This window comes from Coffea arabica, chromosome 3c (genome assembly GCF_036785885.1).
Source record: "Coffea arabica cultivar ET-39 chromosome 3c, Coffea Arabica ET-39 HiFi, whole genome shotgun sequence".
Taxonomy (NCBI): Eukaryota; Viridiplantae; Streptophyta; class Magnoliopsida; order Gentianales; family Rubiaceae; genus Coffea; species Coffea arabica.
Genome location: NC_092314.1, coordinates 5,645,829 through 5,769,093, shown reverse-complemented (window position 1 = coordinate 5,769,093; position 123,265 = coordinate 5,645,829). Strand labels below are relative to the sequence as shown.

The 123,265-nt window shown below is 37.2% G+C and overlaps 12 protein-coding genes and 1 long non-coding RNA gene across 18 annotated transcripts; 4 read left to right on the top strand and 9 right to left on the bottom strand.

Annotated features, from left to right (window-relative positions):
* The first annotated feature begins 3,938 nt into the window (after nt 1-3,938).
* On the top strand, nt 3,939-5,820 carry LOC140038186 (uncharacterized). The gene is made up of 2 exons (XM_072083289.1): nt 3,939-4,078; nt 4,131-5,820. The coding sequence occupies exons 1-2, from the start codon at nt 3,939-3,941 to the stop codon at nt 5,818-5,820; spliced, it is 1,830 nt and encodes a 609-aa protein (XP_071939390.1).
* An 18,006-nt stretch (nt 5,821-23,826) lies between these two features.
* On the bottom strand, nt 23,827-25,512 carry LOC113734375 (UPF0481 protein At3g47200-like). Its single transcript, XM_027260899.2, has 2 exons — nt 25,468-25,512; nt 23,827-25,386 (listed from the first exon to the last, which is right to left on the bottom strand). The coding sequence occupies exon 2, from the start codon at nt 25,346-25,348 to the stop codon at nt 24,032-24,034; it is 1,317 nt and encodes a 438-aa protein (XP_027116700.1). The 5' UTR covers nt 25,349-25,386; nt 25,468-25,512; the 3' UTR covers nt 23,827-24,031.
* Nucleotides 25,513-30,974: 5,462 nt separating this feature from the next.
* Nucleotides 30,975-37,808, bottom strand: LOC140004330 (uncharacterized). 6 transcript variants are annotated; one of them, XM_072082060.1, is made up of 7 exons: nt 37,565-37,808; nt 37,059-37,475; nt 36,045-36,110; nt 33,898-35,109; nt 33,709-33,813; nt 33,296-33,623; nt 30,975-31,227 (listed from the first exon to the last, which is right to left on the bottom strand). In XM_072082060.1, the coding sequence occupies exons 4-6, from the start codon at nt 35,104-35,106 to the stop codon at nt 33,312-33,314; spliced, it is 1,626 nt and encodes a 541-aa protein (XP_071938161.1). In that variant the 5' UTR covers nt 35,107-35,109; nt 36,045-36,110; nt 37,059-37,475; nt 37,565-37,808; the 3' UTR covers nt 30,975-31,227; nt 33,296-33,311. The 6 variants fall into 6 exon arrangements, 5 of the variants coding, with proteins under 5 accessions (XP_071938161.1, XP_071938162.1, XP_071938159.1 ...); XM_072082061.1 differs by having other exon boundaries at nt 36,045-36,095; XM_072082058.1 differs by lacking the exon at nt 36,045-36,110 and having other exon boundaries at nt 37,059-37,490.
* A 6,954-nt stretch (nt 37,809-44,762) lies between these two features.
* Nucleotides 44,763-48,697, bottom strand: LOC113734376 (UPF0481 protein At3g47200-like). The gene is made up of 2 exons (XM_027260900.2): nt 48,479-48,697; nt 44,763-46,232 (listed from the first exon to the last, which is right to left on the bottom strand). Exon 2 carries the CDS (start codon nt 46,196-46,198, stop codon nt 44,906-44,908), a length of 1,293 nt encoding a protein of 430 aa, XP_027116701.2. The 5' UTR covers nt 46,199-46,232; nt 48,479-48,697; the 3' UTR covers nt 44,763-44,905.
* Nucleotides 48,698-57,352: 8,655 nt separating this feature from the next.
* LOC140038026 (uncharacterized) lies at nt 57,353-68,227 on the bottom strand. The gene is made up of 3 exons (XR_011841838.1): nt 68,170-68,227; nt 67,535-67,620; nt 57,353-57,820 (listed from the first exon to the last, which is right to left on the bottom strand). It is a non-coding gene; the product is annotated as an uncharacterized lncRNA (long non-coding RNA).
* On the bottom strand, nt 59,055-60,709 carry LOC140038011 (UPF0481 protein At3g47200-like). The gene is made up of 2 exons (XM_072083203.1): nt 60,636-60,709; nt 59,055-60,174 (listed from the first exon to the last, which is right to left on the bottom strand). The coding sequence occupies exons 1-2, from the start codon at nt 60,707-60,709 to the stop codon at nt 59,055-59,057; spliced, it is 1,194 nt and encodes a 397-aa protein (XP_071939304.1).
* Nucleotides 68,228-74,064: 5,837 nt separating the features above from the next.
* On the bottom strand, nt 74,065-77,394 carry LOC140038185 (uncharacterized). The gene has a single exon (XM_072083288.1). It carries the CDS (start codon nt 77,392-77,394, stop codon nt 74,065-74,067), a length of 3,330 nt encoding a protein of 1,109 aa, XP_071939389.1.
* A 7,058-nt stretch (nt 77,395-84,452) lies between these two features.
* On the bottom strand, nt 84,453-87,735 carry LOC113734373 (UPF0481 protein At3g47200-like). Its single transcript, XM_027260897.2, has 2 exons — nt 87,673-87,735; nt 84,453-86,064 (listed from the first exon to the last, which is right to left on the bottom strand). Exon 2 carries the CDS (start codon nt 86,027-86,029, stop codon nt 84,710-84,712), a length of 1,320 nt encoding a protein of 439 aa, XP_027116698.1. The 5' UTR covers nt 86,030-86,064; nt 87,673-87,735; the 3' UTR covers nt 84,453-84,709.
* Nucleotides 87,736-90,784: 3,049 nt separating this feature from the next.
* On the bottom strand, nt 90,785-92,089 carry LOC113734374 (UPF0481 protein At3g47200-like). The gene is made up of 2 exons (XM_072083287.1): nt 91,979-92,089; nt 90,785-91,849 (listed from the first exon to the last, which is right to left on the bottom strand). Exons 1-2 carry the CDS (start codon nt 92,087-92,089, stop codon nt 90,785-90,787), a joined length of 1,176 nt encoding a protein of 391 aa, XP_071939388.1.
* Nucleotides 92,090-95,112: 3,023 nt separating this feature from the next.
* Nucleotides 95,113-96,874, bottom strand: LOC113735426 (uncharacterized). Its single transcript, XM_027262437.1, has 2 exons — nt 95,876-96,874; nt 95,113-95,163 (listed from the first exon to the last, which is right to left on the bottom strand). The coding sequence occupies exons 1-2, from the start codon at nt 96,872-96,874 to the stop codon at nt 95,113-95,115; spliced, it is 1,050 nt and encodes a 349-aa protein (XP_027118238.1).
* An 8,647-nt stretch (nt 96,875-105,521) lies between these two features.
* LOC113735425 (disease resistance protein RPP13-like) lies at nt 105,522-107,207 on the top strand. Its single transcript, XM_072083286.1, has 5 exons — nt 105,522-105,568; nt 105,623-105,856; nt 105,923-106,287; nt 106,743-106,914; nt 106,970-107,207. The coding sequence occupies exons 1-5, from the start codon at nt 105,522-105,524 to the stop codon at nt 107,205-107,207; spliced, it is 1,056 nt and encodes a 351-aa protein (XP_071939387.1).
* A 5,869-nt stretch (nt 107,208-113,076) lies between these two features.
* LOC140038184 (putative disease resistance protein At1g59780) lies at nt 113,077-114,096 on the top strand. Its single transcript, XM_072083285.1, has one exon. It carries the CDS (start codon nt 113,077-113,079, stop codon nt 114,094-114,096), a length of 1,020 nt encoding a protein of 339 aa, XP_071939386.1.
* Nucleotides 114,097-119,112: 5,016 nt separating this feature from the next.
* Nucleotides 119,113-120,132, top strand: LOC113735420 (putative disease resistance protein At1g59780). The gene has a single exon (XM_027262431.1). The coding sequence runs from the start codon at nt 119,113-119,115 to the stop codon at nt 120,130-120,132; it is 1,020 nt and encodes a 339-aa protein (XP_027118232.1).
* The last annotated feature ends 3,133 nt before the right edge of the window (nt 120,133-123,265 follow it).

The window sequence follows — 123,265 nt, the reverse complement described above, 5'->3', positions numbered from 1 at the left end:
CAGTTATCAGGAAAGAGTTCAAGTAGCAGGCATCCAGGACATTTTTGGAACAAGGAGATACAAGTTCTTTTTGGTAATTCGCAGAGGGCAACATTAAAAGGAGGAACGAAGGGCTGAAGCGGGGGTCTTCTTCTTCCTCTCCGGAAGGGGAGCCGCCGCACAGGAGAGCGAAGGATTAGAACAGGCAAATTGTAATTGCAGAGAGAGGGCATTACCTTTTTCTCTTTTCGTCCTGTAGCATAGTAGTTAGACTAGTGTTTAGCTTTAGCTCCAGTTCACGTAGGTGAGGAGCTTTCTTAGAGAGCTTTGACCTTTCTTTTGTCTCTTAGGAAGCTTCAGTCCACGCGTGACAGGGACTCTTTGAAGAATTGAATCAATCATTGTTTTCCAAGCTTTTCTTTATTCAGTCGATCAAGGTGAAGTCTCGTGAACAAGAATAATGGTTGGGATCGTTTCTTCACTTTCCTACGGGTTTTGTTCATCAAACATGAACTAAATTTTCTTTCCCTAGTCAAGGGACAATGGATGCTTTGGATCGCCTAAAATTGTGAGATCGATTTAATTTTATCTTTTTCTTTTATTTATTGGTATTCGCATATTTCTTAATTGCTATGTTTATGATTATTTAATTAATTAATTATTTTGGATCCAGATAATTAGTTGATTGGATAATCTATTGTCAATTAAGGTGTTAAATCCGTAATTGTTTAATTACCTCAAAATAGTGACAACTGGCATGATTAGATTTGTGTCAGGGGAATACGCGGGCTAATCTAAAATAACCCTGGTAGTGCGTTATTTGGTTAGAATAGGGCTCCTCTAATATGTAAGGCAATTGGGGAATTAAATTCTACGGGCGTACCTAGGATTATTTCTCAATTAGAGCAGTGATTAACGGGCGTACCTTGATCACCGACACAGTAAGGAGGGGTTGACTGCCATCGCTTGTTTGGTAGTTATAACCTATTTATTGATGAATAATTGGAATTGCCTTTGCTTCAATGATCAACTAGGTGAACCATTGCTGAAGTTATTCCTTGGCTAGATCCTTAATTATCATTCATTTGATTTTAGTAATTTGTTGTTTAATTTTTAGTAGTTTCTTAGATTTTATTTGAACTTCTTTTATTGTCACCTTCTGCATAAAAACACCCCCTTGTCACTGTGAATTTGAAAAGAAATAATTACTCCCAATCCCTGTGAATTTGACCCTGCTCACCACTATCTACTGAAATTACTTTTAGTTTGAGCAGGTTTTATTATTGCACAGGCTTCGACAACCTGTCAAAAAATTTACCTGGGCAAGAGGAGAGTCTCACGTGTAGCAATCTTGATCAGAAATAGAAACAAAAAGCTGGAGAAAGCAGGTGGAAGTTGTATCACAAGCTATTAGTCCTTTGGGATGGGAAGCTCATAGGTAGTCCAATTTATACTATTATTATTTTTTTATTATTTTTTTTATTATTTTTTTACTTTTATTTTTGTAAGACCACATCATACCAGCCATGTTGCCACCTTTTGGATATATTAGTCTAGTGGCATACGTCTAACTTTATATAGGAAAAGATACTAAAAATTAAAAAAGAAAATTAAAGAGTGGTTTATTGACACATTTGCTTTTATCTTATAGTCGATGAAGAATAAATTTTTTTTTTGTTTTTGGTATACCAATTTAAATAGTTGAAAAATAACTTAATTAATAATTTAGCCCCTTTGTTCTTTTCTCCAATAGTCCAATGTATAAAAACCTATAGAAAGTTCCTTTGAACTTATTAATGTACTCAGCAGAAGATAATCTGTACTTCAAGATGTTCATTTAGATAGGATCTACAAATTCTTAAACATTTTAATTTTCTAGAATTTTGAGATATGAGTTCATAGCTGTTCTTTTCCACTAAACTTTAGATGGCTAGCAATTTTTTCTTTGTGGAGGGAAAATAGTGAGTGACTGAGCGCAATAAAGAGGAGAAGAGAAGAGAAGAGAACAGCCAATGTTTAAGCCCTCTATTTCTTTAAAAAAGTAGACATGTCTCAGCCCTTATTCCTTAGCATATGCTGTGCTTCGCGAAGTGACAAACATGAGAAAGGTCGGAACGTTGGAGACAACATTTCTTAGATAAAGCCTTCACATTTACAACCAAGAACTACTTAAAATTTACATATGTACTTAATTTTGGTACCAGCAAGCACGACAGATTTACTTATTGTACTGCTTCTTTTTTTTTCTCTTTTTTCTTTCAGTCTTTATGCCTTACTTAGCATTCTAGCCAATGTGGATGCAGTGGCTAATTAGACAAGATTTCGGGAACCATAAGTAACAAGCAATTCGTGTTTATAACTATTTTCCCAATAAATTGTTCTTCCGGGTTTTCTTTGTTTGAAAATCAACTGAGCCTTTTCTCTATTGTCTTCTTTAAATCACAGGAGTAACAATTAGATCCTGTAAAACTATATGTTTTGAGTACACTTATTTTGTTAGCATTTCAATCAACTGGTATCTAACTGCTATTATATATGATAGTATGCCAAGGATTTTTTGCCAGATGAATGCTAAAGCTTCATTTTTTTAATTCTTTCTTTGCAGTTTGCTTAAAATCTTGTGCACTTAATTTTCGTGCTTCATTGAGTTCTCATCGCCAGCCTTTGCATGCATTTAGTAGTACTCTCACTAAGATCGAACCGGTGCCATGTAACACTCAAAGTTAGCCTCGTACTGTGGTTATACTTGACACAGACATACAAATACATGTGTAGACAGATCCATGTTCATAAAAATTGTCAGGTTGACTAAAATGAATCAATGACCCCGACGGGGCATTGCTATTTTAATGTTCAGTAGTAGATCATAATACAGAAGAGATCATGTTCATTATTAGCAGAACATGCATTTAGGAGTTCATGTAATATCCAAGACAGGAAAGTTCTTTTACATCAAGAATTTTTTATCAATCGGAACACAAATAAAATGATGTTGTTGGTATTTAAGTACAATGACTAACAAATTACAAAACAAGCACAACTAGCTCACTTTAATTTCATTAAGTCAAAGTCTAGTGTAGGATGGAAAATATGGTCTGCACCAATGCGAGAAGAATCAAAACGCATGCAGCCAGACATGAAATGATTGACCACGGGTTATGAAAATAATTCCGCATGAGGTTTGCCCACCAAGTACGGCTGCGGTTGCGGGAGTACTTCCTCATGTCCTCAAAAACTTCGTGGTAACAGAAAGGAACTTCAATAGAAACATCACTGCTTAACTTGTTGAACATTTTAGAGACTGCTTTATCACTGCCTAACCCATGCCTGATGATGTCACGGTTGCGAAGCTTTTCAACGTCGGACGGTGAATCTATGAGAAGATCCATGAAGCTTATGTAATCAGTTACATACCTCCATGTCTCAAATGGCTTAGACATATACTGTTCATATGCAATTGTAGTGGGGCCCAGGAGCACGTCGGCCAGGTCCGCACACACGTCAATCTGGCCCATGAGCTCGGACTGGAGGAGCTGGGCCGGAGTGTCAGGTCGGCTCGCTGGCCCTTGTGGGCGCCGCCTCTCGGGCAAAGAGGTCTGATGGGCCGCGGAGTCCGCGTCTTCAGATCTGGGTCATGGAGCCCTAGGAACCAACTCTCTCCAATAAGGACTCCTTGTCCTACCAGGAAACTACAACCTGAGGCTCTATAAATACCACACGAAGGGGAAACACAAGGTACGCTATTCATAGTGCAAATTCCACTCGGTAACTTACGAATTCATTCTGACTTGATCGTCGGAGTTGCTACAGGGGACTTAGCCCCGCAGCTCGTTCACGTGCAGGTCGGGCGCCTCACCAGCTCGCTCTCCAGACCCAGTTCAGTTCGGATCTTTACTTCGGCAGTCGCATCAATTGGCGCCGTCTGTGGGAAACGTATTCTCTTCTCTTTCGCGAACAACATGCCGAAGACTAGATCTCAGAAAAATGTGGATGGTTCTGAGGGAAACGGGCAGGGCGACCCTCAGCACGTCCACCAGGATACCATCGTGGGAAATGAGAGGATTGAGCTCTCACGGATCTCGCCAGAACAGCTGGTGCAGTCCGTAGCGGCGAACTTGCCCACCTTCGAGGCCATTGTGAAATACCTGAAGGAGCAATCCGGAGTCCCCCCCCAGTCCGGAGCCCCGGGCGCGAAAAGCTGACGGAACAGGGAGTTCGGAATCCCGATCAGGGAGCCCTGTCCCTCGGCCGAAGAGGGCACGAAAGGAGCTCACGCGTGAGCAGGTCCAGGTTCCCGAGCCCTCTCACAGGAACTCCCGAACTAGCCATCCGGAGCCTGTCCCGAGGCCCTCGCGGGTGGAGGTTCCCCGCAGGAAGGAGGAATACCAGATCCAGGACGAACTGGACCTCATGCTGGATCCGGAGTCGGACAGGTACACAGCCTCGCCCTTCGTACCGGATATCGAAGACTATCCCCTGCCCGCAAAGTTCAAAATACCGTCCATGAAGTCTTACGACGTGACCACGGATCCGGAAGATCACCTGTTCGCGTTCCTGACTCAGATGCGCCTGCAGACAGCTGCTGACGCGGTCAGGTGCAAGACCTTTCCGATGTTCCTGGAAGGAAAGGCCCGGCAGTGGTTCCAGGGGTTGCCCCCCAGGTCGGTTAGGTCGTTCGGCCAGCTCGCGCGGTTGTTCGTGGCTCAGTTCGTCTCCTCGCGTGCTTTTTCCAAAACCACGGCTCATCTGATGACTGTTCATCAAGGGCCCGAGGAGTCATTGCGCGAGTACATGGTGCGCTTCAACAACGAATCCCTCCAGGTACGGGATCGGGATGACAAGGTTGTGATGGCTGCCTTTGTCAATGGGCTGCGCAAGCAGAAGCTGTATACGGAGTTCGTGGAAAAACCTCCCAAGTCCGTTCGGGAGATGCTAGACCGAGCTCACGAGAAGGCGAATGCCGAGGAGGCCAACCGATTGAAAGGCGCTCAGGAGAAGCTGCGTGACGACAAGCGCAGGAGGGGTGCCGACCTGGGAGAGTCGCGACCAGGTCAGGCACGGAAGAGCGTACCCGAGCGCTTACCTCGGAGCCGACCTTGGGAGAAGGAAAAGGCTTGGACTTCGCTCACCGCGCCCCGAGCTCGGGTTCTCGCCGTAATGGAACAACAGGGGATCTTGCGCCCTCCTCGGCCACTGGCTGGGGACAAAAACCAGCGCGACCAGGGTTTGTACTGTGCTTACCACAGGGACGTCGGGCACGATACTGAGGATTGCAGACACCTCAAGAAGGAGATTGAAAAGCTGATACGGAGAGGCCACCTCGGGCAGTTCATCCGTGACGGCCGAGCCGATCAAAAGCAAGGGGGGTTCAACCGAGAACGGGCGACTAGCTCGCGCGACCGACCTCGGGGTCCCCGTGATCGAACTCCGGAGCAGGGGGTTCAGAATCTAGCTGGGGTAATCAACACTATCGCAGGGGGACCTGTGGGGGGAGACAGTCATACGGCTCGGCGAAACAACCGGCCTTCCCCCAGTGGGGAAAGCTCTAACAAGCGTTTAAAGATGTACGAAGAGATCATCTATGGGCCGGAGGACGCGGTACCCCTAGCCTCCAATAACCATGAAGCGATTGTAATAGAGGTCATCACGTGTAACTACAAGGTAAAGAAGGTATACATCGACAATGGGAGTGCCATCGATGTGCTATACTACAAAACCTTCAAAGAGTTGCAGCTGGAAGATAAGCAGCTCATCCTCGTCCGAACTCCTTTAATAGGTTTTGCAGGTCCGCCGGTAAGGCCCGAGGGAATGATAACCCTCATGGTCACTGTAGGGGAGTAGCCGAAGTGCCGAACTGTCCCGGTGAATATCGCGGTGGTAAAGGAGCCATCCTCCTACAATATGATACTTGGGCGACCAACCCTAAACGTGCTCCGAGCTGTCTGTTCGACTTTGCACCTTAGCATGAAGTTCCCCACGCCCGATGGAGTGGCCGAGGTGCTGGGAGACCCGGAGGTAGCTCGGGCCTGTTACATCGCAACCCTCAAAGGTAAGGAGAAGATGGTGGCCCAGACAACCTGTTTGGAACCCTGGGAGCCTGCTGAAAAGGAGGAAAGGATGGAGACAGATGAGAGTCTGGTCGAATTGCCCATCTGCACCGAGCGACCCGATCGCGTGGTGAGGGCCGGAGCTGGCCTAAGCGAGCCGACACGGAGAGCTCTGGAGTCTCTACTGGAGGAATACGCTGAGATCTTTGCTTGGAGTGCTGACGACATGCCCGGAGTTCCTCCCGAGCTGGCAGTTCACAAGTTGCACGTCGACCCGAGCCTCCGGCCAGTGAAGCAAAAGAAGAGAAACTTCGCTCCTGAGCGCAACGAGGTCGTCAAGGAGGAGGTAGGCAAGCTGTTGGAAGCCAGAATTGTGAAAGAGATCTACTATCCGACCTGGCTGGCTAACCCTGTGTTGGTGAAAAAGGAAGACAGAGCTTGGCGGATGTGCGTGGACTTCACCGATCTGAATAAAGCTTGTCCGAAGGACTGTTACCCCCTCCCCTGCATCGACCAGCTGGTCGACTCAACTACTGGATACGAGATTTTCTGCTTTTTGGATGCCTTCAAAGGGTATCACCAGATAGCTCTGGACGAGAAGGATCAAGAGAAGACTGCCTTCATCACCGAATACGGCACGTATTGTTATACCACCATGCCATTTGGATTGAAGAACGCTGGCGCGACCTATCAGCGACTGGTCAACAAGATGTTCAGGAACCAGATCGGCCGAAACATGGAGGTATACGTAGATGACATGCTGGTAAAAAGCCGAACTCAGGAGCAGTTCATTAGCGACCTCAGGGAGATCTTCAACGTCCTGCGGAGCTCGCGGATGCGGCTGAATCCCAAGAAATGCACTTTTGGGGTCAGGTCGGGCAAGTTCCTTGGGTAGATGATATCCAAGGACGGAGTAAGAGCTAATCCCGACAAGATAAAAGCTATAATGGACATGGCTCCACCTCGAAATATAAAAGAGGTCCAACGGCTAGCTGGCAGGATGGCTGCCCTGAACAGGTTCTTGTCGAAATCTGCAGTTCGGGGTTCCCCCTTCTTCAGAGCACTGCGAAGAGGCCCCCAGTTTGAGTGGACACCCGAATGCCAACGAGCGTTTGACGAACTAAAAGCCCACATCGCTCGGTTGCCGGCCTTGACCTCTCCCGCACAAGGAGAGACCTTGTTTATTTATCTGGCCGCGGGGGATGAGGCAATCAGTGCGGTACTAGTTCGGGAAGAAGGCAAAATTCAGAGGCCCGTATACTATGTCAGCCGAGCTCTGTAGGGCGCGGAGCCAAGGTACACCTCGGTTGAGCAGTATGTTTTGGCATTAGTTCACGCGGCCCGGAAGCTCAGGTCGTATTTTCAAGCTCATCCCGTGGTCGTTATGACCGATCAGCCTCTCAAGCAAATCCTTTCAAAGCCTGATGCATCAGGAAGAATGGTAAGATGGGCTGTGGAGCTGTCCGAGTACGATCTCAGCTACCATCCTCGCACGGCCATTAAGGCCCAAGCATTGGCAGATTTCATAGCTGAAGGGGTTTCCTTTGGACAACAGGGATCGCAGGTCGAGCTGACCGGAAACGCAGCCAAGGCCGAGCAGGCCGGAGGAGTTGCCAAGGTCGCGCAGGCCGCAAAGTCCGGACCGACCCAAGACGCAGCTGAGGCTCGGCGGGCCGGAGAAGCTGTCGAGGTCATGAAAGGCACTAAGACTTCCGAGGCCGAACAGACCGTAGGTGCAGTTGAGGCCAAGCAGGCCGAAAAACCTGCCGTGGTCATACAGGCTACTGAGGAAGCCGAGGATAGGTTGAGCACAGCGGAGGCCGAACAGGTCGGAAATGCTGTGGAAGTCGGCCAAGACGCCGAAAAGGCAGATCAGTCCATCCCGACCTGGACGCTGTTCGTGGATGGATCTTCAAGCAAGGAAGGATGCGGAGCAGGGCTTCTCTTGACTAGCCCTATGGGGGATGAACTGGCCTACGCCTTGAGGTTTGATTTTAGGGCCTCTAACAACGAGTCCGAGTACGAGGCCCTGGTCGCGGGGATGGAGATAGCTCGGAAATTGGGGGCCGAGTCAATAGAAGTCTACAGCGACTCACAGATGATAGTAAACCAGGTCGGGGGGAGTTACGAGGTTAAGGAAGAGCCCCTGAGAAGGTACGTCGCCAAAGTGCATGAGCTGAGAGCTCAGTTCAAATTATTCACGCTCAACCAGGTCCCGCGAAGCCAAAATAAGAGAGCGGATGCTCTGTCCAAGCTAGCTTCCACCTCGGTCGGTACGTTGAACAAAGAAGTCTTGGTGGAAATCGTCAGAAATCGGGCGTACGACCAGGTAAACGCTTCTGTTATTCAAATAACGAGCTCATGGATGGATCTCATCGTACGGTACCTAGCAGCGAAGAGCTCCCTCCAAGCCGGGTGGAGGCGCGAAGGGTCATCCTCAGGTCGCGGGGATACGAGCTCTCGAATGGGGTACTTTACAAGAAATCCTACCTCCGCCCGTGGCTGAGATGCGTAACTCCAGAGGAAGGAGACTACATCCTGCGTGAGTTGCATGAAAGTATCTGTGGAAACCACGTCGGTCCAAGGGTTTTGGCCAAGAAATGAATGCTGTCTGGGTACTACTGGCTGACCATTTTCTTGGATTCTGCCGAACTGGTGGCTCGGTGCAAGTCCTGCCAGCTGCATGCGCCGATCCATCACGCCCCAACTCAGGAGATGATCCCTCTTCAGAGCCCTTTGCCTTTCTTCCAATGGAGAATCGACCTGCTGGGTCCGTTTCCCCGAGCTCCTGGGGGTTATCAGCATGTGGTGGTGGCCATAGATTAATTCACCAAATGGGTGGAGGCCGAGCCCCTTACCACCATTAGCAGCAGGTCGGTGCAGAAGTTCCTCTGGAAAAATATCGTTTGCCGATTTGGTATACCCCATGTACTGGTCTCAGACAACGGGCGCCAGTTCGCTGACGGCGCTCTCCAAAGCTGGTGCTCGGAGCTCGGAATCCGGCAGCACTTCACCTCGGTAGGCCACCCTCAAGCAAACGGGCAGGTCTAGAACGTCAACAGAACCATCCTGCAAGGCTTGAAGACGCGGATGGAGTTCGCCCGAACTGGGTGGCTGGACGTAGGGGTGGGCAAAAATACCCGCTGACCCGAAAACCCGAGAGATCCGATCCGATCCGATCCGAAAAATAGGATACCCGATCCGATTTCTCTCAGCGGATCAGATAGGGTCGGGTACCCGGAATATTCGGATACGGATACGGATCGTAAAAGCAAAAACCCGCGGGTACCCGACCCGGGGTATATTATGTAACTATTAAAAAATATAGGGGCAATTTTATAATTTTATAAGTTATTAACCCTAACCTAAAGAGTTCAGCCGACATTCTGATCTAGTGCAACATAATTTGCCTGTGTTCATCCTCTGTCTAGGCAATCCCTTTGCCGCTCCTGATCTGATCTTGAAGCCTTGCCTCCATCACTCCATGGTTAGACTCGCCGCTAAAGCCTTCCCTCATTTTCCCCTGCTGAAAATCCTCCATCCGCGGCTCCGCCCTTTTGTTTATGTTCTTTACTCCGGGAAAATTGCTTGATTTTATATATAATGTATTATCATTTGATTTTTTGTTGATTAGTATTGTTTTTTTTCTCAAATTTTCTGTTGCAGCCCAATGATGGAAAAAATTGTTAATAGTGAGGGGATTGACAGGGTTTAAAATTCAACGGTTGCCTTTGCACTTCACCGGAAAAATTAGCCGCCACCCACCTCTGTCCAGGCAATCCCTTTGCGCCGCTCCTGATCTGATCTTGAAGCCTTGCCTCCATGGTTAGACTCGCTGCTAAAGCCTTCCCTCATTTTCCCCTGCTGAAAATCCTCCCTCGGCGGCTCCGCCCTTTTGTTTATGTTCTTTACTCCGGGAAAATTGCTTGAGTTTATACACACACATACACACACACTGGTGCATGGCTTGGCTGGTTTTTTTGTCGGTGATCTGTAAAAGGCATCTGTTGAATTACCCGTCAAATTCCGTCTATGATTCATTGAAGCCATGAGATCTGAGGGCTTCTTATGAAATATGTTTGAAATTTTTTGCATTTTTGGGATATTTATTGCTTTAGTTTCTTATTTAGTTGTGGTGGCTTTCAAGCATTTGATTCTTTTTAGTTTTTTATATAATTGAGATTATTTATTCTTTTCATGTATATCTATTAAATAATTCTTGATTTTTGCCCCGTGACAAAAATTTTGTGGCAAAAGAGCAGTTCTTTTGGTTGCTATTTATTGTTAGCCTTTTGTGGTGCCATTGCCTGATTTCCTCAGGGGAGCAAAGCGTAATTAACCCTTTTTATTTATTCATTCATTTATCCATTCATCCATCCATTGATCCAGATGATCTTCTATCTATCTATCTATCTAGCTGTGATGATAAATCATATCAGAGTTGCCATACAGATGGTACCAAAAGTGCTTGATAAATGTCACTGCTAGTAACCTTAAACTGCCCTTAAACTGCAAATGATGGTTTTTGATTAAATATAGTCCTAAAATAGCTATCAAATCTGAGGACTTTTGATTTTATATCTTGTTGTTCAACATCTATTCAGTTGAACTTTCAGGCTTTAGCTCATAGGTTTTGTGCATAGTATTCATTTATGGGGGATTTAACTAAGTTGTTGTTTTGGAATTTTTGCCCAGTGATTTTACTCAAGCAATAACAATAGAAAGGTTGCTTTTGATTTTCACAATAAGTCTCCCCAGCATCTGGACGTACAGGCTACAGCAGGTTCATCTTATGAATGCAGAATTTGCATTCTTTAAATAGGGGCGGGTACCCGATGACCCGCCCCTATTTTTCGGGTATCCGAGGATCGGGTACCCGAGGACAATCGGAGCGGATTAGGGTCAAAAAAATAGTGACCCGACATCTTAGGGTCGGGTCAGCCTTTTGCCGTTCGGGGCGGGTACCCGACCCGTGCCCACCCCTAGCTGGACGAACTGCCAACCATACTATGGGCTTACCGAACCACTCCCCGAACTGCTACCCAGGAAACTCCTTTTGTTCTAACCTATGGAGCAGAGGCGGTGATCCCTGCGGAGATAGGCGTTCCTTCGGGCAGACTTCAGAATTTCATAGCTCGGGACAACGAGGACGAGCTACGTCTCAATTTGGATCTGCTAGAGGCAAGGAGAGAAGAGGCGGCCATACGTATGGCTAAGTATAAGGGACAGGTCGCGCGGCACTACAATGCTAGGGTGAGGCCAGTGTCCTTCAAACCGGGGGACCTGGTCTTGAGGAAGAACAGTGTGAGTCGGCTTCAGGGCACAGGCAAGCTGGATCCGAATTGGGAAGGTCCTTATGTGGTAAAAGAAGCAGATCGAGCTGGGTACTACAAGTTAACTCACCTCAGCGGGGAAGAGGTCCCGCGTACCTGGCACAATTCCAACTTGAGGATTTTTCGTTAAAACTCGCGCGTTATCAGTTCCTTCCAAGGTCAAGATTTTTCGTTATTATTGATGTACTTGGCTAATAAATTGCTTTGTCTTAGAGAATAGCTCCCTTAGGTCGGCATAGGGCCGAACTGATGTATTTTGTGACGATTTTTGCAATTGAGACTAAGTATGAAGCAAAGGAAAGGCTTTTTCATTTCATTCAATAAAACTGTACAAGAGGGAGCCAAACTCGCGCAAAAGAAATTGCACAGAGGAAGAGCAGAGCTCATACAAAACGAACTGCCTACTGACAGTTCAGATCCTATCCTAAGGCCCTGCTCTAGTTCCCGCCCTGCTCTAGTTCCCGCCCTCTTCTTCCTCTTGCTCGGTTTCAGGAGTGGTCACTGGCAGCTGAGGATCGGCGACCAGGTCGGCCAACTTCCGTCCACGCGTGTAGCCCTCCACCAGGCGGTCGAGCTGCTCCACGGCCAGGGGGTTGTAGCTGGGAAACTTGCCTAGATCAAACCCAGGCAGACCCAGCTTTTGCACCTCCTCCAGGGCTTGGGAATACCCATGTTGCAGCATTGGGGTATTCAAGATGGCCAGGTCACCCTTAAAATCCTCCGACCTGAGGAAGGCCCGCACGCCCTCTTGGCCTCCCTCAGTCCTAGCCGCCTCGACTTGAGCAGATAGTTCGGCGCTCCTCTTCTGCTCCTCATTCAGCTGAGAGGTCAGATCGGAGTTCTTCTTTAGCTCCAGTTCGAAGTTGGAGTGAGCTTGGGCGAGCTGCTTCCTCAGACCTTCAGCTTCGGCCACAGCTTCTTCGTTCTGGCTGAGCAGTTTCTCGTTGGCCGCCCTCGTCTCGCTCATCAGGGGGAGGAGGCCCTCGTAGCGCTTGTGATAGGGTGTTAATTGTTAGTAATTTTATTGTTAATTCTCCTCTTTATCCTTGCCAAATATTGCTTTAATTGTCAATATATATTTATATTTGGTATTTGGATATAATTTCAGAAATTGGAGCAGAAACCTCTTGAGAAGATTATTGTGAAGCTTTACACAATTTTGGTGCAAACCAACGTAGAAGAATGGAATTGCATTTGGGAATTCAATTTGGCTAGACAACATGTCAAAGTTGGTGGGGACCGCAAATAAGTTGTATTGTCTAAAGTGTGCTTTCTTTGCACATTTGTGATTTTGCTTTCTTGTTGGTGAAAGTGTGCACCTGGTCAAAGAAAACCGACAAACCATAGTTGGCTTTGCTTTTAATTTCGGTGGAGTTGATTAGGTAGGGAAGGAATGTTTTCTTTTGTGAGCATGGAGTGAAGTTTGGAATTGGCTTGTTTTTATTCGGGGGGAGAGCCGCACATTTGGGGAGTTAGTTTTTCTTCTTCTCTTCCGTCTGGGAAGAGGAGTTTTAGTTTTCTCTCCGAGGGATGTTCCGGGGGAGAGAATAAGGAGTTGTTTTGGCTTGTTGAGTTCTAGTGTGCAATTTTCTTATTCTCTTCCGAAAGCTTTGTTATTCACTCTCTCAATTATCGAAGAAAGATGATGTCTTTAAATTCAATTGAATTGTGTGGGAATTTTCTTATGAGGCGTGGCTAATTTTCTCCTCTAGTCAAGGATCAACGCGACGACGCAGTCCCATATATCTGTGAGATCTAATTAATTTTACGTGTTCCTTAATTTGTTAATATTTGCATGTTTTCTGTTTTAATTTCCATGGGATTATTTTGTTAATTGGATATCAAGGGCCCGATGTGCAATTTGACTTTTTAATCTCTTGTCAAATTAATCAATTAAATCCGTAATTGTTTAGTTGATTAATATTAGTGACAATTAGTATTTTCACATACTAGGGGAACATGCAATCTGATTTAAATAACCCTCGTAGCGTGTTATTAATTTGGGCTAGGCTTTTCTAGTTTTTAATGCAATTAGGAAATTAATTCCTACGGTCGTACCTAGGAGTATTTTCTGGTTAGAGGTAATCAACGGTCGTACCTTGGTTATCAATAAATTAAGAAAAAGCTGGTATTTAGAGTTTATCGGCGGCTCTAACTAGCCTATTAATTAAATTAAGTGAACCTTCTTTGCATCAATGATCGGATGAATGGACTGTGTCTGCGTAGTTGTATCCTTGGCTAGAATTTATTTATTATTTATTTAATTGTCATTTACATTTGTATTAATTATTTATTTATTTTTTGTTAAATTATTTAATTATTTTTAGTTAAATTGTTTAAGTATTTTTAGTTTATTTCTGATAAAAATCCCCCGTGTCCCGAATTTAAAAAGAATCAAATTTTTTTTCCAGTCCCTGTGGATTCGACCCTGCTTACTACTATACACAGAAAATTTATTTTTCTTAAGCAGGTATTTATTATTGCACAGGCACGACACCTGTCAGCTTGGCCAGCTCGGACCCAACCAAGTTCACTTGGGCCGCGCCTGTGTAATAGTAGTCGAGGAGGTCAGATGCCTCCATGGCCTTAATCAAGCTGTGGTCCCGTGGAAGGATGGCCCCATGAGCAAGCTCCCTGGCCACCTCAGGGAATTGAGCTCGGTCGTTTATGGAAAGCTTCCACTGGGGGCAGAAGTGCATGGGGTGTTGGTGCGTGATCAGCCGCGTCTGCGGGTCGAACAGCAGGGTGGAGCTCTGGCGCTGCCATAAATTAGGAGGAGCGCCAGCACCAGCTTGCTCCTCGGCGGTATTCACGCCGTAGTGACCGCCCTGACCAGGTTTAGGCGTCGACCTCTCTTCCTGAATTGGGGAGGAGGTCGTCTCCACTCTAGTCCTCTTTGCAGTTGTTTTCTTCTTCTTCTTTTTCCCAGCCTCGACAGCCTTGGCGGATTGGGCAGGAGCTGGCTGAGGCGTTGGACCTGGTGCCGAGCTGGCTGGAATGGCTGAGGAGGGCTGGGTAGTAGCACCTGGATTGCTGGCTCCTCCGATGGTTAGAAGGGAAGAAAACCTCTTCACTGCAAAAAACAGAAGACCAGAAGGTCAGTAGATACATAAAACAAAGAGAAGAAAGAAAAGGAAGGCCAGGTCGTTTACAAGAGGTCAGCTCGTCTGGCGAGAGCGGCCTATTCTCTGGCGAGGGATCTGAGGGGTTAGCTCGGATCAGCCCCGCCACCCAAAGCTGGGCATTGCTGAACTCTTTCACCTCCAGCTTCTCGTCTGAGCTGAGTAGGCGGCTGAGCTCGGCTACAGGGAGCGGATCTGGAAGTGGATTCGAAACCTGAGTCTCCGCCCTCCAGGTCAGAGGGGGAAAGCCCAGGTTCTTCACAAAAAAGAAGTAACGCTTCCAGTCTTTGATGGAGGAAGGTGCCCCCGTGAACAGCTCGCGGGTGGGGGTTTTTGCTCCACTTCTACGGGCAAAGTAGAACCACCCGGGCACCTTCCCGCTGACCTTCATCTGGAAGAAGGCTTGGAACAGGTCATGGGAAAAGGGAATTTCTAGTGCTCGGCAGAGGATGAAAAAGCCTATAATGGAGCGAACACCATTTGGGATGACCTGAGTTATGCGGATGCCCCAGAAGGTGAGGATGAAGAAGAAGAAGTTGGGAATAGGCAGGCGGAGGCCAGCCATCAGCTGGTCCCTGTAGATCGCCACGAAACCGGGAGGAGGTCGGCTGGCGACCTCCCCCGGTTGGGCAGCCCTAGGTTCAAACTGGGTTGGGATTTCATATTTTTCGGCCAGCCCGTCAACATCCTTCTGTCCCAGGGCTGGGGGGATAGTGTCGACCTCTCCAAAGTCGCCACTAGGTCCCCCCGAGGTCCCTGCGGCCATCTGAGCTGGAGCTGCCTGTTCCGCAGCCCCGACTAGAGGTTGGGCAGTTTGCTCGGCTGGGCTCATTATTTGGACAGGAGATTGGATGGGAGAAGACGCGGGTCCTGACCCAGATGAAGTGGAAGGAGAAGAACTTAAAGGGTCGGGAGAGGGGCTATCTAGGAGTATGGGGCTAGCTGCTCTGTGCCTAGGGGCCGAACTGGTAACGTCAGAACTATCAGAATTGTAAGAAGACATAAAAGGAAAGGGGAACTTACTGGTGGAAGTAGGAGATCGGACGAAAGGCTGATCTAGGTGATGCACGAGCTGACTCTGGGCTCCTAAGGTAGGGCGACCCGATGGGTTCTCGAAGGGAAAAGGATAAAAGCAGCGAGCTAAGGATGGAAAGAGCGAACTGATAGAGTGGGGAAGGAGGAATGAAAATGACGCCCAAGAGGCCTATTTATAGGCGATCCGCAGGGCGGGAAAATGAAGGGGCGCGCATTAATTGAACCGTTTATGGGGAACCGTTCCTAACCGTCATAACTGGTCGACGTGACGGTTGAGAGGACAGACACGAACCGACGTGATGGTTGTGTGCACCACTCCCAGGCGAGGGCCCCACACCGAGCTGACACGATGCCCAGAAAGTCGGCTAGATTCATGCGCACGTTCGATGACTCTAGACTACAAGGGGGGCTAGTGTAGTGGGGCCCAGGAGCACGTCGGCCCGGTCCGCACACACGTCAATCCGGCCCATGAGCTCGGACTGGAGGAGCTGGGCCGGAGTGTCAGGTCGGCTCGCTGGCCCTTGCGGGCGCCGCCTCTCGGGCAGAGAGGTCTGATGGGCCGCGGAGTCCGCGTCTTCAGATCTGGGTCATGGAGCCCTAGGAACCAACTCTCTCCAATAAGGACTCCTTGTCCTACCAGGAAACTACAACCTGAGGCTCTATAAATACCACGCGAAGGGGAAACACAAGGTACGCTATTCACAGTGCAAATTCCACTCGGTAACTTACGAATTCATTCTGACTTGATCGTCGGAGTTGCTACAGGGGACTTAGCCCCGTAGCTCGTTCACGTGCAGGTCGGGCGCCTCACCAGCTCGCTCTCCAGACCCAGTTCAGTTCGGATCTTTACTTCGGCAGTCGCATCAGCAATCAAGTTTCTGAAGATGCATTCTGTATGATCATCCACAAATAAAGGAGGGATTTTAACTACACCATTTTTGAAAGTGATACGGAGCAAGGGTACACTCTTCTTTGCCCTCTCGAACTTGGTTCCACTAGACAGTAGCTCAATAACTGGTTTCTGCAATAAGGTTTTAGTCGGTTCACGTTTGGAACACGTAAGTGTGTTGGAAAATGAGGCAGTCAAATTTTTGTGCATGAGGTCAAGAAGATGAACAGCCCTATGACTTGCAGCGATTGTAGAATAAGAACTTTGACCTGGATAAGAACCAGGCATGAGCGAAGACAGACAGGGAATAGCTAGGTCATTAAGCTTCTCTTCTTCGTCCTGCAACTTGGTCATATCAAACAGTTTTTGCAGGACAATAAAGGGCAACTGATTCTCAAATAATATTAGGTCTCTCTTAGTGGCTGATATTAGCCAAGACATCCGAAAAATGGGGTCATTCTTGTCGTATTCTTCAAGCTAATAAAGTTTCCTCAAGAACATGATGACAAAGCTGCCATCAAGGCATAGCATTTCAACAAAATCACCATCTGAAAGATTGATTTCGTCTGCGTAAGAACTTTTAGCTTCTTCTTGAAGTTCAGCCATAGCTTCGACGTATTTCTTAGCACTTGACTCTTTTCTTCTAAGAAGAAGCATGTTCAAGTACCTTACCTTATGCTCCTCCATCTTTTTCAGTTTAGGCTTACCGCGGTGATAAGGTCCGACGGAGACGACTTGTGGTTCATATGCCATTTCATTTTCACATCGTAGTTTACTATGGACTTTGAAGATCGATTGCGTCCTTGGTGTATCCGATAGGCCAGAACGCATTTGATCAATGCGATCAATGCGAACAGATATGTCTCCTAACATCTTTGTTGAGTACGTATAAACAAGAGGAAAAATTGCTGCAGCAGAAAACATCAAGAAGGATCAGCAAATTTAAGCATTTAGGTTGATTCCTATTGGAATGAATCTTGAGGTCCAAGCGCTACATGACTATCACAAAATTCCTTTTTTTTTTTGTGCATTTTGAGTGCCTGGTGAATCTTGTTGTTTCTTGGGTATAGTTGACCTATACCACAACATACCTTCTGATCGGATAGTAGATTAAAATTCTCTGAATGATAATAAAGAAGAGTCTCAAAATTAGTTCCTAACCAAATCGAATGCAGAAGCACTCCTAGATAAAGAAAAGGAAAATCTTATTCATACACCAAAGTTAATTTGCAAGATATATATGAAAGCTATGAAGCATAGAAGTCAGATGATCAACACTTCGACAAGATGGTACATATACATGGAATCTATTCATGCTTAGAAACTTAATTTGAGCCTGTATAGTCCGTACCTTAAAAATGTGGAAAAAAAATTGTCAAATTCCATTTACCAAGAATGTATGGTATTAGCTGGAAAACTGTTCCTGTTACTTATAAGAATCAGAATGAGGACATATATGTTGGATTTTCTATCTTGTATGCAAATTAAAGACCAAGAAGAAAAGTTTATGAAACTCGGAAATTGTCAGTGGTTAACTAATTACCGTTCTGTGTTTCCAGACTTCGTATCAAAAGATGGAGGAAACATGAATGATCTGACTCCCATGTGGGAAGCCCAAACATACACTGCTAGTTTTGTTGTTAGGAGTCATGAAGATGCCGCTCACCAAAGTTGGAGAAAAAGATGTAAGAATATACGTACTTGCATAGGTTATGTGTTCATATCGAAGATGATTCCCGCGTAATGCCAACTTCATGAGTTGACTTTAGCAAGAACAGTTTGAGAAGGTTCAATTGGCCGAAATGAATTTCTAGAAGTAAAGGCTCAACCTTTATGTGCATGATTAATTCAAAAAATTATATATATTCCCGACCAAAATTAATGGGATAAAATTAAAACTTTTTAAAAATTTCCTATAAATATATATATATATTTTACCGAGTACGATAACATTCCTATAACTAATATATTCTATTTTATAGGGAGTAAAAATCTAATGAGATTGTATATGGGGCTAACAAATATATAAGGGCAACTTAGTCTACAGGGAAGGGAAGTCTAAAAACACTACATAAAGGATTAGTAGATATACAAATTCGATTAGACTAAAGGAGTGTTTGGACACCGCTTTTGAATTTTTTTCACATTTAATCCCTTTTTGGTAGATACAGAGTTAAAGCTTTGTGGTTTTTTAAAAAAATAATTCTATGTAGAAAATTGAAAATTTTCTTTGGCATGGTAGCTCTGTTAGTTCTTGGCTCGATTGGCTCGATTGGCTATATAGATATGTATATAAATGATAAAGACAAATAGAAAGCTTTACTTTTTGGCGTAAACATAGAAGACGTTCCGTTAAGCTAACAAAATCTATTTAAACACATATATCTTTTTTTTTGTTTTTTTTTTTAAATAGGGATACCATCCCTTAATATATTAAAAACCGAGAAAAAAATACATCAAATTAGAGGGGGGCCAAACCTGACCTCTGTTAAAGAAAAGAAACATGTAATGTAGGAAAATATAACACACATATAAAGGAATTGTAAAGACATAACAGATCAATCCAAAGAAATCATCCACATGAGGGTGCTCCACATTTGTGTGACTGCGAGTGAGCATTGGAATTTGGTTTGAGATCTTGACGTGTTTGCATTGTTTTACCTTTTTTTGAAAGCTGTTTCCTCGCTTTCTTTGAAATCACTTGGGTAAATTGCTGTTGTACTAGATTCTGGTCTTGATCTTTGTGTTTGTCGTGTTGTGAATCGTCTTCTTCTTCTTCTTTTTTGTCGTTATTGCATGTTATACTTGAACGAATAAAACTAATTTGATGTGGTCGGGGAAGTGTACCATGTAATTTTTCCCATTTAACCTCTTCGAATACATCTTTGAAAGGTGGCACTAGATTTTGAGGCACCGTGGTTTTCGTTTTTGTTCTTGTACTTGTTCCTGGAACCACAAGGGGTGGTACATCCTCACCCCCATTCAAGGCAACATAAAGAATGTCGGGGTCAGTGGTGTCGACTTTTTTATGATTATCGTCTCCCAAATTCTGCTTCTCAAAAGCTTGGGACCCATCACTTTTATTCCAATTAGAATTTTCGGCATTTTGATTTCTAATTGAAGTATTGTCGGCCATTTGCTGCTGACCATCTCCCAATATTTGCTCCACTAGAATATGGGACTCCTCACAATCATTTCCTTGGTCGTGGGCTGCAATGTGATCGCATGGTCCCTCCCTTTGGTCATGCTTGACAGCTTTTTCGTTGCAGTTTTGCCCTGGCACAGCAGCCCCCTCTATGGGCTCCATCATGCCTAGGCCTGCTACCACGTTCAGCTCCACTAGCGCCAATTCTCCCGTATTAGCAGTCCCTTCCAGCACTCCCTCTGGTTCGCCAATCACGCGGTCAGCCATAGCGTGAAGAATGGCATCAGCAGCAGCCTCTATCCCCTTCTCCACAAGCACAACCGTAGACCCTCCAAGCTGGTTCGGTAAGCATGATGCATCTCCCACAGCAGTAGTAGGGGTGTCAACGTGCAGTGACCCCTCGGAATGGCTCTTACCCGAATTCTGTGTCGCATCAGATTTCACCCCATCTCCTTCACTCACCCCCCTTCGCTCCTCATCCTCTGTACGCTGCGTGTTAGCTGGTGAGGAGCGAACCTTTGCGCCCATCACCCCTGTGACCAGATCCTCCCGCGTCTTGTGCAAGCGCAAATCAGGGTGCTTCACACGGCAATGATCCTCGCCATGCCCTTGACGATAGCAGTGGCTGCAATAATTAGGGAGGTTCTCAGGGATAAGAACCTGCCAAAAACCATCCCCATCTCCCATATCGACCCACACCCTCGACGGAATCGATTTCAGTAGATCCACCTCAACACATACCCGTGCCACATTCGGTCGCGAAAACGAAGACGTAGCCGCATCCACGAATAGCGGCGTACCCAAGCAGGAGACAAGATGAAATAGAATCGCTTAGCAAATAAGTGAATTGGGAGTTTGGGCAATCTAAACCAGACGGGAACAAGGGAAGACTCTCTGTTCACATGGAACTTAGATGTCCACTTAAAAACCCTCATGGGGGATCCATTCACGTACCACAAACTTCGTCCCCAAACGCGAAGGAAATCCGCTTCACATTGAAATTTCAGCAACACGTGCCTAGCATCTAACAATCCCACAGTCGCCGTATCCTTCAAATCAAGAGTCGACAAGAATTTCCTCAGGTCAGGCAGCAGCGGCCGCCCCTTAGAGAACTTCCCAACCAAAGTGTAGCGGAATGGAGCAGCAACCACTGCTATGTCAGCCGCACTGAAGACCACCGCAGGCTCTCCACGGTGTGTTGTCATCCTCGCTTGAACTTGTACTACCTCGGACGTCGGTTGTGGCTCAAACAACGCAGAGAAGGCCTTCTTCCTAAAGGGGGAGGAAAAGGCCGACAGCCCCCCACCCGGAGGAGGGGGGGCAGTCTCGGCTGCCATGGTTAATTAGATTTGCCAATGGTTCATGAGCAAGAGAGAGAGAGTATGTGGCAATCATTAAAAAACACATATATCTATCAGCATGCAACTAGGATTTAGGTTTAAATAAAAAGAAAGCACTTGATTACAGAAGACGAATACACGCACAAACCTGTTAGTAACACTGAAGAATGTCAGCACATGTTAGCCCTTGCACCAAGGTTTTCAACTTTTCTATGCACTCTAGCAATCAAAACTGCCCGTGCATGCCTTGTATATGTACTCGCTGTTCCTTGAGAATATTGTTTCTTGGCAACGTCCTACTCTTCAAGGTTTCCAATTCTTTATTTTATTCTTTTCTTGAGCATTTGAATTTAGTATATAATAGATTGTAAAGACAGTCATGGTAAATAAAGTTAAATACTCCCCCCGCATTTTTCGAGACTCTAATTCTTTATGCATAGTAATGTTGTTGAAATTTACGAGTTTGAGATCCAGTTTTATCTTTATTTAATCGGATACCTAGTAGCAAGTTTGTAATTGTGTGTGTGTGTGATTTTGGTTTGTGCTGTACTCTACAAACACTTTTCATGATTTCACAGCAAGCAATGTACCAATAGCCCAGTGGAAGACAACGCTAGGAATATATGTAACACTTTTCGTGTTTTGCATTGGAATGTTAACTTTAATTACTTTACAGAGTTCTGGTGAACAAATAATTAATTTCACATGGTAACTTATCGCATCAAGAAGCCTTCATTCAGTAGGTGAGGTATATCTTGATACCAATATTCTGCCTTGTGGTCTCGTGGAGTTTATGGTTGCGTATGAGTACATGGAAAGATTTTCTGCCCATATAGATGAATTTTGAAAAGGCTTCAGTTAATTCTTAAATATGCGTTGCATTCTTAGTAGTGGCATGTCATAGCTTTTTGTGTTCATTTAACTTCTTGAACATTTAGCAAACCTAACCAATCAACAAGGATCAAAGTAGTTTGGAAGTGCTTGCTCATAATTCCGGTTCACTGGGTATCTTCGTGCTTAAATCGAGTTTTGATTATCAGCTATCTCCATTGCATTTTGAGACAGTTTAAGTTTCTCGTTGGTGTTTTATGCAGCGTATATAGTTATTTTGCATGGATTTCTATATGTTCATTTTCATTAGACTAATGCAGGTAAATACTAGCTCAAGTTGGCATCCTTTTCTGACCCTAAATATCTAAAACAAATACTCCTGCTGAAAAGTGGAAATTACAAAAGAAATTGAAGGGTTTAAATTGGAATGAATCCACAATCCATTTGAGGTATGAAAAATATGATGCAACATGACTTTAGTTTAAAGAATTTTTAAAAGAAAAAACTGCCAAAATTTTTTCTTTTTTGGGGGAAGGAATTAAAAAACATTGTTAGTATGGCTTCGATGTTATTCTCCTGTTCATAGATTAAGGAAGGAGGGGACAACCCTTTTTGTTGATCTAATTTCGTGAAGAAGGCAAAAAAAATAAATAAATAAAACTTGTACGGGTGGGTGAATTTATGTTTTTTGATCGTTGTACTCTAGATTTCTAGGCCAAGGCCATCTCTGAGGAATATAATTGCAACATTCTTAGTCAGACTTTTAAAAATAAAAATTAAAAATTGGGGTCTACATAAAGGCCTTAATTTTCTTCAGAAATCTCGGTAGGAGTAATTCTTTGTTAAGTGGGAAATTTAACGATGAGAATGCAGTTGAACTCAATTTGTCGCTAATATGTTATTGGTCATTGACATCCAATTTTCGTTTTATATTGGACTTTGTTGCATGGCTAGCAGAGAGACAATAAGAAGACAAATGGGGTGGGCTTAGTTCTTCATTTTTTAAGCGTTTCCGTTCCAAATGCTATAATTAAGATCTCTCTCTCTCTGGAAATTGAAAACGGGCTGTAGTTTCTTGTTGACTGTGTTTTGTGGTAAAATAAATTAGGGTCGGATTTCCTTCCCAACTAGTATATATTTTGTAGGAGTACTTCCAAATACGTCTAAAGAAAATTGGAGCTTGCACCTTCCCAACTAGTATTTTTTGTCCTAATTTTTAGTATTTCCGCACATGTAAATGCTTTCATTTATTTATTTTTTCTTTTCCTAGCAAATATTGCGCTTTCAGTGTTGCCCTTCTTGTTCGATTCAAACATGTACATTATTACCTCCGTCCCAATTATTTAGTCATGTTTCGAGAATTTAACTTTTTAAAAAATAGTGATTTGATTGTGATGTTTGTACTTTTTTTTCAATTTAAATTTAAATTTGAATGATAATATGCATATGATTAAAAAGAAAAGTTCTATTGAAAGAAGGACTAAAAGGTATTCTAACTTTTTTAACATGACAAATATTTCGTGACATTTTAAAATGAAAAGGATGACACTTTTAATGGGACGGGAGAGCATTTGAAAACTTAGCCCACTAAGCGTGTATTTGTCAAACATCTAACTGATTACTTTTTTGTTATAGGGTTGCATGTGTTTATATGGAAAACAAAACACAAAATCTAAAAAATAGGTAGTTTCATTATTCTTCTTTTTTTAGAGTTGTAAGTAGATATCAGCCTTTGCTCCAAAAAAAAGAAAAGAAAAGTATATATCAGCTTTCGGTTTTGGTGTAGCATTATTGTATCAAGATTTGTTTATTGGAGAAGTGAGCTGGTGTAAATCTTTACGAAAAGCAACTAGAGACATTAGAAAATTAAGGAGCTAGTGCAGAAACTTTTGAGGATTCTTCAATTTTCTCCTGCCTCTGATCGAAATGATTTCCATGCATGCAGCAAAATAGAGATACTTGCACAATCTGTGAACTAAAAATAACTTTAGAAAAAGTCATATTGGGTAACTGATGATACCAAGCCAGGCGAACTGATGACATTGAAACAGTGAAAGCAGAGATATATTGTATCCGAGGATTAATATTAATAAAAACATTACATATTATCAAAACCAAAACAAACACACACGATTTTTATTTCTTCTCCATGAGATACTGAAAATGCAAGAAACTTGACTGATAGCACAACTTATGGATGGTGATGGAAGTCTTTTAGGTTGTGTTGAAAAAGAAAGACAAACAATATTCAGACCAAACAAACGCACTTAGCATGTGGCCGATATGACTAGTTTAGTAGTTTTGTTACTACTAATTTTTTCCCGCAGGCCGTATGGCATAAAAGGTCTGGAGAAAAGTGAGGATAAGCGCAACAACTGCAGCAACAAATGAAATGGGGGACCAGGGGGTGTTGAAGTAGGTCCTCCTGAGCTTCGTCCACCAGATATGCCAACGGCTTTTGGCATACTTTTCCACTTCATTGAATACACCGGCGTAACAAAAGCCTTTGCCGGGGTAAATACCTCCGCTGACCCGACGAAACATGGTAGACACAGCCTGATCATCATTCAACTTGTTGATAATAATTTTAATGCGACGCAGCACCTCGACGTCCGTAGCAGAATTTATGAGACTTCCCATTAATATTGCATAATCATAGACATGCTCCCTCGTGCCCTCATGATGGCTGGTGTAATGCTGTTCGTAGCGAATTAAGTTTCTGAGCAGACGTTCTGTATCAACATGAACCATAAAACGAGGGATTTTTACCACACCATTTTCCCAAGTAATCTCAAGCCATGGTCCTTTCCCACTATCTTCGAACTCAACCCCATTAATTTCTTGTAATTCACTGGCAGAAGTTATATGATACAGTGAGAAAGGATCATCCTCCGGAATACCAATCCTGGCACCAAGAGCAATAAATTTTGCAGCAAACGAAGAGATCCGGGCTTTGTAGACAAGGTCAAGTAGATGAATGACCTGACCATCATCAACAACATATTCATTCTCTTTGCTGTCACAAGCAAGAATTACGAAATCAGTTAGACGCTGAGCCAAATCATTAAATTTGCTGCTGGCACCAGAGTTAGAGTTGGTCTTGTGAAACAATTCAACAAGGATGAAGAAAGGGACTCGATTTTCGATTCCTAATAGGTCTATGAATAGTGCGTCCGATAAAATGCCATCTGTAGATTGTGTGGGGTGATTAATTTTCCATACCAGCTCGAGTATGAAGCAGCCATCAAGAAGCATCATCTCCACAAAGCCGTCGTCACCATCATGACTGATCCTTTCATCGGAGTACCACCTCTGAGCTACTCCTTCAAGATTTGCCATGGCCACAACGCAAATCTCTAGATTTTCCTCACCTGTTCGCTCAAGAAGCTGTTTCAAGTAAATCAGCTTATACTTTTCCATTAATTGCAACCCCGGCTTACCGCGGTGATAAGGTCCGATTGAAACCATTTGTGGTTCATATGGCCCTTCAATTTGACTTTGTATTCTCTCACGGACCTTGAATATGCATCGCTCATTTGATGCCACCCTAATGTCAGTATCTGATAGCCCAGAAAGCTTTTCACGGATACAATTAGAAATTCGGGCAGTTCTGGCGTCGGTGGACATGATCTTTGTTTGTGTTGAGTAATACAATCGATCTCTTGCTGAAATTAAGGAAAAAATCATTAGTACCGCTGTTTTAGATTAATAATTAAGTTTAACAAGCAATTAAGTTTAACTCTAACCTGTTACCAATGCGTGGTTTTGAGCTCCTATATTTCCTCTAGCTAGCAATCACAACTGCCCTATATGTAATATATATAATCGCTCGCAATTTCGACGTTGTAGTCTTCATGTTTTTTTTTATCCTTATCTTAAGCTTCTGACTCAAGTACAATACTTCAAGAATCTTAAAGTTAAAAAAAGTTAAATAGAGGAATCTTTTGTGTTTGATTTTGTCTTATGCTGTGCTAAAGTTGGAATATATACTTCAAGACTCTCAAAGTAAAGGCTTGGGTTTTTGTAAAAACTCTCATGGTGACTAAAGTCGAGTACTCAGTGCAATCATTTGCATTTGCTCTTGGCTTATCTCATACATCCACCCTTATGGTCTTTGATCATTAAAAGTTAATAAAGTAATAAACAATTGTATGTCTTTGCTTTTTGCTTTTCCATGCACATCTTTTGTTTTTCCCTTTTTTTTTTTGGGTAACATTTGTGACTGATTGGTAGTTTACATGTTTAAGGCATAATTTAGCTTGTAATATCTGTCCACCATTTAATTGCCTACCCTCGTGTGGGATAATTCGTATATTAAAGACAGAGGAACTTTGACGAACTTCGTCCGGCTAGCATATTATGAAAGAACGTCTTGCAGGTTTGTCTTGGTCTTTTAAGCAACATATATTCTAGGTAGGGGAATGTTTACTTGGTTAAGTAATATCTTTGGCCCCAATCCCAAACCTAGTCCTTTTCAAGAAAAACCTAGTCCTAATTTGAAGCTAGCATTTTGTCGGTCCACCGGAAAAAGGACAAGATGATTGACAGGTCGTCAGCCTGTGCAATAATAATTACCTACTCAAGAAAAATACAGATTTTGTATATAGCGGTGAGCAGGGTCGAATCCACAGGGACTGGAGATAGTTCGTTTCTTCTAGAGTTCAAAGTATAGGGGGTTTTGAGATTAAATGTCAATTAAACAAATTAAATGCAGAAAGTAATTAATTCAAAGAAATAATTAAGAGAAACTCTAGCCAAGGGTACACTTCAGAAATGGTTCATGCACTGATCATTGATTCGCAGATAATTCCAACTTTTATTAATAGATTGGTTATAGTTGTCATGCACGCGATAAACAACCAACCTTTCCTTAATTTATCGATAGCTAAGGTACGACCGTTAGTTATTTCTCTAACCAAAAAACAACCCTAGGTACGACCGTAGGAATTAATTTCTAGATTGCATTAATAATTAGAAAGGCCCAATCCTAACTAACAAACACGCTACGAGGGTTTGTTTAAGCTAGATCGTATATTCCCCTGACATAAACCCAATTACGCCAGTTGCTACTGAAATAGAGATAACGAACAATTACGGATTCAATTACCCCTATTTAGCGAAAATAGCCTATATGAATAATTAATTATTGCGCACTAATCAATCATACACAAGGCCACAGCAATTAAAATCAAGGAACATACAAATACCAATAAATGAAGAAAATAATTAAAACAGATTCGATCTCACAATAATTGTCGAACCAAATCGTCAGTTGTCCCCTTGACTAGAAGGAAGGCTTAGCCACGCCGCATAATTAAATCACCACACGAAGTAATGGATTGCAAAGGCATGGCGGTTTTTACTAGAAAGCAAGGAATAAAAGATGTTTTTCCCGTTGGGGAATATTGTCGAACACCTGGCGTGTGTCAGAGGCCAGTCAAAAGAAAGAAAGAAAGGAAACTAAAACTAAACTAAAAACTACACTAAAACTAGGGATCCCTTTTTGCTTCTGTACGTCTTCCTTAAAAAGCCAAAAGAAAGAAGCCTAAAAGCTATTTCCTGTGGTCCCCACACATGTGGACAAAGCCTCCAAAGTACTTGTTGTTCCAAGTCTCTCTACGTTGTTTTCTTTGAAAAGCCCAAATGACTAAATGCCTTGCACTAGCTTGTGGTTCCCACCAATTCAAGGACCCAAAGGTTGAAGCCCTTAGAAGTCTGCATTTTCCCAACAAGTCCCTCCTTTTTGGTAATTTTCTGCTTCAATCTCTGAAATTGGGTCCAATACCAAATATAAGTAAATATTAATAATTAAAACAATATTTGGCAAGGATAAAAGGGAAAATTAACAATAAAATAACCAACAATTTACACCCTATCAATGATCTTCTAATTCCATGTCGTCACAAAATGATTTATTAGTCCACTTGTTAGAACATTTTTCAGTTGTCTCACTTAATTAGAAAATGCATCTTAAGAAGCCTGATGTAAGTTAACAAATAATAAAGCTATCTAGGACCCAATTTCCTTTCAGTACCAAAAGAAAAAGAAAAAAGGGCTATCTAGGACCCGTGGACCCTGATGGAAGAGTCGTCCCAAGAACGTATAGGAAAGAGTTGCCCCAAGTTAGATCACGATTCACGAGTCCTGCCGTGACTGTGGTTAAAAACCAGCAAGGCAACTGACTGAACTCAACAATAGTAGTGTATTATTACACTACGTTTGTGCCACCAAATATATATATATAAATATATATATATATATATATATATATATATATATATATATATATATATATATATATATATATATATATATATATATATATATATGCATAGCATTACATGGCTCCAAGAGTTATGCAATTATCATTAGATTAGTTTATGATCTTCTGATTTCTATTATGCGTGTACTTTATAAATAGAAGGTATTTGATTCATTAAGGTTAAATTAATGAGTAATGGTTGTTTAGAAGCAGATGGGATGCATCTTCGATGGAATGCAAATCAAACCGAGATGGGGAAAAAAAAATTAGAAACCATTCGGAAGAAATCAGATAGCATCATGCATTTAGTATGGATGTTCACAAGAAATCAGAGACATGGAAATTCGCAGCAAATTAATATAATGAGTTGAAAAATTCATGGGATAATTTCAGAAACCTCCCCTGAGGTTTCTTATAATATCATTCAGTTCCCCTGAGATTTTTAAAATCTCACTTACCTTTCTTGAATTGATATTTCTTGTAACATTTTAACCCCTTTGGAGGAAATACAAGAAAGATAAAACTTTTGTTCCAATACTACCCTTATATTATCCTACTTATGAAATTTATAACAACAATAAAAAATAAAATAAGGTTAAACTTTTATAAAGTGTAAATTTTTTAACGTAAACTATTTATTTTAGTTGTATTGAAACAAAAGCAAAAAAAAATTTATACCTTGAAAAATTCACACATATGAAGAGATTATTTTAGTTTCTAATACAACTTAAACTACACCATGAATTAAAACATATTTCCTCAAAAAATATCTTGACTTCGTTAATTGTATTATGTACGAAATTTTGATTAGATTTAATTTATTCATGTCCTTTGCTATTCCACCATGACTCCAATTTGTTTCTTTGAAATCTTTTATGTTTGTTTAATGTTACGAATTACACATTAGCGGTAGTTGGGATATGAATTGGACTAAAAGTCAACACCACCTTGTTTTGGACTTGGGTCTGCTCAATATAATTGATTAAGTAGAAATCACATTTGAGGCCCGTTAGGAAAAGGTCCAAACTTGAGCCATTGGGGAAGAGCTTGAAAACTGCGATTTAACGGTTCGAATGGTTCGATACCGATTCAACAATTTCACCGGTTCCTTCAGAATGTTGTGTAAGTCAAGTTTCCCTGAGAAAGCACGTGATGATTACAGGTGTATGTATGTATGTGTACACATACATATGTGTGTATGTATATATACATGTATATGTATATGTATGTATATTCACCCGTTACCAACACAAGAGAATGTCAGCACATGTTGGCCGTTGCAACGGTTGGATTGTGGTAGTTTTTAATACTAAATTATTAGATTAAGTCCACTAATCTAGAAGGGCAAGTGAACAATTTTATTACACTTAAAAGTGCATATAATAATAATACTCACAAAATCAGCTTATACTAGATACTATTAAATTGAACTTCACTCTATTCTGTGAGAGCATTACTCTTGAGATGTTTGCTTAAACAGTACTCACACAATTACCAATTAAACAGTACTCACACAATACATTATGCATTACATTCTGGGGGGGTTCCTTTGAGTTGCCAGCGGGAGGTTGGGAGAGTTGATGACCAGATAAAAGAATAAATAAGTGGCCAAGGTTTAAAAACAAAATGGCTAAAGAAAACCAATTATGCCTAGACCACCACACCACCAAAAATGACACCACAAGTACATGACAGCACCACCAAAAGAAATCCACCATGACTGTTCTACCATTCATCCCTTCTAACCATGAATTACCTATTCTCTACTCATGTAAATACCTAATCTTATCTAATTTGCAAAATCCATTGTTAATTATGAGCACTTCTCCCAGTCTTATTCTTCCTCCCCATTCTAACCCACAAGACCACAACCATCGGATTTATCTTCTCTTCCTTTTTTGTTTTTAAACTCTAGAAGAATATATAGTGCTTGACTATGTATGCCCACAACATGAGTATTGATAGAGTGAATATGAATTGATTGTAGCAGGCAAACCAGATCCTCTGATTCAAATCCGGATTTAATGAGAATTTGTGAAATTGTGTTTTCAATTTTATGGTGATGGTGTTTATATTGAGAGTGCAACAACTTTTTGTCATCGTCACTCTATGTCTCTATTTCTACATCTGTGCTTTGTCGGTGGCTAGATATCTCTATTTTTAAATCTATTCTCTAAGGGTGGCTAGTGGTGTATTTCATTATGATCTTTCCTTTCTTTCTAGAAGATTTTGCTTTTTATTATGGTTTAATACATAGTACTATAAAATTGTTAAAATGGAATTACATTAAATAGGAATTACACACGGTATATCTGGAAGGGCTATATTGGATTTTCATACTATTCTTTTAAGCGATTGGATTAACAACCGTTTGTACACTAACGGGAAGGGGTTATGTGTTATATGAATGCAAAGTCAAAGCGAGGCGACTGTTATATTCCAAAGCTTTTGGGGTCCACTACAAGAAAATTGCGTTTCTGTGACAGGCGAAAGTCGTCACTAAAAATTCAGAAGTCGTCACAAAAAAATTCAGTGACGACTTTTATTGCTGTCACAGAGCTGTCACTAGTTCTATGTCACAAAAGGGGGTCCATGTGACGACTGTTGAAAGTCGTCACAAACGATTTCGTTTTTGTGATGATTCTTGTCGTCACTCATTGTTGTACATTGTGTGACGACTTTTATTGTCACTAAACTGGCTAAATTCTTGTCATAGTCAACCCTTGGAGTTGTCACATTATGCTTCCGTTCAGTGACGACTTTTGTTGTCATTGTTTTCCATCCATAAAAAGTGACGACTTTGTAGTGTCACTAGTAAAACTTGTTGGCAGTGACAACTTTTTATTGTCATTTATTTTTTTGTAAAAAGCAATAAGCTAATGTTAATTACGCAACATAGCTGCCAACAATCACAAAACGTTCATTGAGTAGCAAGGAGAAAAAAAAAGCCAACATACGAAAAGAAAACCAACATTCATTTCCAATAGAAAATCAACCCAAATACATATATATATAAATGTTGCCTCAAATGAGTCATAAACCATGCACCATCCAAAATAAGCCATTCAGTTACAATACTAGTGATTTCCCATCCACAATAGAGAGTAGTAAAGTTCTATACAAAAATATGAGCACGATTCCCATCTAGAACAAAACATGAGCACAATAGGCCTTGTAGTCTTCAATTCAAAAACCATCTTCACAGCAATGACTGGCTTCTTCTTCTTGGGAATCGTGTTAGAACCTACACGTTACCAAAATTGAAGCAATGAGCACTGGTGTTAAAACTGGAACTACACTTCTAGATAGGCACCATATTATAAAAACTAATGTCCATAATTTGAAATTATAGCAATCTAAGAAATGAGATCAGCTGAGACAGCGGAGTACAGGGTTATCCATAAGCAACAGTTGCTGCACATTTAGAAATAGAAAGCTTTTTGCAAACTCATAAGGGCAGAGGCAGGAGGTGTTGCACACGAGAGGGAAATGAAGAACATTAAAAGCATAAGCCAGAATTATAATTGATCAAGTTGACAAAAATGGTGTGCATATCGCTGTATACATAAGAGAAAAATCCTTTATAGAACCCAAGAAGATCAAATTTCGGCTGCTTCTAAATCTTCAATTTCACTCAAAATGGCCGCTTCTAACTTTTTCACCCTAAAAGGCATAATTAAACGCCCCCCGGGCGGCCAGGGGGGGGGTTTAAAGGAAAGGTACATCCAAAATTCCCATACACCTACCTCACATACAAAGCATACATTCACTCATTTAGGGTGGCATCACCCTGTAATAGTACCCGTATATGAGCTTAAAGCCTTTTCCTTTTATCTCCAATTAGGGTACAATCAGAATCTATACGAGAAACAGCACACACTGTGCTTTAAAAACACATGGACATGCAAATACAAACAAATGAACCACACAATTTGATGAATGCAAACACATAAACAACATAATCCAGTTATGAAAAGCATGGCTTTGCTCACTGCCTCTTCCTAGAATTCACTTCCCAATGGTTATACATGTCATTGACACTACCGTCAACATCCACTTACAAGCAAACACTTGGAGACTGTAACTTAGGATAATTGCTCCAAAAAAACATGCTACAAAGATATTGGAACTAATTCACAGCCTGAATTGCTATTATGAAGAGATAAATACACATTACTAAATATAAAAATACATTTGAAAAAGACCTTTTTTTGGACAGGTTGTGGAATTCCTTATGTTTAATAAGCAGAGAAAAAGTTAATAACAAGGAGAGGATAACTGCATTCTAGATTAACAATAAAGCTGAACATATACGACAGAAAGAATTATATACCAGGTCTATTAATTAATGTGACACCATTGCATTCAAATTACCAAAAATAGCACAGGATCATATTTATTACCCAGATTTTGCTGGCTTTATTTGTAGAATTATAACCAGAGATTGCATCCAATAAGAGTTAATGAAAGAATAACAACCTTTTCCAGACAAAAGAGATGTGGCCAATATTCAAATGAAACATTTCAAGAAAAATTCTAGCTGACAACATCATCATAGCCAAAATGAGACGGTCTACCTGCAATCGCTACACAAAGACACCCTAAACTAAATATCCATACATGCCTCAACTATCCAGAGGTGTTCGACGGATACACACTTCCAAGTAAATCATGATCCTAGGGAAGACCATTTAGTTACATCTGCAGAAAGTGGTTCCATTTATGTGCATTCAGCTGGAAAGTATTCCATGGATCAGAGTTCTACATTCATATCAACCTGAGACTTTCTTTCAGGGTTGGTAAAAGAACCCAAAATTCCATATCAGCAGAACAAAAAAGCTCAGGTTCACTAAAAGCTATTAAGATCATCTAATTTAAACGTTCAACTCAGTGCAGAAACCAACCAAATTTTGTCAATTACCAACGCATCTCAAAAATATTAAAAATCGATAAATTGGAGAACTTTAAACCTAAATTCAATTGGATCACCGAGATGGCAATTGATAACCCTTATGAGTTTGCAAAAAGCTTTCTATTTCTAAATGTGCAGCAACTGTTGCTTATGGATAACCCTGTACTCCGCTGTCTCAGCTGATCTCATTTCTCTGATTTCAAGCACCTAAATCAGCCTCAAGCAACTCAATTGCATTAAACAGGAATCAGATTTGGTGGAACCAGATTTCAAGTGCCATCAAGCAACTAAATTGACATCAAGCAACCCAATTGTATTAAAAATGAATCTCTATTTTGTAGAACCAGAATTCAAGTGCCTCAATTGTAATAACTATGAAGAGCAAACAATTTATTTATACCTGACACAGAAGTTGCTTATTTGCGCAAGTCTTTCAGCTGGTTAGCTAACTTATCATACAGGCTTCTTGTTTCTGTTTGTTGCTGTTGCAAGGTCTTAATCAACTCTTGCTGAGCAGTGAATTGTTGAGTTACTTCTGCAGCTCGTTTTTCTGCTTCATCTGCTCTTTTTCGGCTGTCCTCAATCTCATGCCTCCAGCGTTCTACCTCAGCAGCTTGCTTCTTGGTTGCACTACGACCGCGGATGTGTCCAGGTACGTAACCAAGTTCTTGCTCGCATATTTCCTTGCTAGTCATTGAAGTTGTAGCCTGCAATTCCCTCATTTTGTCCTAGGCAAGTAAAAAATATGATCATTATGTAGCTGGAATGGATGTCAATAGTTTAAAAATCCATTATCCAAGTGAAACAGCTCACCAAGGTCTCTTTTGCTTTGTCATTTACCAGCCCCCCTGACTTCTTTGACTTTCGACTTAACTCAAACATGTCTATCTCTGAAAGCTCAACATCTTCTTTCCTTTTCTGTCCAAATTTTCAATTTTTTCATTTTCAGTCATATGACAAAAAGGATGTACATGCACAACTGTTGGCTGGGTTTCAGATTACCTTTTCCTCAACAACTCTTGCAAGCGATTTTGTGCCAACAGTAGTGTAGCAGTCATTTTTGGCACGATTTTGCTTGTTACGTTCACTAATTTTAGGCCCAGGAATTAGCATTGATAGGAAAAAGAAAGGATCTCTCATACACTTCCAAGGGGGCAGATTGTATGGCACTAGATAAATAGGCCAGATGCTATAAGCACTACTCATGGTCCCAAAAGGATTGAAACCATCAGTTGCAAGACCTAACCTCACATTTCTAGGATCAACGGCGAAGTCCGGATGCAACCTATCAAAGTGTTTCCATGCTTCACTGTCTGCTGGATGCCGCATGATGTTATCATCATGCACACACTTTTCTTTATGCCATCTCATATCTGAAGCTATTTCTTTGTGGGTATATAATCGTTGCAGCCTAGGCTTCAAAGGAAAGTAACGCAAAACTTTGCGTGGAACTCTTGAACCTGCCATCTTGTAGCGAGGTTCTTTACAATTTAGATTTGGACAAGTGTCAAAATTTTCATTTTCCTTGCAGAAGAGAACACAATCATTGACACAAGCATGGATTTTTTCAGATTTAAAACCTAAGTCTCGAATGAGCTTCTTAGCATCAGCAAAAGACTTGGGAACTGTGGCTTCAGGAGGTAGTGCATGGCTAAAAATTTCCAGCAATGCATTGAAGGACTTTATGGTCCACCCGCTCATTGTTTTCAAATGGAGCAAAGTGACTACAAAGGATAGCTTTGAGTAAAAATGATTCCCTGGATACAGCTCCTTTTTTGCATCTTCTAACAATTTAAGAAAGTTATTTGTGTCACTATGATTCGCATTTAGACTATCATCCGTTGATTCTTCCCTACCAGCCCAATTGTCCCCCCATTGTGCTGTCCCAATGTCGTGCAACATGTCATTTAAATCTTCAGTATCACTATCCTCCTCTCCATCCCCATGTTTAGTACTATCCCCACAATTTTGGTGTCGAAATTGTTCCCCATGGTGTATCCATCTTGTGTAGCTTTTACGAATGCCTTGAGTCAATAAGTGATCCTCCACAACTGTTTTAGTTTGGTTACAAAAATTATTGCATTGTGTACATGGGCATGGGATTTTCTGAGTGTCAACTTTTTGAGAATATGCAAACTTGAGGAAATTTTTGACTCCGAGTTCATAAGCCTTGTCCTTCCTATTGCTAATCTTCATCCAAGTTTTATCCATGTCCTAGATATACACACATCAGCCTTTAGTACAAAATACTTTTCTAATATCAAACTAAAGAGAATAATTTGTTAACTAGCCTTTTCAAAAATTAAGGCTACAAGTCATATGAAAAGCAGCCATAAAAGTAATATGAAAATTCATATGAAAAGCCATGAAATCAGTATCATATATCAAGAAAAGTAATATGTATAGCAGCCACGAAATGAACATGAAATTAACCATGAAAAGCTCGGATTGAATTGAAGCCTGTGGCATTTGTCAGATTACAAATTTCTCAGATAGCAGACGTGGCATATGAAATTGAGGGAGCTACAAATCAACGTATATAGCTTTAGTATACAACCAGAGCTAATGCTAGAGTCATGTAGAAAGCTGAAAGAAAAACCCCAAGAGAGCAAGGTCAGCTTCATTCAGAACAAATTTAGCTTGATGATCTAATAGCCTAACAGAATGTATCTGCGACAACAAAGACACTCAGAAGCCACATGCGTGCACTTGCTCATAAACACAAGGCATGAAATTTATCTTGCTATATTAACTAACCAATTGCTTTACCTTTCCTCTCTTTTTTTTTTTCCTTTTTCCGACAATGAAACCCACACTTCAACTCGGATTCCGGGGGGGGGGGGGGAATAGGGATCGATGCATGTTTTCCGCAGACCTCACTTTTTTGCATTAAATGAGAAGTGTCACTTTTGTTTCTTGGGGTTTTACTTATTCAAAGACCAGAAATAAAGGCAGACATACACATTTTATTGCCTGCCCCTTTCTGCTGAAACAGCAGGGCCAATTAATGGGGTAGGAACCGAAAACGAAAAGGAGAACTTAGATCCCAATATGTTAATGCCAGGGAGTCCGGGAATCGACATTGTTGACTTGCACATTTCTTTAGGCAAATGCTAAACAGTAAACACACAGAAGCCACAAACTCTTACCAGTCCACTTCTCCAAAGTCCAAACCATTCCTTGCATCCACATTGCACTGGCTTTTAACAAAAAGACTTGGAAGAGGTGAAAGAAAAACATAAAAACTTTCGTGACTTCATCATATGCATTTATGCTTGTGCACCTCCATTCATTGTATTCTAACTACCCAAAATAAATGAAGTAACTAAACACAAGCATTTTTTGTCACTAGTATTGATTCGCATTCTACAGGTGGGACAAAGATTAAGGTGATAGAAACATAAAGACCAAAAGATAAAACATAAATGAGAAAAATAAGAAAGTACTAGAAACTTTAGAGTTGAGATTATGCTGTAACATTTTTTTTATGTGATATATGATAGATAAAAAGATAATTAAAAAAATAAAAAATTAATTAAGAAGAATACATGTGATGAAACGTAAAGTTTAAATTTAAAAAAAAAAAAAAAACAGGACCTATCCAAACATAGTCAATTGTTGAGCATTTCAACGAACAACTTCACATGATACCATACTACTATTAGTAAATAGGACTTGTATTTTTTTCCCCCTCTCATAACATCAATTCGGACTCAAACATAGGGCAGCATAAAAACAGAAAAAGTGCAAAAACCAGCACGTCAGAGCCTCTCAAGACTCTGTTTTCTACCATGAAAAATTAGCTATCATGTTCGGACAAACACTGAACTAGCCGAATGTTCCTTTTTCTCACACGCAAAACGCAAGCAAAATCATCTTCAAGTAGAACTCTCAACTGGGCATTTCATCGAACAGGTCAGGGGTATAAAGAATTTCGCCAATCCTTTGCTCAATTTGAAGTTAATCAGCCCCAAAATTTACAGCATCCCAATCAAATTTCTCACACACAACAGAAATTATAGCCCCACATGAATACATAGACGTCAGAAAAGGATAAAAGTTTTACTAAAAAGAAGAAAGGAAGAGAAAATCAGGTCAATACCTCTCATTTTCACCCATCCGCTAACAAAATTAAAGAGAGGAATGGAGAAAGGGAACCTTACCAAGCTTTTGCGGTGAGGACTTGCAGGTGGTGGTGGTGGATTCTGGTGGCAGCAGCGGCAACAGCAACTCCTTGCTGATTCCTTCGATTCTTGGTTTTCCTTTGCTCTGTTTTCTTGTCGAAGCTCTTCCCTTTTTCCACCCCTCTTTTTTCAATTTTTCTTCCGTCTACTCTCTGGCTCTCTCTCTCTCTTTTTGCTCTGTTTTCTTTTTCCTTTCTCCAAACCTCCTCCCTTTTTCCGTTCAGCCGAAGACCTCCTCTCCTTTTTCTCTTTCATCCAACCAAATTAATGCAGTCAAAATATGTTCGCATTTCATAGCTCCTGAAAGAAAGCCGGTTCTGACCATCCCTAACACTGTTAATACTCCAGATCGCAAGTGTTTCGGATGCGATTTGGCCAAGAGTATTATCTTCCCCACTGCTAATTAACAATCTAATTCATAAATTAGTCTTTACAATAGAAGGCTGTGCAGCTTTTGAAAGCAAAAAAAAAAAAAAAACACATACCGCACAATTAGCTGAAAAGGGGGTCGGAGAAAAGTCTAAACTAAAGTCGCGGAACGAGGAGGGAGCTTGGAAGTGTTCTGACTTCGCTTCTTCGGCGAGCTTGACCTGAAGATTGGCAGTCGTCAATGGTGCTTTAGAGGAGCATTTTGCGGAAGCAGAAGGTGTTAGAGGTCCAGAGTTTTTCGGTGTTCACCATAGGAAGGAAAGACTGAGAATGAAATTTGTCTAAGTGTTGGAAGAGAGAAGCGGCGAGACTTTTGTTTGTCTGTGAACAACCAAAAACGACGTCGTTTTGTAGAGATTTCAGCCACAAGCTTCGCGCCTCTTTCAGATTTCAGACTGGCGCTCTTTTTTTTTTGCCTCTAAACACGTCTTTGAGATTCCAGGATTCACGCCTTTAGCTTCATACATCTTTTTTCTTTTTTTTTTTCCCTGGTAAAATTTTTTTTTTCAGGTTTCTTTTTTCATACTTAATCTCTTTTTTTTTTTCTTAATCTCATCTATAAATATCAAATAAATTATTTGATATTGGTTTCTTTTTTGTGCATGTATATATATGTGTGCTTGTTTGTGTCTATATACATCTTTTTGGGTTTGGACAACTCAATATACAAATTATTTATGAAATTACCTTACAATAAAACTTACACAATAAAATATGTTTCAAAAATTTAACATGCATAGAATTGCTTATATACAGTATAGCACTTCTTACTCATGCTTATCATACTCTTTGTCTATTACTTAGTTTTTATAATAAATTAAAAGAAACATGTAATCAAATATTCTGTTAAATGTGTTACAACTCTCAATCTTATTGCACGACAGATATTTTACTGAATAATTTTAATTTCGTATATACCCATTCCATATGAAAATAATTATTACTTATGATGTATTACACGTTATACTAATCTTTCACAATGCTAACATTAGACTACAAATTATATTCAATTACACTTTTTCAAATTATTTCAGTTATTGATTTTTGGGGGTTGTTATAAGTAATAATAAACAATTCATGAAAAAAATTTTATGCTCAGACATGTCTATTATGTCAACTTAGCAAAAATTACAAATATCTAAAACTAGTTTGTTATTATATCATTTGCATTTTGCTAATACGTAATGAATAGGGGCTAAATTATAAAATTAGGGTGTCATATCTTCTGTGCTTTTGCTCATATAAAAGAATTGGGGGCTAAATAATAAAATTAGGGTGTCATAGTAGAATTAGTGAAATTTGATGAAAATACTATAGAATTGCTTATATACATTATAGCACTTCTTACTCATGCTATCCTACTCTTTGTCTCTTACTTAGTTTTTATAATAAATTAAAAGAAACATGTAATCAAATATTCTGTTAAATGTGTTACAACTCTCAATCTTATTGCACGACAGATATTTTACTGAATAATTTTAATTTCGTATATACCCATTCCATATGAAAATAATTATTACTTATGATGTATTACACGTTATACTAATCTTTCACAGTGCTAACATTAGACTACAAATTATATTCAATTACACTTTTTTAAATTATTTCAGTTATTGATTTTTGGGGGTTGTTATAAGTAATAATAAACAATTCATGAAAAAAATTTTATGCTCAGATATGTCTATTATGTCAACTTAGCAAAAATTACAAATATCTAAAACTAGTTTGTTATTATATCATTTGCATTTTGCTAATACGTAATGAATAGGGGCTAAATTATAAAATTAGGGTGTCATATCTTCTGTGCTTTTGCTCATATAAAAGAATTGGGGGCTAAATAATAAAATTAGGGTGTCATAGTAGAATTAGTGAAAGTTGATGAAAATACTGTAGTATACAGTGATGCAAAACGTTGTCACAAAATTGGAACCAGGTAGACTTTCAATGACAACAAGTTATGTTATCACTGTAGAGAGAGCGTTTGTGACGACTTTACTTGAGTTGTCATAAAATCATTTCCCGCGGCATCAAATGAGATGCGCGCCAACTATTTCGTGACGAGTTGAGAATGACAACTTCCAATGTTGTCACTGATTATGCTTGTGCTGTACTCATCTGTGATGACACCTAATGTCGTCACTGAATTAGGTTATCTGTGACAAGATTTTTATTGTCACATAAATTTTTGTCACTGAAAAACATATTTCTTGTAGTGGTCTATTAGTAGTTTGGTCAAAATATAGGGGAGGTAAATGCAATTAACCCTTATATATATATATATATATATATATATATATATATATATATATGAATAACCTCGAGAATTAAAGCCATTAAAAGATAGCTTTTAACTGAAATAGCACTATCATTCATTAATTGCACCCATCATTAATAGAAAAGAAAAGAAAGAAGAAACATATTAAAACTGAAAATTAAATAACCATAATAAAGTCACACAAAGGAGAACAACCAATTAATGATTTAACTGGAAAAATTTACTTAAATGATATAAAAGAGCACATTCAAATGAGCATTTCATCAAATTAATAGACGAATACTCTTTACCTACTTCATCTATATAAATATTAGACGAATTGATACTGACTTTTGTTGGACACATAAAAAGAAGAAGGATAGGAGGAAAAGCAAAAAATAGCAAAAGAAGTCATTTCGGATACTAATATTGAACATGCCTTTCTAAAATTTATATTTATATTTTGGTGAAGCCTTCTAGATTTCCTCCGATATTAGTTCATCGATAAGCATAAAAGGATATTAGGAAGAGAATATTAGGAAGGGGGAACGCATAAAAGGATTCGGCTGGGTGAAGGAGGAGGAACGAGTCAAAAGATTTACAGAAGCTCAGATGAGCACGAAATCAGGCACAATTTTAAGCTGTTATGCAATTTTGTTTTGAAAATATTTTTAGCCATTTTTCATTTTTCTCAAATACCAATATATCTATATAGAATAAACTCTTGGCAACCAAAGAATTCAGCTATAATTGTTTTAACTTCTTGTCACAAATCACACAAATACGAACAGGCATGCACAATACATTGGTGATCATCATATTGTCAGTGATCGTCACTGATGAAGCTATAAGGGATAGGTTTCTTTTTGTTTTTGCTCTTCACCCTCCAGCAACCAGATTCTATTTTTTTGGTTTTCACTCATCGACTTTGGGGTTTTGACTTTTTGAACTACATCTTAATCTTCATGCAGAAAAGTTTACAAAAATAAATTCATCTGTAAAAGGCCATATATAATATAATGGCATGGCAGGTAACTTCTTTTTTTTTTTTTTTTTTCTTTTTCCCCTTATTTTTGTAATTGCTTGATTTGTTTTTTCTTTTTATGGGTAAGCATTTGAATTTTGCTTTTCCTCCCTTTTCTAGGAGATTAAATTATTTTCCCCTCAAATTTCGCTGTATCTTTGTTTTCGTGTTAAGGTTTTGGTGAAACTTTCTTGTTGGCTCCCACATCAAGCACTTCAAAGTTGGAACAATGGGGAGTTTGAAATATGTCAATCCCTGAAAAGAGTGTTCAGTTTTCTGATGTTGAGACAGAGGTTCACTACAATTTTTTGCTTTTATGGGCACTCTTTTTCTCTTTTCCACATTTCCTTTTTTTCAACTCGATCGCTAGTCAGATTTCCAATATATTTCACAGCAGAGAAATACTCGAAAAATTTACCTGGACAAGAGGAGAGTCTAAGGTGTAGCGATCTTGATCAGAAACACAGAAAAAAAGCTGGCGAAAGCCGCTGGAAATTATATCCTTTGGGATGGGAAGCTCATAGGCAGTCCACTTTATACTATTATTGTTATTTTTATTGGTAAGACCACTTTATACTATTATGGTGCACTTACGTAGTCCATGTTGTCACCATTTGGATATATTAATCTAGTGGCATAAGTCTAATTTTACGTAGAAAAATGTAGTAAATCGTATTAAAAGAAAATTTAAGAGTGGCGTTATTGAACATTGGCTGTTATCTTATGCTCGCGATGAAGAATAAAAGTTTTTTTTTCTGCTTTTGGTATACAAATTTAAATAGTTGAAAAATGATTTTTTTTTTAGTAATTAATAGTCTACCCACTTTGTTCTTTTCTCCAATATTACAATATACAAAAACAATTTATTTTCCTCCACACTTGTACAAAAAATTACTTTGAACTTATTAATGTACTCAGCAGAAGATAATCTGTACTTGAAGGTATTCATTCATAGAAGACGTATAAACTCTTAAACATTTTAATTTTCACGAATTTTGATATATAAGTTCATAGCTGTTCTTCTCCAATAAATTTAATATGGCTGGAAATTTTTCGTTTGTAGAGAGAAAATAGTGAGCGACTGAGTCCAATGAAGAAAAGAGAAGAGAACAGCCAACGTTTAAGCCCTTTAATTCTTTAAACAAGTTCACACGTCTCAGCCCTTCATTCCTTAGCATATGCTTTGCTTCGCGAAGTGAGAGCATGACAAAGGTCAGAACATTGGAGACAAAATTTCTTAGATAAAACCTTCTCATTTGCAGCTAAGAAACTACTTAAAATTTGCGCAAGTACTTAATTTTGGTACTAGCAAGCATGAAAGATTTACCTATTGTATTGTTTCTTTTTTTCATTTAGGGTCTGTTTGGTTGGAAGTAAAATGTTTTCCTTTGGAAAATATTTTCTGTGGAAGTAATTTTCCATGAAAATCATTTCCCTTTCATCATTTTCAGGTGTTTGGTTAGTTTATTAAAAATATTTTCTTACTTCATTTTTCTGGTGTTTGTTTAACTTTTGAAATATTTTCACTTTTATCTCTATCTTTACTTTCTACACATTATAACTACATACTTCTTCTCATGCAAAATAAGAAAATTTATCTCATTGTTTAACTTTAAAAAATCTTGGAGAAATGTATATATGAATAAAAAATACCTCCTTAAGCAATAAACAAATTGCTGGCCATTTAGTGTCAAATATCAATCACATGCAATGCTTATTGTGACATATATCTTGCACTCTCACTGCTGAAAGTTTCTCTAGAACAGAATGTCTCTATTATACATAATTAATTACTAGCATAGGATGAGCAGGATGAGGTTTTTTTTTTTTTTTTTTGAATATACTAGGGGGAGGGTTGGGTTGGGTTAGGTGGTACGGGGGAGGGAGTGTAAGGAAGAGATTTTGGGTTCGAGTCCTCCTGTTTACACTAAAAAAAAAAGAACATACTACAAGATGTTTCAGTAAGTTTGGAACATATTACAGGCGGGATGCATGCATTTCGGAAAACTACTTCAGTAAGTTTGGAAGGGAAGTTGTTTTCCATAAGATGAGTGAAAATATTTTACATAGGAAAATGTTTTCAGTAACTTTTGTGCAACCAATCACGGGAAATTAGGAAAATATTTTTCTGGAAACCGAAACAAATGGACCCTTAGTCTTTATGCTTTACGTAGCATTCTATCCAATGTGGAAGCAGTGGCTAATTAAATAGGGTGAATTCTTAGTTTATGATGGAAAAAAAAAAAAGAATTCTACAACGAGGGCGGTTCTTGGAGTGTGTTCTGCAAATAGGGGTCTTCGCATTCCGGGAATGCGAGCTCAGGCTTGGCGTGGCATAGGTACAAGTGCTGGTGGATGTAGTCGCATTGTCTCTTTGACAATGGCCTGTAGGTAGACTAAATTCTTGATATCAGATTCTTCTACCCATCTCTCTTTACCAACAAAAGAGTCAATCTCTTCCTGGGCTTTTTGCAAAACGTGCCTATGCTTCAGTAGCAAGGAGATAACCCAGCTCAACGCCCTTGATGTGGTACTAGTTCCTGCTACAATAAGCACCTGCAAGCAAAAAAATAATAATAATAATAATGAAAAGTAACAAATAGAACTATGCATGTGTACTTTTTCCCCTATTTAAATGTATTATAATAAAATAACGTATTTCCAACCATACAATTACCAATTTTTTTTATTATAAAAGAATTATGCATGTATAGTAAATTATATTAAGTTTGAATTTCATTTTAAATTTCGTAAATTTCATTTAAAATTTTTTTCCTAACAAGTTTGAATTTAATTTTTTGAAAGTCATACTTATAAATGCGAAATCTAACAAAAAAGTTAAATACAATTTTTGGAGGACAAATTTATCAAATGCGAGCTATTTGCAAAATTTAAACAAAAAACATTTAGGAGCTCGTATTTAGCTCTTACTATTTTCTGGAAAAAATTCTCTAGCTCGGACATCCATTCATGAGAGTCAGCTTCGTTTCTTTGCTTTGCCTGCCCGCTATTTCTGAAAGAAATAGAGTCAAGTGTAATTTTTTTTTCTTTTTGGAAGATTTGCAGTTCAAGAAAACTAACATTGAAGTCTCTGATGCCTCCAGTGCGGGCCCCCTAACGCTTTTGGTGCTAACAGGGGCCTAGCCATCTTCTGAGCTAGCCTTTCCAGTTCATGACGATTGGTGCTAATCAGGGAAGTGGAATTCATTCTCTGACCCAGGAGTTCCTTTCTTTTTTTACGAATATAGAGGCTGCTAGAGAGCTCTGGGGGAGCTAGTAAAAAAAATTAAATTAGAGCTCGCATTTGCGGAATGCGAGCTCAATAAGTAGAGCTCGCATTTCGCGAATGCGAGCTCTATTCTAATCTCGCATTCGTGAAATGCGAGCTCTACGAATGCGAAGACCCCCGGACGGAATTCATTGCCAAAATCACCTATTTTGTAGAATTTTTTTAAAATTCATCACAAAATTAGAAATTTCTCAATTAAATAAGATTTCAGGAACCACAATTAACAAGCAATTAATGAAGTGCACTTTAATGGGTTTGTTTTGTTTGAAAATCAACCGAGTCTTTTCTCTGTTTTCTTCTTTAAGCCGCAGGAGTAACAATTAGATCCTGCAGTATTATATGTTTTCAGTACACTAATATTGGTAGAATTTCGATCTAACGGTGTCTAACTTCTATTATTTACAATAGTATGCCAAGGATTTTTTTGCCAGATGAATGCTAAAGGTTCATTCTTTAACTCTTTCTTTGCAGTTTGCTTAAAATCTTGTGCGCTTAACCTTTCGTGCTTTATTGGGTTCTCATCTTCATCCTTTGCATTTGCTAGTAACACTCACTATGGTCATACACAGACACACTCACTATAGATACTCACTATGGTCCATGAGGCAGCTGTGGCGTTGCCATTCTAATGTTTGGTTGTAGATTATATTACAGAAAAGATCATTTTCATTATTAATTAGCGGAACATGCATTTAGGAGTTCATGTAATATACAAGACAGCAGAGTTCTTTACATCATACAGATCAAGAATTTGTTACAAGTACAATGACTTTATTCGTATTTTAAGTTCAATGACTAACAAATTACACAACTAGCTTACTTCTATTTCGTTAAGCCGAAGTATACTGTAGGATGGAAAATATGGCCTGCACACTTGTTAGGAGAAGCAAGGCACATGCAGCCAGAAACGAAATGAAAGCCCACGGGTTATTAAAATATTTGCTCAGTAGGTGCGCCCTCCAAATATGCCAGCGCCTGCGAGTGTACTTGTCCACATCATCAAAAATTTTGGTGTAACAGAATCTCCCGCCAACATGAACATGGTTGCTTAGCTTGTTAAACATTGTAGAGAGTGCTTCATCACTACCTAACCGATTCTCGATGGTATCATGTCTGCGAAGCGTTTCAACATCGGATGGGGAATCTATGAGACAATCTATGAAGATTATGTAATCAGTTACGCACTTCCATGTCTCAGATGGATTAGACATATACTCTTCATATGCAATCAAGTTTCTGAAGACGGATTCTGTATGATCTTCCACAACTAAAGGAGGGATTTTAAATACACCATTTTCGAAAGTGATATGGAACAAGGATTTACCATCCTCTGCCTTCTCGAACTTGATTCCACTTTGTCGGAGCTCACCAGCTGATTTTACGAACAGATTTGAGCCCGTACGATTGGAATTCATGGTTGAGGAAAGTGTTTCAGAAAATGAGGCAGACAGAATTTTGTGCACGAGGCCAAGAAGATGAACCGCATTAAAAAGTTCGAAGATTTCAGAATGAGAATTTAGACCTGGATTGGGCAAGTTCCCAACCCGACAGAGATGAATAGCTAGGTCAATAAGGTTCCCTTCTCCTCTTGGTGACTTGGTCATATCGAACAGTTTCTGCAGGACAAAAAAGGGCAACTGATTCTCAAATAATATTAGGTCATTCACAGTGGCTGTGCGTAGCCAAAGCATCTGAAAAAGGGGGTCATTCTGCCAGTGTGATCCTGAATGTCCACATTTCCTCAAGAACTCGATGATAAAGCAGCCATCAAGGCATAGCATTTCAACAAAATCATCATTACTAAGATTGATTTCTTCTGCGTAACACCTTCGAGCTTGATCTTGAAGATCAGCCAAAGCTATGATGTATCTCTCAGCACTCTCACCTCTACGACGAAGAATCTCTTTGAAGTACCTTAGCTTATGCTTCTCCATCTCTTTCAGTTTAGGCTTACCGTGGTGATAAGGTCCGATGGAAACCACTTCTGGTTCGTATGCCTCTTCATTTTCACTTCGTAGTTGACCATGGATTTTGAAGATCGCTGGCTTCTCCGACGTATCCAATAGGTCAGAAAGCTTTTGATCAATGCGAATGGCAATTTGGTGAGATCTGTCTCTAGACATCTTTGTTGAGTACGTATAACAAAATGAAGAATTGCTGCAGGAGAAAACATCAAGAGGATCAGCCAACTGGGGAAGGTATGGGTTGGGAGAGGAAGTGTGAGTAAGAGGTCTTAGGTTCGAATCCTTCCATTTACACCATAAAAGAAGGTTTTTTTTTTTTTTTTTAAAAAAAAAGGAAGGATCAGCTAATTTAACTGTCAAGGTTGATTCCTATTGGAGTGAATCTTAAGGTCCGAGCTAGATAACTGTCCCAAAAATCTTTTTTTTTTTTTTAAAAAAAATACCTTGTGAGTGACTAATGACATTTTGTTGTTTCTTGGGTACAGTTAACTTGCACCAGAACATGCCTTTTGATCAGACAGTAGATTAAAATTCTCTGAATGATAAAGTAAAGCCTAAAATTTGGCTCCAAACCATATTGAATGTAGAAGCAGTCAAAGATGAAGAAAAGGAAAATCTTATTCATACCACCAAAGTTAATTTACAAGATATAGATGAAAGCTCTGAAGCGCAGTCGACGTCAGATGATCAACACTTAGCTAGACAAGAAGGTAATTGCGAGCATATATATGGAATCTATTAATGCTTAGAAATTTAGTTTGAGCCTGTGTAGTCCGTACTTTAACAATGTGGAAATTTTGGTCAAATTGTAGTTACCAAGAATGTATACTATCAGCTGGAAAAATGTTCCTGTTGCTAAGAATCATAATGAGGACACAAATGTTGGATTTTCTATCTCTTATGCAAACTTTTTTGGGTAGGTCTTGTGCAAACTAAAGACCAAGAAGAAAAGTTTATGAAATTCAGAAATTATCAGTAACTAACCGTTCTGTGTTTCTATACTTCCTGTTTAAAAGATGGATGAAACATGAATGATGAACAATTTTTTGTTTTCAGAAAGGACTCCCATGCGGGAAGCCCAAGTGTATGCCCAAGCATACACTGCTACTTTTGTTGTTAGGAATCCTGAAGAATGAAGATAGAGCTCACCGAAGTTGGAGAAAAAGATGTAAGAATATACGTACTTGCATAAGTAATGTATCTATACCGAAGATGATTCCCGCGTAATGCCAACTTCATGAGTTGACTTTAACAAAGCAGAGGCTTAAACCTTTTTGTACATCATTAACTCGGAAAATTATATATAATCCTCATGCAAATTAATGGGATGAAATTAAAATTTCTCAATAAATTTTACATAGAAAATTGAAAATTTCCTTTGGCTCAAAATTGGCTCTTAACCAAGTTTAATCTAGAAGCAGTCATAGATGAAGAAAATGAAAATCTTGTTCATACACCTAAGTTAAATTTGCAAGATATAGATGAAAGCTATGAAACATACCATACGGGATCCTCAGTGCCACTTTTTCAGTGATAATTCAGTGCCACTTCTATATTTATGCCAAGTGTCCTGTTTATTTAATTTGTTATGTACTATTTATTTAAATTTCTTCAACCATCATATGATAAGTGGGATTGACACTGAATTTGACATCAAATGGCGGCGTAGAGGATCCCAACTGGAAACATAGTCGATGTCAGACAATCAACACTTGACAAGAAGGTAATTGCGAGCATATATACGTGAAATCTGTTAATGCTTAGAAACATGATTTGAGCCTGTACAGTCCGTACCTTTATAATCTGGAAAATTTTGTCAAATTGCAGTTACCGAGAATGTATAGGATTACCCGGAAAACTGTTCCTGCTACTGAGAATCAAAATGAGGACATAAATGTTGAATTTTCTGTATTTTATTCAAACTAAAGGCCAATAAGAAAAGTTTATGAAATTTAGAAATCATCAGTGAGTAACTTACCGTTCTGACTAACACAATATTAATACCACTTGGGCGATAATACAATAAGAATCCCAAATTACCTACGGATGTAGAACAAATGTAATATGATACCATGAATAACTCCGGTATCATAATTTCTAAATAAGAATCAAGCTAAGCAAGCTAAATTGGTGTACCAATCATGTGAATGGCAATCTGGTAGTCCAAATAGCAAAATATAAGCTCCAGAAGCACTATCTGAACAATCTATGTGCTGCATGAATGCATTCAATTTGACAACTTTTTTAGGCATAAGGGTCCAGATACAACTTATATCTACAATGGAGTTTCGTGCTTTGTCTTTAGTAGTTGGCAATTAGTACAAACTAGTGGATTCCTTTTATAAATTCTCCACCTGAAGACGCTAAAATACCACTCAAATAACATAAATAAATGTTTATATAATTTAGGGAAAAGGGATGATTAATAAGAAAACTCACTCGGATGGTTGCAAATAAGAAGGGGATCTTTGATTATAAACTGGAGGAGCGATTCCTTCTTCTTTTCTGAATTCAGCAATGAAGTTGCAGGATCTTGAGTTGATTTTGATAGCAACAAAGAAAGTTCTCAGAGGTAAAACAGCTCTTTTCTTGTTTTTTAGTCTTGCGAGGAATTGCTGTGTTTTGAGCTGGGAAAGCGTGTTCAAGGGCCGAGTTTGACAACTGGTTTAGATTTTTATATCTATGTAAGGACTTTCCTTGATTGATTTTACGTGAACTATGGTGCACATGAAGGAACAAAAACTTTTCAAAAGCTCTGAAAATGACCATTCATTGACTGCCCATTCATTTTGTTTGTTTCGTATCACAGGGGTGGGAAAGGTTTACCATTTAGCTATAGGGGTGGGGAAGGTTTACCATTTCTGGATTGAAATCAAAGGTTCTTATCTTCATCCAATTCAGTCACAAATAAAATGATGAAGTTTTTAGGTAACTGATATTTCTCTATTGTAATTTTCTATTATTAATTTTCTACGCCTTATCAAGTGAAAAATTAAAATATTTCTTATACCCAATACCCAAAAAAAAAATCCCTTTGATAAGTGGGGAAACATTTACAAATTAGTGGGGTAGAAACAAATTTTCTGCAAAAGTCTATAGATGAAAATGAAAATGTCCCATGGCTTTTGGGGGCACCGTGGTTCTTGGCTGATTTGGCTGTATAGATATATACAAATATGACAAAGACAGAACACACACACACACATGGGGCAAACGCACTAAACCACTAATCTGTTGCCAATGCTTGAGATTTTGAGTACGTATTAGCCTTGCAAATTGGTAGGGTAGAAACAAATTTTCTGAAAAAGTCTATAGATGAAAATGAAAATGTCCCATCGCTTTTGGGGGCACCGTGGTGCTTGGCTGGTTTGGCTGTATGGATATATATAAATATGACAAAGGCAGAACACACACACACACATGGGCAAACGCACTAAACCACTAATCTGTTGCCAATGCTTGAGATTGTGAGTACGTATTAGCCTTGCAAATTGGTAGGGTAGAAACAAATTTTCTGAAAAAGTCTATAGATGAAAATGAAAATGTCCCATCGCTTTTGGGGGCACCGTGGTGCTTGGCTGGTGTGGCTGTATGGATATATACAAATATGACAAAGGCAGAACACACACACACACACACACATAGGGCAAACGCACTAAACCACTAATCTGTTGCCCATGCTTGAGATTGAGTACATATTAGCCTTGCACCAAGTTTTCAACTCTTCTATATCCTCCACCAATCTCAAGTGCCCCTACCCTGTACATCTACTCGTCGTTCCTTGAGAATATTGTTTAAGTGAAGTTTCTTAGCAATGTCCTACTCTTCCAAGGTTTTCAATTGGGTTGTTTTATTCTAGTCTTGAGCATTTGACTTGAGTGTAAAATAGATAACTTGCACCGGAATTAACTTGTACCAAAATAGATAACTACTGTGTGTTTAGTTTACACTTTATTTACATATATTGATTTATTTGCATTATTTACATATTTTCAACCACCTTTCTATCTCATATACACCACATCAAAAAAGTGTTACGGTATTATTTTCAAAAAAATTATCCCAAATAATCTCCTATCCAAACACAGACGCTTTAGTTACATAAAGTTGAACTTCACTCTCTTCTATGAGATTTACTCATAATAATAATACTCACAAAATCAGCTTATACTAGACACTATTAAATTCAACTTCACTCTCTTCTATGAAAGCATTACTCTTGAGATGTTTGCTCAAACACTCACACAACTATTGAGTTCATTTATTTATTATCTTCTCTTGAACTTTGGTGCATTTCGACGGAGGAAATGAACCTCTATACACTAATAAGGTGCTCGACATACAGCACCAATTGTCCTCGTTACATTAAATGCTAGATTCCTAAAAATCTGGTAAATTCTCGTCTAACTTCGCTTTAGATTCAAGCGTGACTTTGCAGTAAAACAGTTCCCACGACCAAGTTGCAAAAATTTACCTCTGCCAATTCTCCTAACAAACTACTACTAGCTAAAGAAAGAAACAAACTCACTACTAAATATAAATTCATAAATGAATGTAGCCCATTAGATTGTCATAAGTTAGTGATGACTTTTAACATTTCCCATCAGCATTGATTTTCTGTTGGCCAAATCAGAAACATTCCTCATATCCCGACTCGAAGGGACTAACCGCCCAACCCGTGGCACTCAGGGGTGCAGCCCCTCATGCTAGTCGAACGTGGTATGGTGCTTTGCGCTGCCATTGTGGTTAAGGAAATAAAGTTACGTCTTTGCTAATAACTATAGCTTTTGGTGTAATGGTAAGCGCTTGATCCTGACATTTTCCTTGTAATCATGCCGAGCATCTCTCGAAATTTTATTAACTTGGAAGGAGTTAAACTCTTTGTGAATATATTTGTAACTTGGTCATTTGTGTTGACATACTTCATGTCAACTATACCTTGCAACACCTTCTCTCAAACAAAGTTCACCTTAGCTCTCTGTTATTTTTTTAAGCAGTTTATATATTTGATCCTTGAAACTAATTTAAAGTCTCACAATGGTACTTCAAGTTTATTATTTGTTAGTCCCTAAACTATTTTTGAAGCCCATTGGAAGCACATTGACAATATTCTTTTTCTTGAGCATCTAAATCTTCAGGCGAGAGGTTGGGAGAGTTGATGAGGATTAAAATCTTCAAGGGGGACGATCCTTGGAGTTGTCGGTGGGGAGGCTGGGAGAGTTAATGAGCATTTGAATTTTCAGGGGAAGTTCCTTTGAGTTGCCAGGGGGAGGTTGGGAGAGTTGATGACCAGATATCACTATCTCACCAACCTCGTATATTCACCATTCACCAACATATTCATTTTCTTTTTCATTGACAAAGAAGTGATTTTGAAAAATTAATCTTGATGATATCTATAGTTCTCCACGTTCTAATTAGCTTTATTCTTTTTTTTTTTTTTTTGAAATCCTATTCTATTATGAGGAAGGATCTTTGGCGAGGGGATGATGGGGGGCGAGGGGGCGCCTCTTGTTGTTGATCCTCGGGTGTGCCTGCCTGCTACTGTTGCTTCTTGACGGAAATGATGTTGGCAGCGTTCCAATTAGTTGGTACCATATGCCAGAACGTTGCAAGTCCCCCACATGTGAAATTTTTATTTATTTTTCTTGAATATGGTTAGAAGAGAAAATTTTGAACGTCAAATATTCTGCTTTCAATGTTACCCTAGTTGTCGGTTACTCTTCTGCCAAACTCAAACGTGTAAATTATTTGAGAACCTAGCCAACCTAACATTAAGCACCCAACTTCAATGTTACCCTAGATATCTGTGCATAATTTTTAAATGAGAAATAGTTTTAAAATTAACAAGAATTTTTTGTTATTGATTACGAACAAGTCCAAACGTATATATAGGCACAAACACTTATAATATATATATATATATATATATATTTATAGCACACACGTAAAGCTGTGCTTTTACAGTCAAACGTAAACAAAAATGACCAAACCAGAATACATATATTCGTAGTCTCTATGAAATTAAGCTAGGAATAATTAACAAGAAAGGAGAAGAAGATTAGTACTTAACTGTTCCCAGTACATGATGGATCCAAATTGATAATAAATCATAAACCCATAAGAACAATCAAAGGAAAAACGATATTGAGGCAAAGGAAAATTTTTTGTTAATCAAACGAGACTCCTCCTTAGTGGCTGACTTCTATTGCTGATAAGGGATTCAATCCCATGTGACCACTCTGCCAACCAAACAATAATACTAGCCAATCCCTTAATGCCACATGGAAACATAAATAAATAGCCCAAAGCTTGGTTTCTATTTCTACAGTACATTTAGCCCCTGCACCAACGATATTTTCAACCCAATATTTGCTCTAGCAATCACAATTGCCCTATATATAACACTGGCGGTTTCTGTGCAATGTCCCATCCTGCTCTTCAGGTTCTCTTAATTCGTTTCTTAAGCTTTTATCTTGAGTACATAAAGGTTACTAAATTTGAATAATGGAATATCATTTCTGTTTGCTTTTGTCATATGCTGTACTAAAGTTGGAACCCTTTTAATTTGAAATGTACTTTCATGTTGAATTAATTATGCATTATAAATGGGGCTCGTTTTTGAGTAACCAAGTGTCTTTTTAAACACAATTCCATCACGATCCAGTTTCTTTCATTTTTTTTTAGAAGTGTATCGCAAGCTACCTTTCCTATTTTGCCTGAGCTGTTTCCAATTACTTTCTTTGTTCTTTTTTTTTTTTTTTTGGGAAAGGCCCCGGGGGGGGGGGGGGGTTGGGTTTGACCGAATGCTTGAAATAACACCTTGAAACGAATTATATGAATGATAAGTTCAAAACGGTGGCTGATGTGATCTTTTGTTGATTACCCAGTGCATTTGGATAAAAGCTTCTATAATGAGGAATGAAAATATATTATGCATTACATTCTGGATTGAAATCAAAGGTTCTTTTCTTCATCCAATTGGTCAAAATAAAATGATGAATTTTTTAAGAATTATGCAATTATCATAGATTAGTATGTGATCTTCTGATTTCTATTATGCATACTTTTATAGATAGAAGGCATTTGATTCGTCAAGGTCAAATTAATCAATAATGATTGTTTAGAAGCAAATGGGATGCATCTTTTCATGGAATGCAAATCAAACCGGGATGGGAAAAAAATGAGAAACCATTTGGAAGAAATCAGATAGCATTTAGTTCTGAATGTTCACAAGAAATAAGATACATGGAAATTCGCAGCAAACTAATATAATGGGTTGAAAAGCTCATTTATGGACACAGTGCGACGTAGATTCATGTTTCTAAGGCACCGTAACTTTGCTTATCGTTTAGGATAAGTAAATGGTGTCAAATTCAAGGCTAAGACCCGGTAACGTAGAGATTTTGGATTTTAATTCCTCAACAACCTTTCCGTTTCTTAAATTTCACTCCTTCCTTACTAAAAAAAAAAATTACAAGAAAATAGTGTCAAACCCATGAACAAATAAATTTTGCTGTGAAGATTTAGCATTAAGAATTTCTAAGCTTTGGCAAAGATGGTGATTTGAAATGGACTAGGACGAAGGATATACATGGCAGCTTTAGATTTTGAGGATGGATTAATCATATTTGTCCGCCTAATCTTCGTGGTCTGCATAAAGCCATGGATTCTGCTAAGGATGTGAATTGGGATTGGTATAAACCAAATCCCATCGTTGTCCTTCTCAATAGATTCATCAAATGTCATTCATGCAAAAAATAAGCCATGATGATATCCTAGAAATACACCCATTTATGTATAGGGATAATTACATCTACACCCCTCATGGTTTAGCCAAACTACCATTGTACCCCTCGAACTTTTGAAACCAACAATCACCCCTTTTGAATTAACGGAGGCTAAATGGTGTTAAACTTATTCTTGTGTGGACATAACTACCCCCAAAACTTTATACATTATTAAATACAAAAAAGAAAAATAACAATCATAAATATAACAAAAGGCAAAATAAAAGAATAAATAGAAAAGAAAGAAAGAAAAAACATATTAAAACTGAAAATTCAATAACCATAATAAAGTCACACAAAGGAGAACAACCAATTAATGATTTAACTGAAAAAATTTACTTAAATGACATAAAAGAGCATTTCATCAAATTACTAGACGAATTACTTCATCTATATAAATATTAGACGAACTAATACTGACTTTTATTGGACACACGAAAAGAAGAAGAATAAAAGGAAAAGCAAAAGAAGTCATTTCAGATACCAATACTGAACATACCTTTCTAAAATTTATATTTTGGTGAAGCCTTCTCGATTTCCTCCGATATTAATTCATCGATAAGCACATAATGATGGATGACCACAAAGGAGGAGTTTAGTTTGATTATTTTACCAAGAAAGGAGGAAGAGAATATTACGAAAGGGGAACAAATAAAAGGATTCGGCTGGAAACTTTTTTTTTTCTTTTTTCTCCTTACTTTGGTAATTGCGTGATTTGTTTTTTCTTATGGTAAAATGTCAAAAAACTCCCTATGGCTTGTCAAATGTTCAATTTAACTCTCTCTAATTTGAAAACATATACTATAGCTGCTTGTGGTTTTAACTAAATTAAAAATTGGATGAAAAGCATATAATCTAACGGTTTTATATGAACTGTCAATATTGTTCCTGTATAAATGAATTCCCTATGATTTGCTGAATATTCAATTTAATTTCTTATATTTTGAAAAACTATACTATAATTCCCTGTGGATTGAAAATTGAATAGAAAGCATTTCACGTATAGTAGGGGCAATATTGATATTTTACGTACAACCATTAGGTTGGATGCTTTTTGTCCAATCTTTAGTTTCGTCGAAACCATGGGAAGCTATAGTGTAGATCTTCAAATTAGAGGGATTTAAATTGAACATTTAGCAAATCATAGGGATTTTTTTTGGTATTTTACCCTTTTTCTTTTTATGGTGAACACTTGAATTTTGTTTTTCCCCCCTTTTTCTAGGAGATTAAATTATTTTCCCCTCAAATTTCATTATTTCTTTGTTTTTGTGTTAAGGTTTTGGTGAAACTTTCATGTTGGCCCCCACATCTCAAAGTTGGAACAATGGGGAGTTTGAACTGTCAGTCCCCGCAAAGAGTGTTCAGTTTTCTGATGTTGAGGTAGAGGTTCACTACAATTTTTTGCTTTTATGTGCACTCTTTTTCTCTTTGCGCATTTTCTTTTTCAGGTTTCTTTCATAATGGTATATATTTACAAAGTTGAGTTTGAGTTTTAATAATTTCTCAATTGAAGAAGCATACTGAGAATTCAACTAGAGCATTTATGCAAACATGTTGACAATTTAATTAGTCCCAGTGTCAAATCAAATACATATTTCAATAAGGATGAAAGGAATTTAGTGGTTAGGGGAGGAATTTTAAATTCTTCCTTACTGTTAGATTCATGATTCGAATCCTTCACAAATACATATCACTTTTCCGTAGTAGTTTACCATTGCAACTCATATCAATCTATTCTTCGATCTGCAATTTCACATGGTAACTTATCACATCAAGAAGCCTTCATCCATTAAAACTATCTTTTAATGGTTTTAATGTCAATCCTAGGTTGTTCATGTGTTTAAATCTAGGGGTAACCGTGCACGTTGTGCTGGGGTGCTTATTCTTTTCAGCTGCCCTTGAATTTTTTTAATCATAATTCTTTTAAACAATACAATAAAACTGAGAAAGAAAAAGTGTAAAAAAATGTAGCTTAAAGACCCATGTTTAAGGATATTAGCCAAGAGAAAGGGCAAAAAATGTATATTGAAGTAATTTTGCTATAACTTGACGTACATTTGCCAAAAAAATATTTTTGGAGAAAATAAAATTAAATGGATCCTGTCAAATCATACATAACACTCTAAATGATTTTTAGGGAGCTAAAGGAAGATGTCTTGGTCTATTTCTTGAATTAACATATGTATGAACTTTCATCAAATATCGCAAAATAATTTATTTATCAAAATTAGCATGAATAAATCATGTAACAAAGTTAGTTCTAACGTGTCGTAACACAAAAGTTCCAACTTTTCTAGATTTGAAAATCCGCATTAAGTTTAAGATTGTAAGAATATCATAAAGTCATGGCTGGTAAAATGGCAAAACAAATGTTCATTCTTCATAATAAAAAATGGAGAATTAATATCAGGACATATTTCTAACACGACTTAATTAGCAGTCATAGACTTTTGAAGAGGAAAATTACTATTAATCTTGACTTCAGAGTTAAAAAAACACTAGCACTCTAGCAAAACAAAACAATGCAGCAAGAAGCATAAAAATAATGATTACAAAAGCTAATTAATCTTTTCTAGGCCTATCAACGGTCCGAGTCCGGGTACGGGTAGGGATTTAATTCCGTTGCCCGGACCCGGATCAGTTTTGTCAAACAACAAAAATGGGTCGGATACGGAATATAGTATTCCAACCCGTATTAGACCCGGATCCGGATATAAATGGATTAATAATTTAAAAAATATATTTATCAATATAATTTGATTAGGGTGATGTATTTGAGTAAAGTCAATTTGATTTCTTTTCTTATTTATTTTTTTTGTATTAGTTAGAAATTAGTTTACAAATATTTTTTTTCTCATTTTTATTATAAATTGTAAGTTTTGATAAATTTTTTCGAGTAGACCCGACCCAGATCCGAGACTCGTCGGATCCGGATCCGGAAAATGAGAAAATCCAGTACTATCCGCATTAAGTTTAAGATTGTAAGAATATCATAAAGTCATGGCTGGTAAAATGGCAAATTAAATGTTCAATCTGCATAATAAAAAATGGAGAATTAATATCAGGATATATTTATAACACGACTTTAATTAGCAGCCATAGACTTTTGAAGAGGAAAACTACTATTAGTCTTGACATGAGAGTTAAAAAACACTAGCAGTCTAGCAGAACAAAACAATGCAGCAAGAAGTATGTAAGCAGCTTATAAATAATGATTACAAAAGCTAATTAATCATTCCTTCGTTGATTATAAAAAAGGTGAATGATTGCTTTCTTATATAGTGCTATTATAAACACATATTATAATCTCATGAAGTACGAACGGAAGGACCTAAGAAAATGAACTTCAGCAATAATGGTGTATATCTAGCCACTTTTTAGCTGTACCAACTTGTTAGGTTTACTAAATGCAATCATCCCATGTATATATAAATGTATATATAGATGCAAAAAAAAAAAAAAATCCAAATTTCAACATCAACATCTTTAAAAAAAAAAAAACTATTAAATCTATTGAGGAATTCACAGACACTTAACTCCCGTAACAAAAAACATAGTAAATACACCAATATCAGAATCTTTTCCACTTCAAATCATCACAATAAAATGAGATAGGAAAAGGAGCAATTATACATTTAAAGAATAGATTTAATAGTTTCTTCTGCATAACACCTTCGAGTGCGCTCTTCAAGCTGTGACGAGGCTACAATGTACCTTTCCACACTTGACTCGCCTCTTTGAAGAAGAAGCTGTTGCAAATACCACAGCTTATGCTTTTCCATTTTTGGTAATTTACTTTTAGCATGATGATAAGGCCCAATAGCAACAATTTCTGGTTCGTATGCCTGAGGGTTGTGCCTCCGTAGCCCGTCATGGACTCTGAATATACATTTCTCCTTTGATGTTCCTGATTTCTGCGAAAGCTTTCGATCGAGACCAGTAGAAATAAATTTTAGCATTTCTCCGGGCATCCTCTTTGGAGAATAAAATGCTGCACGGAAAGATTAACAAAATCAGTCTAATTAAGTTGATTGGCAACTGCTTGAACCAGGTTTATACTGATTTCCGGGTGCTGATTCTGACTTTTAAAAGTTTTTGTCGTTTGAAGCTAGTCATCATGGAAAGTTAGGTAAGGGCTGAAAACAAATCAATGTCACCAGCCCGTATTGCTGGGAGGGATACATAATCTTGGCTATTCTATTGTCTTGTTTAGGCATTTGTCTTCCAATCTTACTCAATTGATCTAGTTAGGATCTATAAATTCTTAAACATTTTAATTTCCTAGAATTTTGAGATATGAGTTCATAGCTGTTCTTTTCCACTAAACTTTAGATGGCTAGCAATTTTTCCTTTGTGGAGGGAAAATAGTGAGCGACTGAGCGCAATAAAGAGGAGAACAGCCAATGTTTAAGCCCTCTATTTCTTTAAAAAAAAGTAGACATGTCTCAGCCCTTCATTCATTAGCATATGCTTTGCTTCGCGAAGTGACAAACATGAGAAAGGTCGGAACTTTGGAGACAACATTTCTTAGATAAAGCCTTCACATATACAACTAAGAACTACTTAAATTTTACATATGTACTTAATTTTGGTACCAGCAAGCATGACAGATTCACTTATTGTACTGCTTCTTTTTTTTTTTTTTTTTTTCTTTCAGTCTTTATGCCTTACTTAGCATTCTAGCCAATGTGGATGCAGTGGCTAATTAGATAAGATTTCGGGAACCATAAGCAACAAGCAATTCATGTTTATAACTATTTGCCCAATAAAGTGTTCTGCCGGGTTTTCTTTGTTTGAAAATCAACCGAGCCTTTTCTCTGTTCTCTTCTTTAAATCACAGGAGTAACAATTAGATCCTGTAGAACTATATGTTTTCAGTAAACTTATTTTGTTAGCATTTCAATCAACTGGTATCTAACTGCTATTATATATGATAGTATGCCAAGGATTTTTTGCCAGATGAATGCTTCATTTTTTTAATTCTTTCTTTGCAATTTGCTTAAAATCTTGTGTACTTAATTTTCGTGCTTCATTGAGTTCTCATCATCAGCCTTCGCATGCATTTAGTAGTACTCTCCCTAAGATAGGACTAGTGCTAGGTAACACTCAAAGATACATGTGTAGACAGATCCATGTTCATAAAAATTGTCAGGTTGACTAAAATGACTCAATGACCCCGACGGGGCATTGCTATTTTAATATTCATAAGTACAATGACTAACAAATTACAAACTAGCTCCCTTTAATTTCATAACGATTGCAGCCAGACGTGAAATGAAAGCCCACGGGGCATGAAAATATTTCTGCATGAGGTATTCCCTATGGATGCGGTAGCGGTAGTACTTCTCAATTTCCACAAAAATTTCGTCGTAACAGAAAGGTGGTTCAATAGAAACATCGCTGCTTAACTTGTTAAACATTACAGAGACTGCTTTATCATTGCCTAACCCATGCCTGATGATGTCACGGTTGCGAAGCTTTTCAACGTCTGACGGGGAATCTATGAGAAGATCCATGAAGCTTATGTAATCAGTTACATACCTCCGTGTCTCAAATGGCTTAGACATATACTGTTCGTATGCAATCAAGTTTCTGAAGATGGATTCTGTATGATCATCCACAAATAAAGGAGGGATTTTAACTACACCATTTTTGAAAGTGATATGGAGCAAGGATTCACTGTTTATTGCCCTCTTGAACTTGGTTCCACAATGTACTAGCTCAATAACTGGTTTCTGCAATGAGGTTGGAGTCTCTTTAGGTTTGAGACACGTAAGTGTGTTGGAAAATGAGGCAGTGAAATTTTTGTGCATGAGGTCAAGAAGATGAACAGCCTCATAACCTGCAGGGATTGTAGAATGAGAACTTTGACCTGGATAAGAACCAGGCATGAGCGAAGACAGACGGCGAATAGCTAGGTCATTAAGGTTCTCTTCTTCGCCCCGCAACTTGGTCATATCAAACAGTTTTTGCAGGACAACAAAGGGCAACTGATTCTCAAATAATATTAGGTCTCTCTTAGTGGCTGATATTAGCCAAGACATCTGAAAAATGGGATCATTCTCGCTGTATAATTTAGGCTGATAAAGTTTCCTCAAGAACTCAATGACAAAGCAGCCATCAAGGCATAGCATTTCAACAAAATCACCATCTGAAAGATTGATTTCGTCTGCGTAAGAACTTTTAGCTTCTTCTTGAAGTTCAGCCATAGCTTCGACGTATTTCTTAGCACTTGACTCTTTTCTTCTAAGAAGAAGCATGTTCAAGTACCTTACCTTATGCTCCTCCATCTTTTTCAGTTTAGGCTTACCGCGGTGATAAGGTCCGACGGAGACGACTTGTGGTCTATGTTTTCAGACTCGGACCGGGTATCGACTCGGTCAGGGTCAGGGGTCAGGGGTCAATGGGTTCGACCGGGTTCGACCGGGGGTTAAATCAGATGACGTCATAAATAAAAATTATTTAAAAATTAAAATATTATATTTAAAATATCTAAGATCATGTTAATATTAACAAAGGTATATTCATATATGCTTAACGTTTCAAATGTATTTAACAATAAAATACAAAGAAATTAGAATAATCAAGGAGCAATTTATATTATTTAATGAATATTAACAAGTTTAGAATTAAAATTATGGACTTGATTAAAAAATAACACCAAACTTTAGGACAATATTTATAAAGTATGAAATATTTGAGGTATATTAATAGTTTTTAACAACTTAAGGATCAAAACATAATATTGAAAATGTTTTGATCCTATATCAGATGAAAGTGCTTTGAAGTTTGACCCCACGCCACACCTCTCATTTCTTCCTCTACTCCTGACGGTGTCATTTCCTCTTCCTGCAACTCCCTTCTTCATCTTCCACGCCATTCTGCAACTCCTTTCTTCTTCTTCATCTTTTTTTTTTAATTTCATTTTCATTCTTATTTTATTAGTTATTTGTTCTCAAACCCATGAAATATCATGCTTTTATCTGATTTCTGCAAACTGTTCTCTTCTCCACGCTCTTTTTTGCATTTTTGGGTCTTTTTTTTTCTTTTGAATACAAGATCTAAGATTATATCTTATTTTAAAAAAGGGGTAAAACATTGATTTTTCATGCTTGAATTGAACTCAAAGAGTGAAAATGGATTTGCGGAGGAGGGGGAGCTCACAAGGATTTGGGGTTAAGAGGTCAGGAAGGGTAAAAAAGAATTTAAAAATGGAGAATAAGAAAAACCCGGTTCGTACGGGTTCTTCAGGTTTCCGGTCAAACCTGGTCAAAATCGGGGTTTGACCGAGTCTTGACCAATCCGAGTTTTTAAGATAGCTCGGACCGGACACTTGGCCGGTTCTCGATTCAACCGGTCGGACCGGCCGGTCCGGTCCGAGTTTGAAAACACAGCTTGTGGTTCATATGCCATTTCATTTTCACATCGTAGTTTACTATGGACTTTGAAGATCGATTGCCTTCTCCACGCATCCGATAGGTCAGAATATGTTGATTTTTTCACAGCCGCAATGTTTGACTGTGGCATAAGTTTTTCATCCCACATCGCACAAAGCCAAGAAGAAGTCGGCTACTCGAGGCCTATAAAAGGAAGGGTCCTCTGAAGATTTTAATTAGCACCACTCAAGAGAGTTATATGGGCTATTAGTTTCTTGAGTCATCTAACCCATTCAGTTAAATATTTTAGGCTCTCTTGTTTTGAGTTTAGGAATATTTTCTAAACTCTTTTGTAAGTGCCTATTGGCCTAGGAACCACTTTCCTACGGGTTTTGTATTTCTTCTTCATAGTAGAAATATTGCTCCTCCCTCGCCCGTGGACGTAGGTCAATTTGACCGAACCACGTAAATCTTCTGTGTCTTTTATTTGCTTTGTTATCCGTCTTTATATGGTCGGTTTTACCGCCTAATTATTATATGGCTGGTATCTACCGCCTATCTATTATATGGTCGGTTATACCGCCTAATTTGTGCTAACTTGAGTTTGTCTATTTCCTGGCCCGGTCCTAACAAACTGGTATCAGAGCTGGTTATTATATTTTGCAAGATAGGTTCATTTGGTGGGGCCCGTTCATCTGGTGGGGCCTGTCCATCCTGTGGGGCCTACTCATCCTGTGGGGTCCGTTTACCTGTGGGGCCCGCTTATCTCGTGGGGTCCGCTCACCTTGTGGGGCCCGCTCACGAGACTTGCATATTTGTTTTGTCAGTTTTTTTTTTTAGACAAACTACAAATTACAGATTTTGTGGCAACAATGACGATAACAAAGACGGTTGTCGAGAAATTCGACAGGAATGTCAACTTCGGCATGTGGCAGCTCAAGATGGAAGCCATTCTTATTCAAGACGGAGTTGATCTAGCGATTCATGGAATCGAGAACAAGCCAGAAGATGTAAAGGATGCGGATTTCGCCAATATGGATAAGAAGGCCAGATCCAGCATAATTTTAAATCTCTCCGATGAGGTGTTGCGTGAGGTAGCAACGGAGATTTCGGCCAAGGCTATGTGGGATAAATTGAAAGCCTTGTATATGAAGAAAACAGTCGAGAATCGACTATATCTAAAGCAGAGTTTATATATGTTTCGGATGTCTGAAGGTACATCTATACTCTCCCATCTTGATAAATTTGATTCCATTATTATGAATTTGGAGAATATAGATTCGAAAATTGATGATGAAGATCAAGCCCTATTACTTTTGTGTTCCCTTCCCCAATCCTTTAAGCATTTCCGTGATACTATGATATATGGAAAGGAAACAATTTCGTATCGGGAAATTAAATCTGCATTAAAATCTAAAGAGCAGATAGATAGGGATATTACTGGGGAAACTAGTGGGAGTCAAGCCGATGGCTTGTTTGTTCGGGGTAGATTTGAGAAGAGAAACATAGAAAATAGAAGTAGATCCAAATCCAGACATAAAAATGTGGTGTGCAACTATTGTAAAAAGAAGGGCCATATTATCTCTGATTGCTTTAAATTATAAAGAAAAGCAAAAGGGGAAATTTGTTGAAAGAAATACTGAATCCACTGAAGCTAGTATAGCAGCTGATGAGAATGATGGAACTATTTTCTGTGCAATAGAAAATAATTTTAGGTCTAACAATGAGTGGATTTTAGATTCGGGTTGTTCGTATCATATGTGTCCCAATAGGGACTGATTTTCAACATATGAATCAACTGAAGGTGGAGTTGTCTTAATGGGTAACAACGCCGTTTGTAAAGTTGTTGGCAAAGGCACAATCCGGATTAAAATGTACGATGGTATTGTGAGGACGCTCACAAATGTTAGACATGTTCCAGATTTGAAGAAAAATCTCATCTCTTTGGGCACTCTTGAGTCTATCGGGTGCAGGTATTCAGGTGGAGATGGAGTTCTCAAAATCACTCGAGGAGCTCTTGTTGTTATGAAGGCACACAGATCTGGTACTTTGTATATTTTGCAGGGATCTACTGTGACAGGTGCTGCTGCTATTTCAACATCATCTTTGTCAGATACAGACATCACCAAATTATGGCATATGCGTTTGGGGCACATGAGTGAAAAAGGCTTGGGCATACTAAGTAAAAGAGGACTTCTTTGTGGACAAAGTATCGGGCCATTGGAATTCTGTGAACATTGTATTTTTGGGAAGCAGAAAAGAGTCAGCTTCAGTTCACCAGCAATTCACAAGACAAAAGGTACTCTTGATTACATTCATTCAGATCTATGGGGTCCTTCTCGTGCTCTTTCTAAAGGTGGTGCCAGGTACATGTTAACTTTCATTGATGATTATTCAAGGAAAGTTTGGGTCTATTTTCTTAAGCATAAAAATGATGTTTTCCTAACTTTCAAGCAATGGAAAGTTTTGATTGAGAAACAAGCAGGAAAACATGTTAAGCGGTTGAGAACAGATAATGGCATGGAATTTTGTGGAGGTGAATTTAATGAATTTTGTAAAAATGAAGGAATTGTTCGGCATCACACAGTCAGAATGACGCCTCAACAAAATGGTGTGGCTGAACGTATGAACAGAACACTTTTGGAGAGAGCAAGATGTATGATCCCCAATGCAGGGTTGACAAATGACTTTTGGGCAGAGGCGATCAATATGGCTTGTTTTATTGTCAACCGTTCTCCTTCTGCATCTCTTGATTTCAAAACTCCTGAGGAAGTTTGGTCAGGTACTCCTGCTGATTACTCCAATTTAAAAGTTTTTGGGTGTCCAGCATACATGCACGTGAATGATGGAAAATTGGAGCCTATGGCTAAAAAGTGCATTTTTCTTGGGTATGCTTCTGGGGTGAAAGGATACAGATTATGGTGTCCTGATCCCAAATCTCCAAAATTTGTAATCAGTAGAGATGTTACTTTTGATGAATTGACTATGTTATCTTCCAAGAAGGAGTCTTCTAGTCCTTGTACTACTGATAGTACACAGAAGCAGGTGGAGCTTGATATTGGCAGTTCTGGTCCTTCTCAATCCAAATCTTCTATTCATCAAATGCCAGTAGATACACCTGAATCTACTATTGAAGAAAGTTCAGAAGAAGAGGAGTATTCCATAGCCAGAGATAGACAAAGGAGAGACATTCGACCACCACAAAGATATGCAAATTTAGTTGCATATGCTTTGTCTGTTGCAGAAGAAACTGATGCAGTTGGTGAGCCTTCCACCTATTCAGAAGCAGTTTCTTGTGATGATTCTGTAAAGTGGTTGATTGCGATGAATGAAGAAATCGAATCTCTTCATCAAAATGAAACTTGGGTTCTTGTAAAGCCGCCGTCAGCTAAGAAAATTGTTGGTTGCAAGTGGGTCTTCAAGAAAAAGGAAGGTATTTCAGGGGTTGAAGATGCAAGATATAAAGCACGATTGGTTGCAAAGGGCTATAGTCAGGTACAAGGTGTTGATTTTAATGATATATTCTCACCTGTTGTTAAACATAGCTCTATTCGTGTTTTGCTTGCTTTAGTTGCCATGTATAATTTGGAGTTAGAACAACTCGACGTTAAGACAGCTTTCTTACATGGCGAACTTGAAGAACAAATTTATATGAGACAACCCCAGGGCTTTGAAATTGAAGGTAAAGAAGACCATGTTTGCTTATTAAAGAAATCCTTATATGGATTGAAGCAATCTCCAAGACAATGGTATAAGAGGTTTGATTCCTTTATGTTGGGTCATGGTTATTTGAGGAGCATGTATGATAGTTGTGTTTGCTTCCGGAAGATAAATGATGGTTCTTTCATTTATTTGCTGCTTTATGTTGATGACATGCTCATTGCTGCCAAGAATTTGTCAGAAATTCACACCTTAAAACTGCAGTTAAATAGTGAATTTGAAATGAAAGATTTAGGAACAGCTAAGAAAATTCTTGGCATGGATATCAATCGAGATCGAGGAGTAGGGAAGTTATTTTTAACCCAGAAAAATTACCTTGAAAAAGTCTTGGAACGTTTTGGCATGAAAGATGCTAAACCAGTATCTACTCCTCTTGCTAGCCATTTTCGGCTATCTGCTGCTCAATCACCAAAATCAGATGAAGAGGAAGATTATATGGCACGGGTTCCTTATTCCAGTGCAGTCGGCAGTATTATGTATGCAATGGTTTGTACTCGTCCAGATATTGCACAAGCAGTCAGTGTTGTTAGCAGATATATGTCTTGCCCTGGTAAAACACATTGGCAGGCTGTGAAGTGGATTCTCAGATACTTGCGAGGTACTTCAAATGCATGTTTGGAGTTTGGAAGAAATAATAATACTTTGGTTGGTTTTGTAGACTCAAACTACGCTGGAGATCTTGACAGGAGAAGATCACTTTCAGGCTATGTATTTTGCATTGGCGGTTGTGCTGTTAGTTGGAAAGCTACTCTACAACCTGTCGTAGCTTTGTCTACTACAGAAGCAGAATATATGGCTGTGACCGAGGCAATCAAAGAAGCCTTGTGGTTGAAGAGTTTATTTAGCGAGCTAAGTCTATATCAAGGTGTTACTGATATTCACTGTGATAGTCAAAGTGCCATACACTTGACTAAAGATCAGATGTATCATGAGAGGACGAAACACATTGATGTGAAGTATCACTTCATTCGGGATATCATTGCTGAGGGAAAAGTCCTTATTCAGAAAATCAATACTAAGGACAATCCAGCCGATATGTTTACGAAACCTCTTCCAGTTTACAAGTTCAAGCAGTGCTTGGACTTGATTGGTGTTCGTTTGTGATTTAAGCCCATTGGGGCTTATGTGGAGAAGGTGGAACAATTTTACTATTGTCGATGGTAGGATTCCAAATTATGCCAAGGTGGAGATTTGTTGATTTTTTCACAGCCGCAATGTTTGACTGTGGCATAAGTTTTTCTTCCCACATCGCACAAAGCCAAGAAGAAGTCGGCTACTCGAGGCCTATAAAAGGAAGGGTCCTCTGAAGATTTTAATTAGCACCACTCAAGAGAGTTATATGGGCTATTAGCTTCTTGAGTCATCTAGCCCATTCAGTTAAATATTTTAGGCTATCTTGTTTTGAGTTTAGGAATATTTTCTAAACTCTTTTGTAAGTGCCTATTGGCCTAGGAACCACTTTCCTACGGCTTTTGTATTTCTTCTTCATAGTAGAAATATTGCTCCTCCCTCGCCCGTGGACGTAGGTCAATTTGACCGAACCACGTAAATCTTCTGTGTCTTTTATTTGCTTTGTTATCCGTCTTTATATGGTCGGTTTTACCGCCTAATTATTATATGGCTGGTATCTACCGCCTATCTATTATATGGTCGGTTATACCGCCTAATTTGTGCTAACTTGAGTTTGTCTATTTCCTGGTCCGGTCCTAACAGAATACTTTTCATCAATGCGAACGGAGATTTCGTCAGATATGTCTTCGGACATCTTTGTTGAGTACGTATAAACAGCAGGAAAAATTGCTACGGGAGAAACAGCAAGAAGGATCAGCAAATTTAAGCATTTTGGTTGATTCCCATTAGAATGAATCTTAACCAAGCGCTACATGACTATCACAAAATTCCTTTTTTTTTTTTGTGCATTTTGGTGACTGGTGAAACTTGTTGTTTCTTGGGTACAGTTGACTTATACCACAACATACCTTTTGATCAGACAGTAGATTAAAATTCTCTGAATAACAAAGAAGAGCCTCAAAATTAGTTCCTAACCAAATTGAATGCAGAAGCACTCTTAGGTAAAGAAAAGGAAAATCTTATTCATACACCAAAGTTAATTTGCAAGATATAGATGAAAGCTATGAAGCATAGAAGTCAGATGATCAACACTTGGACAAGATGATACATATAAATGGAATCTATTCATGCTTCGAAACTTAATTTGAGCCTGTATGGTCCGTACCTTAAAAACGTGGAAAAAAATTTGTCAAATTCCAGTTACCAAGGATGTATAGTTTTAGCTGGAAAACTGTTCCTGTTCCTTATAAGAATCATAATGAGGACATAAATGTTGGATTTTCTATTTTGTATGCAAACTAAAGACCAAGAAGAAAAGTTTATGAAACTCAGAAATTTTTAGTGGTTAACTAATTACCGTTCTGTGTTTCCAGACTTCGTTATCAAAAGATGGAGGAAACATGAATGACGAGCAATTTTTTGTTTCCAGAAAGGACACCCATGTGGGAAGTCCAAACAAACACCACTAGTTTTGTTGTTAGGAGTCATGAAGATGCCGCTCACCAAAGTTGGAGAAAAAGATGTAAGAATATACGTACTTGCACAGGTTATGTATCCATATCGAAGATGATTCCCGCGTAATGCCAACATCATGAGTTGACTTTAGCAAAGCAAAGGCTCAGACCTGTTTGTACATGATTAATTAAAAAAAAATTATATATAATCCCGACCAAAATTAATGGAATAAAATAAAAATTTGTAAAAAAATTGTATACAGAAAATTAAAAATTTCCTTTGGCATAGTAGCTCCGCCGGTTCTTGGCTCGTTTGGCTATATGGATATGCATACAAATGATAAAGACAATGAAAAAGCTTTACTTTGTACCATAGACATAGAAGGCATGCCATTAAGCTAAAAAAATCTATGCAAACTGATATATCTGTTTGTGTGCAACTAAGATTTAGGCTGTTAAATAAACAAGAAAGCACATAATTACACGAGAAGAATACACACACACACTAGCCTGTACCTAACACAGAAGAATTTCCTCAGATGTTAGCCGTTGCACATGTTGAAATTGTGGCGGGTTTAACACCAAATTATTGGATTAAATCCACTAATATAGGAGGGCAAACGAACAATTTTATTACATTTAAAGTGTATTCGGAAATTCTTATAATAACAATATTCGGAAAATAAACTTATAATAGATGATACCAAATTGAGCCTCACCCTCTAATTTTATTGGAGTCGCACTCTTGAGATATTTGCTCAAACTTTCTTTCTCTCCAGCTCTGGTGCACTTCAATTGAGAAAATGAACCACTATTTATATTAGTAAGGTGCTCGACATGCAACACCAATTTTCCTTATCACATTAAATGTTAGAATCCTGAAAACACCATTTGATAAAGTTGAAATTTGAAATCTGAATTTTGAATTCTAAAAGTTAAGCATTGAAAGTATTGAGTTCCTGAATTGTTTAAGTTATATTTGTTTGATAATTAATTGAATTATAATACTGAATTATAATGTAGAACAAATATTGTTTTTTTTTTATTTTTTAAAAAATTGCCTTCATTTGTGTATTTGAAGAAATAGAAAAAAGTGTGCGTGTATGTGAGAGAGAGAAAATAAAGAAACAATTTAGAAGTGGTGTATAAGTGTGTGTATTTGTGTATATATAAGAGATTGTGTGTGCAGGCGTGTGTATCTTTTTTGTTTTTTTAGAGTACAACATTATTACAATTGGTCCTATATTAGGGGGAAATGAGAGGGAGATGAACCTATCTAATCTATTTAGAAGCTCGAAAAGAGTTAAATAACTTTCAACCATAGTACTCCAGAAAATTCTGGAGAGGAAACACAGTTAGGCAACCCCTAACCTACGCCTAGGGAGGGACTCAATCCTTTTTTTGGTGGCCAATTGAGCTAGCTCGGTACATGCATGTGTATCCATGTGCGTTGAACATAAAGAAAACAACTATGTAACATGTGCAAGAAGAATGGTACAAGAGTGTGTTGTGCGTGTGAGAGGTACAACATGTATAGTCAATTTAAAAGATTGAGTGAAAATTTTCATTTAAAAGTTTGTACACAAATTACGAATGTTTAACACATTAAGTGTGGTAAGGTATTTCTATTATCAAACACGCTAAATTTAAAAAGTTTTGAATAAATTAATTTTTGACATTAAGTAGAGTTATCAAATAGGCCCTAATTTGGCTTTAGATTCAGGCGTGACTTAGCAGTAAAACATTTCCCATATCCGAGTTGCAAAAATTAACCTTTGCCAAATCTTCTGTTATGCTAAAGAAAGAAACAAACTCCTAATAAATGCAAATTTATAATTGAACGTGGCCCATTGGATTGCCACAAGTCAATGATGACCTTTAACGCCCTCCCTCGGCACTAACTTTTCTTGTAGTCATATCGAGCATTTTTTTGAAATTTCACGAACTTGGAAGGACTTAAACAACCACCAGCCCAAAGGTTGGTGGCCAACACCTAGTTGTTACCTCTCACCCCAAAAATGTCACATTTAAATGGCTTATTTTTAAAAAATTTAGGTGAGTGTGCTGTGCATCCGTCTGATCCGATGATGGTTCAGTTCCCTCCGAGTTATCCCTGAGTTTCCTTAGGTCCGCCCCCTCCCCTTAGTATAAAATAGATTAGGTTTATCGTCTCTGAAAAAAAAAAGGAAGGACTTAAACGCTTCATGAATGTATCTGCAACTTGCTCATCTGTGTTGACACGTGCAACGCTTCATGTAAAATTAACCGTAGCTCTCTGTTATTTTTTAAGCAGTTTATGTATTTGATCCTTGAAACTAAATTTTTAAAGTCTCACAAAAGTACTTCGAGTTTCTCAGTTGTTAGTCCCTAAACGATTTTCAAAGTCCCATGGAAGTCTATATATCAACGTTTACTCTTAAATCTTCGTCATTCGCCAACATATTCCTCTTCTTTTCTTAAGCATTTAAATCTTCAGGTACGTGGGAGGTTGGGAGAGTTGCTAAGCATTTAAATCTTCAGGGGGGCCTTCCTTTGAGTAGCCAGGGAGTGGTTGCGAGAGTTGATGAGCATTTCTTTGGTACGTTCCTTTGAGTTGACAGGGGCGAGGTTGGGAGAGATGATGAGTATTTAAATCTTGAAGGAGACGTTCCTTTGAGTTGCCAGGGGCGAGGTTGGTAGAGATGATGAGCATTTAAATCTTCAGGACTGACCAGATGATGAGCATTCACCGACATATTCCTCCTCTTTTTCTTGATAGAGAAATGATTTTGAAAAAGAATTTTGATGCAAACATATGTATAGTTCTCTGCATTCTACTTGGTACCATATGCCGGCAAATAAGCAACTTGATTTAGATATCCTGGTTTAGCATATATAAAGAATATCTATATACTATATATAAAGCTTGCGGAAGAGTTTTGGGTTAATATTTGATTTAACACTTATCGTTACTTTATGAACCTTTTTTTTAATCTTTATAAAAATTACGTTGACTTTAACTATTTATAACTATCCATGATTATTTTTACTTTTAACCATTTATGCATATATATTCAACATAATTACCTGTAAACATGAACTACCAATATAAAATTATTTTATGAAAATATTTAAAAGATTAAAGTTTGCTTAAGTAATAAAAATTTTATTTAAAATATATTACCATGATTTTTATATATTTTTTGATTGCGCATACATTGGATGTGCATTGAGCACTAGTATAAAGAACTTGTGAGCTATACTTGGCCATCCAGAATGTAGCAAGTCTTACACATGTAAATTATTTAATTATTTTTCTTAAATATGGCTAGAAGATCAAAATTTGAAATCAAATATTCTGCTTTCAATGCTGCCTCAGGATGCCTAGTTGTCGGTTACTCTTCTGCCAACTAAACATGTTTTAGTCAAGCATCCAACTGTGATAAACCAGAAATCTGTGCATAATATTTAAATTAGAAATAGCTTTAAAATTGACAAGAATTTTTTGTTATTGATTACAAACAAGGCCAAATGGTGACATATATACATACACGCGTGTGTGTGTGAGATAACCACAAGCATAAAGCTGTACTTTACAGTCAAACATAAACAAAAATGACGAAACAGAATACAAGCTACATATATTCGTAGTCTCTATGCAATTAAGATAGATAACCTCCGAATAATTAACAAGAAAGGAGAAGAAGATTAATACTTAACTGTTGCAAGTAAAGAACTTCATATATATAGGCCTTGCACCAACAATATTTTCAACCCTGTATTTCCTCTAGCAATCACAATTGCCCTATATACAACACTGGCGGTTTCTGTGCAATGTCTTATCCTACTCGTCAAGTTCTTTTGATTCTTTTCTTAAGCTTTTAACTTGAGTATAATAGTACATAAATTCTCTCAAAGTTACTAAAGGTGAATAATGGACTCATTTCTGTTTGCTTTTGTCTAATGCTGTACTAAAGTTGGAACCCTTTTTGTTTGAAATGTATTTTCATGTTGAATTAGGCATTATGAAAACTCTCATGGTAGTAAAGTTGAATAAATAGTAGAATAATTGGTTGTTGAGTTTGGATTGTCCTACATATATCCACCCTTATGGTTGTGAACCTAATATATAGTTTGTAATCTGCTATGGACCATTAAACATGATGGACCCAAACTAATAATTAAACACAAACCCATAGGAACAATTAAAGGAAAAACGATATTGAGGTAAAGGGAAAATTTCTGTTAATCAAACGAGGCTCTCGCTGCACAATATAAAGAATAATAGAGGCTACTACTTAAAAACGGACGCAGAGGTTGTAATACTAATCCCCTTAGTGGCGGACTTCTATTACTAACACTACTACTAATAAGGGATTTAATCCCACATAACCACTCTATTAATCAAATAATAATACTAACCAATCCACAAATGTTACATGGCAACATAAATAAATAGTTAAAGGCTCGGTTTATATTTCTGCATTACCTCCCTCAAACCAAACACCTCTAAACTGGACATGCCTAACATCTTCAATTTGACAAAAGTCTCCATCTTCAATGCTTTTGTGAAAATATTCACCACTTACTCTTTAGTCCTGCAATAATCCATCTCAATCTCCTTCTCTTGAACCGACTCAAGTACAAAGTGATATTTAATGTCTTTGTGTTTACTGCACCCATGGAGAATCGGATTCTTGGACAATTCAATAGCCGATTTACTGTCACAATAAATGTTCGTAGGATCAACTTGCTTGTGTTGTAGTACACCAAGAATGCGACGCAACCACAAAACTTGAGTTGCACTGTTAGCTACTGCACTATACTTTGCTTCTGTAGTAGACAATGCAATCACCTGCTGCTTTTTAGAATTCTAAGAAAACACTCCATAACCAATAAAAAATACATACTCTGAAATACTCTTCCTTTTTACAGTATCACCTACCCAATCACCTATTTATGTAACTAAACAATTCAATGAGTTTGATTGATAACAAATTCTTGATGTGAATGTATATCTATATAAGTCAACATGTATCTATCTACACATGTATATCTATACATCTTTGTGTCAAGTATAACCACAGTATAGGGCTAACTTTGATAGTTACCTAGCACTGGTCCGATCTTAGTGAGAGTGCTACTAAATGCATGCAAAGGCTAATGATGAGAACTCGATAAAGCACGAAAAATTAAGTACATGACAGGTGTCGAGTCTGTACAATAATAAATATCTACTCGAAAAAAATATAAATTTTGTATATAGCGGTGAACAGGGTCGAATCCACAAGGACTGGAGATAATTCGTTTCTTCTAGAGTCTGAAGTATGGAGAGTTTTTTGAAAATATAAAATAACTAATTAACCAACTAATGAAACAACTAATAGAAATAAACAAGAATTAATCAATAACCAATACGACTTTAGCCAAAGGTGCAACTTTTCAGACACGATCCATTCAACTAATTATCGATACAAAGATAATTCAATTACTCATTAGTAAAATGGTTGTAGTTGTCATACACGCGATAAACAACCAGCTTTTCCTTACTTTTTCGATAGTCAAGTTACGACCGTTGACTATTTTTCTAACTAAGAAACAACTCTAAGTACGACCATAGGATTTAGTTTCTCAATTGCATTAATAATTAGAAAAATCCAATCCTAACCAACAAACATGCTATGAGGGTTCGTTTAAGTTAGATCATAAATTTTCCTAACATGAAACCAATCACGCTAGTTGCCACTGGTATTAATCAATTGAACAATTACGGATTCAATCAATTAATATGACAGTAGATTATTAGATTAATTCAAATATCGGGCCCTTGATATTCAAATAACAAAACAATCATAAGCAATTAAACCAGAAAACGTATGAATACCAAAAAATAAAAGAAATAAGTAAAATAATTCGATCTCACAGATATTTGGAACCGCATCTTCAAATTAACCCTTGACTAGAAAAAGTTAGTTCATCTCCATGGAAAAAGCCATGAGCGAAATATTGGAGTTTATTGCCGCGGCCATTCTCCCCAAGAGTGTGATGAAGTATCGGAATTAAGAAGAAAAGAAAAAGCGTGTGTTTGTTCCTTGCAACCAAGGAGAAAAAGAAGTCCTGTTGCTATTGTTTCGGACTTCCCGTCTCTTTATTCCTATCGAAAAAAACTACTTTCCTAAACCAAAGAAAACTCCTCCTAGTCAGATAGACTAATCTCCTAATAAGAATAGAAAACTAGTCTGTTGATAAAGAGTCTCTTCCACGGCTCCAATCCAAGACTAGAAATCTGTCAGGCAAGCACTCCTGAGCTAGATCGATCGGTAACAGATTGGAAGAAAAGAATTAGGGAAGGAGGGAAATCGAGAGAAAAGAGAGAAGGCAAGAGAGAGTAACAGAGAAGAAAGAGAAAGTAATTCTTGTATTATGAATCTGGTAATCAAATACAGCAATTGAAAGGGACCTTTATACAATTTCTGTTATCTGTTGCAACTAACTCCAACTAACTGACTTAGTCTAACTACGTCGTTTAAGACTGCTACCCTTCAAACCTTCAAACGCAGAGCACTCCACATCAAACGACAACACTTAGAAACTGGGGCCTGACATTCCCTCCCTGATAAGAAATGAGCTTGTCCTCAAGCTGAAAAATCAGTAAACTGCTTGTCAATGAACGTCTTGTCCTCCCACGATGCCTCAGTTTCGGGCAAGTGATTCCATTTGACCAAATACTGAATGACGGGTTGGGAATTGCGTAGAACAACCCTCCTCTTGACTATCCTTTCCGGCTGCAAAATACACTGGTCAGAGGCATCAAACTCAGGCAGGGTAGGTTCAGTGCCCAAGCCTACCCCAACCTTCTTCTTCAACAGAGAAATGTGGAACACTGGATGTATTCTGGCCTTCTCCGGCAGTTGCAGCTTGTAAGCTGCTGCTCCAATCTTCTCGATAACCTGGAAGGGCCCATAGTACTTAGGAGACAGCTTTAAACTCTTCCTGATAGCCACTGTCTGTTGTCTATAAGGCTGCAGTTTCAGGAAGACCCACTCCCCCACCTGAAAGGACCTCTCTGTCCTGTTTTGATCAGCAAAGTGCTTCATTCTATTCTGGGCTTTGGCCAGATTATGTTTGATGTTGGCTAAAACCTGTAGTCTCTCCTGCACCATACCAACAGCTGCGGGGACAACACTATCATGGAAGGGTCCTAAAGGCAGGTGCAACGGCTTGTATCCGTATAGAGCTTCAAAAGGGGTCAGTTGCAGACTGGTGTGGAAATTAGTATTATACCACAGCTCGGCTGCAGACAACCAAGTACTCCAGTGGGATGGATGTTCACTACACATACACCTCAAGTAGCTTTCGAGACACTGATTGACCCTTTCACTCTGACCATCAGTTTGAGGATGATAAGAGGAACTATACTGCAACCCAACCCCCATGGCACGAAACAGCTCTTGCCAGAACCTGCTAATGAAGACCTTGTCCCTGTCAGAGGTGAGGGACTCAGGTAGACCATGCAGCTTGTACACCTGGTCCAGGAACAACTTAGCTACCTGATGAGCTGAATATGGATGGGACAACTTCATGAAGTGACTATACTTAGTGAAACGATCCACCACTACCAGAATGGTATCATACCCCTGAGATAAAGGCAACTGTTCAATAAAATCCATAGTCAAGTGTGTCCATGCCTGTTGAGGAACTGGAAGAGGTTGCAGAAGGCCTGGATAAGGGACATTTTCATGCTTATTCCTTTGACAAGTATCACAAGCCTGAATAAACTGTACAACATCCCTTTTTATGCCTGGCCAGTGGAATATAGATTGTATCCTTTGCAGACAAGCTCTTTGACCAGAGTGACCCCCAACTGCTGAGTCGTGTAAAGCCTTGATCAGATTGTGCCTGATTCCATTTGCTGCCCCTACATACAGCTTCCTATAGTCCACACATAGCCTCCAGGTATTGTCTTTTTTCTTAACCAACAGCACAGGAGAAGCAAATGGACTACAACTGTGCTTAACAATTCCATTTGTAAGCATTTCAGCAACCTGTTTCTCAATCTCAGATTTATGTGCATGGGGGTACCTGTAAGGCTTAAGTTTGAATGGCTCTGCTCCAGGTTTCAGGGGAATCTGATGGTCCAGTTCTCTCTCAGGGGGTAGTCCTTGAGGAGTATCAAACACCTGAGAGTACTGTTGCAGAACTGAAGCCACTTGCTCAGGCGTATCCCTCTCTTGATTTCCCTGGGAATTCCTCTGCAGGAAGGCACAACTCCTTTGCTTTTCTTGTATAAAAGCCCTGAGATCTTTACCCCTTACTAGTTCCATCACAGGTTGATTAATGTGGCCTTGGAGATGTAATAAGTCACCCCTGCTGCTAAGAGCAATACTGAGTGCGTGAAAATCAAAGGTAATGGGGCTGAATTGACACATCCAGTCAACTCCCAAAATGATATCCCAGTTCCCCAACTCCATTATCTTCAGGTCGAATTGAAACTGGTAATCCTGTATTAACCACCTAACATCCGGACAAATTGTGCCACTAGTAATGTCTGTGCCATCTGCCAAGGTTACAGTAAAAGGCCTGACTGTCTGGTAAGGAAGCTGAAGAGATCTCGCCAACTGATAGTGTATGAAGCTGTCAGAGCTACCAGTGTCTACTAGGATCTTGACAGGTATTCCCCCTAAATTGCCCAGTAGTAAAATAGATTTCCTCTGTATTGCTGCTGCTAGAGCGTTCAGTGACACCTCAGCCATTTCTCCCACCCTACCAGTGAGCTCATCCTGCTCTCCTTCTGCATCTTCGAATTCAGCTTCCTCCTCTTCCTCTATACCCACACAGTTTAACCCCCCAGCCTTACACTGATGCCCAATTCCAAATTTATCACCACATCTATAACAAAGGCCATGCTTACGCCTATACTGCATTTCCTCAGCTGAAATCCTGCTCACTTCCCTGGATCTATAGTCACCCTTCCTGTTAGTAGGATCAATAGCAGGAAGTTTATAGGAGCTGGAATTGTTCTGACCAGTGCTGTGGTTTCTAAACATCCCATACTTCGGTTCAACCACATTCCTGCCTGAGGTCTTAGATTGCTTGGACATGGTCTCCAGTGAACATTCCTGCAATTCAGCAACCTCAAATGCTTTGGACAGAGTTTGTGGTTTGAACATTTTGACCATTGGTTTGATCTCATCCTTTAATCCACTAATGAAACTGGATATAAAATAACCTTCGTCCAGCCTAGGATTCCTGATCAACATTAGTGTTTTCAATTCCTCAAACTTCTCCTCATACTCTTCTACTGTCCCCTTTTGTTGTAATTTGTTGAATTCCTCAACCACATCGCGTGACCACTTCCCTGCAAACCTCTCACACAACAGCTCGCAAAATTCAGCCCAAGTCAACCTAGGTTTTTCTAGTCTAACTCCTTGGAACCAATTGTCAGCCCTCCCCTCTAAGAACATTTCCACCATATCTACCTTTTGATTTTCAGGTATCTGATAATTCAGAAAATATTTTTGACATTTCCTCAACCATTCTCTAGGATTACCAGATGCGAACATAGGTATTTCAAGTCTTGGCAAGTTAGGAGTGAAATTCTTAGTTCTCACCTCCTGCTGAGCTCCAGGCACCTCTGTGGACGTCATGAGCTTACAATGCGGCGGAGGAGTCGGTAGAAGTGGTTCTGACGAGCTTGCCTCTGTCTCCTGCATACCTTTTTCTTTCATCATCACCTTAAACAATGCATTGAGTTTCATCTCCATCTTACTGAACCTCTGATCCAAATTACCGACCATCGCCTCTACCTTCGCGTTGTTCTGTCCGAGCTCCTCCTGGAGTTTCTGCTGCAAGCTATTCTGACAGGAAGCCTGAGCTGCCGCCATGGTCTCCATTACTTCTTGGAGTCGAGTTTCCTGCTTCTTGAGCTGTTCTTCCAGAGAACGATACCTGGTGTTTTCAGCCATGAGTGGTGCCCAAAGCAGCCAAGGATCGGCTGCTCTGATACCAATTGTCAGGCAAGCACTCCTGAGCTAGATCGATCGGTAACAGATTGGAAGAAAAGAATTAGGGAAGGAGGGAAATCGAGAGAAAAGAGAGAAGGCAAGAGAGAGTAACAGAGAAGAAAGAGAAAGTAATTCTTGTATTATGAATCTGGTAATCAAATACAGCAATTGAAAGGGACCTTTATACAATTTCTGTTATCTGTTGCAACTAACTCCAACTAACTGACTTAGTCTAACTACGTCGTTTAAGACTGCTACCCTTCAAACCTTCAAACGCAGAGCACTCCACATCAAACGACAACACTTAGAAACTGGGGCCTGACAAAATCACACGTGAACTTCCGAGTTTCCGAACTTGCAGAATTAAATTTTGATGCGATCACGTTGATTAGTACAAAAATTCAATGAAAATCACGCCTTTAATCCGTTTTTGCTTCAAATCCCTACAATCAACACAAATTATCAAAAGTAAATAGAATACACTAATTAATGCAATATTTGGTAAGATAAAAGAGGGAAATAATTATAAAATTAATGACAGAATTGCAACTTATCTGTGCACAACATTTTAAGCAAACTGCAAAGAAACAGTTAAAAGAATGAAGCTTTAGCATTCATTTGGCAAAAAATCCTTGGCATACTATTGTATATAATAGAAGTTAGATACCATTAGATTGAAATGCTAACAAAATTAGTGTACTGAAAACATATAGTTCTGCAGGATCTAATTGTTACTCCTGTGACTTAAAGAAGAAAACAGAGAAAAGGTTCGGTTGATTTTCAAACAAAGCAAACCCAGAAGAACACATTATCTGGCAAATAGTTATAAACATGAATTGTTTGTTGCTTGTGGATCCGGAAATCTTATCTAATTAGCCACTGCATCCACATTGGGTAGGATGATAAGTAAAGCACAAAGACTCGAAAGAAAAAAAAAAGAAGCAGTACAATAAGTAAATCTGTCATGCTTGCTGGTACCAAAATTAAGTACATATGTAAATTTGAAATAGTTCTTAGTTGTTAATGCGAAGGCTTTATCTAAGAAATGTTGTCTCCAACGTTCCGACCTTTCTCAACTTTGTCAGTTCATATGCTAAGGAATGAAGGCCTGAGACATGTCTACTTTTTTAAAGAATTAGAGGGTTTAAACATTGGTTGTTTTCTCTTCTCTTCTCTTTATTGGGCTCAGTCGCTCACTATTTTCCCTCTATGAAGGAAAAATTGCTAGCCATCTAAAGTTTAGTGGAAAAGAACAGCTATGAACTCATATCTCAAAATTCTGGAAAAATAAAATGTTTAAGAATTTGTAGATCCTATCCGAATGAACATCTTGAATTACAGATCATCTTCTGCTGAGTATACTAATAAGTTCAAAGTCACTTTTTATAGAAGGAAAAACAACAAGATGACAGACGGTGGGAGTTTCACACTCACAAACGCCTATCAAGACAGTTTCATTAATTTAACAAATTTAGTTCCTTAATTATTCAAAAACCCAAAATATTTTTCTTCTCCACTGGATTCTACTGATCAACCCCTTTTTGTTGCCCGACTCCCGATATCATTTTTCTCCTTTTTCCTGATGTAATCTATCTGGTCGCTTGACGTTAGGCAGTGAAAACCAATCTTTAGTTATTATTACGTGAAAAATATTCATATCCAATAAGCAGTTGAATCAACTTACAAGAAAGCCAACCGAACTCCATTGATGATAAACTATACTGATAGATGACCAGTGAGCTTTAGCAACCATTTTACTCATGTTCATGATTTAGCTTTATAAAAATCAAAATCTCAAGCCATCCACCACCAGCGAAGCATAATCAATTATCCCTTTAATCATCACCGTAGTTGCTTAAACTTCTATGTGCAGTACATGTCTAGATAATTGAATATTATTTTCAGAAGACAGAAAAAAGTAAAAAATAAAAAATGGGGAGATACAAGTTAACTATTCAAGAGTGTAGCTCTGGTTATGAAGGACATAATAACCTAGAGAAGATAATTTATTTGGGATTTGAGGGGAAATTAAGGATAGCTAGAAGAGGAGGAAAGGAAGGTGACGACCAAATGGTTGAGATAGAGAGATGGAGGAAAAGTCCTCATTTTATGTTGATTCCTATAAGGAATAGGAACAGTTTTCCTTGATGTCATCAAACATAATAACTTGAATTTTTATATGCCTTTTGAATTTTTCTTGAAAATAATGTGCAAAATATAGATTCAAAAGTAAATGTTAAAGTTTATGATTTTTTACCTGCCTGTGTAGGAAAATTAACTTCTGAAGATTTCCAGATTTTTGTTTTCCCATATACGCCTCGATGCCAAATTTCAGTAATAGCAAGACTCTACGCATCCACATTTTCTCATCAGGCTTTAATGAGCTTATCAACTGATTCTGTGATGTTTCCATAGGAGCCGAAAATAGATGAAATGGGAAAAAATTGCAACTGTTTGATTAGTAAAAAAAATTAAAAAAGATTCAAAGTAAAGGCCCTGAGTATAAATATAATATCTAAAATAGATGAATATCAGAGGATATATAGAATGGTTCACCAAAATATCAATTTTAGAAAAGTACGCATAAGCCCCTCGTGAGTAGCTCAGTTGTAACTAGTCGTTTATAGTTACAACAAGATCTTAGATTCGACTCCCACGTGCTACTGTTGTTAGTCATCTATGGAGTGAGCTCTGTTCAGTCTGGGGGATCAGAATTGGTGATTCCAAGATACCCCTTACCCTCCAGACTCCAAAAAAAGAAAAGAAAAGTATGCATAAGATTGGTACCTGCAATCACTTTTTTTTTACTGTCCTTCTTCTTTTTCGTGTCCAAGAGAGTAGAAATTGTTGTAGAGAAGTTAACATTAGATTGTTTGTCATTTATATGGGTGAAGTGTATAAAGTGGGTAAAAAGTCTCTGTCTATTTGATGGATTTCGAACGTTCTCTTTCATGTCACTTGAATTAGTTAATTTTTCGGTGTTATCATTAGTTAATTGTTCTCCTTTATGTGCTTTTATGACTTAATTTTCCGTTTCAGTGAGTTTCACAAGTTTTTCTTTTTTGCTATTTCAGTTAAAAGAAAAAACTATCTTTTAATGTCAATCTTAGGTTGTTCATGTGTTTAAATCTAGGGGTAAACGCGCGTTTGTGCTGGGGTGCTTATTCTTTTCAGCCGTCCTTGAATTTTTTTTAATCATAATTCTTTTAAACAAAACAGTAAAATTGAGAAAGAAAAAGGGTTTAAAAAAGTGTAAAAAAATGTAGCTTAAAGACCCATGTTTAAGGATATTAGCCAAGAGAAAGGTATAACTAGAAGTACATTTGCCAAAAAAAATATTTTTGGAGAAAATAAAATTAAATGGATCCTGTCAAATCATACATAACACTCTAAATGATTTTTAGGGAGCTAAAGGAAGATGTCTATTTCTTGAATTAACATATGTATGAACTTTCATCAAATATCGCAAAATAATTTGAATTCCTTATTTATCAAAATTAGCATGAATAAATGCTGTAACAAAGTTAGTTCTAACGTGTCATAACACAAAAGTTCCAACTTTTCCAGATTTGAAAATCCAGTACTATCCGCATTAAGTTTAAGATTGTAAGAATATCATAAAGTCATGGCTGGTAAAATGGCAAATTAAATGTTCAATCTGCGTAATGAAAAATAGAGAATTAATATCAGGATATAATTATAACACGACTTAATTAGCAGCCATAGACTTTTGAAGAGGAAAACTACTATTAGTCTTGACTTGAGAGTTAAAAAACACTAGCACTCTAGCAGAACAAAACAATGCAGCAAGAAGTATGTAAGCAGCTTATAAATAATGATTAATCATTCCTCCGTTGATTATAAAAAAGGTGAATGATTGCTTCCTTATATAGTGCTATTATAAACACATATTATAATCTCATGAAGTACGAACGGAAGGACCTAAGAAAATAAACTTCAACAATAATGGTGTATATCTAGGCACTTTTTAGCTGTACCAACTTGTTAGGTTTACTAAATGCAATCATCCCATGTATATATAAATGTATATATAGATGCAAAAAAAAAAAAAAATCCAAATTTCATCATTAACATCTTTAAAAAAAAAAACTATTAAATCTATTGAGGAATTCACAGACACCAATATCAGAATCTTTTCCACTTCAAATCATCACAATAAAATGAGATAGGAAAAGGAGCAATTATACATTTAAAGAATAGATTTAATAGTTTCTTCTGCATAACACCTTCGAGTGCGCTCTTCAAGCTGTGACGAGGCTACAATGTATCTTTCCACACTTGACTCGCCTCTTTGAAGAAGAAGCTATTGCAAATACCACAGCTCATGCTTTTCCATTTTTGGCAATTTACTTTTAGCATGATGATAAGGTCCAATAGCAACAATTTCTGGTTCGTATGCCTGAGGGTTGTGCCTCCGTAGCCTGTCATGGACTCTGAATATACATTTCTCATTTGATGTTTCTGATATCTGAGAAAGCTTTCGATCGAGACAGTAGAAATAAATTTTAGCATTTCTCCGGGCATCCTCTTTGGAGAATAAAATGCTGCGCGGAAAGATTAACAAAATCAGTCTAATTAAGTTGATTGGCAACTTCTTGAACCAGGTTTATACTGATTTCCGGGTGCTGATTCTGACTTTTAAAAGTTTTTGTCGTTTGAAGCTAGTCATCATGTAAAGTTAGGTAAGGGCTGAAAACAAATCAATGTCACCAGCCCGTATTGCTGGGAGGGATACATAATCTTGGCTATTCTATTGTCTTGTTTAGGCATTTGTCTTCCAATCTCACTCAATTGATCTAGTTAGAAATTGTACAAGTTTAGCCACATATATGCAATTATCCTAGAACATAAAAGAGGAAAAGTAAACGGAATCAAAAGACAAGCAAAGGCTACTAAACAAAGGGTATCAGACATATTTTCTGAGAAATTGATGAAATGCTTCAAAAAGACCTAAGGGGTTTATTGGCAGTAGGAATCTTGGATGCATACAGAAGAAAGAATATATCAACACAACACTCTCACTCAGTACAACTTTTAGTAGTATGGAATGGTGGAATGGTTATATACCAAGTTAGATATAAAACTGAGTTATAGGACAATATGAACTAATATGACTCAATTTAAAGAAGAAGTTTTTTTTCAACTAGTTCGCTACTAAGATTTCCAATATATTTCACAACAGAGAAATACTGGAAAAATTTACCTGGGCAAGAGGAGAGTCTCACGTGTAGCAATCTTGATCAGAAATAGAGACAAAAAGCTGGAGAAAGCGGGTGGAAGTTATATCAAGCTTTTAGTCCTTTGGGATGGGAAGCTCATAGGTAGTCCACTATATACTATTATTATTATTTTTGTAAGACCACATTATACCAGCCATGCTGTCAACTTTTGGATATATTAGCCTAGTGGCATATGTCTAATTTTACATAGGAAAAGGTAGTAAAGAGTAGAACAAGAAAATTTAAGAGTGGTGCTTTTATCTAATTATGGTCGATGAAGAATAAATTTTTTTTTCTGTTTTTGGTATACGAATTTAAATAGTTGAAAAATAACTTAATTAATAATTTAGCCCCTTTGTTCTTTTCTCCCATAGTCCAATGTATAAAAACACTTTATTTTCCTCCATACTTCTATAGAAAGTTACTTTGAACTTATTAATGTACTCAGCAAAAGATAATCTGTACTTCAAGATGTTCATTTAGATAGGATCTACAAATTCTTAAACATTTTAATTTTCTAGAATTTTGAGATATGAGTTCATAGCTGTTCTTTTCCAGTAAACTTTAGATGGCTAGCAATTTTTCCTTTGTAGAGGGAAAATAGTGAGCGACTGAGCACAATAAAGTAAAGAGAAGAGAAGATAAGAGACGAGAAGAGCCAATGTTTAAGCCCTCTATTTCTTAAAAAAAAAAAGTAGACATGCCTCAGCCCTTCATTCCTTAGCATATGCTTTGCTTCGCGAAATGACAAACATGAGAAAGGTGAATATGGTGAATAAAGTAGGCGTTTGTCTCCCAGGATACAATGGATTAAAGGTGAATATGTCAGCACCGAACTTTCTTCACCACAGCGAACTCGAACTAGAGCAATATGGAACACTAAAATATGGAGATGCAAGAAGGAAAAAGAGAGAGAGAGAGAGCGCTCATTCTTTTGAAACAGATGAGATATTTATAGATGATGGCCAAGGGTGACTGTTCGAAATTGGCAACAAGAATAAATTCCAGATAATTATCTTCACGTTTATCAAAGTACCATATTCATGTATATACACGTATCTCAATAAGATAACGATAAAATCATGTATCAATAATTAATATACATGAATCCTATGTACATGAATAGATAATTATCCTTTGATTCTTTCAAGAGTGCCATTATGAGAACAATTTTCTCATTCACTCTACAATGAATATAGCCATTTTTCCAACACTTTTTTCTTTCAGTCTTTATGCCTTACTTAGCATTCTAGCCAATGTGGGTGCAGTGGCTAATTAGATAAGATTTCGGGAACCATAAGTAACAAGCAATTCATGTTTATAACTATTTGCCCAAAAAAGTGTTCTTCCGGGTTTTCTTTGTTTGAAAATCAACCGAGCCTTTTCTCTATTGTCTTCTTTAAATCACAGGAGTAACGATTAGATCCTGTAAAACTATATGTTTTCAGTACACTTATTTAGTTAGCATTTCAATCAACTGGTATCTAACTGCTATTATATATGATAGTCTGCCAAGGATTTTTTGCCAGATGAATGCTAAAGCTTCATTTTTTTAATTCTTTCTTTGCAGTTTGCTTAAAATCTTGTGTACTTAATTTTCGTGCTTCATTGAGTTCTCATCGTCAGCCTTTGCATGCATTTAGTAGTACTCTCACTCAGATCGGACCGGTGCCATGTAACACTCAAAGTTAGCCTCGTACTGTGGTTATACTTGACACAGAAATATAGATACATGTGTAGACAGATCCATGTTCATAAAAATTGTCAGGTTGACTAAAATGAATCAATGAGCCAGACGGGGCATTGCTATTTTAATGTTCAGTTGTAGAACATAATACAGAAGAGATCATGTTCATTATTAGCAGAACATGCATTTAGGAGTTCATGTAATATCCAAGACAGGAAAGTTCTTTTACATCAAGAATTTTTTATCAATCGGAACACAAATAAAATGATGTTGTTGGTATTTAAGTACAATGACTAACAAATTACAAAACAGACACAACTAACTCACTTTAATTTCATTAAGTCAAAGTCTAGTGTAGGATGGAAAATATGGCCTGCACCAATGCGAGAAGAAGCAAAATGCATGCAGCCAGACATGAAATGATTGACCACGGGGTATGAAAATAATTCCGCATGAGGTTTGCCCACCAAGTACGGGGGCGTTTGCTGCAGTACTCCCTCATTTTCTCCAAAATTTTGTCGTAACAGAAAGGACTTTCAATAGAAACATCACTGCTTAACTTGTTAAACATTGCAGAGACTGCTTTATCATTGCCTAACCCATGCCTGATGATACCACGGTTGCGAAGCTTTTCAACGTCGGATGGGGAATCTATGAGAAGATCCATGAAGCTTATGTAATCAGTTACATACCTCCATGTCTCAAATGGCTTAGACATATACTGTTCGTATGCAATGAAGTTTCTGAAGATGGATTCTGTATGATCATCCACAAATAAAGGAGGGATTTTAACTACACCATTTTCGAATGTGATACGGAGCACGGATTCACTCTTCTTTGCCCTCTTGAACTGCGTTCCACTATGTAGTAGCTCAATAACTGGTTTCTGCAATGAGGGTTTTTTTTTTTTGAAACGATAAAAGTTCTGCCATGTGGTTTTAGTCTCTTCATGTTTGGGATACGCAAGTGTGTTGGAAAATGAGGCAGTCAAATTTTTGTGCATGAGGTCAAGAAGATGAACAACCTCATGACCTGCAGGGATTGTAGAACGAGAACTTTGACCTGGATAAGAAACAGGCATGAGCGAAGACAGACCGAGAATAGCTAGGTCATTAAGTTTCTTTTCTTCGTCCTGCGACTTGGTCATATCGAACAGTTTCTGCAGGACGATAAAGGGCAACTGATTCTCAAATAATATTAGGTCTTTCTTAGTGGCTGATATTAGCCAAGACATCTGAAAAATGGGATCACTCTCGTTGTATAATTCAGGCTGAGAAAGTTTCCTCAAGAACTCGATGACAAAGCAACCATCAAGGCATAGCATTTCAACAAAATCAACAGCTTCAAGATTGATTTCTTCCGCGTAAGAACTTTTAGCTTGCTGTTGAAGTTCAACCATAGCTTCGACGTATTTCTTAGCACTTGACTCTCCTCTTCTATGAAGAAGCACGTTCAAGTACATTAGCTTATACTGCTCCATCTTTATCAGTTTAGGCTTATCACGATGATAAGGTCCGATGGAGACGACTTGTGGTTCATATGCTTCTTCATTTTCACTTCGTAGTTTACTATGGACTTTGAAAATCAATTGCCTCCTCGATGTATCCGATAGGCCAGAACGCTTTTGATCAATGCGAATGGAGATTTCGTCAGATATTTCTCCGAACATCTTTGTTGAGTACGTATAAACAAGAGGAAAAATTGCTGCAGGAGAAAACATCAAGAAGGATCAGCAAATTTAAGCATTTAGGTTCATTCCTATTAGAACGAATCTTAAGGTCCAAGTGCTACATGAATGTAGAAGCACTCCTAGATAAAGAAAAGGAAAATCTTATTCATACACCAAAGTTAATTTGCATGATATAGATGAAAGGTATGAAGCATAGAAGTCAGATGAACAACACTTCGACAAGATGGTACATATACATGGAATCAGTGGCGGAGCTAGGAATTGCAATTAGGGGGGCGAGTCTCTATTATTTGGACCAAGTCCAAATAACTTTCAAACATTATTGTTTGGGTCCTTGAGAGGGGGGCAAAGTGAAATTTTTTATCAATATTTTGGGGGGTAAAACAATATAATAAAAAATTTTTTTATAACAATTGGAGGGGGGGCAAAGTGAAATTTTTTATCAATATTTGGGGGGGCAAAACAATATAATAAAAAATTTTTTACTTAGAAATTTTGTTTTTTAACAATTGGAGGGGGGGCGGTTGCCCCCCCTTCCCTCCGCCCCTGCATGGAATCTATTCATGCCTAGAAACTTAATTTGAGGCTGTATAGTCCGTACCTTAAAAATGTGGAAAAAAATTTGTCAAATTCCAGTTACCCGGAATGTATAGATTAGCTGGAAAACTGTTCCTAATATTGGATTTTCTATCTTGTATGCAAACTAAAGACCGAGGAGAAAAGTTTATGAAACTCAGAAATTGTCAGTGGTTAACTAATTACCGTTATGTGTTTCCAGACTTCGTTATCAAAAGATGGAGGAAACATGAATGATGAGCAACTTTTTGTTTTCAGAAAGGACTCCCATGTGGGAAGCCCAAACATACACTGCTAGTTTTGTTGCTAGGAGTCATGAAGATGCAGCTCACCGAAGTTGGAGAAAAAGATGTAAGAACATACCTACTTCATGAGTTGGCTTTAACAAGGCAAAGTCTCAAACCTTTTTGTACTTGATTAATTCAAAAAAATTATATATCCCGACCAAAATTGATGGTATAAAATTAAAATTTCTAAAAAAAAAAATTCTTTTTGCTAGCCACGATAACATTCTTATAATCTAATCTATCTTATTTTATAAGGAGAGAGGGTTTAAAAATGTTGTATAAGAGACTAACAAGTGTATAAGACTATTCTATTTTATAAGAAGGGCGGGCCTAAAAAAACTGTATAAGGGGTTAATAGATATATAGATCTGACTAAATTAAAAGAGTGTTTTAGTACCTCCTTTGAATTTTTTCAGCGCAAGTGGGCTCGGAACCTTGAATTTATAGATTTAATTCCTTTTTGGTTGCCATAGAACTGAAGCTTGGTGGTTTAAAAAAAAATTCTATATGGAAAATTGAAAATTTCCGTTGGCATAGAATCTCTGCCAGTTCTCGGCTCGATTGGCTATACAGAAAGCTTTACTTTTTGGCGTAAACATAGAAGATAAACCGTTAAGCTAACAAAATCTATTTAAACAGATATATCTCTCAGCATGCAACTAAGATTTAGGTTTAGACGAAAAAAAAGCACCTGCTTACAGGATGTCAGCACATGTTATGCACATAAACACACACATAAACACACACACACACACTAACCTGTTAGTAACACTGAAGAATGTCAGCACATGTTAGCCCTTGCACCAAGGCTTTCAACTTTTCTATGCACTCTAGCAATCAAAACTGCCCATGCATGCCTTGTATATAGACTCGCAGTTCCTTGAGAATATTGTTTAAGTCAAGTTTCTTGGCAACGTCCTACTCTTCAAGATTTCCAATTCTGTTATTTTATTCTTTTCTTGAGCATTTGAATTTAGTATATAATAGATTGTAAAGACACTCATGGTAAATAAAGTTAAATACTCCCTCCGCACTTTTCGAGACTCTAATTCTTTATGCATAGTAATGTTGTTGAAATTTACGAGTTTGAGTTCCAGTTTTATCCTTATTTAATCGGATACCTGGTAGCAAGTTTGTAAGGTCATGTCAAGTCTGTTTATTTTGTGGGGCCATTTTAAAAGAGAGAGCCATTAAACTCAAACTCTTCTAAGGGACAGTAAGGAGTAGGCCTCAATGTTTTTCTATAAATTGAGAGAAATCTTATGCGCACCAATATTACTCTGTTTTTGAGAGAAACTTCTTTAGTGGGCCTACCAAGTTTTCAATTAATTTTTTGAAATCAAGTGACTATAGTATGGCACATCTTAATAGAATAGAATGGAGGGAGTAATTATTAGCGGAATTGTGTGTTTGATTTTGGTTTGTGCTGTACTCTACAAACACTTTTCATGATTTCACAGCAAAGAATGTACCAATAGCCCAGTGGAAGACAACGCTAGGAATATATGTAACACTTTTCGTGTTTTGCGTTGGAATGTTAACTTTAATTACTTTACAGAGTTCTGGTGAACAAATAATTAATTTCACATGGTAACTTATCGCATCAAGAAGCCTTCATTCAGTAGGTGAGGTATATCTTGATACCAACATTCTGCCTTGTGGTCTCGTGGAGTTTATGGTTGAGTATGAGTACATGGAAAGATTTTCTGCCCATATAGATGAATTTTGAAAAGGCTTCAGTTAATTCTTAAATATGCTTTGCATTCTTAATAGTGGCATGTCATAGCTTTTTGTGTTCATTTAACTTCTTGAACATTTAGCAAACCTAACCAATCAACAAGCATCAAAGTAGTTTGGAAGTGCTTGCTCATAATTCCGGTTCACTAGGTTTCTTCGTGCTTAAATGGAGTTTTGATTATCAACTATCTCCATTGCATTTTGAGACAGTTTAAGTTTCTCGTTGGTGTTTTATGCAGCGTATATAGTTATTTTGCATGGATTTCTATATGGTCATTTTCGTTAGACTAACGCAGGTAGCTGTTGTCTCAAGTTGGCATCCTTTTCTGACTCTAAATATGTAAAACAAAAGCTGCTGCTGAAAAGTGAAAATTACAAAACAAATTGATGGGTTTAAATTGGAATGAATCCACAATCCATTTGAGGTATGAAAAATATGATGCAACATGATTTTAGTTTAAAGAATTTTTAAGAGAAAAAACTGCTGAAAACTTTTCTTTTTTGGGGGAAGGAATGAAAAACATTGTTAGTATGGCTTCGATCTTATTCTCCTGTTTATAGATTAAGGAAGAAGGGGACAACCCCTTTTGTTGATCTAATTTCGTGGAGGAGGCAAAAAAAAAACCTTGTACGGGTGGGTGATTTCTAGGCGAAGGCCATCTGTGAGGAAGATAACTGCAACACTCTTAGTCAGATTTTTTTTTTTTAAAGTTGGGGTCTACATAAAGGCCTTAATTTTCTTAGGAGTAATTTTTAGTTAAGTGGGAAATTTAACTATGAGAATGCAGTTGAACTCATTCAATTTCTCGCTAATATGTTATTGGTCATTGACATCCAATTTTCATTTTATATTGGACTTCGTTGCATGGCTAGCAGAGAGACAATAAGGAGACAAATGGGGTGGGCCTAGTTCTTCATTTTTTAAGTGTTTCCGTTCCAAATGCTATAATTAAGATCTCTCTCTCTCTCTCTGGAAATTGAAAACGGGCTGTTGTTTTTTGTTGACTGTGTTTTGTGGTAAAATAAATTCGGGTCGGATTTCCTTCCCAACTAGTATATATTTTGTAGGAGTACTTCCAAATACGTCTAAAGAAAATTGGAGTTTGCACCTTCCCAACTGGTATATTTTGTCCTAATTTTTAGTATTCCCGCACATGTAAATGCTTTCGTTTATTTATTTTTTCTTTTCCTAGCAAATATTGCGCTTTCAGTGTTGCCCTGAATGTCAATTATTACCTCCGTCCCAATTATTTAGGCATGTTTCGGGAATCCAACTTTTTAAAAAATAGTGATTTGATTTTGATGTTTGTACTTTTTTTTCAATTTAAATTTAAATTTGAATGATAATATGCATATGATTAAAAAGAAGAGCTCTATTGAAAAGAAAAACTAAAAGGTGTTCTAACTTTTTTAACATGACAAATATTTCGTGACATTTCAAAATGAAAAGTATGACACTTTCAGTGGGACGGGAAAGTATTTGAAAACCTAGCCCACTAAGCGTGTATTTGTCAAACATCTAACTGATTACTTTTTTGTTATAGGGTTGCATGTGTTTATATGGAAAACAAAACACAAAATCTAAAAAATAGGTAGTTTCATTATTCTTCTTTTTTTAGAGTTGTAAGTAGATATCAGCCTTTGCTCCAAAAAAAAGAAAAGAAAAGTATATATCAGCTTTCGGTTTTGGTGTAGCATTATTGTATCAAGATTTGTTTATTGGAGAAGTGAACAACTAGAGACATTAGAAAATTAAGGAGCTGGTGCATAAACTTTTGAGGGTTCTTCAATTTTCTCCTGCCTCTGATCGAAATGATTTCCATGCATGCAGCAAAATAGAGATACTTGCACAATCTGTGAACTAAAAATAACTTTAGAAAAAGTCATATTGGGTAACTGATGATACCAAGCCAGGCGAACTGATGACATTGAAACAGTGAAAGCAGAGATATATTAATAAAAACATTACATATCATCAAAACCAAAACAAACACACACGATTTTTATTTCTTCTCCATGAGATACTGAAATAACAAGAAACTTGACTGATAGCACAACTTATGGATGGTGATGAAAGTCTTTTAGGTTGTGTTGAAAAAGAAAGACAAACAATATTCAGACCAAACAAACGCACTTAGCATGTGGCCGATATGACTCGTTTAGTAGTTTTGTTACTACTAATTTTTTTCCGCAGGCCGGATGGCATACAAGGTCTGGAGAAAAGTGAGGATAAGCGCAACAACTGCAGCAACAAATGAAATGGGGGACCAGGGGGTGTTGAAGTAGGTCCTCCTGAGCTTCGTCCACCAGATATGCCAACGGCTTTTGGCATACTTTTCCACTTCATTGAATACACCCGACGAAACATGGTAGAGACAGCCTGATCATCATTCAACTTGTTGGTAATAATTCTACTGTTGCGCAGTACCTCGACGTCCCTAGAAGAATTTATGAGACTTCCCATGAATATTGCATAATCATTTATATACTCCCTCGTGCCCTCATGATGACGGGTGTAATGCTGTTCGTAGAGAATTAAGTTTCTGAGCAGACGTTCTGTATCAACATGGACCATAAAACGAGGGATTTTTACCACACCATTTTCCCAAATAATCTCAAGCCATGGTCCTTTCCCACTATCTTCGAACTCAACCCCATTAATTTCTTGTAATTCACTGGCAGAAGTTATATGATACAGTGAGAAAGGATCATCCTCCCGAATCCATGGACCAAGAGCAATAAATTTTGCAGCATACGAAAAGGTCCAGGCTTTGTAGACAAGGTCAAGTAGATGAATGACCTGACCATCATCAACAACATATTCATTCTCTTTGCTGTCACAAAAAAGAATTACGAAATCAGTTAGACGCTGAGCCAAATCATTAAATTTGCTGCTGGCACCAGAGTTGGAGTTGGTCTTGTGAAACAATTCAACAAGGATGAAGAAAGGGACTTGATTTTCGATTCCTAATAGGTCTATGAATAGTGCGCCCGATAAAATGCCATCTGTAGATTGTGTGGGGTGATTAATTTTCCATACCAGCTCGAGTATGAAGCAGCCATCAAGAAGCATCATCTCCACAAAGCCGTCGTCACCATCATGACTGATCCTTTCATCGGAGTACCACCTCTGAGCTACTCCTTCAAGATTTGCCATGGCCGCAACGCAAATCTGTAGATTTCCCTCACGCTGAAGAAGCTGTTTCAAGTAAATCAGCTTTTACTTTTCCATTAATTGCAACCCCGGCTTACCGCGGTGATAAGGTCCGATTGAAACCATTTGTGGTTCATATGGCCCTTCGATTTGACTTTGTATTCTCTCACGGACCTTGAATATGCATCGCTCATTTGATGCCGCCCTAATGTCAGTATCTGATAGCCCAGAAAGCTTTTCACGGATACAATTAGAAATTCGGGCAGTTGTGGCGTCGGTGGACATGATCTTTGTTTGTGTTGAGTAATACAATCGATCTCTTGCTGAAATTAAGGAAAAAATCATCAGTACCGTTGTTTTAGATTAATAATTAAGTTTAACAAGCAATTTAGTTGGTCGTTGGTGATCCAACTTACACGTATATGATCGGTGATGAGATTAGTTAGTACTTTTGACAAGTGACTAATTAATCAACATTGGCTATACACGTGCAGAACTAAACAAAATCAACACGATTTTAGTTAATTAGAGGTGACTTATATATGGAAACCAAATCGACTAGCTACTTTCTTCTTCCTCGTCAACTAGATTGATTGCAAATTTCACCCATTACCGTGATCCTTATTTCTCTACGAATTTGGAGCAGGCTAAAATATATTTATACAGCTATATATGCATTTAAGATGTTGCATCGAATAAAAAGGGAAGAATATGATTATATGCCTAGAGGAGAAGAAGAAAACTCTAACCTGTTACCAATGCGTGGTTTTGAGCTCCTATATTTCCTCTAGCTAGCAATCACAACTGCCCTATATATATATATATATATATATATATATATATATATATATATATATATATATATATACTCGCTCGCAATTTCGACGTTGTAGTGTTCGTGTTTTTTTTTTATCCTTATCTTAAGCTTCTGACTCAAGTACAATACTTCAAGAATCTTAAAGTTAAAAAAAGTTAAATAGAGGAATCTTTTGTGTTTGATTTTGTCTTATGCTGTGCTAAAGTTGGAATATATACTTCAAGACTCTCAAAGTAAAGGCTTGGGTTTTTGTAAAAACTCTCATGGTGACTAAAGTCGAGTACTCAGTGCAATCATTTGCATTTGCTCTTGGCTTATCTTGCCTTATGGTCTTTGATCATTAAAAGTTTATAAAGTAATATGGAATGTTAAAAAAGATTGATAGGATAATAAACAATTGTATGTCTTTGCTTTTTTGCTTTTCCATGCAAACCTTTTGTTTTTCCCTTTTTTTTTTGGGTAACATTTGTGACTGATTGGTAGTTTACATGTTTAAGGCATAACTTAGCTTGTAATATCTGTCCACCATTTAATTGCCTACCCTCGTGTGGGATAATTCGTAAATATTAAGGGTTAAGACAGAGGAACTTTGACGAACTTCGTCGGGCCAGCATATTATGAAAGAACGTCTTGCATGTTTGTCTTGGTCTTTTAAAGCGACATATATTCTAGGTAGGGGAATGTTTACTTGGTTAAGTAATATCTTTGGCCCCAATCCCAAACCTAGTCCTTTTCAAGAAAAACCTAGTCCTAATTTGAAGCTAGCATTTTGTCGGTCCACCGGAAAAAGGACAAGATGATCTTCTAATTCCATGTCGTCACAAAATGATTTATTAGTCCACTTGTTAGAACATTTTTCAGTCTCACTTAATTAGAAAATGCATCTTAAGAAGCCTGATGTAAGTTAACAAATAATAAAGCTATCTAGGACCCAATTTCCTTTCATTACAAAAAAAAAAAAAAAAAAAAAAACTATTTAGGACCCTGATGGAAGAGTCATCCCAAGAACATAAAGGAAAGAGTTGAATCAAGTTAGATCGCGAGTCCTGCCGTGACTATGGTTAAAAACTAGCAAGGCAACTGACTGAACTCAATAATAGTATTACACTACTTTTGTGCCACCAAAACAAAAAAAAAAAAAAATTTATGCATAGCGTTACATGGCTCCAAGAATTATGCAATTATCATTAGATTAGTTTATGATCTTCTGATTTCTATTACGCGTTTATTTTTTAAATAGAAGGTATTTGATTCATTAAGGTCAAATTAATGAATAATGGTTGTTTAGAAGCAGATGGGATGCATCTCCGATGGAATGCAAATCAAACCGAGATGGGGAAAAAAAAATAGAAAACCATTTGGAAGAAATCAGATAGCATGCATTTAGTATGCATGTTCACAAGAAATCAGAGACGCGGAAATTCGCAGCAAATTAATATAATGAGTTGAAAAATTCCTGGGATAATTTCAGAAACCTCCCCTAAGGTTTCTTATAATATCATTCAGCTCCCCTGAGATTTTTAAAATCTCACTTACCTTTCTTGGATTGACATTTCTTGTAACATTGTAACCCCTTTGGAGGAAATGCAAAAAAGATAAAACTTTTGTTCCAATACTACCCTTATATTATCCTACTTATGAAATTTATAAAGCAATAAAAAATAAAATAAGGTTAAATTTTTTAACGTAAACTATTTATTTTAGTTGTATTGAAACAAAAGCAAAATTTACACCTTGAAAAATTCACACATATGAAGAGATTATTTTAGTTTCTAATACAACTTAAACTACACCATGAATTAAAACATATTTCCTCAAAAAATATCTTGACTTCCTTAATTGTAACTGTGCACGAAATCTTGATTAGATTTAATTTATTCATGTCCTTTGCTATTCCACCATGACTCCAATACAAAGAAATATGGACCATTATTAGCTAGCAATGTGTTTTTTTAATTTACATTTTTTGCTTTTAAAATTTTATTTTGTTTTGGCTTTTTGGTTAAATGGTTATTAAGAGCAATGGTAATATTGTCAATTTGTGACCTTTCATAGGAATATTTAGTCTTGTCAACTTGACAAAGGAGGTAAGTGAAATTTTAAAAACTTCAGGGGAGCTAAGTGATATTATAAGAGGAGGTTTCTGAAATTATCCCAAAATTCATATATTGACACGGTGCTATATATTTAGATTCATGTTTCTAAGGCACCGTAATTTTGCTTATTGTTTAGGACAAGTAAATAGTGTCAAATCCAAGATTGAGATCCCAAAAAGTAGAAATTCTAAGTTCTAATCCCTTAACTCCCTCGCCGCTTCTTAATCCCATCCCTCCCCCGTTAGGAAAACAAATTATAAAAAAAAATAGTGTCAAATCCATGAACAAACAAATTTGGCTGTGAGGGTTCAGCATCAGGTACAAGTTTCCCAACGGTAGCTACTTAGAGTTAGAAGCATGGGAAAGCCACCAACATTTGCATTTCGAGTAGGCCTTTACATTGCCAGCAAGTTCCCAATGTCCACAATGTTAAATCTCTTGCATACCTGAAATTCAGATTTCTAAGGCATCAATTTGCTGATTTCTCAACAAATATATTTTTGTCTAATACACTAACCTTTAAGACTTGGTAAATGGCACTTGACAGAGTCCGATAACCGACTCATTTACCAATAAGGTCTATTCTGAATCATGGCTCCCGGAAAGGTCGTGGAACATCCAAGAATGCAGTTAGCGAGAATCATTTCTGATTCAGTAAATTTTATACCTTAGTGGATTATAATTCGATAAGTTTTGTAAAAATTAGCCAGTATTGTTTGAGATAGTAATTAGATTTTTTGGTGTTGTTATACAGCTAGAGCTAAACAAAACTAAGTGCTCTATTACAAAAAAAATGCAACATCTTCTTTTCTCGTAATCGAATATTCAATTTCTGAAAAAGTTAATAAACTTATGAATCTAACAATTATAACATCACTGGGCATAGTTACTATATATGGATAGCAAAGATATGATTGAAATTTATTACGAGTGGAAAAAAGTTTGTTGGAAATGAAATAAACCAAACGAAACATTGATTTGAGCACCACTTTTTGTTATTTATCACATTGGAATGGAGGGAGTATAATTTATATACGTATATTGAATCTATGTTTCTATATGTACATATATGCAATGTCTATTTGCAGGGACGGAGCCAGAAATTTATTTTTGGGGGGGCTGAAGTGTATTAAAAATTTTTTTTTGTGACACATGTACAATTGCATCTTTCAAACAAAGAGATGTGGTGTCAGACACATGTACAATTGCAAGGAAACGTTTAATCACACGCCCTTCTTTGTTCACATATCTCAAAACAACTCCCATTTGCTCTTTCACTGAACTGTCTCGAGACTCATCAACTATTAGGGAAAAATAATTGTCTCCAATATCATTGATTATAACACTTGTGATCTCTGAGGCACAAGCATGTGCCAGATCTTTTTGAATCATTGGAGAAGTTAGTTGATTATTTGCAGGAGCATTTTGATTTACAACCTCAAAAATCTCAGTATTTCGTTGGCTATACCACTCAAACAATTCAAGAAAATTGCCTCTATTTGAAGAACTAGTTGACTCATCATTTCCACGAAAAGCCAATCCTTGCTTCAAAAGAAAGCGGGTCACATCCAGAGCAGCAGTTAAACGGGTGCGATATGCAATATCTATTTCGCGCCCACAAGATCGTAGCACATTTGACACACTATGCCTTTGATCTTGAAAACTTTCAAACTGTATTCTAGCATCATTATGGCAACTATTCACAGCTCCAATATGTTCATTAAATCTTTCCATTGCCTTTTTCCAATTATTGAATCCCGTTTTTGTAAAGGCATCCTCTGCATATCGACCTCCCTTATTTTGTGTTTTGAAAAGAAAGCACCAAAAGCAAAACGCCGCATCTTTCGATATGCTATACTCTAACCATACAAACTTTTGATACCAACTATCTTGGAAACTTCTATGTTGTTTACCAAATGATGTTTTTGGATACATATGGCCAATCGGTTGGCAAGGTCCCCTAGTCAAATACTCTCTTCGGACATGGTCTCGAAGAGAAATATCAAATTTCTCAACTGATTTTCGTAATTTCGGATCACTAACAATATCATTTAAATTCAATTCCACACAAGATTGATTTTGAACTGGTTCACTAATATTAGGCTCATTTGAAGATTCACCACTACGGACTCGTTTAGGATTAAAGAATCTCTCCATTTTCTGTCACAATTAAATAATTGTGGTTAAATTCAATAAAATTATGCAATTCAATAATCAATTAATTTAAAATTCATATAAATAATTCTTTAATTTAATAATAAATTCATATTACTTATATTTCTCAATTTATAAAATTCATTATATAAAATTATCAAAAAGTTAAAATAAGGTACAACTAAATACTCATATAATCTCTAATTCAATCTCATAAAATTTTGAATTTATATTTACATTCAAAATTTCTAATTCACATAATTAATTCTTAAAATTTCAAATATAAAACTAACAAAATTTTAAAAACTAAATACAACCTAAAATCTATACAATTTCTAAACTAATTTCTAATTTAAATTTAATATCATTAAATTTTTTAATGTAATCTTTCAAATTCTTAAATTACATTAACATAAACTAAATAAAAATTAATCTTAATCAAATTAATATCAAGATACTCAAAATTCAAAAATAATTTAAACATATAATTAACAAAAATATAAAGATGAATATTGTAATTTAAACCAAAAAACTAACCTAAAAGATTTATGTGAATGGAATGGACCGAATGGTGGAGAGTTGGAGTCTTGGAGCCTTGAATTGAAGGCTTGAAGCAGGATGGTAGAATCTCAACTGAAGCTTCTTGGAGTTCTTGGAGCCTGGCGTCTTCTTCTTGGAGTTGGAGTCTTGTTTGCCCTTTGGCACTGGCGGCGTGCTTTTGCGTCTTCTTCTTGTTTGCCCTTTGGCACTAGGGCTTCATCTGATGTATTTTTTTTTTCCCCTCATTATACAAAACGACGTCGTTCCACTAAAAGTGAAACGACGTCGTTTTGTATTTAGAGGGCAAAAAAAAAATTCAAAATGAAATGGGTCATCTTCTTCCTCAGCAGTCAGCACGGCAGCGGCTTTCCAGCTCTTCTTCACTTCGTCTGCAGCATTCATGGAGCCATGGAGGATGGTAGTCGGTAGATCTGGATCACCGTGGGGGGATTGGGCTGGGCTGGGCTGGCCGCCGGAATCCCCTATATATAGGGGGTTTTCCGGCGGCTTGGGGGGGGGCTTAAGCCCCCACCAGCCCCCCCTTAAATCCGTGGCTGTCTATTTGTGTATTTGTACATTTTAGTAAATAAATATAATATCTATATACAGATTTACACACACACTGCATAGCATGCAAACACACACATTATATATATTGGCTCAGGAAGAAACTTGATTATTGTCCCCATGAAAGGAAAATAATCAAGCGTAAATATTGTCATCTAAATATCCAATCTTTAACCCTACAATGCAACTCTTGTTTCATATTGCCATTGTCAGTCACTAGAATAGCTGATTGTGTAGCTCAAAAATCGTAATTGATGGACATATTGCCAAAAAAAGCTTTACTAGACTGCATCCATTATAATCCAAAAATTTCCACAGAACCAAGAAATTTACATCATTTCCTAGCCAGAGAAACTTCTTTGGTTCACGAGGACAACTACTGACAAAGTGAGAAATATAAGACAAAGAAACATTTAATGTTAAGGACACTAGTAATAACGGGGTCTGCAGATGTATGCACGGTAGCGTTTTTTTTTTAATAAGAAAAATTTTGAGTGGGTTCAGTTTCGGTCACTGTTAATAGTGAAGGTATACTTTCCGGACCCTGTTCTCACAAGTCGCCCATCAATTCATCTCTCACATTTGTAACGGAACTCAAACACACGATTTTTTGTGAGGAAGTGGCCGTCTTTATTAACTAAGAGTGTTGTTTGTTGAAATACCACTAATCATCCATGCTCCATGAACCATCCTAGATCATGTCCTGCTTGATTTATTGCTTCTGGCCCAGTTGCATTCATTAAACGCCAAGTAGTCAGTAGAGGAAGACTCGATGCTACTGCTGATGCATCTTGTTTTATTTGAGGCAGCGTTGACGCAATTTTTGTGATCAGTTTCCTCCAGTAAATTACGCGAGCCTTCTCATGTCAAACACTTTGAGGTTGCTGCCGCTGGTGGTGTTGCTGAAGTTCTCGCCCTCTCAGAAGGTGTGCTTTTGATTTTTCTGGCAAGACTAAGATGAGCCTTGCACATTTTTCTTCAAATGAGTCCTCCTGTAGTTCTTGATTTCATTGTATATTCTTTCTGGTAAGCTTCTAGGTAGCAATTGTTGAACGATAGACTAGGAATTCGCCAGGCATCTTATGATTGCCTGCCACGACATTAGCTTGCTATCGCAGGCAATTTCCTTAAGAAACTTAGAGTTAATGTAAACTGTACTTTGGGGCAAATGTTCTTTAATCAATTTCATTTCAATCAAAAAATCATGTACCTAACAGCTAAATTCTTTGTTTAAGGAATTTTGTCCTTAATTACTTCCAACAAAGAAATATAAAACTATGTCTATCTCATTTATCAACTACATCATTATGTTGTATGCAAATCTGATAATTCTTAAATAAAAGTTTTAAATTCAGATGTGAAATTAATTTCGAATAGCAATTAAAATAAAGAATGATCTGGTGATTCTAATTAGCAAACATATTCTCAATTTCTTTCTTTATAGAGAGAGTGTGGTACTATTTTTGCTATTATATCATATCGTACAATATGTCGATGAAAATTTACAATATAAGTTGCAATGGCAAAGTAAAGGGGAAAATCTAATTGGAACTCTAGCTTCTATCCTGTTAGGTGCATTTTTTGGTATATACCCCTATGTTTTTAGTTAACTAATTATCCATATAAACATCATTTTTTAAACTACATTTGCAAAATTCTCTATATATACTCTCTTAGTTTCATTGTTAATATCAAGTTTTCACTTTACTAATGTACCAAAATAATAGTGACTATTTCAAATTCAACATGTTTTTCCGGTCTTACTATTTAAAAGGGTTAATCTTATATACACTGATGGTGCATACAAAATCACGGTGAGATACTTGACAACTATATAAAATTTGAATTTCAATTTAAAATTTAGATTAGTTGTCGAGCATACCATTTGTAAACGACTCAGTTAGTGGACTCTGTCAAGTGACGTTTGCCTAGTCCTAAAAATTAGTAGTATATTAGGTAAAAACATATCGGTTGAGAAATCAGGAAATTGATGCCTTTGAAATCTTAAATTTCAGGTGTGCAAGAGATTTAACATTGTGGACATTGGGAACTTTCTGGCAATAAAGTAAAGGGCTGCTTGGAATGCAAATGTTGCTGACTTCCCCTGTTTCTAAGCTCATTTATGTAATTTCACACGAAACTCAATTGGCTGTATATAAATACATATGGAAATGACAAATACGAGGAGAAAGCTGTATTTCAAAATTGCAGAACTGTTGGGTCAGGAAGATAGCATCTGTTTCTAACAACATACCATGCATCCGGTTTTTGGGCAACAAGCAATTAAATCTAAACCAATTCTTGCTACACAAGCTGTAATCAACAAGGTAAAGCAACTAAAGGAAAAGAAAAAGGAAAAATTAAAGGCTCGTGTATGGTTCATGTCGAACTACTACTTCTCAGTGCTTGAAAAATCCGAGGATGGTGAAAGTTAGTCCAATTGCTGCCATCATTTGGGATAAGCCCGGAATGTACTTCAGATTTTTTCTCCACCTTGGGACGTAGTACTCATCAATTTGAAGTCTAACTTTGAGTAGGTTTTCATTACTAACCATGGTTCAAAATTGCGGTCGCAGTTGCGGGTATGGCCTGGACCGTTCCACATTAGTCTCGACATATCAGTCGCGGTCTCAGCCAGACGTGAATTTTTGAAATATTTAATATTCTAAAAATTGTAAAAAATATGATAAACAAAAATAATTAAAATTTTAGTAAAAATAATAAAAATTCTAGTTGACTCGAGATGATAGGAGTGATTCGGTGTGACTCAACCGTTTCAACCCTTCATGGTGACGTCTCGGCGAGTTGAGTATCTCGGTATCGTTTCGTCACTGTATCGTATCGGCGAGGGCCGAGACGGTGACGACTCAGCCGAGTCGTTTCGGTCTCGGCCGAGTCTTCGAACCATGCTGCTAACCGTATGAAACTCTTGAAACAGTTTCTTCAAAACTTTTGGCAATCTTTGCCTTTGCAATAGATTGCCCTTCACAACGCCATTATCGTGCAGAAGTTTTGCATCAACAGGTTTAGAGATCAATTCACTCATAAGTGTCAAGAATGAGCTGACTTCAAATTTCTCATTTCCATGTGGAGGGATTTGTAGCATCTCATAACAAATCAAATTTCTCAATATAGCCTTTAGATTGTCACTGACTGTCAAAGCAGGAAAGAACCAAGTGGGAGCAAATGCAAATGCAGCTATAGTGAAATTGATAAAATTAATCTGCCTAATTCCATATTCCTTTTCAATGCCCTGACTTCAATGCCCTTTTTCCTCAATTCTACTGCACTTAGTATCCTAGGAACATCATCAGGTTCAAGGGGCTTGTACACTTGACCAATTTCTCTACTTGGCCCTAAGCCTAGAATTAAACTGTGTAGACTCTCCAAAAGATTTGAAGGTTCATCTGATGTCGAAGAAATGCCAAGATCCAGAGTCTGATCAATTGTGAGACCTCCTATCTTGAATAGTGCATAGAATGTCCTCTCCAATAAATCATAGGATTTCTTGACCTTCACTTCTTGTATCCTATCTCTAAAGTAAATGTGGCCATAACTACTCTTAGTATATTGTAGGGAATTTGGTTTGCTACCAATAGAATGGACGAGATTATTTTTTCTTTGTCTTGCACTAAATGATGAAAATCCAAAAGTTAGGTGTCACTATCTATGGAATATTTCACTTCTTCGTGGTCAAGAAGGAACAACACCAGCAGCATAAAAAACAGCCATCCAATACCATCATCTCAACATATCCATTGGGTGGTTCTTCTGGCCACCAATACGCTCTAAAAGCTTCTCTTCGGACAATTTGAATCCCCTCACAAAGAGGAATGTTTGAGTCCACGTCTCCACTTGCAGCTATAGCATGACAATAAGCCGTCACTTTTGCACTTTTAACCAGCTCATCTTGTCCAGGAAATGTATCAATGTACAATGGACCCAAAGCCACAACATTTTCAGGATAAGGACTATTTTCAGGTTTGCAGATACGAATAACTTCATCCATAATTTCTATTGCACAAAACATTGAAAAACTTAAATAACATTTATCAAAATTTATTACTTATATATACAGCATATTAGGCAGAATTATGAACATTAAAAATGAAAGACATACAACAAACTCTTTCCGGAATTGTGCTAAAATTTTGACCAAAACTAGTTGAAAAACTCCAACACCCATGATGGCATGACTATAATGCATCTTCCTATAAGCAATAATGCTCCACAGAGATTCATAAAAGCATTGCCAAAGATTTACGATAAGCCAAAGAAAAAAGTAGCAAAGAGCTAAACGATAACTTCAAGAGTTTGTTAGTCAAACAGAGAAGCGACATAGAAGAACTTGGCAGGACTAGGCCATCTTAGTGCTAAATACTAACCAGTATAATCTCATGTATAGTATAATTGACATCATAAGCTGAGGACGAAAGATTGATTCATGCAAATTCCATTCATGTTACAACCAAAGAACATACTCTAGTTAAAATACCAACAGAAAAAATCAAATCTTTTGCAAAGGGTTTGCATAACAACACAGCCACTAATTTACTTGAAACAACTTTACTTGTGAAACACACAAATGTAGATAAAAATCAGAAAGCGTATCTAAAATAACACCCACTAAAGTGTGATTTTTTTTTGTCGAACACAAAAATCGAAAAGCCTTCTAACATGCTCAAATAAAATTACGCAGGTTGCTTGGTAACAGAAGTACTCATTTACTTGAAAAAAGAAAAAAAAGATGATAAAGATTAAAAAAAAAAGCCCATCAAAATATTCTTAGAATAAAAAACTAGATCTTTAAATTCAAAGAAAATGAAGAATATTTGTACGTACCACCCACTACCACCAGCAGGCGGCAGCTAAACGAAATGGTTGCCTTTGTGAAGTAGTGAAGGAAGAAAGCAAGATCAACTCCCTTTCTTGAGCAAGTATTCTGTAGAACCAGAAGATTTTGAGTGATTTTAAGGTTTAAGTGAAGGATTTTGAGCTTTAGCTGGTTGGCGAGTGAGTGTGTAAAAGTGTGTGTGTGTGTGTGTGTGTGGGAGTGGGAGTGGGAGTGGGAGTGGGAGAGGAAGGACGGAGTGGTGACCAAGAAAGAAATGAGGAGTCTGCCGTTGGTGGTGGAGGACTGCATCGTTGTTTCAAGAAAGGTGATAATATATTTACCATTTCCATTGCTAGTTAATAAGGGTCAAATAGCTGACACAAATAAAAGTGTTTTTGTTTTTTACCTCCAAAGTTTAAAAAGAAAAGCTGATCTACTATTTGACCAATTGTTGTTTCTTTCATATTTACTATTTAGTTCTATTTTTTTATTTTTTAAAAATTGAACTTCCTTTTGATTTTCTGGTGCAGGTTTTATGTCAGCTTTTTTTTTTTTTTGCCTTCTATGTTTTATGTCACATGCTTGATGCAACAAACATAAGTTGAAATCTTTGTAATATGCCTTAGAATGGAAATTTGGTATCCGCTGAAATAGTTAGTGAATAATACTTCCTCCGCCCCATTAAAAGTATCATTTTTTTTATTTTAGAATGTTCCAAAATATTTGTTTGTCTTGTTGGAAAAGGTAAAACACCTTTTAGTATCTTTTTCCAATATAATTCTTCTTTCTAATCATATATATGTTACATTCAAATTTATTATCCAAACATTTCACAATTACAAACCGCTTCACTTCACCGGTTAGTTGAAAATTTTTTTTTATATTATCCTAATTTTTTTTATCATATTTGATTTCTTTTTTCTATCCAAAATTTTCTTGCATTTTGTGTCATCAAAATAATTTTTAAAAAACGTATTCTTTATTAGTTGCACAGAGGTAGAGTGTTTTTAAAACAATCAATTTTAGAGGCTGCATTGGAGAATCAAACAGTTTCTAATAATGGCATAAATACTTTGTAGTAATGATTAAGATAAGTAGAATTTGACATCAAACTCCATAGAGCACATAACATAACCAAAATCTATAGAGTACCTAACTCATATTGACATTGCTATCGTAAAATTCGAATTCGAAACATCAAATAATGGCTTTAATTTATACTAGTCTAAGAAACAAAGTAGACATTCTACACTCGAAATTCTTTTTTTTTTAAAGGAGTTAAACATGCATTTGCATATGAGGTTCAATTAGGTTGAGGAGACTCCGAGTCTTGTATTTTCACTTTTGAGCTCGGCATGATAACTGAATCGAGCTATTTGAATTCAAATCGATTTTGGTCATCGCAAGCAAGCGGAATTGATCCATTTATAGCAATAAGATCATTAAAAAATGATCAATATATTCTATTTGAGTTTAATGTCTAAAACCACTCATTTACAAATTAATGGTGGCTTATAAAATCTTTTCTACACAATAAAGAACATTATTCTTGGCTTAATGGCTTTTTGACTCCTATTTATATTATAATTATTATGGTGTCAGTTTGGATTGAAACAAATTTTGGGGCGTAGGTCCGTAAATATGAATATTTCGCATAAAACACACTACAAATATAGTTTATGAACCTTTATTAAGAGGAGAAGGCTGCACTTAATCTGTTAGTCTAATCGGAATTATATATATATATTGTAAATGGGAAATCTCGAACCCGATTTTTATATAATTATTGGATGGAAGCATCCTTCAAATCTCCATTTTGTCTTTAGCGGTAGTGGGGTGTAATTTGGAATGTAAAAATTATACTAATGACTTCGTAGGAGTCAAAGTTGATTTGAATTGGATTTTCTAATTATAAAATATTAAGAAATCGGAAAGTATAAATATGTAGATTTAGACATCAAATTATCCAATCTTAATAAAGATATAATAATTGTCTGCTACATATCTTTGTGTATTTCTTTCAAGTCATTTTTAATTCCTTTTTTTTGTTTTTATCAATTTCTAAAATTGCACCCATTGTGTACATCCTTCTTCTACTATTGTTTATAGAAACCGTGGCCATAGAAGTTACCAATTGCAAGGAAAGTGACACTCGCAGTCTAAAATTAGTCTTTGGTGCTCCAACAATACTTTTAAATATTTTATGAACTTCTCTTTAAAATTCCTTGGAGTGGTTTATCTTTTGTTGGTGGACATGATATGGGTAGCGATATCCGCGAGATGAAAATTTGTATAGGAGTTAGGGGTGAGTTTCACTTGCTATACAGTAATGGGGATCTCACAAACTTATACTGCAGTGATGTAATGAAAAATGACAATTCAAACAGGCTATAACATATTCGATCACTTTTTTATGTACAGTTAGTGTATAATCTTTTTTTACATTAATAGATTTAGATCATATCATGTAACTTAAATTCAGATTTAAAATTCAAATTATACATATGTGAGCATATATTCAAAACTGATTGTGACAAAAATCACTATATTATCAGTGTATAAAAACTTAATCTAATATTTTGACTTACGAAGTTTATGAAGTTGTGTTATGAGTTACGTGAACGAACTAGAGGTCAATTTGGACAGATGAGAGAGCATCACCGAAAATTACATTGGCAAGTTCAAGGACCAAATTGGAGCCTATAGAAGATGAGGAACGAGATTGCTGACTTTCTTTCTCTCGGAACCATCAAAAGGTGATTTTTCTCTGACGTAGATGATGATTTTCTGGGCCAAATTTCCCTGCTCAGAAAAAGGATCAGACACCTGCTGGGAGTCGGGGAGCTTTTGTCACAGGGCCAGCAAAACAACAGGCCTCCCCTGCCTTCTGGTTTACTCCAGAAGAAGGATTCTGTTACTGTTGGATTAGTCAATGAGTTGGACTTCCTTTTGAATCGGATTCTTCAATCGAAATTGGATTCTTTTTTCCCCAACGTCATTTCCGTGGTGGGCATTGGCAGCTTGGGGAAGACAACCCTTGTGAGGTGATTATATAACCATGAGTCATTGCGTCATCATTTTGAAGCTTTTGCCTGGGTTTCATTGGGCAGTTCGGCACAGCGCGACTTTGACCAATTGTGGGGAGCTTTAGGTTCCATTCTTAAGCAACTTGTACCGACCGTCAACGAGATGTTTAGAAACTGTTCTATTATGGGCATCACCATCAACATTCACAGCCTACTGGCTTCTGCAAAATGCTTGGTGGTTATTGATGATTTGTGGTCACTAGATTACCTAGACTGGCTAAGCAGTTTTTTAGGAATTAGGGAAACAGCTAGTAAATTAGTAGCCAGCACTCGGTTTCAGGAATTAGCAACATCCAATCCATCGATTGAACTTTTCAAGTTGAGGCACCTGACTGAAGAGGAAAGTTTGGAGCTCCTTGTTCGCAGAGTATACGTGAATATCCCTAAAGGTCAGTCAGTTGTGTCCATTATCATTATTTTCATAAAGTCTTGCCATCATTTTTATGTTACGCAGACGTGCAATTGATTTTTTAGATGCTGTGAAATTTAAATTTTTGACATTATTTATCTGGATGTGTTTGCATTTTGATGTGCAACAAAAATGCGCTATCATACTTTTAGTTGTGGAAAAGATTCAAATCTTTAATAACACAGTCCGGATTTTTCATTTGATGCTTTCCCAAATTCAGTTAAGATTTTGTTGCTATATTTTTATGGTTGTGGATTTTGTGGCCGTTTCTCAATGCAAATTGTTTTATTTCTTCTGAATTTTTATTAGTTATTCTCATGTTCTTTCTTGTATTTCCTTTCATGGTGTTATTTATTTGCAGCAATAGCTAAGTTTTTCGTTGTCTGATTTGGAAGATTATGTCTGTTTGAATTGACTTCTCCCCTTTGCTAACAGATCCGCAGTTGCACGGGATGTTAGAATTTATTGTGAAAAGATGCAAAGGCATACCGTTGGCCATTAATGTGCTTGGAAGCTTGTTGGCAACAAAGCAGACATCAGGTGAGTGGAAGGCAGCTCTTCGTGCTATGGAGTTGTGCAACGTCCATCAAGAAGATAGTTTGCAGCTGTTAGAACTGGAAATTTTATCTTTATGTTATGACGACATGCCACACCATTTAAAGCTTTTGTTTCCTTTATTTGGGCCTCTTCTCTGAGCAACCAAGCATAGAGGTGGAAACACTATACCAGCTGTGGATGGCTGAAGGTTTTGTACAACCAAATAACGAAGAATCTGCAATAACAACGGCGGATGCAGCGGATCAGTATCTGGATGAATTAGCAACCAGAGGTTTTGTTGACGTTAATGAAGCTGAGGTTCCGAATAGCAGCGATTCAAATCTTGTCGTCTGCATGGCATGATGTTAGACTTGTGTCTTCATAAGGCCAAACAAGAAATATTTTCCGAGGTCATAAGATCATGTCAGAGAAACGAAATCAACAAGTCTTCCACTCCATTCGGCAACATATGTAGACTTTCCATGAACGTTGGTGGGGGTTATCAGAGTGAAGATGTAATGGCCGTCTTGCTGAAAAATGCTGACATGCATCTTGGTTATCTTAGGTCTCTTCTTCTCTTAAAATTACCCCGACGTTTGGAGTTTGTAGAATTTTCGAAGTCAATAAATTTGAAATTGTTCCTCTTGCTTAGAGTCTTAAGATTTGATGGTTTTGACCTACGAGAGAGCAAATGTGTTGGAGAAGTTGGGAAATTGACATCTCTGCGATACCTAAGCTTCAGAGGCTGTCGCCTAAACAACCTGCCATTAAGTCTTGGTGAGCTGTTGAACTTGCAAACACTTGATTTGCGGGTAGTAATAGATCGGATGGTTACCATACCAAACATCATCTGGAAGTTAAAAAGGTTGCGGCATCTTTATTTGCCTTCGAATTTAATGCTCGAGAGGATGATAAGTTGAATAGTTTGGTGAACTTGGAGATGCTTGAAAACTTTGATACCAGTGCATGCAGCATAACCGATCTTCTCTTCTTGACGAGTCTTCGGAACCTAGCAGCATCTGTTAAAGGGAATGCTAAGTCCCTGCAGGGCATCATCAAACGCATAAATATGAACCAGAATTGCTTATGCCAAACCTCTATTCGAGTAAGATGTTTCAACGCATTTACTGCAGAAGAAAGGGATTTGTCAATAAGCCAGCTACTTGATTGTCCCTCCCTTCATACTTTGCAGATCAAGGGATGCAGATACGAATAACTTCATCCATAATTCCTATTGCTCAAAACATTGTAAAACTTAAACAACATTTATCAAAATTTATTACTTATATATACAGCATATTAGGCAGAATTATGAACATTAAAAATGAAAGACATACAACAAACTCTTTCCGGAATTGTGCTAAAATTTTGACCAAAACTAGTTGAAAAACTCCAACACCCATGATGCCATGACTATAATGCATCTTCCTATAAGCAATAATGCATATGGATTCATAAAAGCATTGCCAAAGATTTACGATAAGTCAAAGAAAAAAGCAGCAAAGAGCTAAACGATAACCTGAAGAGTTTGTTAGCCAAACAGAGAAGCAGCATAGAAGAACTCTGCAGGACTAGGCCATCTTAGTGCTAAATACTAACCAGTATAATCTCATGTATAGCATAATTGACATCATAAGCTGAGGAAGAAAGATTGATTCATGCAAATTCCATTCATGTTATAACCAAAGAATATACTCTAGTTAAAATAACAACAGAAAAAATCAAATCTTTTGCAAAGGGTTTGCATAATAACACACCCACTAATTTACTTGAAACAATTTTACTTGTGAAACACACAAATGTAGATAAAAATCAGAAAGCGCATCTAAAATAACACCCACTAAAGTGTGATTTTTTTTGTGGAACACAAAAATTGAAAAACCCTTCTAACATGCTCAAATAAAATTACGCAGGTTGCCTGGTAACAGACGTACTCATTTACTTGAAAAAAGAAAAAAAAAGATGATAAAGATAAAAAAAACCCATCAACATGTTCTTAGAATAAAAAAACCAGATCTTTTAACTCAAAGAAAATGAAGAATATTTGTACGTACCTCCCACTACCACTAGCAGGCGGCAGCTAAACGAAAAGGTTGGCTTTGTGAAGTAGTGAAGAACGATAGCAAGATCAACTCCCTTTCTTGAGCAAGTATTCTGTAGAACCAGAAGATTTTGAGTGATTTTAAGGTTTAAGTGAGGGATTTTGAGTTTTAGCTTGCTGGCGAGTGAGTGTGTGAAAGTGTGTGTGTGTGTGTGTGTGTGTGTGTGTAGGAGTGGGAGAGGAAGGACGGAGTGGTGACCAAGAAAGAAATGAGGAGTCTATCGTTGGTGGTGGAGGACTGCATCGTTGTTTCAAGAAAGGTGATAATATATTTACCATATCCATTGCTAGTTAATAAGGGTCAAATAGCTGACACAAATAAAAGTGTTTTTGTTTGTTACCTCCAAAGTTTAAAAAGAAAAGCTGATCTACTGTTTGACCAATTGTTGTTTCTTTCCTATTTACTATTTAGTTCTATTTTTTTATTTTTTAAAAATTGAACTTCCTTTTGATTTTCTGGTGCGGATTTTATGTCACATGCTTGATGCAACAAACATAAGTTGAAATCTTTGTAATATGCCTTAGAATGGAAATTTGGTATCCGCTGGAATAGTTAGTGAATAATACTTCCTCCGTCCCATTAAAAATATCATTTTTTTTAATTTTAGAATGTTCCAAAATATTTGTTTGTCTTGTTAGAAAAAGCAAAACACCTATTAGTATCTTTTTCCAATATAATTCTTCTTTCTAATCATATATATGTTACATTCAAATTTATTATCCAAACATTTCACAATTACAAACCGCTTCACTTCACCGGTTAGTTGAAAATTTTTTTTTATATTATCCTAATTTTTTTTATCATATCTGATTTCTTTTTTCTATCCAAAATTTTCTTGCATTTTGTGTCATCAAAATAATTTTTAAAAAACGTATTCTTTATTAGTTGCACAGAGGTAGAGTGTTTTTAAAACAATCAATTTTAGAGGCTGCATTGGAGAATCAAACAGTTTCTAATAATGGCATAAATACTTTGTAGTAATGATTAAGATAAGTAGAATTTGACATCAAACTCCATAGAGCACATCACATAACCAAAATCTATAGAGTACCTAACTCATATTGACATTGCTATCGTAAAATTCGAATTCGAAACATCAAATAATGGCTTTAATTTATACTAGTCTAAGAAACAAAGTAGACATTCTACACTCGAAATTCTTTTTTTTTTTAAAGGAGTTAAACATGCATTTGCATATGAGGTTCAATTAGGTTGAGGAGACTCCGAGTCTTGTATTTTCACTTTTGAGCTCGGCATGATAACTGAATCGAGCTATTTGAATTCAAATCGATTTTGGTCATCGCAAGCAAGCGGAATTGATCCATTTATAGCAATAAGATCATTAAAAAATGATCAATATATTCTATTTGAGTTTAATGTCTAAAACCACTCATTTACAAATTAATGGTGGCTTATAAAATCTTTTCTACACAATAAAGAACATTATTCTTGGCTTAATGGCTTTTTGACTCCTATTTATATTATAATTATTATGGTGTCAGTTTGGATTGAAACAAATTTTGGGGCGTAGGTCCGTAAATATGAATATTTCGCATAAAACACACTACAAATATAGTTTATGAACCTTTATTAAGAGGAGAAGGCTGCACTTAATCTGTTAGTCTAATCGGAATTATATATATATATTGTAAATGGGAAATCTCGAACCCGATTTTTATATAATTATTGGATGGAAGCATCCTTCAAATCTCCATTTTGTCTTTAGCGGTAGTGGGGTGTAATTTGGAATGTAAAAATTATACTAATGACTTCGTAGGAGTCAAAGTTGATTTGAATTGGATTTTCTAATTATAAAATATTAAGAAATCGGAAAGTATAAATATGTAGATTTAGACATCAAATTATCCAATCTTAATAAAGGTATAATAATTGTCTGCTACATATCTTTGTGTATTTCTTTCAAGTCATTTTTAATTCCTTTTTTTTGTTTTTATCAATTTCTAAAATTGCACCCATTGTGTACATCCTTCTTCTACTATTGTTTATAGAAACCGTGGCCATAGAAGTTACCAATTGCAAGGAAAGTGACACTCGCAGTCTAAAATTAGTCTTTGGTGCTCCAACAATACTTTTAAATATTTTATGAACTTCTCTTTAAAATTCCTTGGAGTGGTTTATCTTTTGTTGGTGGACATGATATGGGTAGCGATATCCGCGAGATGAAAATTTGTATAGGAGTTAGGGGTGAGTTTCACTTGCTATACAGTAATGGGGATCTCACAAACTTATACTGCAGTGATGTAATGAAAAATGACAATTCAAACAGGCTATAACATATTCGATCACTTTTTTATGTACAGTTAGTGTATAATCTTTTTTTACATTAATAGATTTAGATCATATCATGTAACTTAAATTCAGATTTAAAATTCAAATTATACATATGTGAGCATATATTCAAAACTGATTGTGACAAAAATCACTATATTATCAGTGTATAAAAACTTAATCTAATATTTTGACTTACGAAGTTTATGAAGTTGTGTTATGAGTTACGTGAACGAACTAGAGGTCAATTTGGACAGATGAGAGAGCATCACCGAAAATTACATTGGCAAGTTCAAGGACCAAATTGGAGCCTATAGAAGATGAGGAACGAGATTGCTGACTTTCTTTCTCTCGGAACCATCAAAAGGTGATTTTTCTCTGACGTAGATGATGATTTTCTGGGCCAAATTTCCCTGCTCAGAAAAAGGATCAGACACCTGCTGGGAGTCGGGGAGCTTTTGTCACAGGGCCAGCAAAACAACAGGCCTCCCCTGCCTTCTGGTTTACTCCAGAAGAAGGATTCTGTTACTGTTGGATTAGTCAATGAGTTGGACTTCCTTTTGAATCGGATTCTTCAATCGAAATTGGATTCTTTTTTCCCCAACGTCATTTCCGTGGTGGGCATTGGCAGCTTGGGGAAGACAACCCTTGTGAGGTGATTATATAACCATGAGTCATTGCGTCATCATTTTGAAGCTTTTGCCTGGGTTTCATTGGGCAGTTCGGCACAGCGCGACTTTGACCAATTGTGGGGAGCTTTAGGTTCCATTCTTAAGCAACTTGTACCGACCGTCAACGAGATGTTTAGAAACTGTTCTATTATGGGCATCACCATCAACATTCACAGCCTACTGGCTTCTGCAAAATGCTTGGTGGTTATTGATGATTTGTGGTCACTAGATTACCTAGACTGGCTAAGCAGTTTTTTAGGAATTAGGGAAACAGCTAGTAAATTAGTAGCCAGCACTCGGTTTCAGGAATTAGCAACATCCAATCCATCGATTGAACTTTTCAAGTTGAGGCACCTGACTGAAGAGGAAAGTTTGGAGCTCCTTGTTCGCAGAGTATACGTGAATATCCCTAAAGGTCAGTCAGTTGTGTCCATTATCATTATTTTCATAAAGTCTTGCCATCATTTTTATGTTACGCAGACGTGCAATTGATTTTTTAGATGCTGTGAAATTTAAATTTTTGACATTATTTATCTGGATGTGTTTGCATTTTGATGTGCAACAAAAATGCGCTATCATACTTTTAGTTGTGGAAAAGATTCAAATCTTTAATAACACAGTCCGGATTTTTCATTTGATGCTTTCCCAAATTCAGTTAAGATTTTGTTGCTATATTTTTATGGTTGTGGATTTTGTGGCCGTTTCTCAATGCAAATTGTTTTATTTCTTCTGAATTTTTATTAGTTATTCTCATGTTCTTTCTTGTATTTCCTTTCATGGTGTTATTTATTTGCAGCAATAGCTAAGTTTTTCGTTGTCTGATTTGGAAGATTATGTCTGTTTGAATTGACTTCTCCCCTTTGCTAACAGATCCGCAGTTGCACGGGATGTTAGAATTTATTGTGAAAAGATGCAAAGGCATACCGTTGGCCATTAATGTGCTTGGAAGCTTGTTGGCAACAAAGCAGACATCAGGTGAGTGGAAGGCAGCTCTTCGTGCTATGGAGTTGTGCAACGTCCATCAAGAAGATAGTTTGCAGCTGTTAGAACTGGAAATTTTATCTTTATGTTATGACGACATGCCACACCATTTAAAGCTTTTGTTTCCTTTATTTGGGCCTCTTCTCTGAGCAACCAAGCATAGAGGTGGAAACACTATACCAGCTGTGGATGGCTGAAGGTTTTGTACAACCAAATAACGAAGAATCTGCAATAACAACGGCGGATGCAACGGATCAGTATCTGGATGAATTAGCAACCAGAGGTTTTGTTGACGTTAATGAAGCTGAGGTTCCGAATAGCAGACGATTCAAATCTTGTCGTCTGCATGGCATGATGTTAGACTTGTGTCTTCATAAGGCCAAACAAGAAATATTTTCCGAGGTCATAAGATCATGTCAGAGAAACGAAATCAACAAGTCTTCCACTCCATTCGGCAACATACGTAGACTTTCCATGAACGTTGGTGGGGGTTATCAGAGTGAAGATGTAATGGCCGTCTTGCTGAAAAATGCTGACATGCATCTTGGTTATCTTAGGTCTCTTCTTCTCTTAAAATTACCCCGACGTTTGGAGTTTGTAGAATTTTCGAAGTCAATAAATTTGAAATTGTTCCTCTTGCTTAGAGTCTTAAGATTTGATGGTTTTGACCTACGAGAGAGCAAATGTGTTGGAGAAGTTGGGAAATTGACATCTCTGCAATACCTAAGCTTTAGAGGCTGTCGCCTAAACAACCTGCCATTAAGTCTTGGTGAGCTGTTGAACTTGCAAACACTTGATTTGCGGGTAGTAATAGATCGGATGGTTACCATACCAAACATCATCTGGAAATTAAAAAGGTTGCGGCATCTTTATTTGCCTTCGAAATTTAATGATCGAGAGGATGATAAGTTGAATAGTTTGGTGAACTTGGAGATGCTTGAAAACTTTGATACCAGTGCATGCAGCATAACCGATCTTCTCTTCTTGACGAGTCTTCGGAACCTAGCAGCATCTGTTAAAGGGAATGCTAAGTCCCTGCAGGGCATCATCAAACGCATAAATATGAACCAGAATTGCTTATGCCAAACCTCTATTCGAGTAAGATGTTTCAACGCATTTACTGCAGAAGAAAGGGATTTGTCAATAAGCCAGCTACTTGATTGTCCCTCCCCTCATACTTTGCAGATCAAGGGATGCAGATACGAATAACTTCATCCATAATTCCTATTGCTCAAAACATTGTAAAACTTAAACAACATTTATCAAAATTTATTACTTATATATACAGCATATTAGGCAGAATTATGAACATTAAAAATGAAAGACATACAACAAACTCTTTCCGGAATTGTGCTAAAATTTTGACCAAAACTAGTTGAAAAACTCCAACACCCATGATGCCATGACTATAATGCATCTTCCTATAAGCAATAATGCATATGGATTCATAAAAGCATTGCCAAAGATTTACGATAAGTCAAAGAAAAAAGCAGCAAAGAGCTAAACGATAACCTGAAGAGTTTGTTAGCCAAACAGAGAAGCAGCATAGAAGAACTCTGCAGGACTAGGCCATCTTAGTGCTAAATACTAACGAGTATAATCTCATGTATAGCATAATTGACATCATAAGCTGAGGAAGAAAGATTGATTCATGCAAATTCCATTCATGTTATAACCAAAGAATATACTCTAGTTAAAATAACAACAGAAAAAATCAAATCTTTTGCAAAGGGTTTGCATAATAACACACCCACTAATTTACTTGAAACAATTTTACTTGTGAAACACACAAATGTAGATAAAAATCAGAAAGCGCATCTAAAATAACACCCACTAAAGTGTGATTTTTTTTGTGGAACACAAAAATTGAAAAACCCTTCTAACATGCTCAAATAAAATTACGCAGGTTGCCTGGTAACAGACGTACTCATTTACTTGAAAAAAGAAAAAAAAAGATGATAAAGATAAAAAAAACCCATCAACATGTTCTTAGAATAAAAAAACCAGATCTTTTAACTCAAAGAAAATGAAGAATATTTGTACGTACCTCCCACTACCACTAGCAGGCGGCAGCTAAACGAAAAGGTTGGCTTTGTGAAGTAGTGAAGAACGATAGCAAGATCAACTCCCTTTCTTGAGCAAGTATTCTGTAGAACCAGAAGATTTTGAGTGATTTTAAGGTTTAAGTGAGGGATTTTGAGTTTTAGCTTGCTGGCGAGTGAGTGTGTGAAAGTGTGTGTGTGTGTGTGTGTGTGTGTGTGTAGGAGTGGGAGAGGAAGGACGGAGTGGTGACCAAGAAAGAAATGAGGAGTCTATCGTTGGTGGTGGAGGACTGCATCGTTGTTTCAAGAAAGGTGATAATATATTTACCATATCCATTGCTAGTTAATAAGGGTCAAATAGCTGACACAAATAAAAGTGTTTTTGTTTGTTACCTCCAAAGTTTAAAAAGAAAAGCTGATCTACTGTTTGACCAATTGTTGTTTCTTTCCTATTTACTATTTAGTTCTATTTTTTTATTTTTTAAAAATTGAACTTCCTTTTGATTTTCTGGTGCGGATTTTATGTCACATGCTTGATGCAACAAACATAAGTTGAAATCTTTGTAATATGCCTTAGAATGGAAATTTGGTATCCGCTGGAATAGTTAGTGAATAATACTTCCTCCGTCCCATTAAAAATATCATTTTTTTTAATTTTAGAATGTTCCAAAATATTTGTTTGTCTTGTTAGAAAAAGCAAAACACCTATTAGTATCTTTTTCCAATATAATTCTTCTTTCTAATCATATATATGTTACATTCAAATTTATTATCCAAACATTTCACAATTACAAACCGCTTCACTTCACCGGTTAGTTGAAAATTTTTTTTTATATTATCCTAATTTTTTTTATCATATCTGATTTCTTTTTTCTATCCAAAATTTTCTTGCATTTTGTGTCATCAAAATAATTTTTAAAAAACGTATTCTTTATTAGTTGCACAGAGGTAGAGTGTTTTTAAAACAATCAATTTTAGAGGCTGCATTGGAGAATCAAACAGTTTCTAATAATGGCATAAATACTTTGTAGTAATGATTAAGATAAGTAGAATTTGACATCAAACTCCATAGAGCACATCACATAACCAAAATCTATAGAGTACCTAACTCATATTGACATTGCTATCGTAAAATTCGAATTCGAAACATCAAATAATGGCTTTAATTTATACTAGTCTAAGAAACAAAGTAGACATTCTACACTCGAAATTCTTTTTTTTTTTAAAGGAGTTAAACATGCATTTGCATATGAGGTTCAATTAGGTTGAGGAGACTCCGAGTCTTGTATTTTCACTTTTGAGCTCGGCATGATAACTGAATCGAGCTATTTGAATTCAAATCGATTTTGGTCATCGCAAGCAAGCGGAATTGATCCATTTATAGCAATAAGATCATTAAAAAATGATCAATATATTCTATTTGAGTTTAATGTCTAAAACCACTCATTTACAAATTAATGGTGGCTTATAAAATCTTTTCTACACAATAAAGAACATTATTCTTGGCTTAATGGCTTTTTGACTCCTATTTATATTATAATTATTATGGTGTCAGTTTGGATTGAAACAAATTTTGGGGCGTAGGTCCGTAAATATGAATATTTCGCATAAAACACACTACAAATATAGTTTATGAACCTTTATTAAGAGGAGAAGGCTGCACTTAATCTGTTAGTCTAATCGGAATTATATATATATATTGTAAATGGGAAATCTCGAACCCGATTTTTATATAATTATTGGATGGAAGCATCCTTCAAATCTCCATTTTGTCTTTAGCGGTAGTGGGGTGTAATTTGGAATGTAAAAATTATACTAATGACTTCGTAGGAGTCAAAGTTGATTTGAATTGGATTTTCTAATTATAAAATATTAAGAAATCGGAAAGTATAAATATGTAGATTTAGACATCAAATTATCCAATCTTAATAAAGGTATAATAATTGTCTGCTACATATCTTTGTGTATTTCTTTCAAGTCATTTTTAATTCCTTTTTTTTGTTTTTATCAATTTCTAAAATTGCACCCATTGTGTACATCCTTCTTCTACTATTGTTTATAGAAACCGTGGCCATAGAAGTTACCAATTGCAAGGAAAGTGACACTCGCAGTCTAAAATTAGTCTTTGGTGCTCCAACAATACTTTTAAATATTTTATGAACTTCTCTTTAAAATTCCTTGGAGTGGTTTATCTTTTGTTGGTGGACATGATATGGGTAGCGATATCCGCGAGATGAAAATTTGTATAGGAGTTAGGGGTGAGTTTCACTTGCTATACAGTAATGGGGATCTCACAAACTTATACTGCAGTGATGTAATGAAAAATGACAATTCAAACAGGCTATAACATATTCGATCACTTTTTTATGTACAGTTAGTGTATAATCTTTTTTTACATTAATAGATTTAGATCATATCATGTAACTTAAATTCAGATTTAAAATTCAAATTATACATATGTGAGCATATATTCAAAACTGATTGTGACAAAAATCACTATATTATCAGTGTATAAAAACTTAATCTAATATTTTGACTTACGAAGTTTATGAAGTTGTGTTATGAGTTACGTGAACGAACTAGAGGTCAATTTGGACAGATGAGAGAGCATCACCGAAAATTACATTGGCAAGTTCAAGGACCAAATTGGAGCCTATAGAAGATGAGGAACGAGATTGCTGACTTTCTTTCTCTCGGAACCATCAAAAGGTGATTTTTCTCTGACGTAGATGATGATTTTCTGGGCCAAATTTCCCTGCTCAGAAAAAGGATCAGACACCTGCTGGGAGTCGGGGAGCTTTTGTCACAGGGCCAGCAAAACAACAGGCCTCCCCTGCCTTCTGGTTTACTCCAGAAGAAGGATTCTGTTACTGTTGGATTAGTCAATGAGTTGGACTTCCTTTTGAATCGGATTCTTCAATCGAAATTGGATTCTTTTTTCCCCAACGTCATTTCCGTGGTGGGCATTGGCAGCTTGGGGAAGACAACCCTTGTGAGGTGATTATATAACCATGAGTCATTGCGTCATCATTTTGAAGCTTTTGCCTGGGTTTCATTGGGCAGTTCGGCACAGCGCGACTTTGACCAATTGTGGGGAGCTTTAGGTTCCATTCTTAAGCAACTTGTACCGACCGTCAACGAGATGTTTAGAAACTGTTCTATTATGGGCATCACCATCAACATTCACAGCCTACTGGCTTCTGCAAAATGCTTGGTGGTTATTGATGATTTGTGGTCACTAGATTACCTAGACTGGCTAAGCAGTTTTTTAGGAATTAGGGAAACAGCTAGTAAATTAGTAGCCAGCACTCGGTTTCAGGAATTAGCAACATCCAATCCATCGATTGAACTTTTCAAGTTGAGGCACCTGACTGAAGAGGAAAGTTTGGAGCTCCTTGTTCGCAGAGTATACGTGAATATCCCTAAAGGTCAGTCAGTTGTGTCCATTATCATTATTTTCATAAAGTCTTGCCATCATTTTTATGTTACGCAGACGTGCAATTGATTTTTTAGATGCTGTGAAATTTAAATTTTTGACATTATTTATCTGGATGTGTTTGCATTTTGATGTGCAACAAAAATGCGCTATCATACTTTTAGTTGTGGAAAAGATTCAAATCTTTAATAACACAGTCCGGATTTTTCATTTGATGCTTTCCCAAATTCAGTTAAGATTTTGTTGCTATATTTTTATGGTTGTGGATTTTGTGGCCGTTTCTCAATGCAAATTGTTTTATTTCTTCTGAATTTTTATTAGTTATTCTCATGTTCTTTCTTGTATTTCCTTTCATGGTGTTATTTATTTGCAGCAATAGCTAAGTTTTTCGTTGTCTGATTTGGAAGATTATGTCTGTTTGAATTGACTTCTCCCCTTTGCTAACAGATCCGCAGTTGCACGGGATGTTAGAATTTATTGTGAAAAGATGCAAAGGCATACCGTTGGCCATTAATGTGCTTGGAAGCTTGTTGGCAACAAAGCAGACATCAGGTGAGTGGAAGGCAGCTCTTCGTGCTATGGAGTTGTGCAACGTCCATCAAGAAGATAGTTTGCAGCTGTTAGAACTGGAAATTTTATCTTTATGTTATGACGACATGCCACACCATTTAAAGCTTTTGTTTCCTTTATTTGGGCCTCTTCTCTGAGCAACCAAGCATAGAGGTGGAAACACTATACCAGCTGTGGATGGCTGAAGGTTTTGTACAACCAAATAACGAAGAATCTGCAATAACAACGGCGGATGCAACGGATCAGTATCTGGATGAATTAGCAACCAGAGGTTTTGTTGACGTTAATGAAGCTGAGGTTCCGAATAGCAGACGATTCAAATCTTGTCGTCTGCATGGCATGATGTTAGACTTGTGTCTTCATAAGGCCAAACAAGAAATATTTTCCGAGGTCATAAGATCATGTCAGAGAAACGAAATCAACAAGTCTTCCACTCCATTCGGCAACATACGTAGACTTTCCATGAACGTTGGTGGGGGTTATCAGAGTGAAGATGTAATGGCCGTCTTGCTGAAAAATGCTGACATGCATCTTGGTTATCTTAGGTCTCTTCTTCTCTTAAAATTACCCCGACGTTTGGAGTTTGTAGAATTTTCGAAGTCAATAAATTTGAAATTGTTCCTCTTGCTTAGAGTCTTAAGATTTGATGGTTTTGACCTACGAGAGAGCAAATGTGTTGGAGAAGTTGGGAAATTGACATCTCTGCAATACCTAAGCTTCAGAGGCTGTCGCCTAAACAACCTGCCATTAAGTCTTGGTGAGCTGTTGAACTTGCAAACACTTGATTTGCGGGTAGTAATAGATCGGATGGTTACCATACCAAACATCATCTGGAAATTAAAAAGGTTGCGGCATCTTTATTTGCCTTCGAAATTTAATGATCGAGAGGATGATAAGTTGAATAGTTTGGTGAACTTGGAGATGCTTGAAAACTTTGATACCAGTGCATGCAGCATAACCGATCTTCTCTTCTTGACGAGTCTTCGGAACCTAGCAGCATCTGTTAAAGGGAATGCTAAGTCCCTGCAGGGCATCATCAAACGCATAAATATGAACCAGAATTGCTTATGCCAAACCTCTATTCGAGTAAGATGTTTCAACGCATTTACTGCAGAAGAAAGGGATTTGTCAATAAGCCAGCTACTTGATTGTCCCTCCCCTCATACTTTGCAGATCAAGGGATGCAGATACGAATAACTTCATCCATAATTCCTATTGCTCAAAACATTGTAAAACTTAAACAACATTTATCAAAATTTATTACTTATATATACAGCATATTAGGCAGAATTATGAACATTAAAAATGAAAGACATACAACAAACTCTTTCCGGAATTGTGCTAAAATTTTGACCAAAACTAGTTGAAAAACTCCAACACCCATGATGCCATGACTATAATGCATCTTCCTATAAGCAATAATGCATATGGATTCATAAAAGCATTGCCAAAGATTTACGATAAGTCAAAGAAAAAAGCAGCAAAGAGCTAAACGATAACCTGAAGAGTTTGTTAGCCAAACAGAGAAGCAGCATAGAAGAACTCTGCAGGACTAGGCCATCTTAGTGCTAAATACTAACGAGTATAATCTCATGTATAGCATAATTGACATCATAAGCTGAGGAAGAAAGATTGATTCATGCAAATTCCATTCATGTTATAACCAAAGAATATACTCTAGTTAAAATAACAACAGAAAAAATCAAATCTTTTGCAAAGGGTTTGCATAATAACACACCCACTAATTTACTTGAAACAATTTTACTTGTGAAACACACAAATGTAGATAAAAATCAGAAAGCGCATCTAAAATAACACCCACTAAAGTGTGATTTTTTTTGTGGAACACAAAAATTGAAAAACCCTTCTAACATGCTCAAATAAAATTACGCAGGTTGCCTGGTAACAGACGTACTCATTTACTTGAAAAAAGAAAAAAAAAGATGATAAAGATAAAAAAAAACCCATCAACATGTTCTTAGAATAAAAAAACCAGATCTTTTAACTCAAAGAAAATGAAGAATATTTGTACGTACCTCCCACTACCACTAGCAGGCGGCAGCTAAACGAAAAGGTTGGCTTTGTGAAGTAGTGAAGAACGATAGCAAGATCAACTCCCTTTCTTGAGCAAGTATTCTGTAGAACCAGAAGATTTTGAGTGATTTTAAGGTTTAAGTGAGGGATTTTGAGTTTTAGCTTGCTGGCGAGTGAGTGTGTGAAAGTGTGTGTGTGTGTGTGTGTGTGTGTGTGTAGGAGTGGGAGAGGAAGGACGGAGTGGTGACCAAGAAAGAAATGAGGAGTCTATCGTTGGTGGTGGAGGACTGCATCGTTGTTTCAAGAAAGGTGATAATATATTTACCATATCCATTGCTAGTTAATAAGGGTCAAATAGCTGACACAAATAAAAGTGTTTTTGTTTGTTACCTCCAAAGTTTAAAAAGAAAAGCTGATCTACTGTTTGACCAATTGTTGTTTCTTTCCTATTTACTATTTAGTTCTATTTTTTTTAAAAAAAAAAATTGAACTTCCTTTTGATTTTCTGGTGCGGATTTTATGTCACATGCTTGATGCAACAAACATAAGTTGAAATCTTTGTAATATGCCTTAGAATGGAAATTTGGTATCCGCTGGAATAGTTAGTGAATAATACTTCCTCCGTCCCATTAAAAATATCATTTTTTTTATTTTAGAATGTTCCAAAATATTTGTTTGTCTTGTTAGAAAAAGCAAAACACCTATTAGTATCTTTTTCCAATATAATTCTTCTTTCTAATCATATATATGTTACATTCAAATTTATTATCCAAACATTTCACAATTACAAACCGCTTCACTTCACCGGTTAGTTGAAAATTTTTTTTTATATTATCCTAATTTTTTTTATCATATCTGATTTCTTTTTTCTATCCAAAATTTTCTTGCATTTTGTGTCATCAAAATAATTTTTAAAAAACGTATTCTTTATTAGTTGCACAGAGGTAGAGTGTTTTTAAAACAATCAATTTTAGAGGCTGCATTGGAGAATCAAACAGTTTCTAATAATGGCATAAATACTTTGTAGTAATGATTAAGATAAGTAGAATTTGACATCAAACTCCATAGAGCACATAACATAACCAAAATCTATAGAGTACCTAACTCATATTGACATTGCTATCGTAAAATTCGAATTCGAAACATCAAATAATGGATTTAATTTATACTAGTCTGAGAAAAAAGTAGACATTCTATGCTTGAAATTCTTTTTTTTTTTAAAGGAGTTATACCTGCATTTGCATATGAGGTTCAATTAGGTTGAGGAGACTCCGAGTCTTGTATTTTCAATTTTGAGCTCAGCTTGATAACCGAATAGAGGTATTTAAATTCAAATCGATTTTGGTCATCGCAAGCAAGCAGAATTGATCCATTTATACCAATAAGATCATTAAAAAATGATCAATATATTTTGTTTGAATTTGATGTCTAAAACCACTCATTTACAAATTAATGGTGGCTTATAAAATCTTTTCTACACAATAGAAAACATTTTTCTTGGCTTAATGGCTTTTTGACTCCTATTTATATTATAATTATTATGGTGTCAGTTTGGATTGAAACAAATTTTCGGGCGTAGGTCCGTAAAGATGAATATTTCGCATAAAACACACTACAAATATAGTTTATGAACCTTTATTAAGAGGAGAAGGCTGCACTTAATCTGTTAGTCTAATCGGAATTATATATATATATTGTAAACGGGAAATCTCGAACCCGACTTTTATATAATTATTGGATGGAAGCATCCTTCAAATCTCCATTTTGTCTTTAGTGGTAGTGGGGTGTAATTTGGAATGTAAAAATTATACTAATGACTTCGTAGGAGTCAAAGTTGATTTGAATTGGATTTTCTAATTATAAAATATTAAGAAATCGAAAAGTATAAATATGTAGATTTATACATCAAATTATCCAATCTTAATAAAGGTATAATAATTATCTGCTGCATATCGTTGTGTATTTCTTTCAAGTCATTTTTAATTCCTCTTTTTTGTTTTTATCAATTTCTAAAATTGCACCCATTGTGTGCATTCTTCTTCAACTGTTGTTTATAGAAACCATGGCCATAGAAGTTACCAATTGCAAGGAAAGTGACACTCGCAGTCTAAAATTAGTCTTTTGTGCTCCAACAATGATTTTAAATATTTTATGAACTTCTCTTTAAAAATTTCCTGGAGTGGTTTATCTTTTGTTGGTGGACACGATATGGGTAGCGATGTCCACGAGATAAAAATTTGTATAGGAGTTAGGGGTAAGTTTCACTTGCCGTACAGTAATGGGGATCTCACAAAAT

Excerpts from the sequence above, each read along its gene's own strand:
- LOC140038186 (XM_072083289.1), top strand. The coding sequence starts at position 3,939 with ATGCCGAAGACTAGATCTCAGAAAAATGTGGATGGTTCTGAGGGAAAC. Across the intron at positions 4,079-4,130 it reads TCGCCAGAACAGCTGGTGCA|GAGCAATCCGGAGTCCCCCC; the intron begins GTCCGTAGCGGC and ends AAATACCTGAAG.
- LOC113734375 (XM_027260899.2), bottom strand. The coding sequence starts at position 25,348 with ATGTCCACCGACGCCAGAACTGCCCGAATTTCTAATTGTATCCGTGAA.
- LOC140004330 (XM_072082058.1), bottom strand. The coding sequence starts at position 35,106 with ATGGATAAAACTTGGATGAAGATTAGCAATAGGAAGGACAAGGCTTAT. Across the intron at positions 33,814-33,897 it reads CAAGAGTTGTTGAGGAAAAG|AAAAGGAAAGAAGATGTTGA; the intron begins GTAATCTGAAAC and ends AAATTTGGACAG. Across the intron at positions 33,624-33,708 it reads ACAAAGCAAAAGAGACCTTG|GACAAAATGAGGGAATTGCA; the intron begins GTGAGCTGTTTC and ends TTACTTGCCTAG.
- LOC113734376 (XM_027260900.2), bottom strand. The coding sequence starts at position 46,198 with ATGTCTAGAGACAGATCTCACCAAATTGCCATTCGCATTGATCAAAAG.
- LOC140038011 (XM_072083203.1), bottom strand. The coding sequence starts at position 60,709 with ATGGCGTGGAAGATGAAGAAGGGAGTTGCAGGAAGAGGAAATGACACC. Across the intron at positions 60,175-60,635 it reads AGTAGAGGAAGAAATGAGAG|ACCACAAGTCGTCTCCGTCG; the intron begins GTGTGGCGTGGG and ends CTGAAAACATAG.
- LOC140038185 (XM_072083288.1), bottom strand. The coding sequence starts at position 77,394 with ATGGCTGAAAACACCAGGTATCGTTCTCTGGAAGAACAGCTCAAGAAG.
- LOC113734373 (XM_027260897.2), bottom strand. The coding sequence starts at position 86,029 with ATGTTCGGAGAAATATCTGACGAAATCTCCATTCGCATTGATCAAAAG.
- LOC113734374 (XM_072083287.1), bottom strand. The coding sequence starts at position 92,089 with ATGTCCACCGACGCCACAACTGCCCGAATTTCTAATTGTATCCGTGAA. Across the intron at positions 91,850-91,978 it reads ATGAGCGATGCATATTCAAG|CTTCTTCAGCGTGAGGGAAA; the intron begins GTCCGTGAGAGA and ends TACTTGAAACAG.
- LOC113735426 (XM_027262437.1), bottom strand. The coding sequence starts at position 96,874 with ATGGAGAGATTCTTTAATCCTAAACGAGTCCGTAGTGGTGAATCTTCA. Across the intron at positions 95,164-95,875 it reads TTTGTTTGAAAGATGCAATT|GTATGCAAGAGATTTAACAT; the intron begins GTACATGTGTCA and ends TCTGAATTTCAG.
- LOC113735425 (XM_072083286.1), top strand. The coding sequence starts at position 105,522 with ATGAGGAACGAGATTGCTGACTTTCTTTCTCTCGGAACCATCAAAAG. Across the intron at positions 105,857-105,922 it reads GGGAAGACAACCCTTGTGAG|TTCGGCACAGCGCGACTTTG; the intron begins GTGATTATATAA and ends TTCATTGGGCAG. Across the intron at positions 106,915-106,969 it reads CAAGAAGATAGTTTGCAGCT|CTTTTGTTTCCTTTATTTGG; the intron begins GTTAGAACTGGA and ends CACCATTTAAAG.
- LOC140038184 (XM_072083285.1), top strand. The coding sequence starts at position 113,077 with ATGGCTGAAGGTTTTGTACAACCAAATAACGAAGAATCTGCAATAACA.
- LOC113735420 (XM_027262431.1), top strand. The coding sequence starts at position 119,113 with ATGGCTGAAGGTTTTGTACAACCAAATAACGAAGAATCTGCAATAACA.